The sequence below is a fragment of the Hypomesus nipponensis genome, chromosome 8 (assembly GCF_054491055.1).
Source record: "Hypomesus nipponensis isolate SF chromosome 8, ASM5449105v1, whole genome shotgun sequence".
NCBI classification, from domain to species: Eukaryota; Metazoa; Chordata; class Actinopteri; order Osmeriformes; family Osmeridae; genus Hypomesus; species Hypomesus nipponensis.
Genome location: NC_140368.1, coordinates 16990061 through 17100000, shown reverse-complemented (window position 1 = coordinate 17100000; position 109940 = coordinate 16990061). Strand labels below are relative to the sequence as shown.

The window sequence follows — 109940 nt, the reverse complement described above, 5'->3', positions numbered from 1 at the left end:
CCTGGTCTCCCACGTGACAGGCGGGGATACTGACCACTATACTAACGAGGACTCTGATGCCGATAGCCGCGGTAGCTCCCGACGTTACACGCGCTGACCAGGACCAATCAACTCAAAACAAGACCAACGCAAGAGTAATGCATTGGCCGGGAATCGAACCCGGGCCTCCCGCGTGGCAGGCGAGAATTCTACCACTGAACCACCAATGCTAGCACTCCGTTCCCTTTGGGACGTCACGCCACAGAACGCGGTCTCGCCGTCACGCGAGGACGGGCGGCGAGAGGGTGGGACGTGTCAACTTGCACTAAAAGCCAGAGAGATGCACAGTCTCTTCCGTGAGTCTTTCCATTACCCTCAAGGTGGGGTTCCATGCAGATCCGGACGTGGTTGAAGTCAGCCCCTGCTGGACAGATGGTTCCACGTGTCCAGCTTTTGGGTGCAAGTGTAACACTGTAGAATATGCGTTATTCAGTTATTGCTAAAGGAATGTGTAAAACCAAGCCCCCTGATTGCCTTACCATAAAAGCGTCCTTCAAATCAAGTCCTGTGAGATGACGGTGAACCCCACTTTGCAAAAACTGCATTTCTCCCCGTCAGGGAATTGAACCCTAGTCTGTTCCGACTTTCCCATAGACACCCATTGTAAAAGAGAGAGGCACTATCTCGTCACTCAGTCAACCTCACTCGAGCCAAAGCACGGCACCTAGAACAGCGAAGATCACCGTTTCATCAGATTTGTCAAAACCCGATCACTTTTGTCATTTAACACTACACAGTTATATGACTTAGATCATCAGTGAACTGCCGTTTTCTGTTTTTCTTCGTCACTTTTCCTTTTGACTATCAACTTCGATCTGACTGCTAGCGTTTTACAAGTCTCCTCATCAATCATCTAGCGCGAAAAACAGGTACTGTAAATCATATTGTTTTACACAGCCAGCTAATATGTCAGTAACATTTGTAGATGTCTCAAAGTGTATGTAATACGATAGCGTTTTTCTAAACTGTTAGAGCTAACCAGATCACGTAAAACTGTACTGCAGCAGTACGGTGGGGACAGGGGAGCGGAGCGGGATGTATGGGAAAATATCTAGCTTACTGTAATACAGTAACGGTATCATAGCAACAGCAAACACTTTCTGAAGCTCACGTATACTGTATCTAGCTATGATACGACAACAACAAATAGTACACTGGACGATAGCCTACTGTACTGTTGGGAGAAAGCAAGAAATACGCAAAGCAATTACATACGATCATTTTAGTAGTGATTATGATGATCAAGTACACTACAGTAGCTCACGGTCTATATCTAGCAATCTAACTAGATTACTGTTAGCCTACTGTACAAATGTTACAATAAATGACTTTGTGTGAAGAGGGGAGAGGCTTGGAATGAAGAAGAGAAGAGAACTGTTACTGTACAGCTAGATTTACTCACTGTTAGTTACTGTAACGTTCCTGTATTTTAGCAGTAATTTTTTATGTTGCTCATTTGACATGACTACATTACATAAGTATTTCATAAGTAGGCCTACAGTGCAGTGGGCAGTGTTGAAGATATTTAAACAACATTATATGTGTGCTATGTGTATCAGTACTACAGTATTTAAATGAAACAGTCTAGTTTGAAGTATTTCTATAATCCAATGCACATCATGTCTTTTGTACAGATCAAGATGGAGAACTTCAGTTTTTCCCCAGGGAGGATACAGGTGTCCTTCAGAAGAGGCCCATCAGGGCATTTACGACAGGACCCCTCTGAAGCAGCTCAGAGGATCAAAGAGAACCCCTCCCTCCAGGACAAGTCTGCACCTCAAAGGGAAGACTTGGTGAAGACCAACGCACACACTGAGGTGTTTCTGAGAGGGGGGATGTGTCTGACCGGCTGGAGGTGTTAGGAGAATACATCCTCCAGTTTGGAAAGTACAAAGGGAAGTCCTTCAGGTGGCTGCTGGAAAATGATGTAGGCTACACCTTGTACCTCATCAATAAGGTAGAGCAGGAGCAGACAGCCGGGCAGTTTAATCCAGCGGGCCACAGTAAAGACAGCCTACTGTCCTTCCTGGAGTACACCAAAGGCTTCAAGGATATTGAGGACCTCCGAATGTACCTTAAAAAAAGACCTGCTGCACTCGCTGTTGCCTCTGAGGATGACAACCTTGTTGGCTTTGGTGCCAGAGCTAAAAGCACATGGGGGGAAATTTGGAAAAGCAGAGCTGATGGGTATGCAGCTTTTATAATGGCCAAAAAGTGCGTGCAATCTGCAGCAGTACCTGATAAAGCAAAGCCACTCAACAGCATGCACACTTCCACCCCCAAATGTTGCAGCCTCAAGCTCATTCACCTCAACACCTGCCCCTGATCTTCCAGGTCTGTTCATAACACAAATCTGGACACACTTCTCTAATTGTTGTAAATGTATTTATGTATTTATTTTCCCATAAAAATGGTAATGTTCTCTTTGTTTTATGTCACAGTCATGGAAGATGATATGGATCTGGAGAGGGCCATGCTGAGTCTGTCTCCTTCCAAGTTAGACACTCAGCTGAGTGAGTTATCTAAAGGAACATGTCCATACTTATATTGGTCACTTACAGACAAGTGATGATTGATTATTTAATGGTATTGCTCTTTTTCTCTATTCGTTCAGTCTCACCAGCAGCAGTAGTGGCAGCTGTAACACCTGCTTCATCCACAACTAAAGGTTTACCATCAGTTTGGGAGGATCATTTTGTGATTCACAGAATTAATCTGCCATTATTGAGTTTTAATATGCTTGTTTGTTATTTTGGTCGCGTTCTGGCCTGTTCTGATGCTTGTGTTCTTTTGTTCTACTTGTTCTACTGTTCTAAGGATGTAACATGTCAGCGATGAGGGTAAGTGTTCATATGAGTTCTATTTGTGCATGCTTTCTATAAAGCTTTCATGGGTTTGGCGTTTCAATTAGTCCGGGATGAGTAAGTGTAGTGCCCTTTGATTTAAATAAAATACATAATTTAGTTAAACTCAGTTTCCTCTCCTGTGAAATCATCATGCCAAACCTTTGACTGTTTACACATGTTGGTATTGTCACTGTGCTCTACTTGCTTTCTGTCTTAGATTCCATATGAAAATGTATATAAAACCTTTTATATTTATTTGATAAAAAAAAAACACTTAAATCTCAAGTAATCAGACAACATGTACATCTGTTATTATGATAATAGCAAGTTAAGGCAACAGTGACTGTAACCAATTACAATTAACAATAAGTTAGTTACCAGACTGTAGTGAGGGGTCAGATAATAACACTTTATTTTCCTTAACAGTGGGAAGCAAACCAACAGCTACACTATCGAGCCCAGCTGACTGCCTCGCTAGTGCTTCTCCTTTGAAAGGTCCATATCTATATGTTATTTATATGTATATCTGTATATTATATTTATTATAGTTACAAACATGTTTCCCTGTTATGTTTAATTAATTATTGTTTCATTTGCATCAGTGCCCTCAGCTCAGGTGAAGGTGCCTTTACCAGTGCCTCCCCAGCTGCTCGCCGTGGCTCCATCCTTGATCTCACAGCCTCGGCCACGTGAGCCTGCAGTGTCAGAACAAAGTATGTCAACACAGACACACACACATACCCTGCAGTCAAAATAGTACGGGATTGCCATGTTTGACATTTTATGAACTTCAGAAAACAAATGTGTCATTTGACAACAAAATACTAAACACAGAACAGCGCCTCTTTTTCACTGACGGTAAAAATGTAATTCTAATTCAATGTAATTGAACAATATTTGTGTTATATATGTTGTGTTTTTACAGCTCCATCACACTCTCATGGTCCTCCAGCATGCGCTCATCCTCCTGTGGCACAGCCTGCTGCCTGTGCAGCTGTAATCCCCAGCTACGAGCAGGATGTTAGCCGCTGGAACTGCTCTCCACAGCAGCGGATATGGATCAAGACGGAGTAGGAGGCAATGGGACTATGGCCAGGGTCCAGACCGGTACGCCATCTGATGAATATGGTCTCCTTGTGGCGTCATCCCCCTCAACCGGAGCTCATCGAGTCCTCCTATGACCTGCCATCGCCAAAGTACTTTCAGCTCCATCCATTTTTCATCTGGAAACCAGAGCATGCCATAATGGAGAGAATGAGGAACAACTACATCCTTCCCTGTCTCCATGGCTGCCCCAGTCCCCAGGTGACGTCTTCTGGCATGGGAAGACCAAGGGTAATCCTCGGCACCAGTGGCCAGTACTATTTGTTTGCCTCTCGCCTCACCTGCAAGGTCTGTAAAAAGTACTGGTATGCTGACAAACCACAGTGGGTGGATAAGCTGCCAAAGCTTTTTTCCAACGTCCTGCCAGCCTTCCTTACGCACAAGAAGGCCATCTGTAAGACAGTTATGGATGAGCTGAGACGCAGCTGTAAGTCTCCCCACGACATGGCCAACCAGGTGATGGAGATCATGCACCTCAAGTACGAGAGAGCTCACCTGGCCTACCTGCTCAGTGTGCAGAACATCAGGGATGCTGAGTCTGGCCGGTATGGACAGAAGACCATCACTGGGCTTCTGAGGCAGGAGGATTCACCTGCTCCTTTTGGGGGATACGAAGACACAGATGGCTGGTATGGAGTGTCTGTGTCTGCACACTACCTGGTAGACTGTCTCCTCCAAGAGTACCAGCGTCAGGAACAAGCCCTCACACAGCTTCTGCAAGGCACCTTTGGACAGGTCTTCAGGTCTGACCACACCCGCAAACTTGCAAGGAAGGTGACTATCATCCGGCACCATGTCTTCTTATGCGGTGATGAACGAGAATTGGATGATCCTGTCCTGGGTCCTGCTGCAATCAGAGTGTGAGATGTCACTGGAGCCCATGTACGAGGGGCTGGCCCGTCGCTACACTGCAGCTGGAGTAGAGAAGGCCAACTACCAGTGGGTGGACAGGTATGAATCACTTTACTAATAATGTTTTTATTTAGTACACACATCAAAGGGATGTATCAACATTTTGATAAGTCATCTGTTCTTATTTATTTTCAGTTTAGTTTTTATTTTAAGTTCATGATGAAGTCTATAAGGTCTCAAATCTAAAAATGACACTGGCCATGCACAGGTCTTAAATCTAAATATGACACAGACCATGCACACATATTTTGTCTTGGTGTAAACAGGGATTGCTGTGCAGCTTTCAGAGTTGCTCACCCACAGCACCATGAGCATCTATTGTGGGATGCATGGAAGACCACAGAGAATGTGGTTGCAGAGGTGACATCCGGGAATGTGACCAACACCTGTGCCTCGCGGAGCAAGTACAACCACGAAATCTCAGTCAGGCTGGACTTGTTCCACTGTTTGCGTCGGTTCACCAGGGAGTGTGTCTCAGAGCACCATCACCTTTTTAGCTCCTTCTGCAAGTTCCTGTCTTCAGCCTGCACAGTGGTAGACCAGAGTGACCTGCAGAAACTCAAAGAGGCCTACACCTTCTGTGGGATTGTCCCTGCAAATCCCACGGCTCAGCACATCAGACAGCACTGCAGGACCATGGTACCCCAACCCAGAGAGCTGGTGCAGCGTGTGGAGGATGTCATGCGCCACTTCCACCTGGACAAGGACCCAAATGACGTGCTGCTCTTCAAGCCCTCCATGTTGAAGGAGTGGAGGATCCAGCGTGTCCACATGTTGAGAGGCTGCCTGAGTGACCCGCAGGCAGGGGAGGGGATCATGTACAGGTACGGTGGTACCCTGCAGCTAAATCACGTCAAGGGGGAGAAAGCTGCAGTACCCGTATGGATTCCCGTTAGGGGCACCTCTCAGCAGGAGGGCTTCCATTTCCACCAGGCTCGCTGGGTGACAGGCAACAGGGTCTCCACCGAGCTGTTCCAGGCCCAGGCGATGACGGGAGTAGTGCGGTGGAACTTCCAGAGGCTGGTGGACCTGAAGCAGCCTGATGTGCTGCTGCCTGGTGTGTTTGACCCTGTTTTGATGGTGGAAATCAACAGGGCCTCACAAATCGTGACAGGGCAGGCCAAATACCCAGCACTCCACGTGACGAGCAGGGACACAGGGGAGAGGTTTGGTCTCCAGTACCAAGAGCCAGACTGTCGCCCAGTTCCACTGGACTGGGAGAAACACAAGGCAGTAAGGACAGTCTCGACAGATGTGGCTGAGGGGTCAGACCACCAAGTCTCTGAGCTGTCATCTGTAGAAGCTGTGGTCTTCCATGTCACTGCTGCCCCTGTTTCCACTATAGAGGACATAAAGGAAGACATTTCTCAGGTAATCCAGATCTCTCTCTCTCTCTCTCTCTCTCTCTCTCTCTCTCTCTCTCTCTCTCTCTCTCTCTCTCTCTCTCTCTCTCTCTCTCTCTCTCTCTCTCTCTCTCTCTCTCTCTCTCTCTCTCTCTCTCTCTCTCACACAGACACTTACTTAAAAACTTCTGCTGTCTATGATTATTGTAACTTAATGCCATTCTACATCTTCCTTCAGACTGCTGACGTACAAGACCTGGCTTCAGCACAGGTCCTGCCTTCACAGCAGCAGTCCCCACAGGCTGTCCTTTTCCACCCGCCGTCTTCTACCACTACCAAAGAAGAGAGCTCTACAGATACCCTGATGGACACAGGTACGGTCATTTAAATGTTACACACAAGTCAATGTTTAATTAAAGTTTAACATAATACTTACCTTTTTGCAATACCTTTTGCAGTTCTGCCAAACACACCACCACTGCCCCGTACAGCATCTCCATGTGCTGCCCGCACTGGACCCATCAAAACAGGAGGCCGCATCTTCGTCCTGGATCACAACCGATGGACAGATCCAATGAGAGCTGCTATTGATGGGCTCCTAGCCAAGCACCACGGGGAAAAAGACCTTCTGAAGAGGGTGGATGCTGGCTATGCTGCCATGGTGCAGAGTGCCTGCACAGATCCCAACAGCCTGCTGCACCCAACAACAAGGCAGCATATCTCTCGATATGTGAAACATCTTGCCAAGCTAATTAACACCAGCTCCTCACTAAACACCAGCCCAGAGAAGCTCCTGGAGACCCAGCAGCTGTGGCAGCGTCTGACTGTCGAAAGTCAAACAGTCAGCGTGCCAGTCACTCCTCTGCCTCCTGCTCCTGTAAACCCACCCACTCCTCTGCCTCCTGTAAACCCACCTACAGTGGGTTCCACTGAGGATGCCCCACTAACCAAGGCTACAGTAGAGGTCATGGTCAAGGAGATCCTTGAAAAGCAGCAGGCAGCAATGCAGCAACAACAACAACAGCAGCAGCCTAAAAAAACAAGGACCTGCCTCGCATGTGGACAGCCAAAATCCCGCTACCTCAATGATGGCTCCTCTGTCCATTTCTTTTATCAGACTGGAGAGGTGAAGTATTTCTACTGTTCGAAGAAGGTCTTCATGTCCTATTCAGCTGAAGGCCTCACCAACCCCAGGATGGCCTTTGAGGATTTTGCTGCCACTGCCTTCTTTCAGCAGGAGTTGGAGGCCTCAAAGCAGAGAGGGGCAGAGAGAAAGAGGGTAACAGAGGAGAGAGGAAAGAGAAAGTCTTTGGAGCAGCACCCTACCGGCCGTCTGTGCAGGTTCTGCCATCAGCCAGTGAAGCAAGGCCCCAACAGTCCTCACATTCATGGCAACTTTCCTGGTGTAGCTGGAAAGTACATTTACTGTCCCTCCAGAGTTTTGTCCCTCTACCAGTCACAGGGCATGGTAAAGGAGATGACCTGGAGGGAGTTTCAGCAGTCTGCCTTTTATGAGGCTGAAAAGCAGAGGTGGATGGTTGAGAAGGGCAAGTGATACACTCGCTCTCTCACACTTATTTGTAGGTGGCATTTTGTGTGTGTGAATTTCTTAGTGTGTGTTACATTGTAAATATGATGTTAATTGACTTCACTTGCTGTATCTTTTTCATTGCTCAACATAACATTACTGTACATATTTATTTGATCACTGTATATATATATTTATATATATATATATATATATATATAATTGTTTATATCCATATCTATGTACATTGCTGCACATAAACATTACTGTACATATTTTTGTTAATATTGTTCATAGCTATATTGTGGTGTGGTGTTTAAGAATTATTTACTGTGGTTACAGTCAAAATTGCAAAGCCAATGAAAAGCACTGCAGGTTCTCAAATAAAAAAGATATGATAATCATCCAAGTGGTCTGTGTAAAATGCATTATACATACATTCTGTGTTCTCCAACATCTATTTGTAAACATAAAATATACTTTTTTTATGTAAGAGGATTCAAGGAAAGTCATTCTCTTAGCAGGAATACACCAAATTAATAAATCAAAACAATATTTGAATCTTTACAATGGTACTTTATAATCTTGAAATTAATCATGGGAATTAATATATTTAATACTGAAATAAGACACTTTGCCTTGGGTGGGATTCGATCCTGTTCTCTCAAATGCACGTAGAAAAGGCCACAAAAATCCTCTACGGCTACACACGGCTGGCCCCCGCGTGACAGGCGGGGATACTGACCACTATACTAACGAGGACTCTGATGCCGATAGCCGCGGTAGCTCCCGACGTTACACGCGCCGACCAGGAAATTCCCTAAAACGTCTCCCATTCACTCTCAATGGTAGTGCTAAACCACTACAGATGTAATATTCTAACGGCCTCTGGTAGGTTTTTTGGTGCTGTTCCGATTTTACCATAGACTCCCATAGAAAAAGAGAGAGGCAACTTTCTGTCAGTCAGTTAACCTCACTTCATCGAACGAAAGAAGACAGCAATATTTTTATCAACGATTGAATGTGAAGTTTCATCATCATCGAGCGGAAAAAACAGGTAAATCTCATTGTTTTACTGCCAGCTACTATACCAATGTTGTCTGGAGATGTCACAAAGTGTATGTATTAGGATATAGAAAACGATCGTACAATTTATAAAGTTTGCTAATTACCTCACGTACTGTACAGTACCAGTACAGTAGTCTGAACTACAGTAGAGCTAGTCGGCTCATATTTCATATTTTACGTTACACACTGTCTGTATCTAGTTTACTCGCTCACGTTATTGGAACAGTAGTCGGCTAAACTCAAACTGTATTTAGATCGGTTGCGAATGAATACATACATAAATTACAATGACAGTTGTTCTAATAACTAGACTACAGTAACTAGCTCACGGTCTGTATCTAGCAATCTAATAATTTGTGTACAGAGTATGTTTGCCAGCTACAATAAATGACCGTGTGTTTGGAGAGGGGATGAGTCAAGGAATAAAGAAGAGTAGCCTATTACTGACGTACAGTAGCATTCATGTACATTAGCAGTCATCTTCTGATGTTGCTTAATTGACATGGCTACATTATGAAGTGTTTCATGAGTAGGCTACAGAGGGAAATTTTGAAGAATTTTGATCTAAATTAAATCATTTTTATCACTCTATGCACATTGTCTTTTGTAGAGATCAATATGAAGAAGTTTTTCCCTGGAAAAATGCAAGTCTCCTTCAGAAAAGGCCCATCTGGGTATTTGAGACAGGACCCCTCTGAAGAAGCTCAGAGGATCAAAGAGAACCCCTCCCCCCAGGACAAGTCTGCACCTCAAAAGGAAGACTTGGTGAAAACCAATGCCCACACAGAGGTGTTTCTGAGAGGGGGGGTTGTGTCAGACCGGCTGGAGGTGTTAGGAGAATACATCCTCCAGTTTGGAAAATACAAAGGAAAGTCCTTCAGGTGGCTCCTGGAAAATGATGTAGGCTACACCTTGTACCTCATCAACAAGGTAGAGCAGGAGCAGACAGCTGGACAGTTCAACCCAACGGGCGACAGTAAAGACAGCCTACTGTCCTTCCTGGAGTACACCAAAGGCTTTCAGGAAATTGAGGACCTCCGGAGGTACTCTGTCAAAAGACCCGCTGCACCCGTTGCCTCTGACCATGACAACCTAGTTCGCTTTGGTTCCAGGGCTAAAAGCACCTGGGGGGAGATTTGGAACGGTAGAACTGATGGGTACGCAGCGTTCATAATGGGAAAGAAGTGTGTGCAGCGCAGCAAAATGCACAATCTGCAGCAGTACCTTATGAAGCAAAGGACCCTGACAGCATCCACACTTCAACCCCTTAATGTTGCCGACTCCAACACCACCTCAACCCCTGCCTCTGATCCTCCAGGTCTGTTCATGTAACATATATCACTTACATAATGGTATACAAATTTGTTCCATTCAAATTGTAATGTGACCTTTTGTTTTATTTCCTAGTCATAGAGGATGATGAGTATTTGGAGAGGGCAATGCTGAGTCTGTCCCCTTCCAAGTTTGGGACCCAGCTGAGTGAGTTATCTAAAGGAACATGTCCATACTTATTTCAGTCACTTTCAGATCAATTAAAATGTATTATTTAAACATAATGCCATGTACTTGTTCTCTGTCCAGGTTCACCAGCAGTAGCAGCAGTTGGGATATCGGTTTCATCCACAGCTAGAGGTTAACCATCCATCGGTTTCGGAGGATAATTTTGTCACGCGCAGAATTATCTACCATAACTGAGTTTTAATATGCTTGTTTATTATTTTGGTCGTGTTCTGGCCTGTTCTGGTGCTTGTGTTCTTTTGTTCTACTTACTGTTGTCCTAAGGATGTAACATGTCAGCGATGAGGGTAAGTGTTCATATGAGTTCTATTTGTGCATGCTTTCTATGAAGCTGTTTCAAGGGTTTGGCATGCCAATTGGACAAGGATGAAAAAGTCTGTAGCGCACTTTCATTTTAAATTAAAAACATAATCTAATTATGACTTCTCTACTTACCTACATGAAAACTTTCTCTATCCTTTGAAATCTAGATGCCAAACCCTTGACTATTTATTATTTTATGTTGGTATTGTCACTAAGCTTTACCTGTTATCATTGAAATGTCAAATTGATATAGTTAGATTTGATATTGTTCAATAAAATCTATTTACCATTTGATTAAAAAAAAATCTTCATTTGTATTAATTTATTGAACTAATCAGAATGAATGTATTAATCAGAATGCATGGATAGCTTTGTTATTATGTTAACAATTAAGGCAGAAGTGACTCTTACCAATTACACATACAAACTAGAGAGCATACCATTTCTGGGGAAATTGTGAGGGTGTGCTTGCAGCTGCCCCAACTGCCCATACTCTCCTGGTGTTTACATATTTCAAAAAGCATTTAGATGTATGACTGCAGTTCAGACCATTGTGTTCCCTTGATAATAAGTTTGTAAAAATGACATGCATCACTCAGATGGAGGAGAGGTGATACTGGTTGGTTGGAAGAGAAGGAGGCCAGATGTATCTCATGAAGATGCAGCGCTAGGAAACTTATTAAATTGTAATCAGATAAACAACTTGTTGGTTGCCCAACAAGAGGAAGACACAGCATCTGCTTCTTCAACTCCTTAATCCTCTCAAGGCAACTGTTGCACCTGGTTATGAGGTTGTAGGCTATGGGACGTCTAATATTGCATTTGTCTATATGTAGGACCGTGTTTCTCAAGTGGTAGGACATATTGATTCATAAAAGCATCTAAATGTAGCCTATCAACGTCAATATATTAATGTTTTCTGTTATTTTAAAGTAAGCTCAGAGACATATGAATGTAGAGTTGCTCGCTATATAGGCCTAGAGTAGCCTACCGGACACCGTGAGCTGAGCTCGCAATGCCTAGCCCTAGCCTACGTGACGCCGCTTTTTATGACACACTTCAAAGATGTAAAGATGGTGCGATTTAACCCTGTAAGACCCCATGGCAGTAGCGGACTGGCCATCGGGAGAATACCCGATGGGCCGAAACACTTTTGGGCCGACCCATAATTTTTTACTACTAATAAAAATGTTGGAAGAAGGTTGAGCAACACGGTTTGCCGGCCCCCCGTTCCCCCAGGCCGGTTGGTCTATTCCAAATGAACGTCTATGCAGCCCTTTGTGCCGCTTATATACACAACTGCGACACTGACAGATCGAAAGTTAGCTATAGAGACAATATAAAGATGGAAAACCAGGTTAAGAAACGTAAACGTAATTACCTTCACTACACAATGTTTTACCAATTTGACAAAAGGCTATGTTTGTTTGTTTTACATCAAGCTCAAAAAACTACTTTTCGCTCAAATCAGCCAAAATAATTTGCTCGCATTAAGCGTAGAAGTCCCAAAGCATCACATCAGGCACAGAATTTGCATGCATTAGCAGGGCGCTTGCTGTGGTGGCGTATACGGGACCGGTTCTGGTAGGCTGGTCTGGATCAAAGTCCAGGGCCTATTTTTACTCCCAGTCCGTCCCTGCCCCATGGTTGTAAAATTACAACGGCACTTTGAACGGTTTAATTGCTCTTTTTTTACATTTTGGGTGGCTCTTAAAAGAGCCGTTGTTGTGTGTGCGGTGGCTAGCACAGGAGTCGTCGGAGACCGTGTTGGATGTTTCCCAAGAACACATTGTTTCCAATGTGATCAAGGTGGACATTGTCGGGTCGGTACATCCACACAAAACCGTGTCTTATTTGGGGGTGTTGAATGCTCCCCATCCCACGGTCGGCCAGGAAGCTAGACACGGCTGCGTTGACTCGACGTCTTGCCCTGTCGATACCAGAAGCGCTGGTGCTCCTCTGATACCTCCAGACGCAGCGTTCCAGGATATCCGAAAACACCAGCAGAGTGTTTGGGAACATCTCCATGATGGCCCCCAGGTCTCGCTTCATCTGCCTCGTCAGGTCTACCCCGGTCACTTGGCTGAGGTTGTTTCTCCCGACGTGGAGCACCATTATGTCCTGGCTGGGAAGCATGCCACACTTCTCACAGAGCTTAGGCACAAGGTCTGCCCACCTCATGCCCCTCACCCCTACCCATTCAATATGGCAGTCCAGTGCAAGGTCGGGGTACAGTCCGACCTCCTCTGCGTGTCGCACAAGCCAGTAGACCAACGATCCAGACGTGGGGACGACTTTGGTTTTCCATGGTGTGATATGATCCAACATCTGCCTCTTATATACTAGATGGCTTCACGCTTCTTCTTTTTCAAACAATGCAAGGCTAACATCTGCCTGTTTATTTGCCGCCTGTGTCTGTGTTGTTTTTATTCACAATATTCTCATTGGTTGGCCTTGAAGACAAATATAGCTCTACATTATTTCTGAGACACTCGTCCTATTATGTAATTTTAACGCCCTGAATGGCATCATTTGAGTAATGAGGGCAAGCACAGGCTTATTGATTAATTAAAAAACGTGTTTCATTATGCATGATAGAGGAGCCTAGTTAGAGAAGGATTTAGCAGTTTTATTATTACAAGCCTATTTTATTAATAATTTTCAGAGTAACCTCAAACCTTTCTTTTGTTTCTTTGACCTTACATTTTCTTTGAGGGCTTAGTGATCTCAGTTTAACATCAATATTTATAGCGACAACATTACCGGACACTGTTAGCTCGCAATGTAGACAAAGAATGCCCCTGCAACAAAGTTGTTACTTAAATAGCCAGCTAGACCATACGCTAGACGCCCAGCAGAAGTTTGTAGCTAACAAAGAATGCTCGTGCAACAAAGTTGTAACTTGGTAACAAGTAGCCAGCTAGAAACCGAGCAGAAGTTTGTAGCCATATAAAGGCCTATATATATAGGCTACTTGATTTAGCTGCAAGATTCGCTCATTTTGAGTGTCCAAGATATGATGGATTCTGATCTGTATCAACAGTCTAGCCATGTAGCTTAGGCTTGTCCGGGAAGAGTGGATTTTTTTTACGGCAGGTCTGGAAGATACATTTAGTTGCACCTGGTTAGAAACACATCGAATTTAATGCAATTTTACACAACACATAAATAATTTGAAAAATGAACACCCATCTTTGCTGTATTGAAAGGGTCCTGTGTAAGCTATGGGACGTCTATTGCATTTGTCTATGTGTAGGACAGTGTTTCTCAAGTGGTGGGTCCCGACCCAAAAGTCGATCGCAAGCTGGTGTAAGTCATTCTGATTAATAAAAGCATCTTACTACATGTTTTATGTTATTTAAAAGTAAGCTCAGAAACGTATGAATGTAAAAGGCATCTTTGTAAACCACTCTGATCTGTTGTAATTTGTAGGCCTATAACTATGTAAACGGAACATTTAACTTACTTGACTGTAAAGAATGACTTTGTATTCTAGCTGACCAACAGCGCAAAGACAACAAAGCTGACGAGATGTATAATATATATAGTGCTACATATATCTGGCTACTACAGTACGGCACTATCTGGTGGCTGGACGAATTGCAAAGTAACCTCCCGAAAGCGGTCTGGAACGGACAACGAAAAGTCGAAAATTAGCTGTAGGATTAACAGCTAGGCGAACTAATTTGTAGTTATACTGTAGCTACCTGCCACTCGTATATTGTACAGTACTGTAGGCTACCTCCCCAGGCCAAAGCGATCTGGAACGGAAGACGTACAAGGTCGCAAGTTAGCTCTAGCTCTAACTTACGGTCTAACACCTTTGGTAACAGATAGTAGCAGAGACGTGCCGGTGTAACAGCTAGAGCTAACTTCTCTGTGAAAATAAGAGACCGTTTACACCGTTTACGAAAGTAGAGCTAGACTAGCTAGCTAGCTCTACAGTATCTATAATCATCAGCATACATATTTCACAAGTGTTTCGTATCACAATTTTAAATGGTTATCACCATGGCTAGTCAAATCGTTTACTTGTAATCTAATAAAATAATAAATCCAAAAACGAAAATGTATTTGTGAGGAATGTTTAACGATTGAAAACAGATGTAGCATTATGTTGTATGTATGCCCTGTGTCGCCGGGGCAACAGAGGCTATGTCATGATGACTCATGATGCTAACGCCTCAGCCGCAGACCACTCTTTCCGAAAATAGATGTACTAGCTTAATAACAATGCGTACATCATATTATACACTACATTTCATAATTTTGTTTTATGACAAGATTAAATGAGTAAATAGTTCACCCTGGCCTCATTGCTTGTAGCGTTTCTAGTTAGCTTATCATCTCCCAGAAGTTAACAAGCTGCTAAACTAATGTTCTGCAACAGGTAGTCACGCGTGTTTTCGTGACGTTAGTGACGTTAGCAACGTCAGTGACTGTGGCTAGCAAGTTAGCCACCGTTAGCTTCACTTTTCACCACAAAAACGTAATTTCTACTTACACCGTGCAACGGAACGTAAATCCCAATACAAGCAACTCAATGGCTACCATAACGAAACGTTTGACACCGAGGTTGTCTATGTAGTCCAAATATTAACAAAGTTTTAGGGGGGCAAAAAGAAATAATAATAATATATATGTGAGATTACAATGGTTTGTGCTCGCCGAAGGCAAGCACACCCCAATAAGATTGGCACGCCAAACTGTGTCGAGGGGTCAGATGATAACACTTTATTTTCCTTAACAGTGAGGAGCAAACCAACATCTTCTCTCTCTAGACCAACTGACCGCCTCACAACTGCTTCTCCTTCGCAAGGTTGATATCTGTACATGTATATCTCATATTTATTTGCTATGAAAGTGTCTCCCATTTATGTTTAAGTTTGTGTTATTTTATCTCCACCAGCTTCCTCCGCTCCTGTGAAGGTCTGCCTACCGGTACCTCCTCAGCTGCTTGCCTTGGGTCAATCTTTGATCCCACAACCAACCTTGTCAGAACAAAGTATGTCCTTTCATTTTCAATGGACACAAACTCTTTTTTTGTTGTCTATAAACAAGCTAGTTTTCAGAAAAGTAAAACATGGTCATTTCATGCCACTTACTGAGAGAAAAGAGAAACTGAATGTTTTCTTGGCCGATAAAATGTAAATATCTCAATCTGGTTTTTGCTTTTTCATAGCTCTGTCACACCCTGCTCCTCCAGTAGACCCTGCATCCGCTGAACAGCCTGCACCCTGTCCTGCAGTGTCCATCAGTGTCCCTAGCTATGACTCGGATGTCTGTCGCTGGACCTGCTCCAATCAGCAGCGTATATGGATTAAGACGGAGATGGAAGCTTTGGGGCTGTACTATCTTTTTGCGTCCCGTCTGTGCTGCAAGACCTGCAGGAAGCACTGGTTTGCTGACAACCCTCAGTGGTTGGACAAACTTCCGCAGCGCTTCATCAACATCCTGCCAGCCTTTCTGACCTACAAAAAGGCCATCTGCAAAACGGTGCTGCATGAGCTGAGGCGCACGGGTAAATCACCCAATGACATGGCCAGACAGGTGACGGAGATGCTGAACCTAAAGTACGAAAAAGCTCATCTGTCCTACCTGCACTGTGTGCAAAATGTCCAGGAAACAGAGGCGGGCTTGGGTGGCCAGAAAACCATCAGTGCCTTCATCAGGGGGCACAACCAGGTGCCTCCTTTCGGAGGTTATGAAGACGCTGATGGTTGGAGGGGAGTGTCAGTGTCTGCACAATATTTGACAGACTGCTTGCTCCAGGAGTTTTGACGCCAGGAGCCAGCAATCAACAAGCTCCTACAGGGCACTTTTGGGCAGGTGTTGAGATCTGACCACACGCGCAAGATTGCCAGAAAGGTTACTCTCTCCTCAGGGGCCATGTCATCCTACGCCATCATGAACGAGAACTGGATGATCCTCTCCTGGGTGATGGTGCAGTCTGAGTCTGAGCGCTCCTTGGAGCCCATGTATGAAGGTCTGGCCAACCGCTACACTGCTGCTGGACTGGACATGGCCAAGTACCACTGGGTGGACAGGTATGGTTATTATATAGCACACAATTCATAAGACATGTAAATCATCTGAATGTCACTTAATTTCTGTTGTAAATATAGCCCATATATTTGCATATTTCTAATTTTGTTTTCTTCCATTTTTGTTATTGTGTAGGGACTGCTGTGCAGCATTCAGGGTTCCAGACTCCCACCCTGGTGAACATCTACTGTGGGATGCTTGGAAGACCACAGAGGCTGTGTTGGCAGAGGTCACTTCAGGGGAGCTGTCCAACATCTGTGCCTCAAGGTCAAAATTCAACCCGGACATAGAAATGAAGCTGGACCTGTTTCACTGCATGAGGCGTTTTTGCAGGGAGTGTGTGTCTGAGCATCATTCCCTGTACAGTTCCTTCTGCCAGTTCCTCTCCGCTGCCTTCCTTGTGGTCGACCAGGAAGATCTGCAGAGGCTGAAAGTTGCATACACTTTCTGTGGCATTGTGCCTCCAAACCCCACCAAGCAGCACATCCGGGATCACTGCAGGACCAAGATCCCTCAGCCTCAGGAGCTGGTGACCAGGATAGAGGAGGTTCTTCAGCACTTCCAAATGTCCAAGGACCCAAACAATGTCCCGCTCTTCAAGCCAACAATGCTGAAGACCTGGAGGATCCAGCGGGTCCACATACTGAGGGGCTGCCTCAGTGACCCAGAGCTGGAAGACGGGATCATGTACAGGTATGGGGGAACCTTACAACTGAATCACGTCCAGGGGGAAGGAGCCAGAGTGCCCATCTGGATCCCAGTCCGAGGCACTTCCCAGCAGGAAGGCTACCACTTTCACCAGGCTCAATGGGTGACTGGTAACCGTGTCTCCCCTGAGCTGTTCCAGGCCCAGGGTATGACTGGAGTGGCACGCTGGAACTTTGAGAGGCTGGTGGACCTGAAACAGCCTGATGTCCTCCTTCCAGCGATGTTTGACCCTGTGCTTATGATGGAGCTGAATGCAGCCTCTGTAAGGGTGACAGGCCAGCCCAAGTACAAAGCCTTGTACGTCTCAAACAGGGACACTGGAGAAATGTTTGGGTTGAAATACCTGGAACCTGGCTGTCGTCCAGTACCTATCGACTGGGACAAATACAGAACCCCTGGCCCCACTCAGCCCTGTCCCCCTACGACTGCAAACACCCAGTCCTCACTGCAGTCCTCCAGCGAGCCCTCCATAACGCTATTTCATTGTCCTGCGCCTCTCCCCCCTGCTGCACTGAATCTCAAGCGTGAGAGTTCAGAGGAACCCCAGGACAATACAGGTAATTTTAGGTTGTTCAGTTCTTTAGTATTAGACTTTAATTTAAACATTCTACTTTTTAAGATACGTATATGTTTATTGTATGCACCTTCCTGCTACAGGAAATTCCTTGTTTTGTGAACTTACATAGCAAATAAAACAAATTCTGAAAGGAACATTTTGAATAGTACACATATTTACACGTACAGACATCCATTTGTGGTTTTCAAAAACAAACTATACACTGTATTTACTAACAATAAACTATATCCAATGTATTTCTCAGCTGTGCCATACACACCGACCCTTCCAATGGCTGCCTCTCCTCGGAGTGCCCGCACCGGGCCTGTTAAAACTGGAGGCCGGGTCTTTGTGCTTGACCACACCAGGTGGACTAGCCCCATGAAAGTGGCCATTGACGGTCTGCTCACCACACACCATGGACAGAAGGACATGCTGAGGCTTGTGGACCACAAGTATGCAGCCATGGTCCACAGTTCCAGCACCGACCCAAATTCCCTCCTACACCCGACAACACGGCTGCACATCTGCAGATATGTAAAACATCTGGCCAAGCTGCAGAACACCAGCTCCTCACTCAATATAAGTCCAGAAAAGCTGCTGGAAACCCAACAGCTGTGGCAGCGCTTGACAGAGGACAGTGTTACTGTGCCTGTAACCACGCTCTCACCTACCACTGTGAATCCACCAGCCAAGGCAGCGCCACTGACAGAGGAGACGATTGAGAGAATGGTGAGTGACATTCTCCAAAGACAGCAGCAGCAACAGCAACAAGCCAGAGGACAAAAGAAGAAGACAAAAACCTGTCTTTCCTGTGGCCAGCCCAAGTCCCGGTTTGAAAACGATGACTCATCCATTCATTTTTTTTACCAGAATGGGCCAACCAGGTATTTTTACTGCTCAACCAAAGTCCACCAAAAATACGGGGCAGAGGGACTGACAAACCCCAGGATGGCACTAGTGGACTTTATGGACACCCCATTTTTTGAGCGGGAGCTTGCTGCAACCCAGCAGAAAGTGCAGGGCCAGAAGGCCAAAAGGAAGGCAGCAGATGTGCCACCACAGGGGCGGCTGTGCAGGTTCTGCCGCCTTGTCTTAAGACAAGGCCCTGATAGCCCTCACGTGCACACAGGATTCCCAGGAGTGGCAGGGAAGTATATCTACTGTCCTGCCAAGGTTCTCACTATATCAGGACCAAGGCATGGAGAAGGAGCTGACGTGGGGGGACTTTAAGGGTTCAGCCTTTTATGAGGCAGAGAAGTTGAGATGGCTGGCTTAGAAGGGAAAATGAATAGGAGAGTGTAAATAATGGTGTGTAATTAGTAATGTGCACATAATCCTGTGTAAATAATACTGGTGTAAATATTGATGTGAAATAATAGAAACAGTGAAAGGCTGTGTCATAGTAGAATGTAAATAATGGTGTGTAATTAGTAATGTGCACATAATCCTGTGTAAGTAATAGTGGTTTAAATAGTGATGTGAAATAATAGAAATAGCGAAAGGGTGTGTCATAGTAGAATGTAAATAATGGTGTGTAATTAGTAATGTGCACATAATCCTGTGTAACTAATAGTGGTGTAAATAGTGATGTGAAATAATAGAAATAGCGAAAGGGTGTGTCAGTAGTGTTTTGCTTTTGTGTAAATAGTTTTTTGCTTTTGATCTTGAGACTTAATACACTATAAAACAAAGTTCAGATTTCAGCATGAGTCTTGGATTCATTGTTATCATCTATACTGAACACAGAAAAACATTACCAAAAACTATGGATGACAAAAGTTTCATATTTTGACTGACTTGATATTTAGTCTATTTAAATTACTTTTTTTACAAAAACTTAGTACAAAAAACATACCAGGGCTTAAAAATGATTCCGCTTTCGGGGAATTGAACCCCGGTCTCCGGCATGGCAGAGAACAGGCACTTAAAATCTTGTTTTTTCTGTTATACCTATGCGTAACTGGCCCCCGCGCGGCAGGCGGGGATACTGACCACTATACTAACGAGGACTCTGATGGCGATTGCTGCGGTAGCCCCCGAGGTTTCATTATTAAAAGAAAAACGTCAGACTAAAGGGAAAGGTTAACAACTTTGGTGATGAAAAGACAGAGTTGGGATGTGTGACTTGAGCAGAGCAGTGGGGATGGGGTCCAGAGTACAGGTACAGGATTTCATTTTCTGTCGATATCCTCGACATGGCTCTCCTGAAACTCAGTGAGAGGTAGGGGAGACAGCACACTCACAGATAAGGTGTTGGTGTCAGAGGGAAACAGAGATGGAGAGCTAGACATCACAGAGCGAATGCTGTTGACCTTGGATCTAAAAAAGTTGATGAAGTTGCATTGATCCTCTGTAGCCTCAGTAGAAGAGGAGGGTTGTGGCTTCAGGAGATGGTTTATGGTGGAAAAAGATGTTTAGAATTGCCAGGGTTTTTATTGATTAAGCTTGAATCGTTTTTACTTTGCCATTTTTTTTGAATTTGTTGGTCAATTTATGTCTAACATGTTACAGAAGCGGGTGAAAACTTGATTGTGTACAATCATTTGTTGATATAGCCACTTGTACACTTTAACATGGAACCAAGAAACGTTCAATACACGGATAAATAGACAAACAGTGTCAACAGTTTGATCAGAGACCATATCTGTTTTAAGATCTCAAATAAAGGTTGGTTGGGTTAGCCTTCAGCAGCCGCCTCTGACTTGAGTCCCCTTGAGCAGGAGACTCGTGCTCAAGTCAAAGGCGCCCATTAAATGGTAATTTCTGTTCACATCAGAGGGAGGAGCCTATATGTAAGATTATTTCTGTCAAAATTCAAATGATAAATTACATTCTCAAATGGCCAATGGAAATTCTCAAATGGCCAAACAAACCTTTTTTCACAATGTTGCAGCAACTACCGACGTTAGAAAAATGAAAACACCACACCGGAGCCGCACACACTAGTTTTTGCTTGCGATCCGGCTAAAGAGTAGTAGGCCTAGGCTAACATTACGTTTTGAGTGGATGGCAGGCGCGAGACGCCAAAATGGATGCCAACAAAATTCTGAATGGAGAATGTACTTTTAAAAAGTTGCGAAATGTTTCCATTGACAAGACCAAAGTGATTTGTTTGTTTTGTCGTTGTGATCTGAGCTGTCATCGCAGCACGTCCAGTCTGAAATACCACTTGATGGCCAAGCACACAGCTGATGCGAATTCTCCGCCCCCTCGTCAAAGCCAGTGCATTTCAATGTTGTTGTCAATAAATAAAAAAACTGTGCACTAAGCATTCCGATCCACTTGTTGATAAGAGCATCAAAATTATAAAAAAGAATGGGACAAAAATAAATCAATGGACATTTAGAATAGATCAAAATTTGCGATTAATTTCGATTAATCGCAAGTTAACTATGACATAAATGCGATGAAGCGCAATTAAATATTTTAATCGTTTGACAGCACTACTTAAAACTTGGGCCCTATGCTCAAATTATGAGATTGCTGATGAGATAATGAGATAGTTAGGCTACAATTAATAGCTTGAAACGTTCTAACTTTGATTTATTTATTTTTTAAGATGTTGCTTGTATGTCGTTATCCACATAACTTATTCCTAACACTTTGTGTGTATTTAAATATTTCAGAATGGCCTTACAGACGCTTTTGGGAACAAAGCCTCCAACGCCTTATTTTTGACCACTGCCAATCCACCTGTGTGTGGTGTTGGAGCAGCCTATGGTGGTGGCCAGGGAGTTCGAGAAGGATGGCGCAAGACCAGCGAGCACAAAATTGAACACAGTGGCTGCAATTTCAGATGGTCATTCAGTGGCCAAAATTACCATATACGAGGAGTTTTCCAAAACATCAAAGAGGGTGGGAGTTACGTGGTTAAGGGCCTTTCCCTGAGAGGGCAGTCTCCCCCTTACCAGCTCAACATATGCATATATGTTGTTTTTCCGTAGCGCTTCTATAGCGCTAAGTGCAGAGCTAAAAAATTTAGCTGAAGCGCTGATCCATCCCCCTTCTCCGCAGACTCCGCTCTCCACATGCAGGGATGCGAGGGGCATGATAACTGTGGAGGGCGAGGTGGTCGAGGTAAATTAAGTTTTAGCATACAGTGGTTTATTAAAGGAAACAGGTTTAGAAATTGGTGCAAATTAGTTTAAAATGTAAATTAACGGAAACATACATTTTGATCCCTGCGCAACATAACGATGCAGCAGGTATGGCAATCCACTTCATACATGTACATATATACAGTATACCTACATATGAGTGAGAGAGAGATAGAGAGATAGATAAAGAGAGAAAATGAAATTAAAATAATATTTTCACAGGGGGAAACACAGATGTCCCTGTGTCTCTGGAGGGAGGCTGCGGTATGGGAACTGCAGGTCGGGGCACACATTTAAGTGTCCTATCTCAAGGCTGGAAAGTCGGCCTACGGGGTCAGACTGCAGTCCACTAACTGCTCCACCATGGAGATAGGCCTACTTCTTTTTTTTTTATTACATTGAAGCAGACATTAATTTTTCATTTTAATTTTTTACACTATCCAGCTTCAGTCTACACACAGCAAAGGTTGCTCAATTGATGTTGCGATAAATGTGAAGTGCCGATAAAAAAAAGGAACAGTAAAGAACATCTTAAATTAAAATGCACTGCCTCTGTGCTGGGGTTATTTTATTTGCATGTTTAAAAACGGTAATGACTGCTCGTTGGGTTGTGGGTGACAGAGGGGTAGCTAATGTGTACTTTTCCCCTTGACAGGAGGTCCGCTCAGAGGACATTGTGGGTGCCCTTGGGGTGATGGAAAAAGAGGCAGATCCGGGGACCCTCAACCTTCTCTTAGAAGACGGCCAGACCGTAATAATCGAGGAGCGATTGTGGGAGCCAGTCCAGCTCCTGATGATTGAACCCGGGAAGAAAGTAAAAAATACAATTAATAGGGAACAAGGTGGAGGAAATTGCAAAAAATGTAATATTTTATTTTGATTTATTTTATCTAAATGTTCAATTGTGTATATAGTTCTAGGAATTGTGTATATAGTTATTTATTAACATAAATATATTTAAATGTTCACAGTGGCGGAACTAGAGTTTTATACATGGGGTGGCCAAGGCTACTTCAGGGGGTCCATAGTCCTGAGTCTTGGGTCACTGTTTTCATTAATATATACAGTATAATATGGGTCTGTAAGTGTTAGAACATCCAACATCCAGTGTTAGAACATCCAAAAAGCTCAAGCACCAGGGACTTATAATAGCATTTCTGTGTTACAGAAATAACACAGTGCATTGTTTATTTACAAAACAAAGTGAATTTACACACCAAAAAAACACTGCAATTTCACATGACAGGTATCAAGCAGAAATTGACTTGAAAAATATAAATAACTTTGGTGCCCAACAACATTACAAATGTACAGTATCATATTTATGTTCATGTATATTATGTTAACTTACATAAAAAAAACTGGAATTGGCCTAAACAAGACCACATGATATCTGTGTGATAAGAAACCCTTTCAGTGTACTAGCACAGGTATTATTTATTATATGATTTAGCATTTTAGAATGTCAGCTCGAGGTATTAATCATAGCCAGAGCGACCACCTAACTCCCTAATTTTCCTTCTTATATTTCAGATAACATAATTCTGCGGTTCTGGTGAGAACTGGCAACATTTTTCACAAACGCATCCATGATGATGGAGCGTGCCCTCTTTGACTCAACACTGAGAATTCCAAGGTGACTTAACCTGTCATCAACCATTGTTGTCCTCAGGTGGGTTTTGATCAGTTTTAAAGCTGAGAAGCTTCTCTCGCAGGAAGCACTGCTGACTGGTGTAACAACAGAAATCTTACAAAGTCGAAACAGCTCATGGAAGACCTCTTTATATGGTTCTAAAAACACAACAAACTCAAGGAGAGTAGACGGTCTGTCCCTGCCACTTTTCTCTCTCCTATTAAGAAGCTGCTTGGTTTGATGGACATCATGTTTGAGGTCCTCTAAATCTGACTCAAAGGTCTGAGCAAAGGCAAACAGAGGCTCCTCTTCCAAGAATGTTGTACTCTTTGGGTTGAGAGACTGAACCCATTGCATTATCTCGCAATTCGTATTTGAAAAAAACGCCTGCAGCTCAGCTGTGAAACGGTCAAGCACCTGATAAAAGATAGCTCTTTGGAAGCTCTCACCATCATGTTGGTCACTACTTGTCTGTCCTACAGTGCTCATCATCAATGAGTCATGGCATGTTAAGCTAGTTATAGGCTGTTTTTTTACACACTGTGTGTACACTTATTTTGCAGTGCTCTGCAATCTTTTCAACCTCTTTCCATAGTTCTCCAAAGTAAACCTCACTTCTGTAGTCCTGTAAAGTGTCTGTAAGAGCACCTACAAGATCCACAGCCCTTGCTAGATCAAGAGAGCTTGATTGTAGCATTTCAGAAAGAGACTTGGCATCACCAAGCATTTTACAAAAGGTAACCAAAAGCCCTATGAAATGCATATCTATCTGCATTGCCTCGACTGATCTATCACCACTGTTTTCAAGTGCAATATCTTGCAGCACATCTTCCAAAAGTCTCTGTAGTTCCCTGGGCTGCTGCTGTGGATATAGCTCTTTCTGAACTGCAAGCCACTTGAGATGAACGTACGAGCCAGACACAAAGTTATAAAGCTTCTGCAGGAGAGCAAAGAAGTTAACTGCCTCAGGCACTGTTTTCACAGCATCAACAAGAACCGAATTCGAACAATGTGCATTACAGTGCACATAAAATGCAAATCTTGCTCTGTCCTTAATCCATGCAGACACACCAGAATGCTTTCCACTCATGACGGATGCACCGTCATAGCCTTGCCCCACAAGATTATTTCTGTAGTCCAAACCATGTTTTTCAAGGCAGTCAACTATCATTTTTGTGAGACCTGTTGTATCTAAGCTTTCAGCTGACTGAAAGTGTAAAAAGCTTTTGTGGACGGCCCCATTGTAGTAGTACCTCACAACTACAGACATTTGTTCCTTTTTTTAAATCTTTGGTTTCATCTGCAATTGCATTAAACACCACTTTCTTTTACTTCTCTTATTATTTCACTTTGCACCATCTGAGCTAAGCCCTCAAGAACTTAATTATGGATTTGGTGGCTTGTGTACTTAGCATTGCCAAATGCATGCATCCTTTTCTCTATTAGAGGGTCATGTTTTGCTATTTCTTCTAATATTGTTAAAAAATGACCCTTGTTGTGACAGTCCTCAGACTCTCGATGACCTCTTTGAGCTATGGCAGTTAATAGGAGCACATCTGCTATTGTTTTAATGTAAGCACAATTTTCCTCTACTTTCTTTTTCCGGTCCTCATTTATGCTATCTAACATTGATGAGTTGGTGTCAACAGCCTTTTTATGCTGATTCCAGGAATACATAGCATTGATATGATTTTCTGCCTTCGAATGGAGCTTAAACCCACAATCTTTAAACAGTGCCTTTTTCCAGTTACAAAAACCTGACTGAGATGTGAAGGCAGATTCAGGTGCACTGGGCAGAGAAAAATGCCTACAGGCAAAACAATAAGTTGAATCTTGACTTAATATTCAATCCATGAATTTTCCTTATACCAAGAGCTGTTGAAAGCCCTTTTCCTGGTTACCATGCTGAGTTCTGGGAAATGTCTTCAAACACGGCTGTACAGGACCCTCTTCTCTGGATTTTGATATGTCTGAAACACACGTAAAATAATATGTCATCTCACTATGGAAATATAAAATTAAGGGCTCCACAAGATTAGATATTAACAGCTGCTAATTAAAATGTGTAGTTTAAAGTATTCTTGTGTTTCATGTGACGTCACACAGTGTTCGCGGGGCCATTTTAAGGATGGAAAAGATGCCGTCTAACTGCTGTGCTGTGGGTTGTGATAACAGCACATCATAAAAAGGCCTACATAAATGTAGCTTTTACAATTGACCAAAAAACACAGAACTTCGTAAGAAATGGATTGCTGTTATCAAGCGGGATCAATGGACGCCTACAGAACACTCCAGACTCTGTAGTGAGCACTTTATTTCGGGTAAGTAGCTAGCTACTGTAGGTACCCCAGCCGTTTTCGTAAAATTTTACAAAAATTTTGATATAATACAAATTAAAAAGAGTAATTACTTCCAAGTAGGTAACGTGTTGTTTGTGTCTCATTCTGCCACTGCAGGTAAGAAAAGTGATAATCCGTTGAGCCCCGATTACATGCCAAGCCTGTTTGCCTACCTGTCACCTGAGCAGCGCCAACGAAACATAAATAGCTTCACGAAGTTTGAGCAAACACAGGCTTTAAAGAGGAAGAGATCTACTAACCAAGATGTTGCCAGTACATGTTGCGATAACAGTAATGACAAAGACAACTAGAGAGCATACAATTTCTGGGGAAATTGTGAGGGTGTGCTTGCGGGTGCCCCAGCTGCCCATAGTCTTTTGGTGTTTACATATTTTAAAAAGCATTTAAGTGTATGACTGCAGTTCTGACCATTATGTTCCCTTGATAATAATTTTGTAAAATTTACATGTATCACTCAGATGGTATTGCTCAGTAGGTAACTTAGTAAATTGTATTCAGATATAAGCAACTTGTTGGTTGCCCAACAAGGGGAAGACCCAGCATCTGCTTACACACAGCAACTCCTTAAACCTCTTGAGGCACTTGTTGCACCTGGTTATGAGGTTGTAGGCTATGGGACGTCCAATAGTGCGTTTGTCTTTATTTTTTATTATGTGTAGGACAGTTTTTCTCAAGTGGTAGGACATATTGATTCATAAAAGCATCTTAATGTATCAACGTAAACATATTAATGTTTTCTGTTATTTTAAAGCAAGCTCAGAGACGTATGAATGTAGAGTTGCTCGCTATATAGAGTAGGACACCGTGAGCTGAGCTCGCAATGTAGCCTATGTGACGCCGCTTTTTATGACACACTTCAAAGATGTAAAGATAGTACCATTTAACCCTGTAAGACCCCATGGTTGTAAAATTACAACGGCACTTTGAACGGTCTACTTATTCTTTTTTTTACATTTTGGGTGGCTCTGAAAAGAGTCGTCGTTGTGTGTGCTGTGGCTAGCACAGGAGTCGTCGGAGACCGTCTTGGATGTTTCCCAAGAACACATTGTTTCCAACGTGATCAAGGTGGCGGTACAGCCACATGAAACCGTGTCGTATTTGGGGGTGTTGAATGCTCCCCATCCCAAGGTCGGCCAGGAAGCTAGACATCTAGCCCTAGACGTCTTGCCCTGTCGATACCAGAAGCGCTGGTGCTCCTCTGATACCACCAGACGCAGCGTTCCAGGATATCCGAAAACACCAGCAGTCTTTGGGAACATCTCCATGATGGCCCCCGGGTCTCGCTTCATCCGCCTCGTCAGGTCTAGCCCGGTCACTTGGCTGAGGTTGTTTCTCCCGACGTGGAGCACCATTATGTCCGGGCTGGGAAGCATGCCACACTTCTCACGGAGCTTAGGCACAAGGTCTGCCCACCTCATGCCCCTCACCCCTACCCATTCAATATGGCACTCCAGGGCAAGGTCGGGGTACAGTCCGACCTCCTCCGCGTGTCGCACAAGCCAGTATACCAACGAGCTGCCAACGATCCAGACATGGGGACGACTTTGGTTTTCCATGGTGTGATATGATCCAACATCTGCCTCTTATATACTAGCTGGCTTCCAGCTTCTTCTTTTTCAAACAATGCAAGGCTAACATCTGCCTGTTTATTTGCTGCCTGTGTCTGTGTTGTTTTTATTCACAATATTCTCATTGGTTGGCCATGAAGACAAATAGCTCAAATAGACAAATATTATTTCTGAGACACTCGCGTCCTCTTTAACGCCCTGAACGGCATCATTTGAGTAATGAGGGCAAGCGCAGGCTTATTGATTCAGGGCTCCAGACTGCGACCAAATGGTCGCATTTTGCGACCAGTTTTTGAGACAATGCGAGCATTTTTTACAAACACTCGCGCATGTGCGACCGATAAATTTTGAATTGAGTGTGCACATCTCAGCATATGTTAGCAACGACACAGATACGACGTTCTAGTATGACAACGATATCAGTGTTCCTTCTGCATTAGTACCGTAGCTAAAAGTCTAGGAAAGTTGAGGCTATTTTTCGCTAGGTTCCTACGAACGTCTTAATCTGCCAGACAAATGGGTTCCCCTTCGTTCTTTTGATGAGCAGTTTCACAAGCCCTTCTTACCCGGCGTCATGGAGCCTAGCAGCTAAATACTTATTTAGCACTAGCATTGCTACTCCATCCCTGCCTGTGTTTGAGCTGTTGTGCTGTTATACTCAGCAAGTGTTGTGTTGTAGTGTCGGAGGACTGATCAAAAAGTGCATCATACATTTAAGTCATTTAGCTAAGACTTGCATGTAGAGTAGGCCTACATAATGTCACATTAAATAATGTATTTAAACTCAAGCTTATATGGTGCGTCGCTGTATATCAGTTGTAAAAATGACAGTAAAAAAACGGACCCATCTGCAACCGACACAGGCACACCCCACAATTTCCCCAGAAATTGTCCCAGGGGCGATTCTAGGATCAGACCTTTAGGGGTGCTCAGCCCCCAATGAGAATGTGACATGAATACAGTGCCTTACAAAAGTGCTAAACGTAAACCCCCTTGCTAATATAAATCCCTAATTTCACTGGATAACAATTAATACATTTATGTATTATTATGCAAAATATTGAATGAAAAAACTAAGAATGTCCCTTTCTTCATGAACTACCAGCATCAAATGATAATAAACGATACATTTAAAATATATTGTTTTAGGGGTGCTGAGAATAAATTTAGGGGTGCTTGAGCAGTCCTATAAAGGGTCTAAAATTGCAACTGAATTGTACCCTCTCTAGTTACATTAATAAATGCATTAGGTCAATATAAGTCTGGAGCCCTGTATTGATTACTTAAAAAACTTGATGTTTCATTATGCAAGATAGAGGAGCCTAGTTAGAGAAGGATTTAGCAGTTTTATAATAACATTAGCCTATTTTATTTATAATTTTCAGAGTAACCTCAAACCTTTCTTTTGTTTGTTTGAACTTACATTTTCTTTGAGGGCTTAGTGGTCTCGATTTACATCATTATTTATAGCGACATCATTATTTATAGCGAAGAAGCCTACTTCGCCCCACTGTTAGCTCGCAATGTACAAAGAATGCTCCTGCAACAAAGTTGTTAGTAACCAGTCAGCTACACCATATGCTAGACGCCCAGCAGAAGTTTGAAGTAACAAAGAATGCTCGTGAAACAAAGTTGTTACTTTCCCTGCAAGAGGGAATGGTGATCAGCAACCTCATAGTTGCATCAAAACGAATACATTTGGCAGAACGGTGTAAAAATTGACCTAATTGTTAGTAACGAGGCAAAATGCGATATAGACCAGCTGTGTAGAGAAGCTGCCCCGGTAAATTGTAGGCTACTACTACTACACTGTCTTGGTAGCGATTGCGTTGATTGAATTCGATTTAACATTACTTCCATTGTACGGTCAAGGCTGAAATTAATTATTTTCATGAACAGATTGACAACGTTTAGGCTGTGGCAATGGAGTTCAGGTTAGTAGATAGTTTCACCAATTGAAATACTTTTGATTTAAGTAAGGGTAGTGCCAAACATGTGCCGCCGTTTCGTTTGACTTTCTACTGTAAACAGCTGTGGAGATGTTTTTGTTAGCTAGCTAAAGTACTAGACTATAGTAGGCTACAGCGTTGCAGTGAGCTACACTGGTTTGAAACCACAGGTCATGATCATTTCACCCACAAATCGTTTACTTGTAATCTAATGTTTCTTTTGACATAATAAAGTTTAGCCATAGCTGTGGCATGGCAGTGTCCTACTACTACACACTGCCAGTCTGACTGTGAGGCTGACGCCAAAACAAGACGCGGTCACACTCAAATTCCAAGTTTTACACAAATCACAAAAATATGCTGACCCGCTGGCTGTCTTCACAATAGTCATATCGTCATAACATTTCCGTCTTTCTGTTTTTTAGTGTAAAATGGAACTATAAAATTCCGAAAATACTAGCTACTATGACGCTTTCTAGCATGGCTGCCGCTTAAAATACTAGGCGGTCTCACGGGCGACCCGCACTCGTTCAAATTACAAAGATTTTCACGACCTAAATCAAAAATCCGAGATTGCAGTTCCACTCGAAATCGCTTTCTCAACAAAGTCCAATGGTTGGGAATTTTGTGGGGGGGTATTTTTCACTCATAATCCAAGCTCCAATTTGCGTGCTAGAACGTCTCTATCACCTAGACTAGGCTACAGCGTTGCAGTGAACTACACTGCTTTGAAACCTTAGGTAATGATAATTTCACCCACAAATCGTTTACTTGTAATCTAATGTCATAATAAATCCTACAACAAAAATGTATTTATGAGGAATGGTTATTTTAACGATTGAAAACAGATGCATCATAGACCGCTGTAGTATGTGTTGCCAGGGCAACAGAGGCTAATTTCATGATGCTAATGCTTCAGTGAAATAGTAGATTACTGTTTCCGAAAGTAGATGTACTTCCTTAATAATATTAGCTTATATTGTACATTACACATTACAATTGTGTGTCATATCACAAAGTAAAATGAGCAAATAGTTCTCACCCAGGCCTCTTTGCTTGTGGCGTTTGTGCAGCTGCCTTGCAGTTAAGCAGTTAGCCTAGCCATCTCCCAGAAGTTAACAGCTGCTAAATTTACGCGAGTTTATGTGACGTTAGTGACGTTAGTGGCGTCAGTGACTGTGGCTAGCCAGTTAGCCACTGTTAGCTTCACTTTTCGCCACAAAAACTTAATTTCTACTTAAACCGTGCAACGGAACGTAAATCCCAATACAAGCAACTCAATGGCTACCAAGACAAAACGTTTGACACTTTGGTTGTCTATGTAGTCCAAATATTAACAAAGTTTTAGGGGGGCAAAAAGAAATAATAATATTAATAATAATATATATGTGAGCTAACAATGGTTTGTGCTCGTCGAAGGCAAGCACACCCCAATTACTACAGTGACAGTCTTCCAGAGAATGGGCAGAGTGGGGAACACAGCTACTCTAAAGACCCCATCCATACCGAGAGCAGTGGAGCATGTTCCAATGAAGCCTGCCAAGCAACTGTCAAGAAATTGACAGAAGATTGTACCAGATTGAGGACAGAGGTCTATCAGCTTTGGGACAGGGAAAGCAAGTTATCTTTCCAGCAGGCGGTCTTCAAGGGTAATGATGACATGGTGCAAGACTTAACTGGACTTCCATCCTTTGCCAAAATTATGGTTGTATTCACCTTTCTGTCAGGATGGGCTGTCTCCTTTTCAATGTTTTTTAATGACTAATGCGAATTAGATTGAATTTACCACTGCACTTCTTAACTTATATATTTCTAGTGTCAAAGTCTACTGTAAGCCGAATTTGTAATAGTACACTAAATGTAATGTACAGTAGGTTGTCTTCATTCATAATATGGCCCAGTAAAGAACAGATTCAAATCAGTTTACCCATGTGTTTCAAAAACAGAAGTTACAGAAATTGTACTTCCATAATAGATTGCTTTGAAATATTCATTGAGAAGCCTAAGAACATGAGAGCCCGAGCACAAACCTATTCGCAGTATAAGCATCATAATACTGTGAAATATTTGATATCAATAACTCCACAGGGAGTCATATCATTTGTGTCTACTGGTTGGGGGGGGGGCGAACAAGTGATAAGCACATAACACAAAACTGCGGATACCTAGGAAATCTGTCACTTGGTGATGTGGTCCTAGCAGATCGAGGGTTTACCATTGGAGATGCTGTGGGCTTGTACAGTGCTCAACTCAAAATACCTGCCTTCACTAGAGGGAAACCGCAACTGCACCCATGTGAACTTGAGTCTATGAGAGGACTTGCAGCTGTTTGTATCCATGTGAAGTGCGTCATTGGTCTTGTGAGGAACAAGTACACTATCTTACAAAGCACAATACCCATCTCTCTCTGCAAGACTACAACTCCAGGAGAGCTTCCATCTGTTGTCAAGATGGTCAGAGTCTGCTGTGCTTTGTGCAACATTTGCCCATCTGTTGTGCCTTCAGAATAGAAACATTTTTAAGTAACAATGGGCCTCATTCTCTAACATTTTCTTAAGTTTCTTCTGAATTGTTTCTTGAGGGCTTCGGAAAAACAACGTAAGAAAAAGACATCCGCCGAATTCACGAACGCTTGAAAATATGTTCCTACGCAGCAGAAGTTTTCTGAGCTGTGCTCCCCGGGAAGAGTTGTCTTGAGTTGAAAGCGCATCCTCGTGCTCCTGAATTTGCATATATACACGCCCCAACAGCTCCTTATAAGGGCACGCAACAGCAGTGACGTGTGCAGTCAGAATCGACACAATTAGGAAAGCAACAGGAACGCAAGTTATGTCCAAGGGAAAAGCAACCGGTGCACAGGTGCAACATACCAGTAAGAAGATGAGCAGTGGAATTGTTCTCCACTGGATCCAACAGTGTGCACACTAAGCAAGGTTAATTATTATAATTATTTAAATCCGAGGATGTCTGTTACGGTTTGCCATAGTCTGTAGAATTGATGTGAACGCAATCACCAACGATTTTTCATAACTTCACTTCAAACATGGTGAGTTTTCTTAAATGCGATTCCTTTGATCCTTGTGGTTTTTTAAGGAATCGCATTTGAGACAACTCTGGCCGATTTACAACTGCTATTTTGAGTTCGGAAAGTCTTCTGAACTTCAGAAGAAATCCCAGATGAGAAAACTTTCATGAAAGCCAAATATTTTCCTAAAACCAATTCAGAAGAAATTCCTTCTTAAATTCTTCTTAACTGCGTTCGAGAATGAGGCCCATTGTCTCAGTTTCTAAATGTATGACTAAATGTAAATGACTAAAGGTAAATATTCCCACTATAAACGGTTTGTTTTTATGCAAGTCTTCAGAATAGAAACATTTTTAAGTAACATTGTGTTCTCAGTATCTAAATGTATGACTAAATGTAAATGACTAAAAGGTAAATATTGCCACTATAAACTGTTTGTTTTTTTGCAAGTCAGTAGATTATTTGAAATAAAAACTGCTGGCAGTAAAATACATTTCTCTTGTTCATCTTTAATTAATAATAATCAATTCATAACAATGGAGGTTTTGACAGTTCTGCAAAAACAAAATATAAAAAGTGGAACTCAAAACAAAGCAGAAAAATAACAACCAAATGCATAACAGTTTATTTCATAGCTCAATAAAGAAAAGAAAACAAACATGTATCAATGATAATATATTTTACCTAAATAAAAACTAGGCCATAAATATGCATTTGTCTGTTGCTGCTCTTTAAATGCTCTTGAGCATAATTCTTTTCTTTTATAAAGCATTACTACACTTTTTTTTCTGCATTCCACACATTTCCATGTCTTTGGTACCCTGCTCAATTTAAGGCAAGACCTGTGAAAGTGCTTCCCCATACACTGTCCAGACGTGCAGGTGATGTCATCTGTGTCACCAGGTTTACCACAGTAGCATCCAAGTTCAGGTAGATGTTCTGTGGTTGCCGCGTCTGTGGGAGTATGCCGTGGTGCTGTATACCCAGGAGCTCTGGTACTACTCCGGTCTTTATTAATTCAACCACTTTGAGGTAGGCATTGTGGAAGAAAACAGGATCATACTGGATCCGCTGGAGGAAAAACTCCTTGTGGTCCATACCACAAGATCACAGTTACTCACTACGGCAACATGCATTTGAGCTTGCACTTGGTACATGAACTTGAACGTTTCTCTCCACAGACGCAAATCGAAATGACTTTGCGCTCCCGTGGGCGGTTCAGCGAAAAAGGAGGCGTGTTCTGGCGCAAACGTTCCCTGGTGCTATTTTGCAGTTTCCCGAAAACCAATTCCGCCACTGACCAGGAGAAACGTGGTTTAAAGGGGCGCAAGCTTGGTCCGTGCGCAGTGCTGGCGAGGCCAGGGTCTTCTTTCTGCGAAGCTAAGTTACTTTGTTTTGATTTATGGCGTGTTACATTTCTTCAATGATTATAAAAATATTTTCATAAGAAATTTCTATTTCAGTCAAGACAATCACGTATTAGATTTGAGCATTTATTGTTACATGACATGGACATGTAGATTTACTTTGGCGGAGTGGATGATCTAAGGGAAGCACTCCCTGCCTCCTCGATGCAACACATACATACATGACATATGAGGCAGGGAGCAATAGAGATATAATCCCCCAACACACGCCACCACTCCGCCATGCAGACTATGTGTAGAGCGGAGCGCCGCTGCTCCTGAGCCACAGGAGGACCCCCTTACATCCCACTACGTACGTACTAGTGGCGAAAACAAGCGTTTTCTGGATGCGGGGGTCATGCTAGCATTAACGATGACTAAGACTATGTGTGCATATCCATCGTGTTACATACCATCTGATGTGCGGTTTACCGAGCCGTCCCACGCGCACATCCCGTCCAGACCCAGTGCTGGACGGAAGGTGAACCCGCGACAAGCCAAATACACCGACCATCTCCCCGGTACCCTTCTAATCCGACATCGGGCAGATAGCTACCTCCAGAGAGCTGCCCCTCTTTGCGCCCGTCAGCGAACTCATCAGGATGTACACAAAGGCAGCATGTACGCCGGAACACGAAGATATGCTTATCTAGTGAGAATAACTAGTGTCAGCAGAGCACCTGCCGTTCCCTGGCCGGTATCCAGGGTGTCTCCGCAGATATCTTGACTCGGACGCTGGATTCTGATCGATTGCTACCGAATCAGAGCACGTCTGCGGATCACCAGTGCTGAGACAAGATCTACGGAGACATTCTACAATGCTTGTGATCCGGTAACCTCTCATCCATACAGGGCAGAGTTACAGCTGTCTCTAGAGACCCATTCCTCTAGCGCCCGTCGGCAACCCCAAAGATGTACGCGAGGCGCATGGTGTACCATCAATGTCCCTACGTGAGAATGAGAAACAAATGTGTCGGCAGAGCACCCGCCGTTCCCTGGAGTCCAGGGCATCTCCAGAGATATCTCGATTCAGACTATGGATTCTGATTGATAGCTACCAGATCAGAGCACGTCTGCGGATCACCACGCCTAAACCGAGATCTAAAGAGATATTCTACTGTTATGGGTTAACAAGCCGACCCAGCCACCATCTGTAATGCAGGCTTGTGTATTGACACACAGCAATTAGTCCTTTGACCACATGGCCGCAAGCTTGTTCACGTCAAGCTCATAGATCTCTGGACTCTAACGATGTCCAGGGCATTGGGGCGTACATGGTGCTCGTAAGCCGAGGACGACCAGTCCCCATCATTCCAGCGTGGCTAGGCACTTGAAGATGCCCAGGTGGCAGCCCCAATCCGGAAGCTTTGCGATGTATACCAATTCTGGGACAGCCCACAGCGAATCGTTGAGCAAACCAGGATTTCGTCATGGCCTTGCCGGCATTGGTGACAACAGGGACTCGGAAGGCGGGACTCGGAAGGCGTCACCCCGGGCGACACGGCGTGACATAGGAGAGTGGACAAAACGCAGTTAGATCGAGAAATCACAATAGAGGCACCTTGCAAAGTATCAGGTTGGAATGTTCAGGACACTAAACGTTCACTGCACAATGGTGGTGAATTCCCCACACCGTGAAACATTAAAAGGTTGTGAAAACACTGACTCGAGTATTATCGCTGTATAGGCCCGAGTACCCTTGTTCAGTTGGACACCAGTAATTTGAAGAGCATAGCCCTTTGACAAGCAATGTCACAGAGGGCTCACATAAGTGGCCCTCAACCAACCTAACCCTCAGTGGCCTATGTGCAAGATGGGTAGATGATAGTAGACGTAATCTTGATCTGAATTCTGCTCTCTTGGCCCGTTCAGCAGCTTGCTGAGGGCTCCAAACACCTTAATTGAATACCCCAAACCCGTGTTTAACACGTCTGCGCTGTGCTCTCATTGCCTCTGCTTAGACCACAAAGTTGCATCCTTCATCCACCAATGTGGATTGAAAACCATCCTCATGTATTCGCCGGCAGACAAACATAGGCCTACATGTGCACCGCGCACGCACCCGGGCCTATGGTCTAGCACCGTCCGAGAAATGGCGGCATGCTTGCCTATCAGAACTCCTGAAATGAACAAGACAGTGCGCCACACCGTCTCTATAGCCTGAAAGACTGCGGTGCGCAATGAGATTCCCACACTCTGGTCCAAGTGAGCAGTCTGACTAGATTAATATGCACAGACCTCCTTATGATGTGGACCTTGCTTCGATATTACAACAGTAAACTTTTCCCTACGCAATAACAAGCATCACGATGGAATGCAATTCGTGTAAAGCCGTGAGATACGTCTCAAGAGCCAGGAAGCAGCCCCGTGGCCACAGGGCCTTGTCCGGAGAGCTCGATAACCCCCCAACCTAAAGAGGCAGCCGCGTCGGTACGAAAATCGAGGCGGAGGACGACTCCACGGAACCGTGATAGAAGAACTGACGCCGCGCCAAAGGCCGCACAGCCCACCCAGAACGTATATCCGACCGCACCAGTCGTGTACGCCATCACGAAAACTAGCACGCATTGAGAAGTCCAACAGACGGGACACGAACTCTGGGGCACGATGCATGCATAGAAGCGGTGCCCGAGCGGCCACCACGACGCAGAGGACACACTCCGAGGGTAACGACGCCCGCATTAAACACTATCAGGAAATGCAGAGAACCAAGGTGACGGGCCTACGGTCAACTCAAGGACAGAGAAATGTGCATGCAATCAGACGCGTCCGAACACCTAGAGGCAGCGCGGGTGGAGATCACGGAACATCCCGACAAATCGTCCAGCAGGTGCACGATGCCGACTGGTGCTCATTACCAGGATCCAACATGGAGCCACCGACAGTGTGTCGATGTGTGCGGGCCGCTGCGGCGGCCGATACCACCGAGAGTAGGCTACAGCTGCTGCCCACCGACGCCAATTAGGTGCCACTGAGAGGCATGCAGCAAAATGCGCGGACCACCGGTCGTTGACATGCAGGCAGCCTGAGAAAGCTGTCTACTTGAGATGTGAATGCCAGAGTTAAATCCAGTCCCTCAGAACAGACGACAAGAGGGACCGTTGCAATCGTTTGGCTTCTCGTAACTGATAACCTATGTACTTGCGGTGAATCTAAATATTGGCACTCAGAATAAAGCGTCTGCTAAATGACCAATGTAACGCAGTCACATTAACACTGATGGTGTCAGTCATCCCAACCTGCAGAGACCCATTTCCGGGTGGTGCTTCTCCCACCCGGAACTCCCGGGAGACGTGGAATGTAGGCCCTATGGATCGGAATTGCCTAAATATATTGAGTACTATTGGATTCAGACACCTAAAAAGATGGTTCGACTTAGTTTGTAAATTTAAATGTACAGTATATATGTTTTACCTCCCAAAAAATCCCAGAATTATACAAGGTATTTGCGTATTATTTTCAGCCCTACCACTAGTAACACTAAATCAACACTTGGTCCAAGGGTTCTTCCCAAACTACCTCAGGAAGGTGGGGTTAATCTCATTCAGTTTTTTAAATCAAATACAATTCAATATAGTAGTGCATTTGTACACGCGGTGGATTTAAATATTGGCTTCTCCCACCCGGAACTCCCGGGAGACGTGGAATGTCTGTATTGAAAGTTTCGAAGCATGTATGCAGATAGACGTACCTTCATGCGAGTACCCATCGACCCACTAGCCTATACTAGCCACAGGGTATGGGCACTCTGACGGCCCATCACACGTCAATTACACCCGCAACGATTTGCATAGCCACACTCCGCACACTTAGATGCGTGAGTCCAATTATCCCCACGCTCCCACAGCATGAGTACGGTTGGGGCCCACAGCTTGCTAGCTTGTTCCTTTCGTCAAGTACCTAGCATGACACTCGTAGCTAGCAACGCTAGACGCTGGTGTTTACCGTTACGGCACCCTCTTGCCAGTACATGTTTTGCCACACCAGCGTAGTGCATAGAGCTAGATAACCGTATGTCTATTGGACGTTCATCTGAAATGTCCGAAGTCACACATCCGAGATGGTAGTCTACGCTGTGGGCCCACACACGACGACAGACAGATACTGTGACGCTACTCAACTGGTTAACCGATAATATAGGGATACCATATTTCACTTAAGGATGTATTTGACGTCTGAATTAATTTGGCTGCCCTAACATCTGCCCGGAGACAGCAGACGAAATTAGCGTCTCTGGCTGACTGCTCATTTACACTTTCTATTGATCAGTGCGCACCCCTGAAATAAAGAATATTACAATGAACAATATTGACAAGCTGTTACGTAAGCACCGGCTAATACATTCCCGAAATCCGAGTATTCCGTTTGCACAGGGTATACTAAGCCTACTGAATGCCATGGCAATTAAACAATACAATCGAGTTAAAGAACCGCAGATACACAAACCCTTTCATTCGGGTACGCCATTCCTGATTACCAGCCGGTGGTGTCCTAAGACACGGTACCACGTCATTCCTCCCCTACAGTCAATGCGAAATCGAAGGCCACGGGAGCGCCTCCGAAGCAGTACCGGGGATCGGCGGATCCACCGCTGTCGTCGACCCCTCCTCCAGTGCGACGACCCGAGCACTCGTTTCCGCCAGAGACCTCGACGTCCAGAGGGGCCAACAGGACCGGGTCTTCCTCCCTGGACCAGAGCATTCTCAGCGGGCACCGGTCGGGAAGAGAAGGAAGGAGAAAGAGCGGCCTTGCAGCACTCCACGAACGTGCAGTTCATCATGATACACTCAAGGAAAGAGACACGACCAAGACATAGTAGAGTCCAGGATGCGTTGACCCGCCAATCCTGGTAGTAGGCGATCTTTGAGCCGACGCGAGTTACGCCGGGCCTGGCTACCTGTATCGTCGCAACCGCCGTCGGGGCGGTTCTCAGAGGCTGCGAATCCAGGCGAATGCCCGAAACCTCCCGCAAACACCCCCAACAACAACAGGCCACCCCCGGATTGCAAGAGCCGGACACAGCAACACAGGCGAAAGCAACAACCGACGACGCAGGAATACAAACACATTGGCAGCAGCACTGATCATACAACGACCGGGGTGAGTGTGTGCATATCCGCGCGTCTTTTAAAGACGCCTTATCGGATGTGGCCCAATGGATATGCGCTGCTACATGGGTGTGGTAGTGGGTGGAGTAAGGAAGGTGGAGTAAGACGCCTTACGTCCCCTATAACTGGCTGACGCGCGCTGCCCGATTGCCCTGCCAGAACTAGCTGCGCTTATGTATGTGAACTTCATTTGTAACAACGGTAGCAATTTCCTCCCATGACTGTTTAACCGAAGCTAATTTGGTTAGGTTTCTTCTCCCATGCCCATCAGAATCAGAATTCGGTTTATTCGCCATGAAGCTTATGTTACACAAATTCGCAATTTGCTGTGGTAGGAAGGTGCAAACAATAAACATATGCTGGTATAAATTAAGTACATTACTTAAACTAATTCTAAGAACTAAACAATTTTAAAATATAACAATTTTAAAAAATTAAATATATGTAAAAATAAGAATAATAATTTGAATGAGTAGCATGAGTGGGCAATTTAGTGCAATGAGAAAACTGCTCTGCCTTTCTCATACAATGTCACTTCTTTATCTTTTACGGCCCTGACGACAACGTCGATCTCCTCGGCTGTGAACCTCTGGCGTGCGCCTGGCAAATCCGCCGTTATAATAGCAATTCGCTATGGAACAAGCGCTGCTCTTAAAGGGAATGTGAGATGATGCTCTGATTGGTTTATTGCACGTTACGCCCAAACCACACCCATTAGTAATGTAGCTACTTCAGACCAACCGTTTTTAGATTTGCGCCAGGCGCAAAGTCATTTATCCCGCCGGCAAAATAACAACCAAGCTGAAGTCACGCCCACAAAGTTACTTGCGCTTTGCGTTTTGATACTTGAGTTTCAGATCGTCAAAATAGGGGGGGATTGTCCCATCCTCTCCTATGCCTAAACAGAACAATGGATCCTCGCAGCTTTTAGTGAGTGAGCAGTCCCTGCTGTTGTATGGGCATTTGATCTCCAGAACGCCATCAGCGTGACAAGTGCATGTTACCATGCCATCAGGTGATGCTCCAATCCAGGGGAGGTCTGGGTTGATGATAAACCCTGAAGCTTTAACCTGGATGTATATACAGTATATTGATAAATTGTACATGGATATTGATAGACATACATAGATTCATTAATCTTTGAATTGCTGATAGACCAGGAATTCTTGGTGATCTTGCATCACAGCTCGATAGTTTTCCCTTGCTTTTTCTTCATTCACTTGACCCTATCTGACAAAAATGTAAATACAAACTGTTTATTAAAATGTTTTTGTCTGAATGAGATTTACTGCCTATCAACATTTACCTAAAGGTGTTGCACTCTGACCACTCTGTCATAAAAGCCTTTGCTTATAATTTGCTTATAATCTTCTTTCATTGACTTTTATTGACTGGCCAAATGGGTTACATGTCAAACTCAAACCTTAATGTTAATGTTGTTGCCTCGGTGAAAAACTGAGATGAGCGTGGATAGCATATCCTTTTGATCAAAGACACAGGTCTGTTTGCTTTGGCTGCCTCGCTGAATACTGATGCTGTGACTTTTCGCCCCCTCTGATCAAACCAAACCCTACTTCTACTTTGCTCCCTGGTCTCTTCCTCAACTACCAAACACTGGAAATATGTATCTTAGTTAGTTTGTTAATTAGCTGGCTATTTACTGAAATAGTTAGCAATGATTTTCAACTGAAGAGTTGGAAAATTGACATTAACACCAACCTGTTGCTGTGTCAGATGTACGTTTTCAAAGGCTTTGGTACTCTCAACAAGTAGTGTGGGCATGTCCATCTCTAGGCAGGTGCTTGAATATAGGGTTGATAGAGGAGTGGGCAAGTCCAGCTGCATCACCTTTGGTGTGTACCTTAAGTTGTGGAAGATGTATTCAGATATCAAACTCCTAAATGTTTGTTCAGAAGGCGCACATGGTATGTTTACATGCTACATCTTGTATGGATGTTTACCTCATTCACTTTCACGTGACTCGGCTTAGTAGGATGTGAATGATATTCGTTCATAAGTAATAATTACAGGATTCGTTATTTTAACTTTTCTGTACTTTACTTACAGTTCAGTGCAATTGTTTGCCGTGAGTGCTAGTGTGATAGTTTATGACCATTTCAAATCATAAAACATCATGCATTATTTTACAAGATTCAAAGAACCGAGTCAGTAAAACCATCCGAACTTCCCACCACTACAGTGTACCTGTGGGAGTGGCCCTCAATGACAGAAAGGATGGCACTTTTCTTTGGGTTTGACTCTTGCATTTCACTGTGATGAAGCATCTCAAAAAACATACTGCACTCTTCATCTGATGGTCTTGTATCAGGAAAACCAGGGTGTTGAACATGACAGACCTCTCGTTTGTGACTGAAATTGATGTTGCGGATCTCTGCACATTGGACATCTCGGATAGACTCCATACTCGGCTGGGCCCATGCACAGGGCTTCTGGGTGCAAGCCTGCCCATCCCTGATATCAACTGTAGCCAACACACAATAGAGTAGAGCTGACGCATGAGAGCATACCTCCCCTAACCCTGCCTTGCAAGTGCAATGAGCCATGAGAACAGTCCCATCTTTCTGTACTGTGACCCAGGGGTGTGTCGGGGTTACACTGAGGCTTTGTGAATGTTTCACCTGCACATTTGAGTTAAATTAAAGTAAAAAAAATACAGGTCAGCTTGCTAGATTAAAACATGTAATTAAAAATTTCAGCATAACATTATTCTGGACAGCTAACATTAGATGCTAGCATTAGCTAGCTCTATGCTAGCTACGTTAGTTGGTGTAATCTCGCTTGATTAATAGACTGCCACTGACCCTTCCTATTACCAAGAACATTTTCTTCATCTCCAGATGATAAATTTGGGGATCATTAACCCATCCTGCAGAGAAGTACCGGTAGGCTTCGGTACTTTTAAATGCCTTAAGGGCCGGTGTATGGTGAGGGATTGTGGACAAGGTAGATATATATGTTAGCGAACGTCAAATTTGGCAGGTTTTTGCTATGTTTAATTGGGGTGAGCAGTTCAGTTGTCAATAAATAAGGATAAAAATTTAAGGTATCTATTTTATTGAAATAGCGTTGCTTTTCGTCGGTAGTAAGATGTGCGATCTTCGTGTGCAACATCATCAATTTCCACTGAGGAGACCCGCAGAGAGGTTACGTCCTCAAGATGGCCGCCACAACAAAAAAGTCACGTGACTGAAACCCATGAATAGACCTGGCCTACCACTGGGTCCTTTTGGAACAGCGTATCTGGTGCTTGATGCAGTTGGGAGGGGCTGGATGATATCTCCTGGCTCACTGTCTTGTTCAGAGCTAGAGGACTCTGTGTCATCCCTTGACACATCTATTACATTAAAATAACACAAGAACCATTAGTGTATAATCACAATAACAATGCCACAGCCATTAAAACAAATTAATCAAAAACCAACATTTAAAATGAGGCTAAACCTGACAAAGTAATCTATTACAAGCTGCCTGGTAGATGCTCTGACCTGGTGGTGGTTAGGCTAGATTAGTTCGCTATTAAATGCAGGTTACGCAGCAGTAGCCATTTCCACGTGTACTGTATGATGTTAGTAACATCATGTTACTAGTAGGTGGCTGGTTAGATGCAGCTACACAGCTAGCTAACCACTAGAGCTAACTCGTTTCATGACTAAAACAATCGTTCGTTTTGAGTTCAAGTACGAAAATGAAATCAGTTGATAGATTTTACATTTCTAGCTAAATGTTAACTTGCTGAATACTGACAACTGAGAACTGATCTCATCTGATTACTGACTGACTCCATTTTTAATGGAGTTGAAGTTCTACCATAAACTTACACAGCTAGCTAGCTCTTGGCTAATAAACATTCGTAAAAAATGTTCAGGAAACCTAAACCTGATGCAAACCTTAATACTTACTTCAAATATTATGCCCTTTTCATTCGCAAAAAGAGCTTGTGGAGTTGTGGATATATTCTATCTTCAGCTGTATATTCTTTGTATTCTTCTGTATCTTCAAACGGCTCTCCTCGATTTGAGTAACGGTTCTCCTGGTTGGTGTAACTGGGCATGACACATCTCACAACTCGTCTTTTGGCTGTCCCTCAATCAGTAACCCTCCTGGTTGGTGTAACTGGGCATGACACATAGTTGTCCAACAACTGACCCTCCTGGTAAGTTTTTGACTGGGGCCCCTTATACATTTCTCATCAGACACCCCTGTACTAGAAGTCTCCACTCTCTAATGTGTTAATTAATGGCATTGCATGGGCGATTACTTGTGCTATACATACTGTATCAAAGGTCATTGCTGCTCATCCCGTTTCCTAAAACGTCTCGTGTCATCCCACCTACTGAAGTGGAAAAATATCACACTGTTGTAATAATGAAGAATGAGTATGGATTATATGATGAAGAATGCCATTTTATCACTTTTATACTTTTACACTTTATATCTTTATATGTTATATCTTATACCTTTATATGTTACACTATTGAAAAAGCCTGATGCCAAGTTGTTTACTGTTTAGTATTTCCCCAAAAATATAGAAGGAAAATTAAGCCCAAAGTGTTAATCTGGATGATTGTGGATGGGTGTGAGATAAATCTATGTGAGCAAGTTCCTATCATAAGAAAAACTACAAGACCCAGCAGTAATGAGGCCGGAGCCCAGTGTAACTGGCCGTCAAGGTCAGAGTAGGTCTACAAAAAATAGATGAATTCTCTATGCATCTGCAATCTGAATCTCTCAGAGAGAGAGATCTAATAAGAACAAAAATAAATTTTTACAAAACAAATATTGTACCAATAGTAAACTTACAGAACTCAATGTTTTGATATAAAAGAGAGTGTTTGGAGAGAAGTTCTGCAGAATCACACTCACGTTTTTTTGGAATCACCCTACTTTCTTTGGAATCACCCTACTTTCTTTGGAATCACCCTACTTTCTTTCTTGGATTCTAATAAAACACTTTGCATCAAACTGTCGGATTTCCTGTGCTGTTTCAAACTTAGAGAATTTTTGATCCAAGACTTAGACTTAGTACGTTGAATTTAACTTAATCACTACCTCTCCCTCACCGAGCGGCTTGCTCGGAGGGGGATTCTGCGGTGCGGGTGTGGGGTCTGCCAGGATCGTCCCCTGCTCGCTAAGCTGCACGTCTTTTAGCGGCTGCTCGAGTAGTGGCGCCATTGGGTTCACTGGCGGGGCTGTTGGAGGTTCGAAGACCTCTGGCACTGGCCCTCTTTAGTGAACCTTCCCTGGCTCGACCCCTGGATCTGGTTTTATTTCCTCCTGGAATTAGATATAGTCCAGGAACAAGATACTTCAGTGACCAGGGGAGTCTTATTTTCTTAGATGATCTTGGTGCATTAGTTGGCACTCTGTCATCATAATGGAGGTGAGTTTTATAGAAACCGGGACAAAGAGATGGGTATATAGCCATAACAGCTTCAAGCTTAAGATGTTCAGTTTAGTCATAGCTTGTGTGAAACTTCCTCAGGAACAATGTGGGTGTAGTATATACATCACCAATCCGTACTTTCCTCTGTCACTGTTTCCAGTTGTTCTTCATGCAATGGCAGTGGACGCTGGGAGGTGTTAACTCAGAGCCAACAAACATTGTTAATGTCATCAATAAACCCTGGTTCTATCAACCTGAACCACCTAGGCATTTTGTTAACAATTACTTTAGTTTCATTTTTCAAATGACAAAATTGCTGTTGCATCCACCTCAATGCTTCTAGATCCATTGGATCATCAGTTGCTGTAGTCAGTGGCCTGTTGTTTAGTATTGAATCCACTTCACACATAAGTGTCTGTAAACACTCATCACTGACTGTTTGCTCCTTTAGTACAGACCTCAGAACTTTTCTGACAGACCTGATCTGTCTTTCCCATATCCCTCCAAAGTGTGACCCAGCAGGAGGATTAAATACCCACTGAATTCCCTTTTGCATGAGTGAATCTAGGATCTTTGACTGGTTCCAACGCTGGATGGCTTTACGCAGCTCACGCTCAGCAGCAAATAGGTTGGTACCGTTATCTGAGCGCATAACGGATACCTGTCCTCTTCTGCACACAAAGCGTCTGATTGCATTTAGACATGAATCAGTGTCCAATGTGTGCGATATTTCAATGTACACTGCCCTTGTGGTAAGACAGGTGAATAATGCACCATACCTCTTTACAGTGCTGCGGCCTTGCTTCACATCAAAAGGCCCAAAGTAATCGACCCCAACATTTGTAAAGGGTGGTTTGTCAGGGAGAAGTCTGTCTTTTGGTAAATCTGCTATTTTCTGTCCAAGGGGTTGACCTTTGACTTTTCTGCAAATCACACACTTTGACAGAAACTTCCTCACCACTGAGTTAGCTGAGGGAATCCAATATCTCTGGCGCACTTGTGAGAGCATGTAGAATCTTCCGCTGTGCCCAATCTTCTCATGAATATCTTGCAAAATCAACGTGGTGACATGCAAGTCCTTTGGGATGATAGCTGGATGCTTTACATGCTCCGGCATTGCAGCAGCAGAGAGATGACCTCCAACTCTCAGTACTCCGTTCTCAATTATTGGATCAAGCTTCCTCAAGAGACTAGTTCTTTACACCAATGCCTTTCTTAAGCAGGCAGATTTCTTCTTGGTTACAGCTGACAACTGGTGTAGCTCTTGTAGCCAAGCATTCCAATTCCTACTCAACCGATCTGGAATCTCAGCAGCCCAAGCAAGACCTTCTTTGCATAGTGGTTGAATGAGCATCTTTGCGGGCAGAATTGCAGGAGCAAGAAATCCCAACGGATCATAGATCAAGCTTGTGACTGAGAGAATTCCTTGTCTTGTGATGGGCTTGTTTTTGACATTGATCATGAACTTGAGTGAATCTGACTCTGTGCACCATAGCACACCCAATGCTCTTTCCATTGGTACCATATAATGAGATAAGTCCAAGTCTCTGACATCCTTGGCTCTCTCACAGTCCGGAGCAGAGGCATGTAAGGCACGGCTGTTACTTGTCCATTTTGTCAGGTGGAATCCTCCACTTGCACATAGTGCTGTGAGATCTTTGCACAGTTCGACTGCTTGAGCTTCACTTGCAACTGATTTCAAACAGTCGTCTACATAAAAGTTCTTCAGAACTGTGTCCACAGCCTCAGGTGACAACTTGATACGGTTCTCCTCTGCTGTTCTTCGGAGTGCATTATTTGCACAACTTGGAGAAGAAGTCGCACCGAAAAGGTGAACAACCATCTTGTATTCTGCAATGTTCTGAATTAGGTCTCTTGCTGGCCACCATAGGAAGCACAGTAGGTCTGTGTCATCTTCAGGAACTCTCACTTGACAATACATTGCTTCCACATCAGCAATCATAGCGACTGGTTCTTGCCTGAAGCGAGCCAACACTCCAACAAGCGAGTTGGTCAAATCCGGTCCTTGTAGAAGCTCACTGTTAAAGGTGACATGACATGAAAACGTAATTTTAAGAGGTTATTTAACATTAATATGATTTCCCCTAGCCTGCCTTTGGTCCCCCAGTGGCTAGAATTTTCGATAAGTGTAAACCAAGCCCTGCGTGTTCTTCTCCGCCTTTGACAAAATGAAGGCTCAATTGCTCTGTTTGAAAATCTCCCCCTAGTGACGTAGATTGGGGGAAGGTTACCTCCCCTCTCTCTGCTTTGCCCGACCAGATTATCTGGCCCACCCATGAGAAACTGAGCTACCACCGTGCAAGGGCGAGTGCGATATCGGTTTTTCCTGGAGAGACATCATGGCGAGCAAACAAACAAAGCATAACAGTTGCTCAGTGCTTGGATGTACAAATGCAAGCACAATTCTTTTTTTAGTTCCTTCATCCGAGCCTCTGCACAACGTATCTTACTTGTATTTTTGCTGGAAATGCGCCGACACAATTTCCCAAAGTTTTGTATGTCTGCGCCAAACATTTCAGCCACTAGCTACTGTTTCCTCAACTTGAGCCAACACAAAGCTGGCCTTGCTGAAATTTAATTCTGGATTATTACTAACTCTCCTTGGTCAAGCTACAAACCTTGAACAAGTAAGTTAACTACCGCTATATAATTTTGTTGCTTTACTGTATATGGTTACCTAGCTTGCTACCCTTAGAATGTGGCTGCAACATTAGCTCTGCAGCTAACAGCTGAGTTACTGTTGCTAATGTAAAGATAAATGGCATCAAGTGTGTGTGTGAATACAAACGCTGTAACGCCAGTGTTGTACATTTCTTTGTTATTTGGATAACCGTTCTGCTGTTGGTGTTATGGCTCGCAATATCCGCCTTTCTCCACATTGAAATGACTGAGTGTGCACCTCTGCAAACCAGGGTGATCAGATGAGAATGGCTAAATTCAAGGCATCTTACAGCAACTGGGGCTACGAGCCATTGCGATACATCCGTTGTAAACATTAGCGCATGTTGCCGCCCCTCTCCTCAGCAGTGTCCAGGGGTGGACTGGCCATCTGGCATACCGGGCATCGTCCCGGTGGGCCGTTGACCCAATATGGGCCGGTCCGGTCTGCAATGTATTTTTCTTTTATATATAAAAAATAATAATAATAATAAATAAAAAAGACACGTGGGTGGGACCTCCGGCCCATGCGATGAGGTCCCGGCCCGCCCACCCTAGGCGGACGCTGGTACCTGTCATGGCATGGGCCGGAGTCGCGGGACGGAGCTGAAAATGGAAAACCGTAAGAAACGCCCGGGTGGCGCTGAAAAAATGCGACTTAAGAAGCTGAAGTCTCTGGAGGTGGAAGCTGCTAAATGTACTAAATTGACAGACCTATTTGGTGCCGGGGTCACCACCTCAGCATGTGCTGCTGCGCCGAGAGACGAGCGAGTGGAAGCATATATGGTAAGTAACGTTAGCCTGGGGCTAGCTAGGCTACATGTTGAGACATGTCCAAAACTAAATAGAAAACGTTTTTACATTGAATGTGACCTAATTAACTGCATACTTGTGACAACAGGGCTGTGAGTTTTATACCATATCGTTCTTACTGAAGGCATTTAATGGTCAAAATATTATTAATATATATTCGAATATTAATATTAATAAACAAAATAACTTTGAATATGATTTTTGGGCAAAAGTCAAAGCCCTGGTATTGTGGTAGTATTGTATATTTTTTGCCCGATATGCATTGAATCTTGAGTGAGATGGAAATGTTATTAATTTGATCTTAAAATGCACCGTATGTTAATGGAAGACATGTTAAATAAAAGAGACATTGAACTTTAAAGTCTATTATGTCTGTTATTCATGGGTTAACTCATCTGCCAAAAATATTCTTGAATTCAATTATTTTTAAATGTCAGTATATGATTCATTTAGATTAATTAATCACAGAGCCTGTAATTAATTCGATTATTTTTTTAATCGCTTGACAGCCCTAGTTATTATTGTTCAGATGATTTAGCTAAGCTAGCTAACAGCTGCTAACGTAAGCAGTCTCTTGTTGCCATAGCAACAGTAAACATTACCATGGACTAATGAGCTGTCAATAGAGATGCAGAATCAAGCTGTATTGTAAATACAGATGAGATACTTTGAATATAAGCACAAAATACAGGTAAACCTATAGGAAATAATTAGTTTAATTTGCAATATTTGCCATTGTATTTATTGTAATCTTTCCATTCATTTATTGTTTACTGAGGTGATAACTATTTCGTAGGTATAATGTGTGTAACTTTAATTTCTGTGTAAATGTGTTACTTTTACTGTCGTTTTCAAATGGCTGTGTTTAGTGCTGTCTTAAGCATTTTCAGGTATTGTCACTTTTTTGCATTGGAAAACACTACTGTCATAATGAAAACGTGACAAAGCCATTAGTGTTGTTACGCTCGTGAACGTTTAGTTCAATATTAACTAATCTTTTATCTTGTACATTATTCTGTGGTTTTGATTTATTTCCCCATCCAATGATGAATGCTTTCCCCATGTCCAGCCCAGACAGGTTCAAGGCAAGTCCAGCTGGTCAGTTCAGGGAGAGAGCCAGACCAATGCAGGCAGCCCAAAGACTGTACCACCTGTAGAGAGTGAGGAGTGTGTCAGCACAAAGTCAGGATCACCTGAGAGAAGCTGTAGGGAGTGAGGAGTGTGCCAGTCAAATAACGGATTTCTTTTCACAACCTAATCAGAAAGATCTCCAGTCATTTTTAAATTTCCATCCTCAACAAAAAAGTAACAATCCAGTGGTGCAGAAAGTGTTCTGTAGCAGAGACGGCACCACCAGTAGAAAGTGGCCGACGTACTGTCCAGAGCGTCAAATGATGTATTGTTTCATCTGCATGGCATTCGGTAAGAGAACTGATAGCAGTCTGTTCATCAGTGGAATGTCAGATTGGAGGCATATACACCAGCGCACAGAGGAGCATGAGAGAAGCATCGCACACAGAAACTGTGCTGAAGCTTACCTCATGAAATCTGCCAGTGCTGATATCAGCAGTGTGTTTGGCGGCAGTCAGATGTCGGCGCACAGAGAGCAGGTAAGAAAGAGAAGGCAGGTTTTGGAGCGCATCATAGATGTCATCAAGGTTCTTGGGAAGAGGGGGCTTGCATACAGGAGGTCAGAAAATGAGGCAGCATATACCCTGGAAGACCACACAGTTAATCATGGTACTTTCTTGGAGCTCATACTTCTACTGGGGAAGTATGATTTCTGTTTAAAAGAGCACCTGGACAGCTGCATTGAGAACAGCAAAAAGTTGCATTTGTCTGGTGGCACAAGAGGCAGAGGCTCCCTTGTAACTTTACTCTCCAAAACCACAGTCAACTCAGTGATAGATGCAATTCACCATCTGATTCAAGAAAACATCTCCCGTGATATCAAGAAAGCAGGAATGTTTTCAGTTCAACTGGACACAACGCAGGACATCACCTCTCAGGATCAATGCTCTATAATTATGAGGTATGTTACTGATGTTGTTCATGAGAGGCTTGTTGCAGTGCTGAAGTGCAATTCATCCACTGGACAGGCCTTTGTTGACATGCTGTCAGAAGTTCTGGACAAAATGGGCCTCAGCAAGACCATGTGCATTGGAAATGCGACTGATGGGGCATCAAACATGCAAGGCAAATACAAAGGATTCTCCTCACTGTTGTCTGCACAATCTCCAAACCAGGTGCATGTATGGTGCTACGCACATATACTAAATCTGGTGCTTGCAAACACAACCCAGATTGTTATTGAGAGTGGGTCCCTGTTTGTGCTCCTCAATGGCATTGCGGTATTCATCAAAGAGTCCTATCAAAGGATGAATCTGTGGGAAGAGTCAGGCCGAAACAAAAGACGCAGACGCCTTGCTCCTATTGGCGAGACACGCTGGTGGGCCAAGCATGAGGCCCTGAAGAAGGTGTTTGGCTCCTTTGGAAAGCCTGAAGATGGTCTGTACGTTGATGTGCTGTTGACATTATCAGCTATACAGAAACAGGCAACAGTGAAACCAGGTGTCCGTGTCATGGCCAGAGGATATGCAGAGTCATTGCTCAAGCATGAGACGATCTTGACGGCTCAAATCTTCCTCCGCATATTTGAACATACCTCTCCATTGTCTAAATACCTTCAGACGGCAGGATTGGACATCCTCTCTGCTCACAGAATGGTGGCATCGACACAGGATACGCTGAAAAGCTTGGGAAGAGATTTTAAATCTGTAAAAAAAGCAGCGGACACATTTGTCAACTGGACAAACACAGAAATCCAAGAGAGAGATGACACAGACATTGAAGTGGAGGCCACACTGCCACAAAAGAGGAGGAGGATGAAGAAAGTCTTGCCTGGAGAGATGGCTCAGGATGAGACCCTGGATGATGCAGAAAAATGCTATGAGGTGAATGTGCATAACCAGATCATGGACACAGCAATTGAAACCATTCATAGGCGCTTTTTAACACACGGCAATCTATATGCTGACTTGGCATGTCTGGATCCCAGAAACTTCCCTCAGCTCTGCACCAGTGCTCTTCCCCCGTCTGCCCTTCAAGACGTAAGCAAGTGCTTGCAAGGATTTGACAGCAGGGCAACCAAGGAAAATATGCAGGCTGAGTTGAAAAGCTTTGCACTCCAGTGGAACAGGCTGAAGGCATCCCCATTGGCAGAGTACAAGGCAAGAACGGTAGAAGATGGATCAGGTGGTGATGAGGACAACACAGAGGTTGAGATAACTCCCATAAGCTGTTGCTCCTGCAAAGAATGCCCTCTGTGCTGCTACCAGATACTTCGCCGTTTCAACATGCTAACAGATGCATACCCTGTCCTAGGCCTTGCTTATAAATACCTGCTTACATTATCCCTCACGCAGGTGGCTTGTGAGCGCACATTTTCAATTTTGAAGTTTATTAAAAACAGACTCAGAAGCACCCTCTCATCTGATAAATTGGAGGCATTTATGTTGATGGCCACAGAGAAAGACATTCTCACGGCCTTGGACTCTGACTCTGTGATAGACAGACTTGCAGAGAAGACTGAGCTGCTTAAAAAGCTGCTCCACTGATAAGGCGAGAAATTATCACACATCACACATTATGGATGTAGTAATTAATTATTTGTCATCTTAATGATGCTTTTAGAAGTTTTATTGTGCTAATGTGTTGATCATGTACACTAAATTATCAATTATTCTCCATTACAGGTTGTTCTGATATATTTGAGGAGTCGTTCTCCCTCTGTTCTATATGTTGACTTGTTCTCTCATTTGAGAACACTGTTAGAATTTGGTAAGTTGATCATGTATTTTGGTTATATAAATTCATACTTCATAATTATATATATATTTTTTTTTTAAGTATTAAAAGAAACGCACATCCAAAACGTTTTCAACTCTAGGTGCAGGACAGAGGAAAACATTTTCTTTATTTTTCAGAATTAATAATGTAGGCCTATCCATCCTCTGGTTGACCACTTGACATGCGAGAGCCTGAGGAGTAGTTCCCCCTCCGTCCATGTTCGAGGACTTGCTCTCTCTCTGACTCCACTCTCTGCATTCACTGCACCAAAGTTTGGCTGTTGAGTCTCCTCTAGTCTGGTGAGTTTATCATTTTTTATGTTTTATGAAATCATACTTAATTTGTGATGATTAGAGACTTAATGTATCCATTTCCCTCTCAGGTTGACCACTTGACATGTGAGAGCCTGGGGAGTTGTTCCCCCTCCGTCCATGTTCGAGGACTTGCTCACTTTCAGCCGCCACTCTCTGACATGACATAACTCTGTTGTGATTTGACACTAATTAATAAAGAATGATTGATTGATTGATTGCTATAGCTGTCAATTTTTGTCCTTGAGTTCAGTTACGTGCTTTATTTGTTAACTGCTATCAAGGAATATGACTCTCCTTTGTAGTATGCATGAGAGGAGATGCTGCGAGATTTGTGGACTTATATGTAGTGTCTGCTGATAATGTAGTGGGCTGGTCTGGACAGAAAATGCCAGGGCTGAATTTTGGTCCCAGTCCACCCCTGGGTACTGGTGGATGGTGGAGCGGGGTACCGGTAGTGATGTTACGCTCGATACCGTGCTCACGAAGCGGTATCGACCTTTCGAAACAATTGGTACCGATACAAACGTGTTGAGCGTGGCTTCAAATGGGCAAAAACCACGTGATCATAGTCGAAGTGTCGGAGTGACGTCCGAAGCATCGGACGTCACACGAGCAGCTGAGACAAACGGTGTTTTATTCAAAGGCTTAAAAGACATCAGAAATCACTAATATTCGTAGGTTATAGAGAGGAGACATAGGCCTATTTACGGACGCTATAGAATACATTCATTGACAGAGCCAGGGATACCGATAGATTGCCAGAGCTAGATAGACAGATATAGATACAGATGAGATCGTACACAAGCACATAGCCTACATATTTCCCCAGTTTTACCAGCCTTAAAATGTGGTCATCCCTTTCCCGCTTGCAAAAGCATGTTCCAAAACCTTAACCGCAAGCTTACATTATCATATAATAATGTATTCATTTAGCATATACTTCGACTAAAACAGGGTGAGCGGATGCGATTGCACAATGTCTGAGTGAGAGGCTGCGTACTTACCACTAAGCCATACTCAGTTTAACACTTTGTGTAATTAATGTTATAAGAACCTAAAAATAAATGTTATAAACGTAAAGTAGCAAAAGACATTACGTTGTTTATAATACAACAAGATATATGATAACATATTTTTGACACTTGCAAATCGAAACATTTGTCACACAACCTTTATTTATCAAGTTGTCAATGACGATTGTGAGACTGACGTCTCGAGGACTTGACGTCACTTGATTCCTTCCTTCGCTCGATACAGTTGCCATACCATAAACTGACCAGCAGATGTCCCTATGGAGAAGATGTATCGAACGCTTCGAAAAAGCGATACTTTTTCGAGATTATTGTGTCAAATAGCTCGTTGCTTCGGAAAGCTTTGTTTCCCCCATCACTAGAATACAGACGTGGGGTCGGTGATACAACAAACTGGCGAGTAGTGGGTGACAATCCGGGGTTTAAGAGCTGTGGTGTTGATGAGGGAATGGGCCGCAGGTGAGGTGAGTTACCGGGAGGGAGTGAAGGAGTAGAATGGATGACCGGTCCTGGAAGAAACAGACTAAAACCCGGTCTGGTCTAGGCCGGGGACATGACACACGTGTTCACACTGTAGTGTAATGCAAATTTTAAATGAATGTCCAAACTTAGGTTTTGGTGCACACTTATTTGTGTGTGTGTTCTGTATGAATGTACACAGAATTGGGCAAGTCATTTTGGGAACTTTACTGTTTTTGGAGCTTGGAGGATGGCTGACAAAGCTAACTTCATGTACTGTTTTGCTGTATGCTAGCAATCGCCATTCTGTAGCCCACGTTTCAATTGTCCTTTTCTTTTTCTGTTCTGTCTGTGTTCTTGGCTGAGCAAGATCTGTTATTGGCTGAGCAAGAGATGAGAAATAAAGTGCAGAAAAGAAATTCAGCGTCCTGTAGTATATGCACCAGAACACAACGCAGTAGTCGGCAAAGAGGCAGACCACGCCGGCTACATTGGTGCCGTGACCTGAATAACATCGCTTCAGATCATCGCCAGGGTGATTGCCGGTGGTTGCTGTTACGAGAAAGAACCTTTTCGGGACGTTGACAAGTACACAGGCTAATGTTAATGTGTAAATTGAAACTCTTAATTGCCTCTCTCAGTTAGTATCATTTTACATCGTGATTTTATTTTTTTTCTCTTCATATTTGCATTCACTAGTAATTCACATATTATTGCAATAGCCTATTACATCACAACTTTTGCAAAAATGGCTGATGGTAAGGATGTAAAGACACCAATTAGCTGGGGGGATGTTGGTTTGGTAAGCCAAGGTAGGGCCCAGTTTATGAGGGATGGGAGTACGCCAGTTAGAGGTGCTGGAGCACTAGACAAACCTGTGCTCTCGTCCAGTAGTGTAAATACTGATGCACATTCCCCCACACTGCCCAAGCATGGGTTAGGGTATGCCTCAGACATTGAGCATGAGCATTCTCCACGTCAGCCAGTGTCTAGTCAAGATGTGAGCTCCTCAGACCAAGGCAATCTCATTACACAACTAGAGAGGGTACAATTTCTGGGGAAATTGTAGGGTGTGCTTGCTTGCTTCAGATGCAGGTGGGTCCGTTTTCCCTTCTAGTGATATTTTCAAGCATTAAGCATACTCATATTGCATGATTCATTAAGAACACCCTTTGAAACAAGCAACCCCCTTTGAAACAAGCTACTGTAACAACGTTGTCACTGGCAGTATTTCAGATGGAATTGCGATTCAAATAGTACCGTCTGCTAACTGAAAAAAAGCCCCCCAAAACGTAAATAAGTTCGATGTAGGACATTTCAGTCTGACGTCACAACAACAAATATCTTACTTCCGGGTGGATAACGTCAATCTTGGCTAGCGATAGTTAACCTTAACAACCCATTGAAGCCAACAGGATTTTCCATGTCATTTAACCACGAACACGTTTTATGATTTATGATTATAACACGTTTCATGATTATGCTTGTGAACTGAAGAACGAGACGTTCCTGTTGATATTGTTAGCGAATAACGGTATATTTTAACGGTGTATCAAACTTGTATACAGTGACTGAGATCGCTAGCTACTGCTGTAGCTACAGTATCCAACTTAACGATTAAAGATTTTCTGGACTGCGTGAGCTTTCTAGCTATCTGTCTGGACACAATAATTTTACTTTGGGGGTTAATTAAGTACCTATCTATCTTATTGACTATGGAAACTTTATCATTGTAATTATGAGCAGTTTTGAGGATTTGTGGATCGATGAGCAAGCAGAGTTGACAGTAGAAAGGTAAATGTTGGATAAAGCAAACATTAAGATTTCTTATCAGTTAAATACTGAGTGTTTCATATAGTATGTATGTATGTATGTATGTATGTATGTGTGTATGTGTGTGTGTGTGTGTGTGTGTGTATATATATATATATATATAAATTGTTTTCATATAGTTCAAGTTCAAGTCTTTTATTGTCCGATGCACATTCTTAAGACAACGCAAGCACCTGGCATTATGTACTTACTGTAAATGCTGTGTTTACTGTGTGTGTACTGTACAAATTACTGTAAATAATGAAATATTTGTATTTTGCTTTCATGGCCATTGTATAATAGTGTTTGGCCTAGCAACATTTTAGCTGCTTTCTCCCCTTGAGGAATGAAGGCATGACCAGTGTGGCACCACATTTAGCCAGTTCTTCAACAATCAAAAAAAACATGTCTGCCATAACCTGATCTCCTGAATTGATGTAAGTCAGACTGTGCACTGATCTCCTTGTCTGATATTCTTCCTCCCCACATCTTGGAAACAAATGATATTGAGCCATAGGGCTTGATACATATTAGAGCCTTGAGTGTGTTATGATGTTTGTAGTTTGACCTGAGGTCTAGGCCCTAGGCCTGAAATTGAATGGCCTGTAAATGAAAAACTCCAGCCAGATCACGCCACTGTGTGTGGTTTGTTTATTTACATCAACTGGAATAGTAACTCTCACGCTAGCAAGCTTGCACGATATGCTACCCAACGTTATGCTACCCAACAGCAACCCAACAAAAACGTTTTATAAATGATCTGTGAGGAAATGTCTTCCTTAAATCCGGTCATGAGTGGTTGGTTGCCAGCCTGTCCATTGCTACCGTTAGATGCAGCGAGACCGCCCGGTAAACGTAGACTAGGCTATTATAGCTGGATCTGTGCTAACGTTATCCACAGGTTCCGTTGGGTCGATTGCAATTTAACCGTGGCAAAGCGGAAAAAGCCTTATGCTTTACATGCCTGTGTACATTTGACATTACAACCCCAAACACAACAAGATTTTGGCATGACGTTAATCTTTTCGATCTAATCTTTTAAATGAACTACTATGCTATGCTACCATACTAACTGCTGTTGACAGGATGACAGTTATCCACCCGGAAGTGTCTTGGCAACCTTTGTTTACAAACATTCTGATTAATTTAGGGGGACATGGCTAATTCAAAAGCAGTTTGCTAGAGGCAAGCTAGATGTCGTTGCTATCCACACCACTGATTGTTTGAAAGCACAGGAAATTAGAACGTTTCTTTTGTAAGGGATAATGCGACGCGAAGCTGAAGCTTGGGGCTTATTTAACCAATAATGACCGGCGTTGTATACATTATCCCGCTTATTACACGGCTACTTGCCAAACAAAAATAACTTAACAGTGTGTATTTTTACAATGTATTTGTTACCATTCGTATTGTTGATCAGCAGAGAAATAGTTCGCCAAAGACGTTGAACTTCTTCATAGACCGAGCATGAGAAAATTGTTCACCGTAGAACGTTGGGAAGCCCCATTCAAGTGAATGGAGCATTCTACAGCATTAAGAACAGCCGTGTAATAAGACATAATAAAGTTTAGCCATAGCTGTAGCATTGAAGACAGTACTGTAGCCTACCACACTGCCAGTGGGCGAGCCAAGTCTGTGACTCTGTGGCTAACGTCAAAACAAGACGCAGTCACACTCAAATTCCACGTTTTTTACACAATCCGAGGCAAAAAGGCCACTTCCCTTGACAGCGGTCAAATATGCATAGCAACGGTCAAATATGAGAAAATTGTTCACCGCAGAACGTTGGGAAGCCCCATTCAAGTGAATGGAGCATTCTACAGCATTAAGAACAGCTATGTAATAAGACATAATAAAGTTTAGCTATAGCTGTGGCCAGGGTCGGACTGGGACTGAAAAACACAGACCGGCCCGCCCCTAAACCCCCCCCCCCCTTCACTTTCTCCCTCACTTTCTTTTTCCATACTTGTCTCTGTTTCTGCATCTGCTATTTGATGTTGCAAAAGAACAATAATCAGTTAACTATATTCAATAATGACAATCAATTCAACAAACTAATTTCCATATAATAACCCTGTTAACAGACTGACTCTTGTGTACAGTTTTAGTGCTGCACCTGTCATAGTCTCTCCACTGGACCCTGTCACCACAGCAGCCTCCATCTCTTTCCTTGTGTCAAAATCAAGACAATTGCATTTGAGCCACAGCACATTTATTATTTGAAGCCAAAAAACATGTGCATATTTAAATGAGTGCCTATTTCTCTTGGCCATTTCTATTACTTCATAAAAAATGTATAGCCTATATATTGGCTAACAGTAATATCAAATGTGTAATGTTTTAAGAAAAATTCAAACAATATGGTTTGGAATGATATTTGAGTTTTCTAATGTCGAAATTACAGCAGCTTACAGCTACTTGCACCTGGCGCCTCTGGTACAGCCGCATCTTCGGGCTGCAAACTCTCTCTGTCTTTTGACGGCGTAAACATTTATTCTATTGACCTTATTCCGGAAGTCACAATGGCCGCGGCCATCCGCGTATTCTCATTTCCGGTTTAGATACTTTCCACTTTATAACGGTGCTAAAAGACAGTGCCTTAAACAGGCTCTGGTACTCATTTATGGCTAATAGAGATGCCCAGCGTCAACTGCAGTTTGTGGCTGCCATAACAGGTGGAGAAGACGGAATCAGACCCTGTATTATCATTGTTTTGACCATGGAAAGAAGAGGTCCGAGTGTTGTGGGCCGACATAATTTGCATCGACCTCCAACCAAAGTTGAGGATCTGCGTCCCTGGCTGAAGGCGCTGAATTAAAAACCTGAAGTTTCCTTTTGTCTGCTCGTATTAATAAAGGGTGTAAACTAACTATATTTTAGTATGTTTTAGTGTTCTCAATTCATGATATAAGTAGATACATGATTATAACCAAATGTATGGGCATGGCTGTGAGCAAAACAATTGCTGCAGTACATCTAAATTTAATATAAAGCTTTTGAAACAACACGGCAATCAAATTATTTCATGCGTCTTTCTAATTGCCATTAGATAGGAGGGAAGGTACATATCTTGTAAGTTTTAACACGTTGCACATCGCTTGTACCAAAGCCCCTCGAAGAAAAGGTTGTTACTTTTTATTATTACAGCACAATTTGTCACTCATACATTTGCAGTTTATGGCTAATAGCAGAGACCTGATGTAAAAACTAGAGCCTCAAGTAGATAAACAAGAAGCTAGCTAACGTTCTACAGCTAACAGTGCTAGCTGGACGGTTTAGAGGGGAAGTCTCAAATACATGTACTGACTGTAAAATTAATCACACGACTGAATTCTAGAGGACCTAAGCTTTCGAACAAAGTATAGCAAATGCATATGCCCTGCAGTGAAATCGTTAGAATATCTTAGCCTATGTTTGTGGCTAATGTGATGCCTGCATATCGCAGCACAGCAGAGTGCAGGGCAGCGATCTGACCGGCAAACGAATTATATCAACACTTAAAAGTCGTTTTCAAGCCATCCAGTGAAAAGGTGTATTGTTGACTTGTTGTAGCACACGAACATAGCACATCTTGCACAAATCCACCAAATGATTTAATATTTTAGCAGAGGGACTTCTCGGCAGTTCTCCATTGAATTGAATGATATCCCCGGTAAAGCGGAAGTGCAAATACAACGGAAGTGCAAAAAGATGAAGAAAGTGGGCGGGGCGGAATAAGGTGAATAGGCTACTTCTACATTGTGCAGCAAATGCTTGCTGTGCCCGTAGTTTTTCTCCTTTTCTTTTCTTTTCCATTTCTTTGCTAAAGAAACAACAATGTTAGCTAAAATAGCTCCAACGAATTGGCTGTACCCAGAAAACGATTGATTTTGGACCAATAGTGATCTTTGAAATGGACGGACAAGTTCACTGTTCAAGTTTACACGGGGGAAATGCCCACCCCCACCCTTTGGATTTTGGATCACTCCAGTTAAATGGTATTAAGGCCGTCCCTAAAAAGGAGCGAACTGAGCGAGGAGTAACAAACTATGCTGACCCGCTGGCTGTCTTCGCAATTGCCATATCTTTAAAACACTGCTGTCCATGCAGAATTGACCCTGGTACGAAATTAAGAAAATACTCACCAGACGCAGATCGACAGTTAATGTGTCAACACTGTTGACAACACTGTTGTTGCTGACGCAATCGTCAATGGACGCTGACAGGCTCTCACGTAGCAAACAAATCAACATTTTTACAGCAATCTTTATTAAAATCTCACCACCTGGCTATTTTCACAATAGTCATATCGTCATAACATTTCCCTCTTTCAGTTTTTTTGTGTAAAATTGAACTATAAAGTTAGCTACAAAAAATACTACTATGACGCTTTCTAGCATGGCTGCCGCCTAAAAGACGAGGCGGTCTCACGGGCGACTTGCACATGCTCAAATTTCAAAGACTGTCACAACTTAAATCAAAAATGCAAGATTGCAGTTCCACTCGAAATTGCTTTCTCTACAAAGCCAAATGGTTGTGATTTTTTGGGGGTGGTATTTTTCACTTGTAATCCAGGCTCCAATTTGCGAGCTAGAAAGTCTCTATCACGTTGTATTCATGCGTTGTTTGTTAAACAGAGCTTAACTGCTAGATATACAAACTAACCTTTGGGATGACAAATATCATACTGAGACTGGATGCAAGTTCTGAGAACACTTTATTTTGTGCAGGTGCATCGGCTTTTATAGACAGTCACATGACACACACACACCTAAAATGCATCAGCAATAATTGGGAGCACAATCAGTTGTCAGTTATTCAATTAACACCCCCACTTGATCGCATGTTGACAACCATAGATCACAGAACAATTTTTTTTATTTTTTTTTATAAACCAACTGCACTTAACTGGCTATACCCCAAATAGGAACATGGAAAAAGTAAATAGCTTTGCTTTAGTAGCTGGTTTTGTCATCAGGTCAGCTACCATCTGGTCTGTTGGGCAATACTCCAAACATACTTTACAGTCGTTGACAGTTGATCTCACAAAATGGTATTTTATATCAATATGCTTACATCGCTGTCTGTTGACTGGATTCTTGGCCAATGCAATCGTACCCTGGTTATCTTCAAAAATCTTGGGTACATCATACAAACAGCCATCCAGATGTTCAAGCAGTTGAGATAAGTAAAGACACTCTTGTGTGGTGGCAGCCAACGCCATATACTCTGCCTCACAAGTTGACAGTGCTACAGTTGGCTGCTTCTTGGTCTTCCAGGAAATCAGAGGACCGTTCTCACTCAGACTAACACAATAACCAGTTGTACTGCGTCGGTCAGTTGCATCACCTGCCCAATCCGCATCACTGTAAGCAAACAACCTCAGCCCACCACATTTTCTGTAACACAACATTTTGTAATTTGTGCCCTTCAAATATTTCAGTACATGCTTAACAGTTGTCCACTGCTCTTCTGTCGGCTCACTGAAATGCTGTGACAGTTTGCTTACAACAAAACTCAGATCAGGTCTGGTGCATGAGGTTAGGTAGATTAGGCTACCCACTGCCTCTCTGTATTTTCTGGGGTCACCTAGCTTCTCATCGTCAGTGTAATGCATTTTTGGTTCACAAGGTGTCGACCTGGGTTTACAATCCTGCTTATCAAATCTGTCAAGCAGCTTGTCAACATAGCTCTGCTGTGACATGGTCACACATCCATTACACTGGTCAAAAGTGATACCAAGAAAATTCCTCAGTCTACCCAAATTTTTCATCTGGAACTTCAAAGTAAGCATCTCTTTTACTGCTTTTAGAACTCTCTCATCACAGGCTGCAATAACCAGGTCATCAACCCAGATCAGTACGATCACCTTGTCATGTTCCGTTTCTCACTGATAAACACAGTGATCGGCTGGGTTCTGTACAAACATGTTTTCACATAGGTAGTCGTGCAACATTTTGTTCCAGTTTCGACCTGATTGTTTAAGCCCATAAATCGACTTCTCTAGTCTACACACCATCTTCTTCTGGTCTTTTACATCATATCCCTCTGGCTGTTCCATGTAAATCTCACAATCAATAGGTGCATGTAGGTAGGCGGTTTTTACATCCATCTGATGTAGGATCAGATCTTCCTGGGCAGCTTTCTGCATCAACACTCTCACACTAGTCAGGTCAGCAGTAGGAGAGAACGTTTCGCCATAGTCCACAACCATCTGTTGACTGTATCCCTTGGCTACATAGCGGGCCTTGTACTTGTCAGATCCATCAACATTGGTTTTGAGAGCATACACCCATCTACCCCCCACTGCTTTCTTGCCCTCCGGTAAGGTGGTCAGAGTAAATGTGTTGTTATCCCTCAACGCCTTCATTTCCTCATCCATTGCATTTACCCACTCTCTTGAGTTGGATGAAGTTACAGCATCTCTGAACGTCTGAGATACATTACAAACTATCCTGTAGCAATAGTCAATGCTGATCTGAGCCTGATCACTCTCTATACCATATAAGTCTGGCCTCCTCCTCTCTCTAGCAGGGTATCTCCGTGGAGACTGGGATTCTGGCTTGACCTCACCTGTCTGTAGGCTGTCTATCTGGCTTGGACCTGGCCTGGCCTCTGGGATGTCATTCTGCTCGGGTTTGTCAGGGTCAGGTCTGGTTGTGCTAGACTGCACCCCACTGTCATTGTCGGACATGTCATCAGTCTGCTGTCCCTCAACACATGACATGAACCTCACCAGTCTGTGCTTCATCACCTTCCTACTGTCAGGGTAGTAGACCATATAGGCTGGACTGTTCTTGTCATAACCAACAAAGATTCCTTTGTCAGACCTTGGCTCTAACTTCTTCCTGTCCAGCCTGTAGGCGTAGCACACAGTACCAAACTTCTGCATTCTGGAGACATTAGGTCTCCTTCCTGTCAGCATAAAATAAGGTGTCTCCCTGGTGCGGTTGTTGAAACATCTATTCCTCACCACTGCTGCTGTCTGGACCGCATACGGCCATAGCTCCTTGGCTAACCGGCTCTCCAAGAGCATACATCTAGCCATGTCAAAAAGGGTTCTCCAGTTACGCTCGGCAGTGCCGTTCTGGTGTGGTGAGTATGGTGCTGATGTTTCATGTCTGATTCTATTTCTACGCAGTAGAGCTTGGTAACCCTGCCCTGTGAACTCGGTACCATTGTCAGACCTGATACACTTCACTTTCCCATATGGGGCTGTGTCGGCTAGAAACTTCTCGGTGGCTTCTACGGTGTCACTCTTGTGCTTTAGACAGTACACAAATACTGCACTTGAATAGTCACAAGGAAAGGAAAGTGCATACCTATACCCTTCCTTGGACTCTGGGTCAATGGGGCCTGCCAAGTCAGTATGAACCAGCTCTAAGGCTGATTTGGCCCTCACATCAGGATTCCTGTTCCTAGTCTGAGTGAACTTGCCCTGAGTACACACTTCACATTTCATGGATTTGGACGCTTTAACCCTGATTGACATACCGTCCACAACACTCTCCAATTTCATGACATCATCAAAATTACAGTGCCCGAAAATCTCGTGCCACGTCTGAATATCATGACAGCTCATACTTTGATCATTAGTGTCATTGTTTACTGGCAAATAGAACAGTCTGTTATGCTCATAAATGAGGAAACGCGTACCGTCTCTGTGCTGCAAGACGTCTTCACCTTCCTTGAAGATCACCGTTGCCCCACGGGAAGTTGCAGCTCTCACAGAGAAAATGTCTTGGGGATACGAGGGGATGTACAGTGCCTGCTTCAGTGTGGCACTGAGGCGCCGGCCCCTGCTGTCGACCAGACACACCTCGGCGTCTCCTCTGCACTCCGCGACCCCCGTGCAGCTTGTGCCATCGGCCAGCTCCACACAGTGCGTCTCGGACTGGAATCGGTCATCGAAGCTCTTGAACCACTGTTGACCACGCTGACAGTCTCTTACCTTGTGACCTCACTGGCCACAACGGAAACATACAATGTCCCCGCTCTCGGTGCTGCGGGCACTTGCGCCTGCTGGGGTAGCCCTCCTTGGATGCGCACGGGCCCCCATGACATTGTCGTCGGCCGCAGCTGTGCTCATACTTTCAGTATTCTCATAACTGCGCAACTTCGTCTTGAACTCCGCAAAAGAGAGAGTCTCATCACTTTGAGTGACAAAAATAGAAAAAGGCTTGAATGATTCTGGCAGCCCCTTCAGAATCATTGCAAGCAATAGTCCGCCGCTTAAAACCTCTCCAGCATTACGCAGCGCTGTGATTGAAGTCTCGGCACGTATGACGTAATCATTCACACTCTCACTACTCATCTTTTGCAAAGCAGTCAGTTCTGTGTACAGGCATACGATACGGGGCTTACCCTTGCCTGCATAATAGTCGCGCAAAATCTTGAGCGCTCCACGGCCGTCATCCGCTGCCTCTCGCATGACCAGAGACAAACTTTTGTCATCAAGGAATTGGATCAGTTCCGCGTATGCTTCTGCGTTCTTTGCTACATCCTCAGCCAGTGCGTTTTCTTCTGCGCCATCGGCGGGCTGATTCAAAATTGTGTTCTTCAATTTCTGCAACAGCAGATGGCCCAAAAACTTAGTCTCCCACAGTTCATAGTTCTTTTCGTCTTCGTCAAACACAAGACGAGACCAACGTGAACTTGTACGTTCGCTCATGGTGCTGGCAGTGGCAATCTCACATTGGATATCTCTGCGCACAAACGTCAAACGCATCTGGGCCCATAACCTGTTAAACAGAGCTTGACTGCTAGATATACAAACTAACCTTTGGGATGACAAATATCATACTGAGACTGGATGCAAGTTCTGAGAACACTTTCTTTATTTTGTGCAGGTGCATCGGCTTTTATAGACAGTCACATGACACACACACACCTAAAATGCATCAGCAATAATTGGGAGCACAATCAGTTGTCAGTTATTCAATTAACATTGTTGCTAACGTGTTTTGATGTGGTGACGTAGCTAGCACAGGTTACCCTTCGTCGACAAAAGGCACTTTGTCCCCACAAAAATGTTGTAACCTCCTTAAACTCTGCAACGGAACATAAATCCAAATAGAAGCAACTCAATCGAGACCAAGACGAACCTTTTGACATCGACGTTGTCTATGTAGTCCAAATATTGACTGAGCCTTAGGGGCGCGAAAATAAACAATATTAAAAAATAAATATATACGTGAGATAACAATGGTTTGTGCTCGCCGAAGGCAAGCACACCCCAATTAGCTCACGAAATCGGAGAGAACATTACTAGCCAGCTAAAGAGATCTGTTAGTAGTGCAGGTAGCCCAACCACTCCTACACCTGTTCTGAATTTAGGACATGGACAGTCTGATTTGAACATGACTGGAGTAAAGTTAGTTATGAAGACAGATGTCAAAGAGCCACCGTACTTCAGGGGTGATGGAACGGACAAACACACAGTGCATGAGTGGGAAGAAATTATGAGTGTCTACTTGAATAAGAGGGGTGTGTCCTCACGAGAACAGTCCCAGGAGAAAATGTCAAGACTAATGGGAAAGGCTAGACATTGTTAAAGTAACACTGTGCAGCATGCCATCGCTGCGGCCAGCTGAAGACTCCAAGCTTGTCTTTGATATCCTGAAACAACATTTCAGTGAGGCAACCTACTCCTCGATGCCTCTAGCAGATTTTTATAACACTCTTCCTTTGGCCGGAGAAAGTCCCATGGACTACTGGATACGCTTGAATAAGGCTGTGGATGTCGCAGATGAGTGTCTGAGGAGGCAGGGGCGAAACGTTGACGACCTCTCTCACGAGGTCACAATGATGCTGGTGAAACACTGTCCTGACCCCGCTCTTGCATGTGTCCTAAAGTGCAAAACAGCAGAGAAGTGGACAGCAAATGAGATTCAGGAACACCTCATTGAACATCAGAGAGAGGCTAGAACAATGTGTCAAGCCAAGTCTTACCGGTCAAAGAACATTGGTGCACATACTCAGACATCAGCAATAGAGACCACTAATAACACCACAGACCTCACCTCCTACTCAAAAGCAATGGAGCCCCCATCCTTTACTCAGACTGAGAATGTCTGTATCCAATCTCTCATTGGCTTGCTGAACCGTGTGCTGGAGCAGAAGGCCCAGACAGCAGTAGCCGCGCCGCCGAACAGGAGTCCAGTAGCCATTGTTCAGAGTAGATGTAGTGTCTGTCAGTCTGCTGAACACTCAACTACATTTTAAATTGTAGTCATTTAGCAGACGCTCTTATCCAGAGCGACTTACAGTAAGTACAGGGACATTCCCCCCGAGGCAAGTAGGGTGAAGTGCCTTGCCCAAGGACACAACGTAGTTTTGCATGGCGGGGAATCGATCCGGCAACCGTCTAATTACTAGCCCGACTCCCTCACCGCTCAGCCATCTGACTCCCAACTACTGCACACTGTAGACAAGCAAACCTCTGTATGGGCTGTTACAAGCCAGGCCACTGGAAGAGAGAGTGCCAACAGCGCCGGCAGAGAATGAACACCCAGCCACAGTTAGAGCGAGCACAGCCTGAACATGAGCAAGGTGGAGCAGGTTTAAATTAGATGGCTCACATATAGAGAGGGGATGTGTGAGCATCGAAGCATCAACCCTCGAAGAAGGTGAAGAATTACAGGAGATGTATATCAATGTTTGTAAAGCAATGTCGGAAAATTGTACAGTAATCGTTCAGAATATTCACAAAGTTGAGACGTTCAGTGAGTTATTTCACGCACCAGTGACAGTTAAGGGCTGTGCCCAGTTACAAGGGCTCTTTGATACAGGATCAATGGCTTGCACGATAAGTGAAGAGGCGGAGCAACGACTGCTATCAGATAGTGTACTGAACCAACAGCAAGAACTCCCGCAGCGCATCATCCTTGTCCGCTGTGGAGGAGTACAGGTGAGCCCCAAATGCAAGTACGACATGGAACTGAGTCTGTATGGGGTGAAGTGCATGGTCCCAGTCCTTATGGTCACTGGTCAGAAAGATGATGTCATAGTGGGCACCAACATGCTGAAATATGTGTTACATCAGCTGAAAAATGAGAACAATTATTGGACACTTATTTCACGCAACACACAGGGGTCTTCAGACGGCGAACAGTTTTTGGAGATTATGGCAAGCCTTACGAAATGGAGGGGTGGAGATGTGCCGGAAAAAGTCGGGACAGTTAAGCTAACTCAGGCTGTGACTCTCCTCCTCAAACAAGAGTACCTACTGTGGGGTAGACTGCCAAGTAACGTGCCAAAGTCCCCTGGGAGCACAGTTATTGTGGAGCCTACCACTTCCAGGTGTGTGCCTCGGGGCATCATGGTGGGGAGAGTGGTACGCCGCTGTGTGGAGATGGCTGGACCCTTATGAAAATCACCAACATCTCCGACAAACCACTCACCCTTAAAAAGAACAGCAAGCTGGCAGATGTCTCTCCTTGTATCGCGGCTGAAGACATCACACTGTTCCAGGGTTCCTCTAAGAGTGATGATGGCTCTGTTAAAGTGACTCATGTGAAACAGGATGACAACACTGATCTAAAAGACAGGCTGCAGAAGTCTGCTCCGGGAGACATTGACATTGATCATTGTGAAGCGAGCCCCTCCACCAAGCTCCATCTCGTGACATTGTTGGAGAAGTATCAAGACATATTTTCAAAGCACCATCTCGACTGCGGAAAAGCCAGGAGCCCACCATGTATACATCATAGACCGGAACCCTCGGACTCACGTCTACAAAGTCAGGGATGACAGTGGAAGAAACAAAGTTGTCCATCGGAACCTGATGTTGGATGTGAGCTTCTTACCTGTTCCAGAACAAAGCAGTGAGGAGCTGAATGAAGTTGCTTCAGATGTGGCCAGTGAGTTTCAGCCTCCCTCTGTTGATGCCTTGAGTGGCCTGGCAGTAGACGCTTCTGAGGCCCGTACTTACTCGTGGTTAAGAACGTCATCAAATGCTGTGTGTGAGTCTATGGGAGATGCTGATGAGTGCGAGGTGGAGGATGAGATGCCCCATTCTCTGTCCAGGGATTCTGTTCAACTGACACCCACAAGAACCCAGTCTGATGAGGTCAGAGGTCAAGGGGAAGATGAAAACTCACCTGTGAGAGACTTAACTGGTTCCACTGTGCCTCCCGACTCATACTTGACTGACTCTGACTCCCTACATAACACTATTGATTTAGGCGAGACAATGTCCCCCACTGTCAACTCACCTGTTACAATAACTGACTGTCAGATACCCACACAAGCACTAGGGCCTGTGGAACAGGTAATTAGGACACATACTGGCAGAGTTGTTAAGGCAGTCAATTGCCCGATAGAGAACATGGTGCACAAACCATTCGCCAAGGGTTTTGTTGAAGGGGTCAATAGAAGGTCACAGTCTTTACTCAACTTGTTTTAGAGAGTAAAATAATAGAGACTTAGGCTCTGTGGTATATTTTGTTTTAATGCGTACAGTATGACTTGTGTCATGAGATGTGTTCCAAGATTTTATATGGTGTAAAAGGCATCGTAGACACTGGAAGAGGCAGTAGCCTGATCAACTGTTGTTTACTTTTAACTTACATTGTAAGTAGCTTTAAATGCTGTGTATGGGAATTGTAGTTCCCAGGGTTATCTTGGACTATGTGAACGAGAGCTTTGTTTTGTCTATCTTTTGTTTCTTTTCTACCTTCTGTGTTTTAAGGATTTTGGCGAAATTAAAGAGACCCACACGACAAACAGAATACTTTGACCGCCATTGCTGTAAGTTTTTACAATTCAAATTTCAGCTAAACAGTACATGTAAATCTAGCCTGGCTGCCAGCCCAACTTCAGCCCCGCCCTCAAAAAAATTTGGTCGGGAAGTTGGGTCTGGAGGGTCTCGTATTGGGAACAACTGCATAAAACCAGGATCTGGACGGACCAATGAAATTGCCAGGGCGGGCTTTATACGATGATGGACAGATGATCAACAGTAACGTAATCAACAACGTCACAAAAGAGCCCTTGGGTTGAATTTGTTTTCAACAAACAACATGTTACGTTGCTCTGATTGGTTGTAGGTCTATCCAATTGAGCGAAGAGGCAGTTGTTTTACGAGTTCGGTTGAAACACACCCCATAGTCACAGCCCAACGGAGAGTTTTCAGACTCATATTCTGACTAGAATTATGAGTATGACAACGTCAGGCTAATCTAAATCAGCATCTGAATAAAAATGTGACGAGAAATGGGAAGTGTAGTTGCTGAAAATGTGCTTATGTTATTGATGAAACGGCTAATTTGTAAATTTGCTCCGACTTTTCGATAACCTAGCTAGCAGTGATCTGGCGGTGAATTGTTTTCAGCACCCACAACCTACAGCCATAGTACTATAAATTCAACAAATCTGTCCAACTCCGTCCGTCCTTCTGTCCGTAACGGAGTCGGAGTCGTATAAATCGGCCTTTACATTAGCTACAAAAATAAGATGTTCTAAAGATTTCACTGCAGGGCATATGCATTTGCTATACCTTGTTTGAAAGCTTAGGTCCTCTGGAATTGAGTTGTGTGATTAATTTTACAGTCAGTACATGTATTTAAGATTACCCCGCAAAACCAGCCAGCGAACATTGTTAGCAGTAGAACGTTAGCTTCTTGTTTATCTACTTGAGGCTCTAGTTTTTACATCAGGACTCTGCTTTTAGCCATAAACTGCAAATGTTTGAGTGACAAATTACACACATTGTGCTGTAATAATAAGGAGTAACAACTTTTTCATGAGGGTCTTTGGTACAAGCTTTAGGTCACATGACATGAAAACGTCACTTTAGGTGGTTATTTAACATTAATATGAGTTCCCCTAGCCTGCCTTTGGTCCCCCAGTGACTAGAAATTTCGATAGGTGTAAACCAAGCCCTGGGTATTCTTCTCCACCTTTGAGAAAATGAAAGCTCAAACGCTCGGTTTGAAAATCTCCTCCTTGTGACGTCACAAGGAGGAAGGTTACCTCCCCTCTCTATGCTTTGCCTGCCCAGATAATCTGGCCCGCCCATGAGAAACTGAGCTATGACCGTGCAAGCGTTTTTATCCTCAAGAGACATCATGGCTTGCAAACGAACAAAGCATTACATTTGCTCAGTTTGGATGTACAAAGGAAAACAAAAGTATTTTTGGAGTTCCTTCATCCGAGCCTCTGAAGACCCAGGGTTTAATTTAATTTTCTCTGGAAATGCGCCGACACAACTTCCCAAAGTTTTGTATATCTGTGCCAAACATTTCAGCCATGACTGTTTTCTCAACTTGAGCAAATACAAAGCTGGCCTTGCTGAAATAAAATTCTGGATCAGTACTAACTCTCCTTGGTCCAGCTACAAACCTTGGACAAGTAAGTTAACTAACACTATATCATGTTGTTGCTTTACTGTATATGGTTACCAAGATTGCTACCCTTAGAATGAGGCTGGAACATTAGCTCTGCAGCTAACAGCTGAGTTACTGTCGCTAATGTAAAGGTAGATAGCATCAAGTATGAATGTGAATACACATGCTGTAACGCAAGTTGTACATGTATTTGTTATTTGAATAACCATTCTGCTGTTGTTATGGCTGCGCGATACTTTACCCTCAATGAAATGACTATGAGTGTGCACCTCTGCAAACCAGGGTGATCAGATGAGAATTGGGAACATTTCAGGCATCTTACAGGTGAAGCCTGCCGCCATCTTTGTGTCTGACTCAACCCATTGTATTTGTATCCAATAGTACTAGTTAGTCATATATATCAATATGTAGTTTTAATATAATAATAATAGAAATATAATAATAGTATTGTTTTCTATTGGTTCTTCAAATTTAGACTTTTTATTGTCTAATTCTAGTGGTTAGTTAGTTAGCTTTCATAGTTAGCCAACGAACAGAGTCACGAACATAGCACATAAATGAAGCAGAAAGACAACGATATTTAGAAAAAAACTTTTATTATTGGCTGCGATCCATATTTATTACCGTCAACTTTATTTTGTCCCTTAAAGTCTGCGAAATGTCTGCCCCAACTGTCCTTTCCCGACATATGTATCTTGTACAGAATCCATCCCCAATAAACCGGAGATAGCCTGAAGGCTTTCAAAAGTAAATCAATATGCAGTTGCAGGATGGGTGAACCACACCAAGATATGGCATCTGGATACAAAACACATGCATGTCATCACAGGACATGTAAGTTATTCAAACGCAATTATCAACCGTGTTATTTTAGTGTTGGTTAAGAGTGCCAATGTGGGTTAGCGAGGTGTAGCTAAAGCATTCCCTTAGCAGATAGGAAAGAATGGTAGAATATTAAATATGTGCATACTATTAAGATATTGGCCAACCTAAGGAAGGTCATTTCCCTTTCATTTTTTTCTCTCAGATATTCTCTCATCCACACATTGTACTAAGTACAGGTAGGTGAGGCATCAGCTTTGTTAGCTAGCTTACTACACAATTTGAATAATGTTAGCGACTAGCTAACGTTCGTTTAACAATGTTATAGCTCACCATAAACAACTCACCATAAACAACTCAGCTCAACTCAGTGTAAACATTTTCCTGTTAAAAAATGATTAGGTAAAAAGGGCAAATGTAGCTAGTGCCAATTTATCAGATACAAAGGTTTTTATTTTATTTTTTCAACTTTCCTGATACAGTGTTCACAGCACAATATTGAGTTACATGTTGGCTGCCAGTTGTCTCTTCTAATTGCAGCCAACCATTTATTACGCCGATCAAAATCTTTTTGGATACACTGAAATTGTATCTCTGGGTTATTTTGGCGACTGTTGTTGAATCCAACAGCACAACATATGGCAGGCATTTTTTACTTTCTGTGGGTTACTTTCTGTACTTTCTGTTCTATGTTTATGGTGTGACCGGGGCTTAGCTACACTTTCAGACACAAAGATGGCGGCTCTTAAACACAGCGACGTCACATGGTATCCATGAATACATCCATTGTAAACATTAGCACATGGTGCCGCCTCTCTCCTCCTCATTAGCATTTAAAGCAACAGACACAGAAACAGCTCTTGAGGAAAGCTCATTGTGGGACTGCTCGTAGTGGCTGTAATTATGCACCAAGGCTGAATTTCAGGAAATAGACTTCAGATACAGTATTAGGGGACCACTAAGGCCTATATAAAAGCATCCAAAATCAGCATATCATGTGACCTTTAAAACTTACATGATATAAGGTGTGAACTAGTAATCTTCCCTCGTATCTAATGGCAATTAGAAAGACGCATCTATTAAATAATTTGATTGCTGCGTTGGTTCTAAAGCTTTACATTACATTTAGATTGCACTGCAGCAGTTGTTTTGCTCACAGCCATGCCCATACATTTGGTTATAATCTTGTATCTACTAACATCATGAATTGAGAACACTAAAACATACTAAATTATAGCTAGTTTATCTCTTATTACACACTTTATGTTGCAAGTGATACGAGCAGACAAAAGGAAACTTGGTGGGTTTTTTTATTCAGCGCCTTCAGCCAGGGACGCAGATCCTCAACTTTGGTTGGAGGTCGGTGCAAAGTATGTCGGCCCTCAACACTCGGACCTCTTCTTTCCATGCTCAAAACAATGATAAAACAGATTATGTTTTCTCCAGCTGTTATGGCAGCAACGAACTGCACAGTTGACACTGTCCATCTCTATTAAGACTTAAATTGGTACCATTATAAACCAGAAAGTAACTCAACTGGAAATGAGATTACGCAGATGGCCGCGCCCATCTTGACTTCCGGAATAAGGTGAATAGGGTGACATCATCTAGTGAGTGTTGAGATTTTTCTCTCCCACCGTCTTTGCCATGGAGACCAGAGGTGGATTTAAAGAAACAAAGCGAGCAACTATGCATTTATTCAATTTTACTCCCCCCTCAGTTCCAGAGCAGTTAAGTGTCAAGGACTGATGTTTTTTACTGTATCGTAGTTAGATACAGAAACAGAGTGAGGAAGTGTGACAGCTTTATATAGTACTTGGGGAGTCAGATGGCTGAGCGGTTAAGGAATCTGATTAGTAATCTGAAGGTTGCCAGATCAATTCCCGGCCAAGCAAAATGACAATGTGTCCTTGGGCAAGGCAATTCACCCTACTTGCCTCGGGGGGAATGTCCCTGTACTTACTGTAAGTCGCTCTGGGTAAGATTGTCTGCTAAATGACTAAATGTACTTGATATGTGTAATGTGAGGCCATGCTGTTATCCCTGTTCCAAAAAGACCCTTAGCATGCAGGCTTGATCAAATTGTACTAAGGGAGTTAGTTGGTAGAGATCCTTTTATTTAAAAAAAACTCAGGCATGAGAGGAGGACATGTATATTATTCCAAACAACTTCTTCAAATGATCAATCATTTAAGAAAAAGCTCTCATTTTATTTGGAGAATATTTGTCAAAACAATGAAATGAAGAGTCTTTGAATGGTCAGGAAAAGAGTGACTACGTAAAACATAAAGCAGCTTGGTTTGGTCTGAAGTACAATTCAAGCAGAAATATGTTCAACATAAAAGGCAAAAGTAAGACTTCTCTAAAAAAGTCTTAATACAACACATTAATTAATACTCATGGTCGCCATTCCTGTGCTAGAATTCATGCATATACCCAAGAATAATTTGCTGATTTACTCTTCACCCTCATGTTGGTTTTATAACATACATTTATCAGATGGCAAATGAAGGCAAAAGCGGGTAATACATTTCCAATGTGCACTATGTACTTTTATAAGTATACAATGAATTAATATTCAAATGAGACCTGCATGCATGACTCCTACAAGTTGAAGACAGGCTGCAGAAACAACCATCTAAACGATGTGATATGTACATTGGTTTCAGTGTCCCTCATCTGTCCAATCTCCATATGGAAAATATGTTCATTGAGGCAACACATACAGACATACAATTTTGAGGCATTTTGCATATTGTGATAGAAATTGCATAATATATGCAGTTTATGTCTACACAAATCTTTACATTGATTATTATCAATATAACAACCTTGACCACATCCACACCAAGATGGGTACAATCACCAATTTTCCAATTTAGTTTTAATGGCATTCTTATAAGAAATCTGTAACTGATGAGCCTATGAAAAATACTTCAAAAACCTGGACAGCAATAGTCTTCATAAGTATACATTTCTCTATGATTTATATTTTACACAGGTTTCCACAATTGAGAAGTGTGCATTATGGAACAATTTTCTTAATAAAATAATTTGTCAGAGATACAGATTAGATTTCATTCATGGAATTAGTTACAAAATTAGTGTTATTTTCTATAGTTCTAAGACAGCAACAACAATAGACCCATAATTCTTATGATTCAGAAATTAAGTAGATTCCGCAGTTTTCAGTCCCACGTCTGAAATTTAAGCACTGCTTGCTCACACTGGCAAACACGGTAGCCAGGCACAATGAGTAAATGTTAGCTTAATGACCAACGGGCAAACGGTAACCGGTAAATGCCTTCAAATAAAATTCCTCATATTAGAAGAACTAGTGAAATAAAACAAAATAATTCACCAATACATTACATTTAAATTAATAACATATATATATATATATATTTTTTTTTTATGGGGGGGGGGGGGATTGATAAGGAGATAGCACTTCCGGGTAAAACATTTCAAACCATGGTGCTCCTTCAATATGAATTATATAGGTAATCATATGAAATAAATACAATAACATTATGAATTATGAATTAAATAAATAAAAATAAACAATATATTTCAGCTTCTGTTTTGAACATCACTTTCAACTGTAATCATTTTGTGGTTTACCAATCTCATGAATAATAACCTTATCCTCTCAATTGTTGAATCCATCCCGAAGAATGAAAGGTTGGTTCTCTGGGGGCAGGGTTGAAGCAGGCATGAATTCTGCATTCAAGCAGAAAAACAAATCTTGGCTTCTCTTTGCCTGAACACACTAAATTCATTCATATTATATAACATACAGTGCCAATTTAAGAGCCGTTGGGACAATATTTGTACCTTGTCTCATGCCTTGGGGGCATTTTGAGGATGATGACTGCCCTTTAGAATCAATAGCAGAGTTGACCCCCATCTACTCAAGTCAACTGTGACAGAGCCATACACCCATGTAGGGGTCAACATTATGACTGTGTCAGTTTCAAGGTAGGCCCACTCCTAAACACATCAGTCACAATACAGCCTTTAAAAGCTACAAAAAGTCCCTGAGGTGCACATTCGACAAAGATTCCCTCTCATGACACCAACAAGGCTTATACACAACACCTTTTGAATGGAATTTTAAGTTTGGATGAAAAAGGATTTGACAGACAGTATCGCTCTTAAAATAATTTCAAAACGACCAAATTGATCTTGCATTTCCTACACGGACTCTTAACTGAAATGTAATTTCGCATCTCATTAATCCCAACACTGTTTTGCTCACATTTGGAAGGCAAGTATGGAATCGTGAAAATGATAAGCTAGAGGGAGATCCCAGCTTTGAACCGTGAACATCAAGTGACAAGTTTGTGCACTGACAGCCCTCACCCCCCCTTTTCATTTCATATTTTCAAGTACTATGAATATTATGTCGTGTTACCCTTTCACAGATTCCATAACAGAAAGCTTGAAGGCTTCCTCTAACAACTGATTGTCTGTAAAAGTAGCAGGGGGTTCTGGGACAGACTCTGACAGGCCAACCAGAGACTCCAAAAGGCAGGTCCCTGGGTCACTGGCCTGAAGGAGGCTGGGGTAACTAGGCATCTGGAAGTGAAAGAAATTGTCCATGTGTTCGTATTCTTTAAGGGAGTTGTAGAGCGAGCTCGGTCCCAGACAGGGGAAGCCATCAAAAAACTCCAGGTCTGACTCGGAGGACAAGCTCAGGTCCATGCCATAGCTGACTGACTGGTCAAAGGATGGTGAGGGTGTGCGTGGAACACTGCCACTGTTGAAGACACCATTGCCCTGGTTGGCGTTCTCGTCCAACAGTTCCAATATTGTTGCTGCCCGACTACCCATGTGATCATCTATAGAGTCTAACAGAGCAGCATCAAAGTTTTCATTCTTATCGGGGAACTCTGCCAAGCTGAAGCCTCCGAACAAGGATGTGGTTGACTGCTGCAGAGCTTGCTGCTTCTCATGGCAGTTGTTGTTGAGGCAGTTTGTCACACCCCTGCAGTTGACGGTACAGTCTTTATTGTAAGCGTTGCTGAACCTCAGAATGCAGCTTAGGCTGCTCTCATTCACGCCCAAGGGGAAGTATTCCTCTTCTGGGCTACGCTCCCCTGCCTCAGAGTCCTCGTGGGCAGAGGAGCCCGAGGACGAGTCCGTCATGTCACTGCTGCAGCTGTTCTCCCCACCTGCTGCCAGCTCTGTGCTGAAGTGGAAAGAGGTTCCGGTGGGGAGAGAAACTGTTAGGCAAGAATGATCCGCTTGAGGTGGGAACCCCAGGAGCTCGCAGCTGTTGCTGTAACCGTGGTTAGAGCAGCTATTGACCTCAAGCTTCCCTTCCACCTCCTCTTCCTCTGGTCCAGAGTGCTCCTCCAGACGTTTCTCCAGCTCGAGTTTCATGATGGTGTGGATGTAATGAGTCTGCACGCGGCTGGAGTTAAACTCTATGCGGCCTTCCGTGTTTCCGCAGCCATCCTTAGTGCAGCCACAAGGGAAAGACGAGTGGTCCATCTGAGAAAGAGAGAGAGAGAGAAGGGAGGAAAGCAAAAGTGTCAGCTGTTTTGCTTTAAAATCCAAAGTCACTTTCAACTACTGAAGCTGCTTTAAGTTTGGAACACTGCAACCGAAAGGCATGTTTAATCATAGCATGTTTTATTGAGTCAATATAGGTTTAAACTCTTTCCCCACAACCATTTGATTCATAGAATTTAAGCTGACTCAAAAAAGGTGAATGAGCGGCGTTTCTCACCTGACATTTGATACCAGCCAGGCTGCAACCGCAGGTCTCGGGCTCGCAAAAGCCCTGACAGTTGCAGCCGCAGTCTTCACGTGACACACGCAGCTCGTGCAACTGCCTCTTCTCTTCCTTGTCAATCTTCTTGATGCCAGCAGATTTTAGGAGCATATGGCGCCGCTTGGACGAGTACGGGTGCAGGAAGGAGCCATTGTCCAGGCAGGCGCCGGCTGTGCCCAGGTCAAGCTCCTCCTCTGGGATGTCGTCTACAGTCAGGTGCTCTGCCTCCTCACTCTCCTGCGTGCCATTCTTGGTCAGCTGTAAAGGGATGAGGGATTATTACAGTTATTCATTTAGCAGGCGCTTTTATCCAAAGCGACTCCCAAGAGAGAGCTTTACAAAGTGCATAGGTCACTGATTATAACACCAAGATAACCCCAAAAACATTGCAGGTAGCCAAAACATGAAGCACATATTGTGAACAACCAAAATAAGTGCCAACAAATTACAATTAAACAACATGAATCGCTATAAGTGCAAGTGTACCTGTAGAAAAGCAAGCAACAGTAAAAAATATTTCACAGCGAGAACAACAATTTAAATCAGTTCCCACTAACCAACAAGAGCAACAAGTCTCTAAGCAAGAGTCATTGTGATCCTTGAGGAAACTAACATTGGGACAAGCAAACCATTCCTAAGTACTGTTGTACTCCCTGAACAAGTGCGTCTTGAGCCTTTTCTTGAAGGTGTCTCTGATGGAGGTGGGGAGTTGATTCCACCATTATTGACAAGGCTTTGAGATCTATTCTTCTCCATTCAAACAATCAGACAGTGTAACTGGCCAGAGTTCTGCACAACCAAGCTCACCTTCAGCTTCAGCGCCTCCAGCTTCTCCTGCCTCAGGCGGTCCAGGAGCTTCTTGCGGCGTAGTACAATCTGCTCTGCAGCAAACTCTGCCAGTGTGTAGGTGCGCAGGGCGCTGTGACGCTGCACCATGCCCAGTGAGCAGCCCCCTCGGCTGGGCACGCTGACGAAGCCCTGGCAGTGCTGGAAGAAGAACACAGTCACCTGGTCAAAGGTCACGTTGGTCCCGCGCTCCCGCCGCACCCGCTTTGCATTCTTCAAGATGGATGTGGCTGATGGACAGGGAGAACCAGTGTTAGGATACCGACAACTAAGAACAAATATAGGAAAACACTCACATCCATTTTGGGGAATATAAACCCGCCTTATTTCCCCTCCGCAATTATTAAAGCTTCCTCAACTACTCAGTAGTTTCTTTCTCCTTTAATACTACTAGGTGGAACATGAATTCTCTTAACTTCTGTATAAGGTCTGCTGAACAAACTTTAGAGACACATCCTTGCACACAAGTCTTTGTGCCATTACCTATTGTACCTTCAATAAAGTGCTTAATAAATCTCCCTACTCCTAAACCTTTTATTTAATATCCCAAACAACAACTAATTTTTTGTAAACTACATTAGGATCACGAACTTTAGCAAATCAATGCTTTCAGTGAGAGCTAGCCAACAAGTGGACAGAATTCCCCCACCCCCCTCAAAGAAAACCACATGTGAATCAAAGTGGAGCTATACGTGGGGAAAGGACGAGACTGACGGATTATCCAGAATTTTATAATAAATTCCACTTCCTCTGTGACAGGTATATTCAACATGTATTATTTGTATTTCATTATTTATAAGCTTATCTTGTATGCACAGAAATAATGCTGAAGCACAGCTGCTTAATGCACTTCCCACAATGTATGTGGTAGGAAACTGGACCTGCAAACACTTCAGCCACTGTACAGCATGCGAGTGGCTGCAGTTGTATGATCAATATCATTTTGAGAAATTGTAGTTACACACACCAAATTATCCACCATAAAAACAAAAAGCTTTGGGAGTTACTGGATACACACACACACACACACACACACAGCTTGATATTTATACCATGGAGTATGTGTATGCAGGGGCGTAACTATAGGGGGTGCAGTAGGTGCGGCTGCACCTGGGCCCATGGGGTGTCGGGGCCCGTAGCCGGGCCCAAAGACATACACGTGTCACTCGACGGGCCCCCCCTCCAAGTACCGTCGCAGGACGGGCCCTCCCTCAGTACAGTGCTGTACTCCCTGGATATTCGTATGTTTAAATACACGCTGTTAATAATCTAACAGTAGAGTCATGATGGCTGAGCGGTGAGGGAGTTGGGCTAGTAATCAGAGGGTGGCCGGATCAATTCCTCGCTGCTCCAATGACGCTGTGTCCTTGGGCAAGGCACGTCACCCTACTTGCCTCGGGGGGAATGTCCCTGTACTTACTGTAAGTCGCTCTGGATAAGAGCGACTGCTAAAAGACTAAAAGAAAAATGTAAATGTAACAGGAGTGTCAAATGCTATTTATACACCTAAAAAGGCGAACTTATCACAGTCTGGGTTGTTATTATTTTTTTGTGGAAAAGTAGCAATTTATACCTAAATCATATGCTTATCCTACATGTACTACGTAAACTATCAAAAAACTATTAAAATGAAATTAATGAGATCTTAATTTCTTTGGTATTTTTGTGATCAGCAATTATGATTGCTGGGTAATATGTATGTTGTTGTCCAATGTCAAGTCTTTGTTTGATCATGTGACGATACAATACGCTATAGTTACACCAATTCAAAGTTCCCGACAACGCAGTTCATTGAGCACAGCACAACTGAATGTGTAGCAATGCCTTTTAAGCATAAGAGTGGAAGCAGGAAAAGGCAAGAGAAAAAAGAACAAGATGAGAAGGCGGCAAAGCTGCCGAAATTAGATTATTTTTTAACGAGACCATCAACTAGTCGCCAGCCCACGAAGTCCGCAACGGACGACCCCGACACGGACGTCCCCCCTGCTAGCAGCAGTGCAGCAGTTCAGATGGGATCAGTATCGCTGCCCTCAGATAGGTAACCTACGGCAGGATAACTAGGATACAAGTTGGGTAAATAGTGGTCACTACTAGGTGGATAGTAAATTATTATGTTAAGCTAGCCAATAGCCTAGCAGGGTGCTAGGGAGGCTATTCCTAGGAGGGGGAGGGGAGCCAAATGTAACAAAGTGTTTCCCCATCTATTCCAATGTGAAAAAAAAAGTTTGCATTCACTAGAGGGTGGGGGGGGGGCGTCATAATAACTTGCACCTGGGCCCGTCATTACGCCACTGTGTGTATGTGTGTCATTGCAAGAAATCTATACAGCCTGCAGCAGTTTGACATTCATGCTTGTGACATCTGTGGAGACTGCTTAATCTGACAGCCAAACACTGCTCTTCTCTCAGCACCCACACTGTCTTATGCAACAAATCTGTCTGTAAAAAAAAAAATCTGTGATGATTTCCCTCCCATGTTCCTACATGCCTTCCTCTCTACCTCTCCCTTTATCACGTTGTCTCTCTCCACATCTGTGCTGGGTGCATGCCCCCTAGTCAGACAGGCCTATGCGTGTTCCAACACTCACTGTGGAAATGTGTGGCTGGGGAGCTGGGGTTGCTGGGGGGGGAGTCCAGTGTGTCAGAGTAGCAGCTCTCGTTCTCCGAGTCCCAGCCGGAGTAGGCCGAAGAGGAGAGTGAGGATGGCGAGGAGTAGCATGGGTCCTCCTCCACCTCCTCGTACTTCCTCTTGAAAATGAGCCCACTCATGGCCGCTAGCATTGGGGAACGATCTGTGGGGACACAAAAGGCGGGAGGTATGTTAGTAGTGTGTCTAGGTCCAAGTCAAATATATACAGACAATGACCTGTAATCTGATCAATAGGTCAATTATAAACTATTTCTATAAATGATTAGATTTTCTATTGCTGTTCTTGTGAGTAAGCTGTGGCATTGGATTCTTGGGACTTGAGGGCTGCTTGGACAAGTTATACCTCAAACATAATGTTAAGTAACATGGCATTTTATTGTGTGCAGTGCCACTTATTACGTCTATTTAACACATTTTTTAGTTACTAGCTTTTTTCCTCTGTGTTTCGGTAAAGTTCATCTCGGTGAATTCTACTTCAAAAAGGTTGAGGAGGATAGCCTTTAAGAGAGAACACGATTCCCCATTGATCTGTCGCATTAGAATTTTGATATGGGTCACGAAAGTCTTGAAATTTGAGTGAGAATTTGTCGCCCGCATAGTAGGCCGCACCCATGCCTTGTCATGCCATGTCCCCCGGTTACACTGTTTTGACGTTAGCCTCAGAGTCAGACTCGGGCGCTCACTGGCAGTGTTCACAACAATTTAACTCCATTCTACACCACAAATATCAGGGAGGACTGCTTTTGGTAGATTCAAGCCTACCGAAGATAGACAGAATATTGTATTTCTTTAACCTAGTCCGTTTCATTCGTCATTTGCCTGAGAAAGCGACCTCCGTTAGACAGGCTAGTTTTAGTTGCCTGTGTAGCGCCCTCTACCCTGGTATATCCAATGGCCCGGCACCCGAGTTCCTATGTGTGCCTCTCGGCAAATGACCTAAAAATCCCCTCCTGTGTCCTATTACCTATATGTCGTATTTACCAGTGTATCTAGTCATAGATTTAGGGTGTTTTATCTTAAGGCTAATGATTACCATATACGCACCCTGTACTTAGTCCAAATAACCATCTCTTTATTCACTTCACATAAATGAATGCAATTTCACCCTGGGGTGGTTTTCCATGTAAAATAAATGCATAAACGTTTCCTTACCCCTCAACTGGATGGTTACATTGGTGTTATAAAATTTAACTAGAGCGGTTACAATTTCTGGGGAAATTGTAGGGTGTGCTTGCCTACCTGCGTTGGTTGCAGGGATCCGTAATTAAATTACATTTCTGTATATTTTATATTAAAATGCATAGCCTACTTATTATTTATAAAGATTACATAGATTTAAAAGCATATTTTTTTCTGCTCATTTACAACTCAAAATACTAAGAGTGAAGTAGAATGAAATAGTTGTCTACTCATTTCCCCTGCAAGAGGGAATGGTGATCAGTAACCTCATAGTTGAAAAAATAACGAACACATTTGGCAGACCAGTGTAAAAATTGACCTAATCTCTATGACTTAAACGTCATTGTAAGTTTTTCCCTTCTCGTAATATTTTCAGGCATTTAGCCTACTCATAATGCATTCATTTAATAATAAAGAACCCCCTTTGAAGCTTATTTTAACAACAACGTTACCAGCAGCTATCTCAGAAGGAATCGTGATTCAAATAGTACCATCTGCTAACTGAAAATATGCCCCCAAAAACTTTAATAAGCTTGACATTTATTTTGGGGAAAATCACTCATTCATAAAAATGTCAGTGGTAGCGATCATTGTCAGTAAAAAGGCAAAATGCGATATAGCCCTGCTGTGTGGAGAAGCTGCCCTGGTAAATTGTAGGCTACTACTACAGTAGACTGTCTTGGTAGCAATTGCGTTGGTTGAATTCGATTTAACGTTACTTCCGTTGTACGTTCTAGGCTGAAATGAATTAATTTTGTGAACAGATTGAAGTTTAGGCTGTGGCAATGAAGTTCAGGTTAGTAGTCACTAGTCAGATAGTTTCACCTATTGAAAGACTTTTGATTTAAGTAATGGTAGTGCCGAACATGTGCCGTTTGACTTCCTACATAGGCTACTGTACTGTAAACAGCTGTGGAGATGTTTTTTTTTTTTTTAGCTACTGTACTAGACTAGGCTACAGTACAGTGTTGCAGTGAGCTACACTGGTTTGAAACCACAGGTAATGATCATTTCACCAACAAATCGTTTACTTATAATCTAATGTCATAATAAATCCTACAACGAAAATGCAATTGTGAGGAATGTTTATTTTAACGATTGAAAACAGATGCGTCATAGACCGCTGTAGTACGTGTTGCCCGGACAACAGAGGCTAATGTCATGATGCTAATGCTTCAGTGAAATAGTAGACTACTGTTTCCGAAAGTAGATATAACTACTTCCTTATATCAGCTTATATTGTTTTTCATATCACAAAGTAACATTTGTAAATAGTTATCACCCTGTCCTATTTGCTTGTGGCGTTTCTGCAGCTCCCTTGCAGTAAAGCAGTTAGCCTAGCTATCTCCCAGAAGTTAACGAGCTTGGGCGTAGGAACAACAATAGGCTGAATGGGGATTAGAACTCATGAGCATAAGGTCACAAGTCAGTCTCTCTATCCTCTCTGCTATACATCAACTGCTGAAATGTTATGAACAGAAAGGGCAGAGTATTAGCCTTTTATAGGATATTGAAAATCTTCTTGAGTTGATCTCTTTCCAGAATCTCAGGCAATGCACAATTAACAGTAGTCATGTGGTCAGCTGGGCTGGGCAGAGCTCATGTTCAGCTACTTGCGAGAATAAATTGTGAAAGTACCACAGCCGACTCTCTGGTCTATTTAAATACACAACATGCACAATCAGGGTGACCAACAAGATTATATTAACTAACAAACAATAACATTACAAACATCTACCTGAACGAACACAACAACTGAAATCCCTCGCAAGGCTGTTGTAACCGAACTATTTTCCACAAGTCTTTGCGTTTTTGGACATGCCGCACTGCATGCTGGGTACCCAAGGGGCTGACGCTGATTATCTAGCTGTGCACCGACTGCGTGATATGAGTATTAGTTTTTGGTCAGTTTGAGACAAAGGTTAAGAAACGGTTGACATTTCAAAGTGAAATTGCATGAAATTGCACATTGTATTTCAGAATGATGTCTGCCTGTTTAACAAAACAAGTAATCAAAATTATGACAGGCCAAAAAGACTGTGCCTGGAATTGAACTTGTGACCTTGCGCTTTGCAGGACAACATCTCAACCTATTGAGCCACCCGCAGAACTGAGAAATCATGGTCAGTTTCTGTATAAAAAAAGAAAGCCGTTTCTCCTGCAGCATGGATTGCTCGATTCAGCCAAAGTTTAAACAGCTGTAATTCAATGATCTTTTGACATATCAAGGTGAAATTGCGCATGGTACTTCAGAACGATGTCATCCTGTTTAACTAAACAGATATTCAAATTTAAGACGGGCTAAATGACTGTGGCTGGATTTGATCCTACAACCGTATACTTTGCAAATCGCCGTGCCAGCCCAGTGAGCTTATCTCAGTGTTGAATATTTTTATGTTCAGTTACTGCATAAAAATAGTACGCCGTTTCTCCTGTGGTAAGCGAAAGTTGAAACAGCTCTAATTCAATCATATTTTGACATACCAAGGTGAAATTGTGTACGGTACGTCAGAGTAATGTCACCTTAAAGCCTATTAGGTTTTAAAAACCATCATTCAAAAATGACATTTGATTTAGTGACAAAAACATATTGAGTAAATGTGGACATTTACATAAATACACCCCTTTCAGCCATTTTGTACTTGATTCAATTGCCTTAAGTAACATTTTTAAATACGTCAATGATACAAATATGTTCCAAATTTCAAGTCAATTAGACCTTTGGTTCAAGAGGAGAGGAATTTTGAATGTTTTCCCAAATTATCACGGTACAGGAAAATCCATCATGGCGGACCTTATGGGTCCTTGAGGCTTTTTTGTTCCTCATGAAAAATGAGGCATGCACATCAAGTTTCAGAAGAAATGGAGCAATGGGGTGGAAATGCCATCACTCTGAAAAGTGGACATTTGGGCGTGGCCTGTGGCGCCCCCTATGGTCTGATGTGGGCCAGTCTGTGTTTGGGCCGTAGTTGTGGCATGTTGTATCAATATGCCAAATTTCAAAACTTTTTACCTATGTGTTCGAGATAAATTACAAGAATAATAATAACTAGAATTATGAGTATGACAACGTCAGGCTAGACCTGGTTGCTGCTTTAAAGCATATATTACTCATAGTGCTTAGATTAGGTTGTTTGGGGTGCCATAACTCAACATAAGTCATGGAAGATTATTTCAAATCATGCCTAGCATCAGTGGCCGTGTGTCCTAGCTTAGGTCACTGAAATAATTTGCGCAACAGGCAAGGGGTCCACCTCAATAATCAATACACTTCATTAGAGCTAACTCAGTTGTGAATCTAACACTACCATGTGTAGCTAGCTACTGTGGTGAACCTGGCTTGTGTTGCAGTGGTTTACACAGTCTTGTTAAACAGATGTGTTGTGATGGGTTCAAAAAAACACGCATTGCTATGTTTTTCAACCGGAGGATTTATCGGGAGACTAGAAACCGTTTGGTCAGAATAACAAATTACAAACTATGCCTCTGACTGGTATTGAACCTTGATTACCAGCACAACATATCAGCCAATTGAGCCATTCCCAGGCATGGAATACACAAAGTTCAATAACTGGATAATTTAAAAAAGCTGTTTCTCCAATGGCGAGCATTGTCAGATTTGGTCCAAGTTCAAACAGCTGTAATTCAGTCATATTTTGACATATCAAGGTGAAACTTTGCATGGTACTTCAGAGGCATGTCACCTTAAAGCTTATTAGGTTTGAACCATCCTTCAAAAATACATTTGATTTAGTGACACAAACATATTGAGGCAATGTGGACATTTACATAAATACACCCATTTCAGCCATTTTGTACTTGATTCAATTGCCTTAAGTAACGTTTTTAAATACGTCAATGATACATATCTGTACCAAATTTCAAGTCAATTTCACCTTTGGTTCAAGAGAAGAGGAATTTTGAAGGTTTTCCCAAATTATCACAGTACAGGAAAATCCAGCATGGCGGACCTTATGGGTTCTTGAGGCTTTTTTGTTCCTCATGAAAAATGAGGCATGCACACCAAGAAGAAGAATTGGAGCAATGGGGTGGAAATGCCATCACTTAGAAAATCGGACTTTTGGGCGTGGCCTGTTGCGCCCCCTATGGTCCGATGTGGCCCATATTTGGTGTGGGGGGACCCACTTGGATGTAGTATCAATGTGCCAAATTAGAAAATGTATGACCAGGGACTTTTTGAGATATTGGGGCGCAAGGAGAAGAAAAATAATAATAATAATACCAACAATAACACTAGGTTCCCTCCTACCGGAGGAACCTAAATATAGCTGCAAGCAGCGATGCGGGTTCCTCCGCAAAATGGCAAAATATCATAAAAATGTACATTGTAGAAGGTCAAGAGTTGGACAACAAGAGAGCAAAACTACTTCATGTAGGGCCAACTACAATAGCTGAATGGGGATTTGAACTCATGAGCATAAGGTTACAAGGCAGCCTCTCTATCCACTATGCTTCACACGAACTGTTGTGAAAGTATGAGTAGAAAGGGCAGAGTATTAGCTTTGGGACAAAGGTTAAGAAGCGGTTCACATTTCAAAGTGGAATTGCATAAAATTGCGCATGGTTTTTCATAATGATGTCATCCTGTTTAACTAAACAGATATTCAAATTTAAGACAGGCTAAAAGACTGCGGCTGGATTCAAACCTGCAACTTTATACTTTGCAGGTCACTGTCCCAGTCCATTGAGCTATTTCAGTGTCTAATATTGTCATGTTCAGTTACTGTATAAAAAAATAAGCTGTTTCTTCTGTGTTAAGAGTTGTTAGATTCAACCAAAGTTTAAACTACTCAAATTCAATCATATTTTGACATGCCAACGTGAAATTGTTGATGGTACTTCAGAGTGATGTCATTTTGAACCCAATAAGGTTTGAAAACCATCAGTCAAAATGATGTTTGATTTATTGACAAAGATATTGAGGCAATGTGAACATTAACATAAATACACCCCTTTCAGACATTTTGTATTATTTTTCTCATTCCATTTCACCCTATATAAAAATACACCTGCCCGCACACTCTCCCAATCATGCCGTTTACCTCCCTCCCAGCGCAAGTCACGCCAAAGCAGAAATGCTGTAGTGGACGCATGAGGTTTAGATGACGACCAAAAATTGCCTCTCACAGTCAAAACACATTGCTCTCAACACTGTTACCAGAATTTCTCAAAGATGGCTTGAAGACCGCTTTCCAGAACCACAGTCTACTTACGATCAAGAATAGCCTAATTGGCAAAAGGTTTATGGCACAGCCCATGAGCAACTCCTTGCGGACATTGATGTACAATAGCCGACTCTCACTTCCCATTAAACCACTCAACATGCACTCTCAGAGTGACCAACAAGATTATTTTAACTAACAAACAACAATATTAAAAAACATCTATCTGAACGAACGCAACAACTGAAAACCCTTCTATAGCTGTTGTAACCAAACTATTTTCCACAAGTTTTGGCGTTTTTTGACATGCCACACTGCATGCTGGGTACCCAAGAGCGCTGACGCTGATGATCTCACTGTGCTCCGACTGCGTGATATGACGAGATGCTAGTGACGCGCAATGGTCTCGGAGTCTCCTGAAACCGAACGCGTCTTTCTGCCTTGAAGCTGCGTGCGCATCATCATCAAGACCCCATGTATATGGCAAGATAGCATCCAAGCTAACAATTTCTCCAAATCTGACTGCAGCTTTGTATACCATATGTACCGTGTTATGGTTGTTTGAGTTAAACAACTTGCTTAATGAATTAAATGGCTGTTAAATGTCAAATCCAACTATAAATGTATAAAAGAGTTCCAATCAAATCAGATTATTTTTTTACCTAAAGGTTTAAAAGACAACCTTTGCCTAAACTGACATGCACCAACTCAGAAAACTGAGTGTCAACATCCATTTACATCCACATTTAGTCTCTATTTTTTACCCTACACTTAAGGCATAACTATGTTTAACTTAATGTCTGCACCTCTCTGTCACCAACTGTCTCTGGAGTGGGGGGTCAGGGCTTCACAAGGTCTCTACAGGTGTAAACAAGTTAAATTTAAGACTTTTTAAGACCTTTTAATAACACTTCCAATTGAAATTAAAGACCAATTTTACGACAGAAATACAAATCAAGTGGAAATATACAGTAATCTTCCCAAACACTGATGTCTGTTCAATATGAACAGTATGGTAAAATGACAACAATCAGTTGAGTTTAAGAACATTGACTAAATGTGTGTAATGTGAAAGGATAACACAAAAATGTAATTGCTGTCCTAAATTATATTTTTTATTACACAATGGTGGAGCAGAAACTAGCAATTCCATGAATCCCATGGAAACAAAGGCAAATGTGTGAGATGTACTGATGTGGATCACAAATCATCCAAGAAGCAGTACTTCTCTTGAGTGTTTTTTATTCAGATGACTAATCATTGGATTCAGGTCAAAAGTCTATAACTTGAACTGGTTTCATTACTTAAGACACTAAAAGTCAGCAGCTTGGCATGCTGGGTCATGGAAAGGATTAAAAATTTAGACTTTCATCAAAGTAAAAAATGCTGGTTTGTCCTTTTTCAACAATATCCTCAAAAAGCAGTCTGCAGAGCTACTGTGTCTGTGGGGTGACTGTCTGTCTCTGGAGGGCCAAGCAGGGCCTGCAGGCAGGCAGGGCCTGTCGGCAGGCAGGGCCTGCAGGCAGTCAGGGCAGGCCAGCTGGATGAAGCTGTCCTGGGGTCAGGGCTGAAGAGAAGCTGTCCTGATTCTGTCCAGCCAGAGGGGGGTAATCCAGCAAGGGATCAGTTTTTCTCTCAGCATCCTCTGTTGAACTCTGTTGAGCAGGCCTCTGCATGACCCTCCAGACCTGTAGAAGTGAAGAAAGAATCCATGTCAGTTGTGAAAAATGAAGCTTTTTACATCTACACTTGACATAAACTACAGTTTTGACTGTGAAATGCAGTGGCATTACTTGAGCTTGAATCCAAATGTGTTGAACTGATGGAAACCCGGCCATGCAAAGTCACTCAAAACATTTGGCTCGATTCCAGGCTCTGGCAAGAGTATTTAGCTCTAAACTGGTCAATGTACACATCTGATCAAAGACCAGCTCGACCTTTGCCTGTAAACAGTGATTCTGACTGTCAGAGACCTTTAAATAGGCTGACCGAGTGAAACTAGCCTGGCTAACGTAGGTCGCTTTATCAGGAAAATTACAAATGAAATAGGCTTGTTTTGAAAGATCCTATATACTGGCTATCTTCAGTAGACTCTTGTCTACAAAAAGCAGCCCTCCCTGACGTTTTAGGACTAGAATTTAGTGAATTACGATATCGTTTACACACTGCCAGTGAGTGAGCGAGCCGAGTCTGTCATTGAGGCTAAGTCAAAACAATGTACCCTCGGGACACAGTCTCACTCCACAAGTTTTCCACAAATCACAAAAATAAAATCGGAGCATCTGGCTACAAGCACAATTCCTACATCTCCTAAAGGCTTCCCTCCTCGAGGTTTGGTAACAAACACATTTTTGGTGTCGACCAAACTGTAAAATGGTGAACTTATGAACATGACGCGACCAAAACATGGCTGCCGCCTAAGCCTATGCTGTCTCCCTGGCGCATAGGCTTAGTACAAAGACTTTCTCGACCCAAATCAAAATTCTGAGCCGACAGGTCTGTGGGGAATTGCTTGTCCTCCTAATAGCTGCCCTCCTCTACCGTTTTGATGAATTCGCCGAGATGCTACATGATTCAGTGATTACACAGAGTGAAAAAGCTAGCTACTTTTTGAGTTTGGTTTTCCGTCACTGCAAACTCACGATCTAAAAGGTCTCAAAGTGCTCAAACCTTCACCATAATTCATTAGTAGTGTACTTTCACAAACCCAATCATTGATTCTAGCTTAAAATGTGTAAAAATAGGACTTACCGAATGTGGCTGCCTCCAACACAGCTTTCAGGTGATTCCAGTTGAAAACAACAATGGCCGCCAAAAAATAATTTATATTCATAACGGCGAGCTGTGATTGGAAGCAAAATTAAACAGGAGCTAAAGACCAAGGGTGGGGGCTTGGTCAGCACACCATTTCCAGAGAGAATGTGTGTGCGTCTCGCCAAGCTCGCGAGTGTCAAGTAGTGTGACCACCTGTCCCTCTTTGCGCTGTATCGCACATAATTTTCAATATGCAACTTGCGGAACAAGGGGTGAAAATGCTGTGCAACACAACGCAAAGCGAGACAGGTGGTTACCCTAGTGTCAAGGGGCAGGATGAGTCTGTGAGAATTTGGAGGGCACGCTGTGGAGCAGTTCAATTGAATTCAATCATATATAGACATACCAAGGTGAAATTGTTTATGGTACTTGATGTCATCTTGAACCCTATTAGGTTTGAAAAACCATGAGTCAAAATTATATTAGATTTATTGACACAAAGATATTAAGGCAATGTGGACATTTAGATAAATACACCCCTTTCAGCCATTTTGTATTGCATTTCTTATTCAATTTGACCCTTTATAAAAACATGTATTCTACACATCTGGAACAAATTTCAAGTCGATTGGGTCTATGGTTTATGAGTAGAAGGGTATAGAAGGTTGTACCATATTTGGAAAGTAAAAGAAAATTCATAAGTCTGACAATATGGGTCCATGAGGCTTTTTTGTTCCCCATGAGAAATAAGGCATGTATACCCATTTTCAGGCATTTTGGAGTAATGGGGCGCTGGGGAAATCACGTAGACTTTGGGCGTAATTTATAGCGCCACCTGTGGGCGCACATGGGCCACTAACCGTCTGGGAGTAATGAGTGACCTGTTGTATCATTGGGCCAAATTGGAAAAAATCGGGTCGAGGACTTTGAGCTATTGGGCCATTTAGCGGAGAAATATAATAAGAATAATAATGAGAATACTAACAAAAACAATAGATTTCCTCCTACCGGAGGAACCCTAATAATACCAAAAATTACAATAGGGTCCTCCTGACGGAGGAACCCCAATAACCCTAGCCGGGTTACACCTGTTTCACTAGGTCAGGCTATTTAAAGGTTTTGGACAAGTGACTATTGTGCATAGAACGTAAGTGCCTCAAAAAGTTAATGTCAAGCCCTGCATCTGACATTAAAGAACATTGTCAAGATTAATGACTGCTAGCCGTGAGCTAAGTGGCACTAAGATGAGTGCTAGCTAGCTGTTAGCCACTTAGCTAACAACTCACTACCTAGTCAGAGTAAACTACCACCAAAATCATACATTTGATTTTTTTTTAATAATAAATAGCTTTCCCCATGTTTAAATATAAGTCCTTGGTGGCCATGTGCCACACTTTCACATCATTCAACCATCCAGCCACAGCATATTGATAAACATCTGTACTCTTGAAAGCCTTCAAGCTATCCCCACTGTACGGGGAGGGGTTATGCACAAGATAAATGTTAATAGCTCTGTCATGGAAAGCCAATTGGGACAAGCCTGGGGCAGATAATAAGGAACCAAAGAAAACTGGGGGTAACAAATACGACATATCTCTGTCTCTCTTTCTCATTGAAAACAGCAGTGTGGGTGGCCATACTAGGCGAGATTGGTAGTGCATATGGCGGCGGTCTGTTTTGAAGTGATGTAGATGGCATCTATGAATACACCTGCTGTAGCTCATTGTCAGCTAGTTTCACTTCCAGCACAACATCAATGAGCTGACGAGTTAGCTCCCTCAAATGTTGCCCCTCATGTTCTTTCAATCCAACCAGCCGCAAATGTAATTGTCTATCCTTATTTTCTGCATTTTGGATGGTTCTCTCCAGCTCCTCACAGTGCTTTGCTCCTTTCTGTAATTCAGTGGCTAGCCTGGTATTTTCAGTTTCCAAGTCCATAATTCGACCGTCTGCCTCATCCAGTTTTTCATATATGGCCAGTGCTATGCTAGTTCTGGTTCTAGCCTGTACTCTCTTAACTTGGGAGGCATCCTCTTGTAGCTCTTCAAGTATACACTAACCTGAGCCATCTCATGCCTTGTTTTCTCCAAAGTAGCCCGAAGTCCGCATCCATTGCAAGACTGGGAACACGGGCTGCATCGGACCCTGTCTTGGATGTAGTGCCACTCAGACATAATAAAGAGTAGACACCGCATCGACCGCTACAGCGTACTGGCGCTGATGAGCCATGGGGCCGCCATCTTGGAAAGGTCACTCGCTCCACTCAGTGTAATCTGTTAGGCTGGAGCAATGAGCTGTCAGCGCATTTAGTTAATCATACCGAACTGATTTTCACGCAGTTTGCTTTGCTGCAAAGGGCATACATGTAGCTATGATACAGGACATGTTTATTATTTTCACAAAATACAACCAATAGTATGGTAATGTTAAATCTTACTTGTGAAAAGTAATCCCCCGAGCCCTGTTTGCGATTGTCCGCCGATTTGAGCAGGAATATGCTGCACAGTGCTGACATCTTGTTTATTCTGATGCTAAGCAACGAGGAACTTGACCTTTCCAAAATGGCGGCTGCATTTCTCGCGCCCAGCAGCCAATGCGGCGTCTACTCTTTACTAGGTCTATGGCGCCACTAGCCATGCTAGCATAGCTTATTCCTTGCTTACCTGTTCTACTCTTCGACGTATTTGCCATGAGGGGAGGGAGAAGGCGCAATCACTTGTAATACTACAATTTACACGTTGTTGTAGCTTAAAATGTAGGCTTTAATTATCAAATGTGCATGAAAATAGGAGAAGTTCAAACGGAAGGCAAGTTCTAGGCAACCATCTCCATCACTAGTCCCACGTTACTCCCCGCAAGTATAACTTAAACAATTTTTCCAGAAATAGAAATTGTAGGTTAGACTATCCCTCCCTCGTATTTATTTCCATCTCATAATTTGACATCAACTTTGGATGGTTTTTGTAGTTAGCCTATATAGTATATAGTAGAGGATAAAATAATAGGCCTACAAATGTTGTTGAATACATAGCCTACAGAAAGTTATCCTTTGTATTCTCCTTTGACTATGTGCACATCAGAATCAGAGCTAGAACAGAACATTCTTATTTTCCATCCCTAAGAAATTATTGGAATCGAAACCTAGATTCGAAAAGAAACGGTTTCGAAAACCAGAATCGGATTCGATAAATTGAAACGATACCAAACCTTATTTGGCAGTGAAATTATTTACCCCGCAAATAACAACAAAATTAACCAATACAAAAATCTGCCTTTCACAATGGCTACGTGGTAATACCTACAGTGATGCTACCATCAGGGATTGAAACAAAGAAACACCAGTTGTGCATCTCACTCTCTAACTCACCTTTAGGGTTAGTGTTCCTAAAGAGCATATGGGTAAGGTTTCTAGGTGGATCAGATTCCAGTTCTGATTTTGACAAGTTCAAAACTGACTCATACACCGAGTGTACACATACAACTCTGATCTTCCACTCGACCTGACCAAACTGCCCTAGTCTGCACGCTGAAGCCACTCAGACAGCAGGGCATGTCACAGTTGACTTTGCCCCCTCTGTGCTCTCCCTCCCTAGCTGTCCTGATAAAGAACCTACTCTGATCTGCACCAAGCCAGCTCCAACTCAGAGTGACTGGCTGAGTGAGTGTGCTCTAAATGTGATCATTAGAAATTTGGGATTGTACTCATCCATGCGGTTGCACGTCTGGATAGGCAGTCTGCCCGCCAAATATTATCCACCCTGGAAAGAGTTGTGTGTGTGTGTGTGTGTGCGTTGGTGGAAAATGTTAGAGGTCCTCTCTCATCTGGAGGACTCAAGGGAATGCTGGGAGAGGACAAAGGAGATAGAGGCCATCTGCTAAATCAAAACGGAAAGACAGGACCCCCACCCCATCCCACGGACCAATGTGTATCCCACCCCCTGCCTCTGGATACAAAAGCTGGACTGTCCAATGTAATCCGAAATTAACAAGGGAACAGACAGTCTGTCTGAAAACTGCTGTCTCCAAACTGAGGACTGAGAACCTTTGAACCTGATAACTATGTGTTGTGTGTGTTATATGTGTGTACCTCAGACAGAAACAGTCAAACCGTTTCTGAGGTTTGGAAATGTGTGCCGCAATGCACAGGAAGTGATCCTTCAGCTAATCAACAGTCTCTCACATTCGAAGCCTAGGCAAGAAATCCAGATTACCTAACCCTACTAAAATGCCCTGAATTTATGACAGCATTAAAAAAAAACATGCATTTTTGGCTCGACAGACAAAGTGGATCAAAGCGATGGAAATAAAAACATCTAAATTCTAGCTAATCTAATTGGAGGACTGTTTCAATAAAGTACAGATTTAAGAAACAAGAAATGGATGATAATTGTATCCATGGTGTATTTGGCTTGATAAAGTTAATTCACAAACCGATTGAATAACCACATGCCAAATAAGGAAGTATCAACAACAATAAGAAGAGGTCGAAGGTGAATAATACATGCAAAATGTCTGCAATGGACATTGGATACATTTGGCCCAACTGAAAGTGGCGCAATGTGAATGTGGAACTTTGGGAGCAAGATTTCTAAAATGATATGTTTGAAGTCGCGCGTGAGACGATTGGCTCCTGAACTTGCCGAAGAAATTCCAGGAGAAACACATGTTTCATACATTCTCGTGCCCTAATGGAATCGTTGTTCTCTGAAAATCTTTACATCACTCAAACCACAAAAAGGACGGGTGTTGTTGCCAAAATTTTGAATAGGTAGGCCACAATCTAGTTGTGATCAGTTTCATTGTTTAAAACATAGATTGGTAGCCTAAAATATAGGGTGAGTTCAGGTAATGTGGGACATCAGGTAAAGTGAGACAGTTATGCATTTTGATGATTTAATATGTGCAAAACCGACATCCAATCACCAGAGCTGATCTTGACTCGTAAATACAACACTTCTAGTCACTATGCAGTGGTTTTTATTTGTCTGACATCAGAGTATGAGTGATCTGGCTTGACAAGAGGTCTATACAGAATAAAATGCATCCAAAGTTCAGCGGCATATGACATTATATTTCTCAATGATAAGGCTGGCAAACAAATTTAAATGAAGTTACAGTGAGTACTATTGCAGGATATTGAAGGGATTTAACCACTGATTGAAACACACAAATGTGTAAAATAATGCTTTTTTAGAAGAAAAAAAAACTTTTATGTGACTGTCCCACATTACCTGATCATGTCATGTAATATGGGACAGCATTTTTCAGGTAAAGTGGGACATCTAGTAATGCTGTTATTATGCTAAAAAAATAATTTAATTCGACAGTTCTCAAATGTTTAATACCAATGCATCATACTGCACTTAAGTTACCAACTAAACAACTTACACTGTCATCGAACCAGTGCTTTCAGACTTGTAAGCGTGACCGCCTACGCTAGTCCAATAAAATGCTAACGCAGCGGGACTACTAGCTAGCACATAGACTGCAGATCCCTAAGGTTTACATCAGTTACACTATAGTATAAGCCTATTGTATAAGTCAAACCTCACAACTAAATGAATCTTGCCACACCATTGCACCTAGCATTGTTTTATATAAACAGATTATTATTATTTTAGCAGAATAGGCTGACAGACGATGACTGACCCACTTTACCAAACAAGCTGTCCCACATTACCTGAAAATGCTGCCTGAGTGAGAGAGGGGCTCATGGTATGTTTGAAAGTGTGTAGCTTCTAATATATTGTGTATTCCCATTTCATGCCAACATGAAAATGTTCCCTCGAACGATTTACAGAAACACCACTGGGGTGAGTTAACAATTATTTTGTAAGTTTACTGGAGCCTCTACCAAAATGTGTCCCACATGACCTGAAATCACCCTAGAGGTAAGCAATCATTCAGATTCCTTCGAATCATAAAATCTATCATAGGTACGGTGGCCCTGAAGTGCAAATCTCACCCCCTAATATGAGTACATCCCCCAAATGAAAACGCTCCCCCCGAATACAAGTCAACTCCCCCCAAATTGGATGACTATATCCAGATGACGCTGAAAAGATTTGTCATCAAAAGTGAGGATGAAGACTAGACTCTTTTAATCACTTGTGTCGTTATTTTGTGTTGAAATCAAAGCCATTTTAGCAGAACCATGTTGTCCGCTTTCTATCAAAAGTAATGAGTTGCTAGGCAACACATGAAACACAGCGTGAGAAGACTTGAGAGCTAGCTACAATTAGCCTAGAGGTAGCCTACCATTTATTTTCGTTTACAAAATGAAAAGAAGCTAAAAATTCCATATAATAAACTACTTACTAACTTCGACCGTTCGGTCATGCCGGGAAATATCAAACCTCGGGTTTGCCGTGTCAACCTCGCTATCGCGGTCGATACGTTCCAGCCTCAGTTTGATATTTCCCGGCATGACCTCACTCTCGGTTAGTAAGTAGTTAGTATCATAAATCTATAACCCGACAAATGGACTTGATAGACTACACCATTATTCTTAAATAAATAAATTGGTTGAACAAATCTGACCTCAGTCAACGCAACACAAACCACAAACAGTGTGGCCTATATTGGCTAGGCTACTCGTAACAAATGAATTGAACTAAGCTATAAAAAAGGCAAGTTAAAATGATCATCAAATAATTGGAATTAACAGTTATTCAAATAAAAGACAACGATAGAATAGGCATACGCTACATATTTCACACGACACACCAAGACAACGTAGCCAAAGATAACAAACCATTGCAGCCCCTGTTTAACATAGCCAAAAAAAAAAAAACGTAGTAACATAAAGACAAGAACATTCAAACTATTTGGCTTCTCTTCTCCATCCCGAGGTTTAAGAACAAACATTTGTAACAGGTTCCCAATCACCGACAACACACTAGGCTACTCACCAAGAATTTACGTATCCGATCACCATTAGTGGTATCAGCAGATCAACTATAATTCAAACGATTCAAATGTTCTGTTGACTATGCTCTTACAGACCCGCTCGCTTTTGTTAGGCTCTTGCAGCCCACGAGCACCGTACAACCGAAAGCGTTTCCCTTGTCTGTGGCAGAATGCTCAGTAGCTCAGCCTTATTCGTCAGTGGAAAACTCCCTCCCGGCGTCTGACGCAGACGGTGACAGAAGGGGAGACTGCCCACGCTGCATCCTGCCTTCCGAGCTAGCGCCAACACCGGCGAGCCAGCATCCTGAATACAATTTAGGTTACTGTATTTTTAGCTTACGGAGATGGATAGTAGATAATATAATTACTAATGTTTAAGGTTTAAGATGTTACGAGTAAGTTCTCCGTGTTCATGGATTGAAATAAATGGTTGGCCTATTATCATCAATATTGCAACAACAACAAAAATGTATACAAATAGGAATCCACAATATACTTTAAGTTTGTTTTCTTATTAATTATGAGTTGTTTTCGAAAGAAAGGGTGTAAAGATGTAAAGGGTGTCTTAACTTTCAGTAAAGACAAAAGTCTGACTCAGTTTATTGTGAATTGATGAGTCAATTCATATTGTGCAATATTCATGTGCCTCAATTAGGCTACACTGAAAACTTGTGTAGCCTGTGGAACTCGTTGTGTGAGGGCACTCAGGGTCTGTTTTGAGGTTTCTCTCCTCTTTCTCACTCTCTCCTGCTTCGGTTACGTCATTATTAGGGGCGGGGAATGGGCAGTGATTGAGACGGGCATAAATACAGGAGGCTATTGCACAAAAGTAGAATAAAAATATCCAGGATAACTGAAAAGGCGCCGCTTGACTTAGTGTGATCTGCTTATCGCAGCTTAATCGGTTGCACGTTTGCCAAGCCAGGATGAGACGGTGGAGATGATGTCAATCCAGGTGTACATAGTTGGGATAGGTCCGTGTACGTGAGTTTAATTCCTTATATCATTATAACGGAACACGCATGAATACGAAAAACGTTTGAGTTTGAGACGCATCAGTCGAGACTCTCTGCGTCTTATTCATTCCAAGGGCAGTTACAGTGAAAACTCAACGCTACATCGAACTGCTAACCAGCTATCGAACTGCTAACCAGCTAACAAACTGCTAACCAGCCATCGAACTGCTAACCAACCATCAAACGACAGTCATTCCCGAACGTTCAGGCAAGGCCAGAAGATGATATCTACACAAGGTCTTAAAAGTGAAATTGTTGTTAGTTATTCAGCTCATGGTGCATTTATTGTTACTGGTTTTGTAAGTCTGAGTACTTAGACGCGTTTGTAAAGTCAGTTTAGAGTAGTATCATTCATTTTTGAAGTTAAAGTTACTACTCACAGCAATTCATTCCTTGCATACAACACTCAAAGATCACAGTAAAATAGTTATACCAGCCAAACAACATAATGTCACTCCACACAGAAAAAATCAATAAGACCTTAGATACGCGACAAGACAGACCAAACCCCCGTCAAAGAACCCTAACAGAGAAGAAGAATCAGGATGCCAATAAACAGGAGAAGGTCTTCAATAAGGCTTTTGATTCCTGGAAACAGATGGCAAAAGTGATTAGGCCGGTAATGAAAACATTCTGCGCTCCAGACGAGCTTCATAAAATCCAAAAAGAAATACAAACTCAATATGATGCTGTACGCCATCAGTATGAACCCATTTTACGTAACCACACCATTACTCCAGAGATAGCTAAGAAGATGGATGCGTGTGCTACTTTAACTGATGAGATATCTGCTCTTGTGGACAAACGACTAGAGACAGTTGATGAGAGCTACAATGACCGACTTGAAAAGGAACGTGTGAGAATGGTGTTAAGTAAAGAAGCGTATGGGTCTATTTTTGGCTACACAAAAACTGAAACCGTAATCTCAGAAATGTCAGAGAAATCAAACCACCACTCAAGTGTAGTTTCTAGCAACACTAGTAAACGGTCAGATGCCGAAGCAGAACTCGCAGCTAGACGGGAACGAGCAAAACCCATGATAGTCATCCAGGCTCAACAAACTGAAATCAACAAATTGGAAGGTGAGCTAAAATTTGAAGAGATGAAAATGTTAGCCGAAATAGAGCAAAAGAGAGCTCACATCAGAATAAAGTTGGAAGAGGAAAGAACTAAGTTAGAACTGTTACAAGCAGAAAGAGAAGTTCAGGTAGAGTGAGAGCATACGATAGCTTCGAAAGCGATCATGATGTAGAGACGAACTATGATACAAACACTGCCTACCAAAAGACTGAACCAGTTCAGATAAATACTGCAGCGTTCCAACCTCAACCAACATCTCTGATGAAGACCTCTGAAGAAACCGTCAATCTAGCCCAAGCTATAGCGGGCTCACTAAGCATAAACCGCTTACCTGTACCTGAACCTACAGTGTTTGACGGCGACCCAATACAATTTGTTGACTGGAAAATGTCCTTTATGACCCTGATTGATGGAAAACCGCTCCCGGCAGGCGAGAAGACGTTTTATCTAAAAACCTATCTCGCTGGAGAAGCACGCAAGGCAGTAGAAAGTTTCTTTTACAGAAATTCAGAAGATGCTTACAAGAGCGCCTGGAGAGTCCTACAAGAGCGGTATGGCAACCCGTTCATTGTACAGAAAGCTTTCAGAGACAAGCTCACCAAATGGCCCAAGATCAGCTCAAATGATCCTTTAGCGCTTAAAGAGTTTGCAGACTTCTTACAAGGATGTGCAGAGGCTATTCCCCATGTCAATGGACTGGCAATCCTAAATGACTGTGAAGAAAACCACAAATTACTTAGAAAATTACCAGAGTGGATTGTGCGAAAATGGAGCCGGATTGTTGTTGATGAACTAGACAGATCTGGGAGTTATCCACAACTAGCACGCTTCACGGAGTTCTTAAACAAAGAGGTTAGAATAGCTTGTAACCCCATCGCCTTCCCATTTCTTATGAACTCCAAGGACACAGATGAGAGATCAGCAAAAAGAGCAAGAGCTTTCAATACAAAGGTGCAGGCAGATAACACCACCCAAGAGACTGGAGGAACATCAAACTTCAATGCAAGACCACCTTGTTCAGTTTGCAAGGATGAAACACATGGCATCGCTAGTTGCCCAACCTTCGCTTCAGAGACCATTGAAGACAAGAAAGCCTTCATCCACAAAAATCACCTTTGCTTTGGATGTTTGAGAAAGGGACACATCACCAAAGATTGTAAAAGACGACACACCTGTAGTACCTGCAGCCGTCGACACCCAACCAGCTTGCATGAAGAGAGGAGACAAAGACCGGAGGAAGCAAAAGGGAATGATTCAACTCCTACAGGTGATCGCGCAAATCAAAATGTTCACAAGGTCATGTCCTATGCATCCACACAACATGCTTCTGCTACCTCAAGCATAGTTGGCCCTACTTGAAGCTGTTGTAGGGGATGAAAATGAACCCTTCGCACAGCGAATGGAGCTCAGTTGGAGCATAATAGGCTCATCCAATCCTCATTTAGACAGACAAGGAAACCAAAGCTTTGTCCACAGAGTTGTGGTGAAGGAAATGCCAACCACAATGGCCACAGATGTTTTGAAGGTTTTGGAGTCAGATTTCACTGAAAGAACCTGTGAGGGCAAGTACGTGTCCCAAGAAGATGTTCATTTTATACAGTTCCTCAGTGAAAACATCAGACAGAAAGAGGATGGACATTTAGAGATGCCTCTCCCCTTCAAGCGTGGCATCCCACCTTCGTTACCAAATAACAAAAGACTAGCGACCATCCGTCTTCAGTCTCTAAAGAAGAGGTTACGGACAAACAAACAGTATCACGACGACTACAAAACTTTCATGGAGGAAATAATAAGTAGAGGTGACGCCGAGCTGGTACCAAAGCCAACAGAGGGAGAGAATGTCTGGTATCTTCCCCATCATGGGGTCTATCACCCCAAGAAACCTGACAAGCTGAGAGTTGTCTTTGACTGCTCAGCGAAGTTCTGTGGTGTCTCTCTAAATGACACTCTACTGACTGGCCCCGATCTAATTAACTCTCTAATAGGAGTCCTTTGTCGCTTCAGGAGAGAAGCAGTGGCCATAATCTGTGATGTTGAAAGAATGTTCCACCAATTCTTTGTAAACCCTGAGTACCAGGATTATCTACGGTTCCTATGGTGGGAGAACGGAGATTCGGAAGGGGAACCACAGGAATATAGAATGGCCGTCCGTCTCTTTGGCGCCGCATCTTCACCTGGATGTGCTAACTTTGGCCTGAAGTACTTGGCAAAGCAGCATGAAATCGATTACCCGTCAGCATCAGCCTTTATCATGAAGAATTTCTATGTTGATGATGGCCTAACCAGTGTTGCATCAGTGGAAGTAGCCAAGAAACTGATCATAGATGCTCAGGAGTTGTGTAAAAGAGGTGGTCTAAGACTCCACAAGTTCAACTCAAATCAAAGGGAAATTCTTGACTGCATCAATCTCTCAGAAAGAGCAAAACCCCTTGATACTCTTGAGCTAAACCCGGATGTAATCCCAACAGAACATGCACTTGGCATTCAATGGTCAATAGAAAAAGACACCTTTGGTTTCAATACCAGTTTGAAAAACCAGCCTTCAACCCGCCGAGGCGTCTTGTCAGTGGTAGCGTCTCTGTACGATCCACTTGGGCTCATTGCTCCTTTTACTTTAATTGGAAAGTGTATCCTACAAGAGCTTTGCCGTAGAAGCATCGGATGGGACGATCTACTGCCAGAAGACTTGCGACCACAGTGGGAGGAATGGAAAACTGGCCTTCAGAATTTAAAAGAAGTTAAAATTCCAAGATGCTACCATCCACAAGACTTTAACAACACCATCAGAATAGAGCTACATCATTTCTCTGATGCTAGCAGCATAGGGTATGGAGTGTGTTCGTATCTCAGGTATAAAAACGACACTGATACCGTGCATGTTAGTCTTGTTATGGCCAAAGCGAGAGTTGCTCCAGCAAAGGTTATGAGTATCCCAAGGCTGGAGCTCTCCGCAGCTGTAGTGGCGACCAAGATGAGTGTCATGCTGAAATGTGAACTTAAAAAGGAAATTGATGAAGAATTTTTCTGGACAGATTCTCAAGTAGTGCTAGGATACATCAATAATGAGGCACGGAGGTTCCACGTCTTTGTCGCAAACCGAGTTCAGTTGATAAGGGGAAAAAAACACATTCTTGGTCGTTTAAGTCAGTTCTCCTCCTGGGCAAAGCTAATTAAAGTGGTCGCAAGGATTAAGAGGCTAGGGTCTAAACAAGAACATCACAGTGAGTTAGTGACAGTTGAAGAAAGAAACAGAGCTGCTGAAGTGACCATCAAGCTCGTTCAACAACAAGCCTTCTTTCTATCAAGAAATAAAAATCCTTCGAACAGGAGAGATTCTTCCAAGTTCAAATCCTCTATACTGTCTTGACCCTATTTTATGCAATGAAGTCCTTTGTGTCGGTGGAAGACTGAAACAATCATCTCTCAGTCAGGAACTAAAACATCCGGCAATCCTTCCAAAGAAAAGCAACATCACTAAGCTGATTCTAGTAGACTGTCATGCCAAAATATGTCATCAGGGCCGAAGTCAAACCCAGATGGAGCTCAGAGCAAATGGATTTTGGGTGATTGGTGGGAGTAAACTAGTTGCCAAACTTATACAAGACTGTGTGTTATGTAGAAAACTTCGACGACCTTCCGAAGACCAACAAATGGCTGAACTCCCTAAAGAACGCATTGAAGTCTCAGCCCCATTTGCCAACAGTGGAATGGACTGCTTTGGTCCTTTCCTAGTCAAGAAAGCTCGCAAGGAATATAAAAGATATGGCTTGATCTTCACTTGCCTCTCTTCTCGTGCAGTCCATATAGAGATGCTTGAAGATCTATCGACAGATGCCTTCATTAATGCATTGAGGTGTTTTATCAGCCTAAGAGGAGCTGTTCAACAACTTCATTGCAATCAAGGCTCTAACTTTATAGGAGCCAGAAACGAGTTTAAAGGAGCCTTCAAGTCATGTGACAAGAAGTTATTGGAAGGTTTTCTAGCTGACCAACAGTGTGAATTCGTCTTCAACGCTCCCTCTGCTAGCCACGCAGGTGGTGTTTGGGAACGACAAATACGAACTGTTAGAAACGTGTTAAATGTCACTCTCGCTCAGTGCTCAGGCAGACTGGATGACGCGTCACTTAGAACACTGTTCTATGAAGCAATGGCCATTGTCAACAGCCGCCCATTAACAGTCGAAGGAATCAATGACCTTGAAGCACTAGAGCCACTAACACCCAATCATCTTATTAAGATGAAGTCTAAAATTGCACATCCACCTCCAGGGAAGTTTGTGAAGGAAGACCTGTATGCGACGAAGAGGTGGCGTAGAGTTCAGTACTTAACTGAACAGTTTTGGAGTCGCTGGAAGAAGGAGTATCTCCTCAATATTTCTACTCGACAGAAGTGGCACGTACCTCGGCGCAATATCAAGGTGAACGATATAGTAATTGTCAAAGATGACAATCTTCCGAGAAATCAGTGGCTTCTAGGACGCGTGATCGAAACCTTTCAAGAGAGAGATGGCTTAGTTAGACGAGTTAAAGTTCGAACAGGGGAACGGAAACCAGTAAGAGACCAAGATCGTCCATTCAAACCCTCAGTCATTGAGCGCCCAATACAGAAATTAGTAGTTCTCCTTGAAAGCAATGCTGATTAACATACACTACACTACATGCACACAGCACGATACTTCAAACATATAATCTCAACATGGTCACATAGTATGGTCTTGAAATCCTTTTGTTTCATTTATTTACTACTTTTTTAGAACAGGATTTGGTGGGAGTGTAAGTGACCGCTAGATATCAGCCTCGTGTGTTTGCTTAATGTTTTTTGTTTATATGACTTACCTTTAAAAGTTTGTACATATAATTACTCATGCATACCTCTAGGGGGCAGGTGTGTTTATTTGTTGGGTAATAGCTTGGATATGCAAGCACATGTGCCTTTTTGTCTGGTCTTCCGGTAATAAAAAGTTAACAGAAGTATCCTGCATTGTGTTGGAATGGTTAGAGATTTGTTTGGTTGCTACCTACCTGTATCGTTTAACGCCCTCGGTCAGCGGAGTGAGGTATGAAGTTTGTAACATGTATTGTTTGTATATTATCGATGTGAAACTGTGGGCAAGTATTGATTTCGTTTTTGTATGCTACAGTTTTCACGGTGCACAAACGGCGAGAGAGAGAGAAAATAAACCGTGGAGCATCAGTCGAGACTCTCTGCGTCTTATTCATTCCATGAGCAGTTACAGTAAATACTATTTGCAATTCTGGTTAGATGCTTATTGCATTTTGTTGTACTGTTGCTTGTACTGTTCAATGACAACGTTTAATCTAATCTTATAATGTTAAAGATGTTCAATGGAATGTTGAATCTATGACCACTATCAGTTACCTAACAATTTACAGCAACACCACCACACTAAGGGGCCAATGAAATTGATTGATGTGATCTTATAATATTACTAATACAAATATAAATGGAAAAACACGATTAAGCCTACAGTATTTTGACATTAGTTTATTTAGCCTGTAGATATCAGTAGGCCCTAAAAAAGTAGATGCATTGAATGAAGTTGGAAGGGCGAACTCCCAAGTCAATTAAGATTAATTGGCAAGTTTATAAACGTGAATACCCTAAAATGTAACTGATTGATAACCCATATTAGGCTAATCGAGTTAGATGGGGGAAACTTTTACTTTGAAGGAACAGGTAGTGCTGACGACACATTCGGCCAATGACAGCCATTTCACACTTAGCTCCACCCACGTGGGAAAAATCCAAATATAAAGTTGTTTTATGGTTTGTGAAAACAAAATAACACGTCAAAATCCGTTTTTTTTGCAAAAAAACGGAAAAACGGACTCACAAACGTTTTTCGTATTCATGCGTGTTCCGTTATAATGATATAAGGAATTAAACTCATGTACACGGACCGGGTATAAATCCAGCTTCACGGATTTCTTAAATAGACCACGGTATCGATCACAGATTCAATGATACAGAAATGGAGAAGACATATTTTTCACCCGCTGATCAGCAATTGATAATGGAGATTTATGAGGAGGTGAAGCCAGTGGTGTAGTGGTAAAAAAAGAGGTGGGTAAACTATAAATTCTGTGATCAGGTGGACCACAACGTGGTCACCGTTAAGGTGGGCCACGGCCGACCGTCGTATGTGTATCCTGATGACATTGATGTAGGCTATCCTTTGTAGTACCAAGGGTATCACTGATTGTTCCCTCATAGGTCACACAATCACTATTCAATTCATACATTAATCTAAGTTATTGTTAAAAGGACTCAAGAAGGAATAATATGGTTTAACTCTATAAAGTTTACTGAATGACAAAACAGAGAGAACAAAAATCTTCAAGGCTCATATCCAGGGCTTCCAATGCAATGCACTTGTATATAATGATATCACTTTATCCTCCTGTCTTTGTCTTTCTAGCAGAATGTTCAAGTACATTCTCACAGGTAATAAACAAGTAAACAAATATGTTGAATTGAACATTGGCTCACATCCAGTGTTGGGGGTAACGAGTTACAAAGTAACGGATTACAGTAACGATATTACTATTATAGGTAACAAAGTAAGGTAACGCATTACACTCAAAATATTGGTAACTACACTACTTTACTAGACCTCAGGAACGCGCTTTCCTGCATTACCCAAGCCATTTTTGCCAGTCCGAAAAGTTCTCTGAATGGCGCTTGCATGCTTGCTTGTCTGGGCACCGTTGACACAGAGACCGATTTGAGTGATTTGAGTGACGTAGTTGCTGGTGCGTAGACATTAGGCGTGTTCGACATGGGCTGACTTCATGCAACGCCGCAGCCGGCTGCAGGCGGCTGCCTTGAATCTGAGAATGCTATTGGCTGCTTCAAGTCAGCCGGGCTGCAGGCGGCTGCAGACAACGCCTGCGCTGCATGAAGTCGAACGCACCTATTGACAACCCAGTATCACATGATACTAGGTTGGCGCAGAGCCTGGGTTGGCGTAGAAGGAGGGAAGCGGGAAAATGGATGAGACGGAGACAGGAGGGTTCAGCAGGTGGCAATATTCTCATTATTTTAACTTTGTTGCTCGAAAGGACAAACATATTATAGTAAAATGCACTCTATGTCTAGGCGAGAGATGTCTTTCAACTGCTGTCAACTCAATGAGATTTTAAAGTGAGGCATATTTCTTTGGTCAGATAGTGTGGACAGTCTTAATATTTGTGAATGGCTGAGTTTTATATGCCATTTTGTTTTACATGTTTACAATTGAAATACACCATGTGGAAAGGCTAAGAGATGCTCTTTATTGAAAATTGAAAGTGATGAAAGGGCCATGATGTTTGTCTATGTATCTTTGCGGTAAATTTGGACATTTGCTTAAAAAATTGAAAGTAAAGTAACTAGTAGTGAAGTTACTTTTCAAATGCAGTAACAAGTAATCTAGTTACAATTTTCAGAAGTAACTAGTAACTTGTAACTAGTTACTTTTTCTGAGTAACTACTCCAACACTGCTCACATCTCACATGAAGGTATACTGTATGTAGCCCTGTAAAGGGAAAGGTCTTTAACCTGGTGCAGGCTAGATTCCTTCTGAATCTCCTGTCTTGGATTGTTGGGCCTTTGGAAAACTGTTTTGGCATGCTCCCTACATGAAACCAGCTGCCTATAAGTAATTAATATCACAACAATGCCCAGAGTGCCCCTTTGTCCACTTTAGCTGATGGCTTACAGGGGCGTGTCTGTAGCTCCTCTGTGCTTGACCAGCCAAGATTTTAATCCATTGGGTTCCACTTTGACAAAGGAGGACCATTCAGGTTAACAAACATCAACAATGAGATATTTTTGATCAGGAGTATACATCTCAGTGGACACATGATGATATTCATTAAGCTGAATCCTCACTCACATTCTGCACTGCTCACAGGGATAAGGCTGAGAATGTCTTCAGGTATCACACTACAGTCATCTTTGTAATCCCTGAAGCCCTCAAGCACTTTCCTTTGGTCAAGCCTGAACCTTAGTGTGAGCTGTTTGATGCAAGCTTCCCCATACTGCTCATGTAAGGGAACATGCCAGTTTTCTGGATTGAGAACTTTAAAGTGATCAAGCTAATCTTTATACTTTATACTGAGCGGTGTTCTCAGATGATACGCCAGGGTTTCTGCTTGAGACAGTGCTGAACAACCTGTCCTCCAGGTTCCCAACAAGTGACTGAAAGAACACTGATGAGTCTATCTGTCTTACCCTCGGACTGGTTGTTAAGGAAATGCCTGTAAACTCCTGTCTCTCTGCAGCTCTAGGAGCTTCTTGTCTTTTCTCACCTGAACGGTCATCATGGATGAAATAATGCGAATGGTTCTTCTCATAAGGTTGTCCGCTTTTGTGAATGTCATTCCTGTTCCTTGCAAGTTCAGGGAAAGGTGTGCAATTTCCTCTAACGTGTCATACATAAAGGCTAAATCACACAGGAATTCTTGCATCTCCATTTTGGCCATCAGACCCCTGTACATGTGTGCCATCCACAGAAGCAGCAGTAAAGTGCGGATGCAAAGCTTTGTACGAGTTCCATACAGCCTTAACTGTTTTGAAGCTGCTGGCTGCCCATCGAACAACAAGGACCCTCCCAATGTTCTGCAGTTCACGGTAGTTCTTTGGTGACCTATGGTAGAGTGTGTACATTTTGTCTAAAAATTATGTGAAATGGTTTATGTTGTTAACATGTTTGACTGTATCTCCCACAGCCAATTCCAATCTGTGGTTGAGGCAGTGCCACACTATAAGATTTGGATACATCTGTTGTAGACGGTGTCTGGTCAAATAGTGTCCTTGGGCCAAATAGTGTCCTACCTGACGTCACAATGCTGTTCAGAAGCAGCTGGATTTTATGGGAGAACAGGTTTTCCAGGAGTAATTGGGGCTATCGACTGCACCCACATTCCCATTACCAACCCAAGTGGTGAGAATGGGGAACTGTTTCGGAATCGAAAGGGCTACTGCTCAATTAATGTCCAAGTTGTGTGTGATGACCAGGCCCAGATCACACACGTTGTTGCAAGATGGCCAGGATCCACACATGACAGCCGAATCTTTGAAAACAGTCAACTTTGTGCACTGCTAGAGAGAGGGGAGATCCGTGGACACCTAGTGGGGGACAATGGATATGCATGTCGCCCATACCTGATGACTCCACTTTTGAACCCTCAGACCCAGGCAGAAAAAAACTACAACCACTCGCACATTCAAACAAGAGGGGTAATAGAGAGGGTGTTTGGGGTGTGGAAGCGGAGATTTCCATGTATACAGGAGGGACTCCGCACAAAACTGGACACTACCCTGACCATCATTGTTGCAGTAGCTGTTTTGTACAACTTTGGGAAGAGAGTAGGAGATGAGCTACCCGAGGAGGATGAGCACCCACTTGAGGATGATCTGGAAGATGCTCAAGTGCAGAATGCTGCAAATGCAAATGGAAATGCTGTCAGGAGAACACTGATTGAAAACCACTTTGCAGCGTAATTAAGGTCAGTATTGGCAATATATTGTTATATTTTGATTGATATGTGCACTTATACAATATATTACCTTAACCCATACTTACTTTCTCATCCATACAGGGAGGAACCAATAAGAACAGCGAGACAAGAGGACTGCCAATTTGATCGAAAGAAACATTTTAATCTAATAAATACAAATAATTACACAATTTCAGTTTCAGAATTCATTCAAAAATCTTTCTATTTCTTGTGACTGGCTTAGATCCAGTAGCATCTGCTTCTTTTTAAATTTTTGCATTTTCTATTTCAAGCATGCATCTCTCCTTCTCTAATATGAGAAGCTCCTGGTGAGGGCTAAGCTTAGGGTGCTTAGCAGGGGGTTTCACAGGTGATGCTGCTGCTTCCATGTTTCCATGAGGCTCCACTTGCTACAGTACAATGATAGTGTCAACTAGGCAAAACAAAAAAACATAGAAACACATTGATGCTACCTACAACTGTATTTGCACAATGCACTTGAGGTCTCTTGAGGTCCAATGACATAGGAAATAACGAATTTAATAAATTACCATAGGCCACTAAAGAGAACATGGAACTGTTATTTGTTTAGTATGATGTGCTATTCATTTTTTTTTTATAAACATCTGAGGGGTATGTACAATAATACATAGGCTCTAACAAATGCTTTGTAGGCAAAATTATAGCCTTTCGTCATTTTTGTCACGTTATTGCTGCAACCAACGGCGTTGGAGTTCGTAGTTACTTACTTGCAGCTTCTGTGGCTGTACTGTCATCTAATGCACCGTCATCGTCATAGGGGTTGGGGAGGGGTGAAATCTGCTGCAGGATCATATCAATGATCTTCTTTGACAGAGCATCCGTAGCATTGATTGGTGGTCCTCCGCCGGTTTGAAATTGGTTACGCCTCTCTTCCGCAGCATCTTTTTTTGCTTTAGCTTTAACATTTTTCCAACAGGCTTTCAGTTGTGCCCCGTCCCTCATCTCTTTGATTCCGGTAGAGCCATTAAAGCGGCCAGCTAACCGGATCCAGCTCCTCTCCTTCTTCTCTAATGTACTGCTGTCAGTCCTTATATCTTCTATCGCTACCCCAAACTCCTCCACTAACTCGGTCACCAACATCTTTTCAAATGTTGAAAAGTTTAAACCTCTTTGACGTGCCATACTGTAATAGTTAGCTAACGTTAGCTGGCTAAAGTGACGGGGTTGATTAGCTACCTTGTAGTCGTAGTGGTAGGTATAAACGGTAACTAACGGTAGCTATCAGTAATGGCATTTATTCAAAAAGCAGCTAGTTTAAGAAAAAAAGCACATGCATTCATTTAGGGCTATTTAGTACCGTATTTGTGAAATATACGTTGTGAATTTGTTTACATTTTGTCGGAATCCATCATGGCGGACATCGAACATAAATTAATCCTGTTTTAACCCTTGTTTAAACTAGTTTAGCTAATCCAGGGTTAAAATTAAGATGTGCAACACATCTCTGATTAATTATAAACCAGTTTAGACATAGATTTATCAACCCTAGATTAACTCTAAACCAGGATTAATTTAATCCATGTTGGTGCAACCCAGCCTTAGAGTGGAGGGGAGCTTCGGAGGTCGTTGAAAAAATATTTCTAGTTTGCCAGCATCGCCACAATTTTTGCTCTTCATGCTTCATTTTTGGATCAATAGATAGCTAATTTTGTGCTGGTCGTAGACAGTTGTCTGTGGAATCCAACAGACGTACACATTTGTTCAGAGCCCCACAAAAGCGAGACAAAGTCCAACTCTAGCCCCATAGAGTCCAATGCAAATCTGGTGACAAATTTGTCAGAGAAAGTAAAAACAACCACATTTAGAAACTGCCGGTAGAGTCGTATTTCTGACCGCACAGACATATAAAGGACATCTCTGGTTTCGGCAGAGTCTTGGGTCTCGGAAAATATCCCTTTTTTTATCTTAAGTTTTCACTATACAGGAAAATCCATCATGGTGGACCTTATGGGTCCTTGAGGCTTTTTTCTTCCCCATGAGAAATGAGGCATGTACACCAAGTTTCAGAAGAATTGGAGCAATGGGGTGGAAATGCCATCACTTTGAAAATCGGACTTAAGGGTGTGGCCTGTGGCGCGGGGGTGTGGGGGTACCCACTCGGATGTAGTATCACTGTGTTGAAAATTAGTTACCAATAGCATGCTGAGTTATTGTAGCGCAAGGAGAATAATAATAATAAAACTAACAAATACAATAGGGTTTCCTCCTACCAGAGGAACCCTAATAAGAAAGAAAGAAATATATATGTGAGAGAACAATGGTTGTGCTCGCCGAAGGCATGAGCACACCCAATAATAAGAAAAGGTAAAAACCTCAAGGTGGCTTCGCAGTTTCGCCACCAAATATGATTCACAATCTTCAATTTCTAA

At 42.8% G+C, this 109940-nt stretch overlaps 3 protein-coding genes, 1 long non-coding RNA gene, 1 other non-coding gene and 4 pseudogenes across 6 annotated transcripts; 6 read left to right on the top strand and 3 right to left on the bottom strand.

Annotated features, from left to right (window-relative positions):
• Positions 1 to 138: 138 nt before the first annotated feature.
• Positions 139 to 209, bottom strand: trnag-gcc (transfer RNA glycine (anticodon GCC)). Its single transcript has one exon. It is a non-coding gene; the product is annotated as a tRNA-Gly (tRNA).
• Positions 210 to 1679: 1470 nt separating this feature from the next.
• Positions 1680 to 2365, top strand: LOC146275355 (uncharacterized; annotated as a pseudogene).
• Positions 2366 to 4854: 2489 nt separating this feature from the next.
• On the top strand, positions 4855 to 8015 carry LOC146275354 (uncharacterized). The gene is made up of 4 exons (XM_084703174.1): positions 4855 to 4940; positions 5168 to 6272; positions 6483 to 6618; positions 6703 to 8015. Exons 1-4 carry the CDS (start codon positions 4855 to 4857, stop codon positions 7797 to 7799), a joined length of 2424 nt encoding a protein of 807 aa, XP_084559300.1. The 3' UTR covers positions 7800 to 8015.
• Positions 8016 to 8631: 616 nt separating this feature from the next.
• Positions 8632 to 11326, top strand: LOC146275353 (uncharacterized). The gene is made up of 4 exons (XM_084703555.1): positions 8632 to 8829; positions 9451 to 10158; positions 10248 to 10319; positions 10422 to 11326. The coding sequence occupies exons 2-4, from the start codon at positions 9459 to 9461 to the stop codon at positions 10475 to 10477; spliced, it is 828 nt and encodes a 275-aa protein (XP_084559681.1). The 5' UTR covers positions 8632 to 8829; positions 9451 to 9458; the 3' UTR covers positions 10478 to 11326.
• A 3954-nt stretch (positions 11327 to 15280) lies between these two features.
• Positions 15281 to 19592, top strand: LOC146275352 (uncharacterized; annotated as a pseudogene). The gene is made up of 5 exons (XR_014766326.1): positions 15281 to 15480; positions 15571 to 15666; positions 15844 to 16708; positions 16842 to 17971; positions 18236 to 19592. The product of XR_014766326.1 is annotated as an uncharacterized LOC146275352 (transcript).
• A 5127-nt stretch (positions 19593 to 24719) lies between these two features.
• Positions 24720 to 25380, bottom strand: LOC146275351 (zinc finger MYM-type protein 1-like; annotated as a pseudogene).
• A 460-nt stretch (positions 25381 to 25840) lies between these two features.
• Positions 25841 to 33622, top strand: LOC146275350 (uncharacterized; annotated as a pseudogene).
• A 14975-nt stretch (positions 33623 to 48597) lies between these two features.
• LOC146275349 (uncharacterized) lies at positions 48598 to 52366 on the top strand. Its single transcript, XR_014766349.1, has 4 exons — positions 48598 to 48706; positions 49085 to 51855; positions 52002 to 52163; positions 52247 to 52366. It is a non-coding gene; the product is annotated as an uncharacterized LOC146275349 (long non-coding RNA).
• Positions 52367 to 72818: 20452 nt separating this feature from the next.
• csrnp1b (cysteine-serine-rich nuclear protein 1b) lies at positions 72819 to 96139 on the bottom strand. Its single transcript, XM_084703549.1, has 5 exons — positions 95931 to 96139; positions 79842 to 80045; positions 77216 to 77484; positions 76364 to 76666; positions 72819 to 76125 (listed from the first exon to the last, which is right to left on the bottom strand). The coding sequence occupies exons 2-5, from the start codon at positions 80032 to 80034 to the stop codon at positions 75040 to 75042; spliced, it is 1851 nt and encodes a 616-aa protein (XP_084559675.1). The 5' UTR covers positions 80035 to 80045; positions 95931 to 96139; the 3' UTR covers positions 72819 to 75039.
• Between the last annotated feature and the right edge of the window lie 13801 nt (positions 96140 to 109940).

Excerpts from the sequence above, each read along its gene's own strand:
- LOC146275354 (XM_084703174.1), top strand. The coding sequence starts at position 4,855 with ATGTCACTGGAGCCCATGTACGAGGGGCTGGCCCGTCGCTACACTGCA. Across the intron at positions 6,273-6,482 it reads TAAAGGAAGACATTTCTCAG|ACTGCTGACGTACAAGACCT; the intron begins GTAATCCAGATC and ends ATCTTCCTTCAG. Across the intron at positions 6,619-6,702 it reads AGATACCCTGATGGACACAG|TTCTGCCAAACACACCACCA; the intron begins GTACGGTCATTT and ends TACCTTTTGCAG.
- LOC146275353 (XM_084703555.1), top strand. The coding sequence starts at position 9,459 with ATGAAGAAGTTTTTCCCTGGAAAAATGCAAGTCTCCTTCAGAAAAGGC. Across the intron at positions 10,159-10,247 it reads CCCTGCCTCTGATCCTCCAG|TCATAGAGGATGATGAGTAT; the intron begins GTCTGTTCATGT and ends TTTATTTCCTAG. Across the intron at positions 10,320-10,421 it reads CAAGTTTGGGACCCAGCTGA|GTTCACCAGCAGTAGCAGCA; the intron begins GTGAGTTATCTA and ends TTCTCTGTCCAG.
- csrnp1b (XM_084703549.1), bottom strand. The coding sequence starts at position 80,034 with ATGCTAGCGGCCATGAGTGGGCTCATTTTCAAGAGGAAGTACGAGGAG. Across the intron at positions 76,667-77,215 it reads TGGAGGCGCTGAAGCTGAAG|CTGACCAAGAATGGCACGCA; the intron begins GTGAGCTTGGTT and ends ATCCCTTTACAG. Across the intron at positions 76,126-76,363 it reads TGGCTGGTATCAAATGTCAG|ATGGACCACTCGTCTTTCCC; the intron begins GTGAGAAACGCC and ends TCTCTTTCTCAG.